Source organism: Meles meles, chromosome 2, assembly GCF_922984935.1.
Source record: "Meles meles chromosome 2, mMelMel3.1 paternal haplotype, whole genome shotgun sequence".
Classification (NCBI taxonomy): domain Eukaryota; kingdom Metazoa; phylum Chordata; class Mammalia; order Carnivora; family Mustelidae; genus Meles; species Meles meles.
In genome coordinates, this window is record NC_060067.1 from 109,873,046 (window position 1) to 109,999,697 (window position 126,652).

The following is a 126,652-nucleotide window of genomic DNA, read 5'->3' on the forward strand; positions in this document are numbered from 1 at the left end:
CCACTTGGTCCACTCAGTTGATACAGAAAAAGCATTTGACAAGATACAGCTCCGTGGGCTTAGCTACATCTCCATAGTAGGATTAATTTAAAAGACCATATAAAGTTTGCTTCCTTTAAAGGAGATTGGGCTGTGTTTCAGTTTCATGGTTAAGTGTGATTTTGGCTTTCCTTTCTCCATGGAAATTGACAAATGAAGGGAGAAGACCTAGTGTAGGATAGACCTACTGATGGTGACAAGTATCTGTTGTCTTGGTGCATCCACTGTTCTCCATTTTATTGGCCTTACACCCAGTGGGTTGAACTAAAGGACCTACATATTCATTCTTCCTGCAGATCTCTACTCATCCTCCAACAGGGAAATGACAAGCCCACTGCCTTTCCCCCTGAAGCCATCAAACACAAAAGGCTTGGCTGAATCTTTGTTTCTAAATGAATATCTTGTATTAAAGATGATCTCTGCTTGCCTTTTGTATATACCTTTGACATATCTTGGGCCAATAAGTTATGAAAACTTCACGAGATGGTTCCAAAAAGATCAAAACTCATTCCCAGGGTGCCTGGAGTCACGAGGCCACCCATGGAAGCAGCGCCAACAACAGCGGAGGCCTCCCTATATGCTGGACAACATTTTAAGCACTTCACATGTCTTATCTCCCTAACCCTCACCCTGACCCTATTAGCTATTATTACCACGGTTGGAGAGCTGCCGGGTGTCTCATTAAGAGTGCTCTACATTCTCTCCTCACCAGACGCAGGGGAGAACATTCTTACTCTCTCCATGGAGTCTTCAGTATCGTCCTCTTTGTGCGAGCAGCTGTCCGAGCTGAACTTTCAAAGTGCAGCTCTGCAAAGCAAGAACTGAGGAAGACACACCCATCCACAGCAAAAGGCTAACTGTGAGGTCTAGAAGTGCATTCTGAGAGGCAAAACACTTTGCTTAGAAATTGGGAACTCCAGGGGCTCCTGGGTGGCTCAGTGAGTTAAAGCCTCTGCCTTCGGCTCAGGTCATGATCCCGGAGTCCTGGGATCGAGCCCTGCATCAGGCTCTCTGCTCAGCAGGGAGCCTGCTTCCTCTCTCTCTGCCTGCCTCTCTGCCTACTTGTGATCTCTGTCTGTCAAATAAATAAAATAAAATAAATCTTAAAAAAAAAAAAGTTGGAAACTCCAGTCCTCCCCATGCCCACTCGCACTGCAGATATGAATACACACATGTGTGAAGGGTTCACTTCAGCCATTTCAAATGGTTTATTTGTACTGTGTGCCACGTACCAGAAATGCAACATATTTTAAATGTCGTGGCTTAAAACTCAAGTATTACTCCAAAAGTCAACCATGTAAATGAATCATTTCACAGAGGAAAGGCAACAAATAACAAACAGGAATTTGAAAAGAACAGGACTCTGTCTTGGAAAGAAAAACCTGCCAGTCTTTCTAGATAATCAGGTGGGTTTCGTGTGACCATTTGATGTATCCAGTTAAGGTTGTTGGTATTCATTAAGCTTTTTGCATGGAAACAGTATCTAAGGTCTACAACTGGTTCCAAGTGGGCTCATTTTGAGTCCAGAACGGGGAGCAAGCCTTCAGAATAGAACTCAGAGGCCAAAAGGTGTCTCTAATGTCTGAAATAGCATTCTTCAACCCAAGTGCACTTGATTTATGCAAATTCAACCACTCTGTGGGGGTGGGAGGCTGGGAAATAAAATGTTATCGAATGTTATTTTGTATTTATTATATATTGAATACACACACGCACTTTTCTATTACATATTTTATGTAATTGTGCAGATTCACATATTATATAAGTTGTATACTGAAAACCCTGAAATCAGACTTTACGAGCAACTTAAGGGATTTCCAAAGATAATTTTGACCTTACTTGCTGTCCACCTTGAGCACAGTCCTAGAATCCCAACCAGCCTGTGACTCCTCTGAATTAAATGGGCCTTCAGAAGGCAAGAAGCCCATGGAATGGATGTCTTTGGGACCCAAGAACTGATTAATCCAAATCTAATCATTACTAAGGCGGGGTCTCTATCTGTCAGACCCTGGAATTCACCAGGAACAGAGAAGGAAATGAGGTTCGAGCGATTCAGGACTATTTTTGATCAGTCTGTTAGGTTTAATCCAGATCATATCCCAAAGTCAGTAAGAGCATGTTTTGTGAGCTGTTATATTAAAAATATGTTGTGTTGAGTTGGAAATGGTTTTCTTGCCCATGAGTTGGCTTCTGTAGCCACTATAGGCATACAGAGAAGACAGTTCACCAGAGTTAGCAAAAAAAAAAAATAAATAAAAAATAAAAAAAAATACTCTGCACCTATTTCTATTCTTAGAGGCCGTGTGTGTGATAATTATACAGAAACCAACTCCAGTCTTATGGAAGGGGTATATGCTTACAGGGACTAAAATAGTAGCACATTAAAATCAGGCAGGTGTTTGACAGGGGAATGCAAAACCATCTTCTCAGAGAGGCTCTGGAAGTTTTTATTTAAATGTTTTCAGCAAAATAAACTGTTACTAGGAAAACATGTTGTTATAAATATAAGAAGGGTCCACAGGCTTGAAATGTATCTGGCTGATTTCTCCTTCCTTGTAATTCCACTGAGCCTACATGCTCAGCAGTGAAAGTCGGATCTCATCGCACTCTTGATCACCCTGTCTGCTGGCAGAAAATGGTCACTTTCTGATTACAGCAAACAGTCTTTCTTGATTGATGACCCCTCACCTTTTAAAGATTATGTATTCAGAGATCTCATTTGATCCAGGAATCTCTTGCATGATATAATGGGCCAGTCTCCAGACATCTTACATTCTCCATGGGAGAAAACACACACACACACACACACACACACACACACACACACACACGAAAGTGGGAGTAAACAGCAAAACAAGAAACAATGTATTTGTCCAGAGAGGAATTAGTGTGGGCACTGAAGTAAGAGTCACTTCATGATGGTGATGGTCGCCCAAACACCAGAGATGGGGGGCTGGACCGGGATTCAGGGGGATTGTGAAACCTCCAAAACAGGATGGTTTGTATATAAGTACATATTTATTTCTAGGATAATTGTCAGATTGAAGTTGTCAGATTCTCAACGGGCTTTGTGAATTAAAAAAGATTAGAAGCATGGCCATAGGAGACCAATTTAATCAGTCTTGAAAGATTCATGAAGTTAGGGAAGGTACAAAGGAGGAAGGCTGTTTCAGATAGTGGGGAGAATGCAAGACAAGCAAAGAAACCCTCTGAGAGAGAAAAGCACAAGGCATACTGGAAATGGTGTCAGACTTGTGTGGTAGGAACAGGGGATTAATATAGAACAGTGAAGAAACTGAACCTGGAGAATAGGTAGGAACTGAAATGAAACTGAAGAAGATTGGACTTTCTCCTACAGACTGCGGGGAATCACTAGGCCCAATTCAACTGAAAAAACGTTGAGCATCTGATACATACAAAGCAACGTGTGGTGTCCTGGTTTGAGGGTTGGGGATGGGAGAGACACGTGTGAGGGAGAAGGATAAAATTTCTCACAGCCTAACAATAGTTAGCAAACATTTAACACTTGTTCGCATTCTTACTATGGGCCAGTCCCTGTACTAAGTGCTCTAAATGGATTATCCCAATCAATTCTCACACCCATATTGAGGTGTACCCTACTGGCGTAAAAGGAAGTTACATTACTTGTCCTTAGTTATACTGTCAGGAAAGGTGGAGTCATTATTCAAACTCAGGCAGTGTGACTCCACTGCCCAAGCTCTGGAACATTCTGTTGACTGTCCTGGAATTTCCTGAGCTACTGCTGCATGCCAGAGACAGCCATGACCCAATGCCTGTCATTGATACCAGGGTATTGACACTTCTAGAGACTCCCAGAATTTGCTGAGTGCTAGGTAAAGTGGCAAAATGAATACTGCATGTTTCTATAAGTGGTCAACTTTATCTCAAGACTTGAAAAAATATATATGTCAGCAGATATGAGAATATAATGCATGTAAAAATCACATTAATTTTTAATGAACACTGCATAACATGCATACAGAAAAGCGAATGATCATAAGCATAACGCTTGCTATAGTTTTGCACAGGGGATGCGTCCAGGCAACCAGCAGCCAGATGAAGAAACGGAGGTCTTCCAGAGCCCCCGTCTGCCCCTTCTCTGACACTACCCCCAGCAGCAGCCTCACTCAACATGTTTCCCCTGCAACTGGCTTCTCATCCCAATGTCCCATTTGTGAGATGCGGCTATATTGTTGTACGTAGCAACAGCTAATATAAGTTAACATTAGTTTGTAGGATAAAACTTGATGCCAAGTTATTTGCTTGTTTAGGGAATATTCCCCCATTTTGGGGGGAATGAACTTGAGTCTCCCCTTCCATTTGAGCACTCTAATGACCGGTTTTGAGCAATACAGGAGAAAGCACTACATCTGGCATCAGGAGAAAGGATTCTAGCCTTCGTCCACTACACATAGCTGTGTGACCTTGGGCAAGTCACTAAAGTTCTCTGAACTGCTTTCCCTACATTAAAAAATTAAAGAAGAGGGGGGGAGGAGAGGGGCAATGTCTAGGAGACCACTGGGAGAGGAGAGAGGGAGGGCAGAAGGCAGTGACCATCTCTTGGTTTATCCCTGCAGGAGTTGTCTTTGTTTCAGTTCAAAGCTCAATGAGCTTCACTTAAGGAAAGCATATAAAGGAAATACATTTTTTCTAAAATAAAATTATTTTTTTCTATTACAAAAGGACATCATGTTTGTTGTCTTCGTCCAAACAACACCAAGCTGCGTAAGAAAATTTGATGATAATTGTTCAATCTTACCTTCCCAGGATACAGAAACAATTTTAGTTTTGTGTTTATGCATCTATATGTCTCCTGTTGCTACAACTCTATGTTCCCTTAATGAGTTTTCTTATTGTTGTCTTTGAAATGGAATCGTGCTAATACATTTTCATCTGTAATTTTCTTTTTGTGGAAATTCTTTCAAGACCAGAACATTGTGGGTCCTGTTCATTAAATGTCTGCAGAATTACTGTCTGCACAATGTACCACAGCAAGCATGCAATGTAATCAATCAACCATGCCTCTTCTGATGGATATTTACGTGATTTCCAATTTTTTGCTACCACAACATGTTGGAATAAACATCCCTGCACATATATTATTAAACCCTAATATTCCTATTCTGTGTGATAAATAGAAACCGTCAGAAGGTTTTTGAAAAAGTTGCTTAATTTGCATCTCGAGACTTGAGTTTGGAGCAGATTGGAATGTGAGATTTGAAGTGAGGAAAGAAATGAGATCTTAAACAATTGTCATAATATTCCAAGTAGTCATAGAAAACAGAAAGCTGAAAAATAAAATATTAAGTGTCTCTTTAAAAGCTCATGTTTGAAATCTCAGAAGTCTGAAATCAGAAATGTGGGAAGGGGAAATTGTTCCCAAAGGAAAACAAAACAGAAAGATGATTTTTGCCCCCAAAATGCCATATGAAGAATTAAAAGACAAAAAAATAAAATCCTGTCTAAAATCACAGAAATATCATTTGTGTCATTCTGTAGACAGGCAGCTGAGCTGATTGGTTATTTCAAGTCTGTTTCAACACTAACCTGGAAAAACTTCCAGCAGCTTTTAAAGCCTAATGATGCATCTTCCCTCACCTGCTGCTATTCTGGATCCTCAGCAGCTCCCTTCTCGGGGACACTGCCTCCCGCCTCCTAGCATAATCGAGAGCCAAGAGCTGAGTCTGGAGAGATGGACAGTGTTAGGCTATTCGAAATGGTCATATTACACAGAGAAAGATTTATTTGTCCCATCAGCGTTTCCCTTTGAGACAGGTCTGGAAAGGATAATTTTCCCTTACCCAGGAAGATCTGAAACACTAAAATCTGCACTACTCCCTCAAGACAGAACTAGATGGAAGCTTCTGTCAGGGGCCACGGGGAAATGGAGGTGGGAAAAGGAGGACAAAGCCTAGACCACTGAGAGAGGAGGTGGGGAGGGCGGGAGACCAGGGAGAAGCAAGTCCTTGACACCGGTCCGGACAGGAGGGGCAAAAGCAGGGAATCGCTTCGCACCACCTCTGCCCTCTGTGTGCAGACTTGAGCGTCAAAGTTTTATTTCTGGCGGTGAACCATTTCTTCCTGTCCTTCCAAGTTTTAAGGGCATAGCTAAGGGGTTGCCTCTACGATGTGCATGGCACACTCCTACCACAATGTGCTCTTCTTTGCACAAGTCTGCAGTGCTACTTATTCATTCTCAGGGCACATGCTGTTTTTTTATTCACAGGGATAGTTTTACACTAATCCTGCCACTCCATTTCCTTGGACTTCATGGTGACCAGCTGGTCCCCCGTGCAGGCAGCTGATCGAGGCTGTGGAACAGTGAATAAGGACAGCAATAAGCCTGTGACCTCCGCCTCACACACCGAGGGCTCAATCTCCGATGGAGCGTGGTGGGCTTGAGACCCTCAGAACCGGGTGGTCAGTGCACAGGCACGATGAGTCATGACAAGTCATGCCTTCCCGTTTATTCCATAAAATGGGAACAATCGTTGCTCTCTTGTAGTGTTTTTGAGAGGATTAAACAAGCCAAAGCACATATTGACCTCAGTAACGACAGAAATAAACTCTTTCCGGCACCCCCAAGAAAAATAAATAAATAAATACAAATAAAAATAAAAAATAACGTGATGCCTTTCCTTCCGATGTCATTCTTAGGCGCGCCCACCTGGGCCGGGAAGCGGAAACAGCTGGCCACACTCCGGTATTAAGCAGTGACCAACAGAGAAGCCTCCTTCCCATCAGGGTGTGTGACCAGGTGTGCAGGGGTTTATGGGAAGCCTTACACAGAATTTAAAGTAATCAGAAAATCTCTTGCAGTTTTTGCACCCCCCGAGAATCCTGAGAATGTCTGTGTTTGGTAAATCTTCTGTCTGACTTGTGTTTTGAGCCCACGTTGAAACTATCTCTAGTTCCCGTCTAGTAGTCTGTATCTGCTAAAGGGGTCTTCCTTTTGAATGATATATTTGTCTGTTATATTAGGTCACTGTCAAGGACCTGATAATATAACCATATCCTTTTTCCAGCTGGTGGATAGCCTGGTCTTCAGTCTCAATTTCTTTAATCATGTTAAAGTTTCTCATACTATGATACATTTCACAAGACTTTCAGGGAATGCTAAGAACTTTCTCTGCAGAGATAAAAATAATGACACTGACTCATTTCCTTTGTTGCTCTTTGAAATCCCATATAAAGTTATCTACCAAATATACCTTGCCTGGTCTAGCCAGAATGCTTGCTTAACATGGGTTAATGCTGGGGACATTAGTCACTGTTACTTGCTCAAGAGTTGAGATCAGGTAGGCAATCACTGAGTTCATCTGTAGAAAAAAAAAATGACTATAGTCACATTAAGGAATAAAAGGCTCGACGGCTACCAAATGAGTATTTCTTAGTAACATATACCAACAGAGAACTGAAAATGCAGGGGGCAGGCAGTTTGGAGTTCTTAATTTTGTTGACTTGACCTTAAAATGGGCTATAGTTTTCCATTTATGAGTTTCTTTTTCTTCTCCCTTTTCTCCCCATCTTTTAATAGAGTCTGTCTTATTCTGAATTCTCTGTCTGAATTTTAAATAGAATTCATGGTTTGAATGAAACCTTACTTTTTGGAAATTGACTTTATTTAAGAAAGATTTTCTTACAAGTTTTTCCTCCACTGGCATTCGTTTAATTAGAAAAGAGAAAAAGAGCTGCGCAGAGAATTTAGAGGTAAGTACCACTTTTAGGATAACCCTTTCTTTTCGTCTCTTGGGGAGCTTGGGCTAGGGTATACTCTCTGGAGGAAGCTAGACTCTGGAAGCAGGTTTTCGTAACTTCAGGCATCAGGCAATTATACTTTAACCTACACCCAGGGCATCTGACCTTCCAATTTGGTACTTTGCCAACTGCAAGGAGAAACTGCTGAGATACATTGAGTTATCATGACAGACAGGGCCATATGGAAAGTGCTGGAAAATTCCTCCTTAGACTATAATTGTCTTGATGGTCAGACATTCTGCCTTCTATCCTCTTTGGAGTGTATATGGCCCACAGCGCTTGAGGCAGTGTTCAGAATTAATTGTCCAAGACCCCCAAGTAAGATTAAAACAGGGCATTGAAATTACTCTGCTTGCTTGAAGCAACCGATTATATTTTATTTTGTTTTATGTGTAAGATCATGTTCCTTAAGCCTAGTATATAATGTATACACAGGTTGATAATATTTTTAAAAAAAGACAGAAACAATCATGCGGTTAGTTTGCAGTTACGTGGATGGAGTTGCCTAATGGACGCATTACTCCCCTCTAATTGTGCACTTGGTGCCATGGAGAGCATTTGGGCAGAGAAGCCAGCAAGTCTCTGCAGCATCATGGTTCAGGTTCAAGCTCAGGAGCCAGACTGCCTGGGTTTGAGTCCTGCTCCCCAATTTCTTAGCACCTCTGTGCCTCAGCTTTCTTATCTATAAAAATTATACCTCACTCCTCAGGTTGTTATGAGGATTAAATAAAATAATACATGCACATGTAAAATTGCTTTGCATTGTGCCTCACACACAAGAAGCGCTATATATCTCTTAGTTGTGATTATCTCTTTCAAATTTTTATTATCATTAAAAATTGAGGATTTTGTGCCATCATGTCTGGTTCCCCAAAATCAAAAAAGTTGTTTGCAAATTTAGCAAATTCTCTCTTTTCTTCTTGTTCTTTCATTCCCCTTTTCTCCCTCTGTTTCTTTCTGTTTCCTTTTCTCTTTTATTCTCCACCTCACGCTCTGGCTTATATCCACGCAACGATACTTGATATTTCCAGTCTTTCCTTATGCCATGTTTTTAATGGGGATGATGTGGGCAGGAACAAGTTGTCATGGGGAGAGTGGGGCTGTCGTGTCCATATCTCGAGTATGGGAAGGTAAATGCTTCAGTTGTTAGGGGCTCCCACTCCATACCTACCCCCACGCCTATCCCCAGGAAGGAACATTTTTCTGTGCGGGGGTGGCATTCATGTTGGAAGGGGATGGGTGATGATGTTATTTTTGTTCCCCACAAATGTGGATGTTTAAAATAGTGCTTTATTCAATCGGCGTAAGTGACACATACACTATGTGTAGTGGTGAAATTGGGCCTGGCAGGTGATGAGGGCCAGATCTCACCCAAACCAAGAGTCGTGGTTCTCCACCGATAGCACCCAACGATCTGTTCTGAGGGTGACCAGCACAGAACCCCCATCGTGGGGCGCCCGTAAATCCCCTTGCACAACTACTGAATTATCTGACGTGGATGAACCTCAGAGCCAGTGAACTAGGACTTTGGCTTCATGTCCATGCGGCATGCCAGCGGGTCACATTTCCTCTCCGAACCTCCCTCCAAGCCACACTGTACTCATGAAGGGTAAGTGTATTCCTTGTTCTTTTGTGCCTTTTGACTCCACGCCCTGCCGGTCTGGAATTCAGCCAGCCAAAACGAATCATGAGGCTGCAGCTCAGGCTATACTAAACTGAAAGTTTATTGTCTTGCCACCGTTTTAGAAGTTTAAGGAACTTTTTTCGAGATCGAAATGGATTTGCAGCAGTGTTCGTTTTGACCCCATGTTCTCCTTTTTAGCGACTATCCATAAAGGTGTATTTAAAGTGTTATGTCTTTGAAAATTGCCCTTTTATACTTCAGGTCAATGCAGTAAGGATTCTATAAGGGATTCTAGTTTCAAACAGATTTTGTTGTATGGAGTATAACTTTGGAGAAAAAGAGGGATGGAATATTTTATACCTCTGAAAGTTTTATTACCAGAACTGATCTGATTTGAGATGAAGGAAAAAGAAAATGCATAGATTTTTGAGGCAAGCAGAAAGCCTACCATATGTCTAGGACAGATTTTGAAATCTTTCTGGATCGTCCTGAATTCGTTTGAAATGCAATGCAAAATTTGGATTTTGTGTAAGAACAAGGGGACGAACCCATTTAATCACACTTGGGAGTGAAAGATAGCGGTGAGTAGAGAATCCCTTCACACCAGCTAGACGTCTCTACACCAGATTACACAGAGCATGTGGCTGTTGCCAGTGAGAACCCACATGCCTCCCTCCACCCTCAACCTTCCCTTGTCATCTCAGAGCCTCTTCTCTCTCCCCTCAAGCGTGGTTTCAGTATGACTAGGGAATAGACACTAAAAATATTTCTGGAATGACGTGACCCACTCTCTCCCCATCCAGGAAAGGGACAAGGCTTCACAAGAAACAGCACATGCTTTCCTTTCATTTCTGGAAGTCCCTGGGTCGATCTACAGATGCTGCTCCTTCCGTGGCCGATGGCATTCAGACTCCTCGCCGCCACCGACAGTGCCAGGCAAACAACTGGACAGAACAGCTCAGCCACGGGAAGCTGGCCACGGTCTCGGCCGGAGCAGCAGCCCCCGGGCCCCAGACCACCTCTGCCACCACTGCCGGGAGCCTTCCCCACCCCCTCAGGCTTGTCCCGGCCCCGCCAGAGGGGCTGAAGAACTGGGAGGTGGTGGCAGCAGCCGCAGTGGTGCCTGTAGCCTTGAGCCCGGCCCAGGCACGTGGGGCCCTGCTTCGGGCCACTCTGCAGCCCCTCCAGGGCCAGCGAGGGACCCGGGCCAGCCCCAGCGTCGCCGCTCACCACTGTCTCCTCCTGTCGCTGCAACTTGGGCGAGGGCTCGAGATGGAAGCCGCCACTCCTGAGCTGAGTCCACAGGCCAGACTGAGGGAGGTGGGCGACTGGGGGAGCAGAGCTCAGGATAGCCAGGAGCCGAAGCAGCAGCTGCCACTGCTGCCCAGGCCACCGGCCTCCTCCCAGCGAGAAGCGAAGTATGTGGAGATGTGTGCTTCTGCCGCAGCCTCAGGGGTAAGTCCCCGCACTGGGAGACTCGCTCTGGAGCACCACCCGGGCGAGCAGAGGACCCCTAGGAGTCCCAGGGAAGAAGCCCAAGAGGAACGGAGCAGTCAAGAGAGAAAGGCTCTGACCCCCCAGAGGAATCCTGCTGCCTTGGAACTCTCCGGATCCCAGCTCTCATGCACTGATGAGCACAGCAACCTCTCATCTTCCTCCTCCTCCTCCCCAGTGGACAAAGCAGAAGAAGGTGGCCTTTCCAAGATGGATGATACCATCACATCAGCAGGGGCTGTGGCCACCTCGTCTTCGTCTTTAGGCTTTGAGAGTGACAGTGGTGAGAGTGCCCTGAGCTGCCAGCCCAGGGGAGGAGGAGAAGGGGGAAGAGCAGCAGGAGGGGCAGAAAGAGGGGGAAGAGGGGGAGGGGGAGATGGAACAGAGTGCAGGGACATTATTGCCAAGTCTCAGGGCGGCAGGGACCCCCCCAAAAATGAGGAGGCTCACTACATCACCACCCACGAGATCCAGCTGAGCGAGGTGGAGCAGGACATGGATTTTGACGTGGGACTGGCCTCCCGCTGGGATTTCGAGGACAACAACGTGATCTACTCATTCGTGGACTATGCTTCCTTTGGTGGCAGCGACGAGACCCCAGGGGACATCACCACCCCGACCGAAGAGGACGACGACAACAGCTGCTACCTCAGCACCACTCCAAGCACCCATGCCACTCAGACTCCGAGCCCCACCAGCAGTGACCCGGCCCGTCTCAGCGCAGACAGCAGTGGTCGCCACACCAGCAGCACGGAAGTGGGCAGCAGCCCCTCTGACAGCGACCCCACTCTCCCACCCACTGGGCCTGGCACTGCCACCCTGAGTGAGCCCTTGCCCGAGCCCCCGGAGGCAGCTTCAGGGGCAGCAGCCGTGGCCGCCAGCAGCTGTGGGAGTGCAGCAAGCCAGATCCTCCTATCAATCAAACCGACTTCCCGGACTATAAATGAGCCTAGCAACGTGCGTGCAAAGCAAAACATTATTTATGCTGCCAAGCATGAAGGCGACATGAGCCTCCGCGTCTCTACAGCTGCTGAACACAATTCAAGTTCACTGAAGCAACACCCGGCTGCAGCCGTGGCTCAGGACCATGCAAAGAAATTCATCGCTGTCCCGGCTCGCCTGCAAACCCGGTGCGGGGCCATCCGGGCGAAGGAGCTGGTGGACTACTCCAGCGGGGCCTCCAGTGCCGTGAGTGAACTGGACGATGCGGACAAGGAGGTGCGCAATCTGACCTCCCGGGCCTTCCGGAGCCTTGCCTACCCCTACTTTGAGGCCCTGAACATCAGTTCCCGGGAGTCCTCCACACTCTCCGAGGTCGGCTTTGGGCGGTGGTCAACGTTCCTGGATTTAAAATGTGGGGGTGTCGGAGCCAGGGTGGAGCAGAGCCTTCTGAGGAGTAGTGCAGCCTCCGTGGCCGCGGGTCTGAGGAAGGGCAGTGGGGCCAAGACAACTGCAGACCAGCTCTACATCCAGTCCAGGAAGTCCCAGACCAAAGCCTTGGAGTTCGTGGTCAGCAAAGTCGAGGGGGAAATCAAACATGTGGAGACACCTCTGTGTTTCCAGAAGCAGGTCCAGACGGGTTCCCGCGTGGTCACCCTCCTCGAGCCCCTGAATTTCCGCAGCGAGAGCAAAGCCAGCTCAGCCACTGGGCCCTGCAGAACCGCCAAAGGCTCCAGCAAGGGCCCTGGGTCGGTGTACACAGACGATGGCTCAGAGGCCTCTGAGAGCAGCAAGCCCGCCTCCCGCGGCGAAGGCCCCCAGAAAAAGTCCAAGTTTGCTTCCAGTCTGCTCAAAAATGTCATCTCCAAGAAGATGCAGCGGGAACACGAGTTCAAAATGGAGAGGGGAGAAGTCACTGACACATCCCACCATAACCCCTCCAGCACCTCCAAGGAGACGGAGGGCCCAGCCTGTGGGGAGAAGCCGCGGGAGAGGGGCCTGAAGAGGCAGAGTTCTCGCCACTCAGAGGCCGGCTCTGAGTACACGGTGGTCAGCGTGTCTGACTTAGGTGCGGAGGGCTCGGTGGCCGAGTCTAAATCGCCAATTTTCAAAGCCAGTGCTCCTCGGGAGAGCAGTGCTGCCTCGGGTAGAAATTTCGCGGACGGACGTACTGAGGAAGTCTGTGAAATCAAAAAGAGTGCATCCGAGACCGTCAAAGGCATCTTCCTCCGCAGTCAGAACAGCGCATTCCGTTCCTGGAAGGAGAAGGAGGCCGAGAAGCGGGAAGAAAAGGTCCCCGTTGGGAAGCTGAAGCTTCCCAAAGGGGGCGACTGGAGGGCTGATCTTGGAGAGATTTCTGCCAGCAAGTCCACCATCATGTCGCGCCTCTTTGTCCCCAACATTCAGCAGACCCCCAAGGGCAAGCAGCCCGGGAAGCAGGCTACCAAGTACCCTGCAGCCCAAGCCACCTCCACAGCAGTGATTCGGCCCAAGGCTCCCGAAATCAAGATCCGGCTGGGGAGTGTGCAACAGCCAAGCTCGGACTTCAACATTGCCAAACTGCTCACGCCCAAATTGGCCAGTGGCAGCGCCTCTAACCTCTTCAAGACAGTTGAGGACAACAGCAGGGCGCAGCAGAAGCTCTTCCGGGGAGACAACCTGGAAAAAGTGCCCCAGTTCCAGGTGAGAGACGTCAGAGACAAGTCCAAGGCCCAAGGCCCCCTCCATCAGGTGAGAGATGTCAGGAAACTAATCAAAGGGTCCGGGGACAGCAGTGACAAGGGCAGTGTTACCCCAGAGCAGGGGCTGACCGGGCCCAAACCCAGGCAGCTGGCTGCAGCAGGGGGTGGATCCAGATCCCTTTCCCCCATAGTGATTACGTGCCAGGCGGTGGTTAACCCGAGGGAAGAGAGCATGGACCGAGAGCCGAGGGAGAACGTAGGCCCAGGTGGCAGCACCAGGTTCTTGAATTCGTCCTCACCGGAAGGGACGGTCTTGGTTCATAGGGCATCTGGCAGGCTGCCTGTGGCCACCATTGCCCCCAATAAGCCTGAGCAGGGCTCCTACCTGCCTGTGCTCAAGATCGTCTCTAAGGCTTCTGCTCAGAAGACCCCAGAGAAGGCTAAGGAGGAGGAGGGCAAGGAGGAAGGAAAAGCCCCAAAGACATCTCGGAATGCCCTGGAGAAGCTGACGGCTGCCGTGAGGTCCATGGAAGAGCTGTACAGCTTCAACAGGAACGAGTGGAAACGCAAAAGCGACCCCCTGCCCATAATGATGGACAGCCACGTCCTGTCGCTCATTGCCAGTGAGGAGAGGGAAGGGGCTGCAGGGGCGGAGGGGGACCCAGACAAGCTGGCCAAACGACTGGGTGAGCTGGAGGAGCGGGGCACCGGAAACAAGGGAGGCGTGGTGCTGCGGGGGGGCCCGCTGGAGCGTCTGCAGCGGAGGAACTCCAACCCGAGTGCTGAGAGCGTGTCTGCCCGGGCAGCCGCCTTTGAGAACATGGCCAGGGAAAGGCCGCGATCCCTCTATATCCCCCCGGTCCACAAGGATGTGGAGAGAACCCAGCCCCTGCAGCCCCTCCCACCACTCCCCAGCAACCGAAACGTGTTCACGGTGAGTACCAGCAGCACCCAGAGAACTGGGGGTGTCGCCGGCAAGTTTCCCCAAGGGCCTTCTCCGGAGAGTCCTTCAGCGGCAAAGGGCATCAAAACCCAGGGACTCCGGTCCCTCAAGATCTCTCCGGCCACTCGGGCACTTCCTGATGAGGCGACCACTAGGAAAAACAGCAGCAATTTGGAAAAGAACAATAGTGACTGTGAGAATTACCTGTCCATCCCCCTTAAAGGAAGCTCTTCAGCAGGAGAGCTTCCTGGCAGGCCAGGGGCTGGGAGGGAGGGACCCTCAGCTCCCTCAGCGGCCACTCTCTGCAGTTTGCCCCCTCTGAGCGCCCGCAGCCAGGTCCCCAGCAATCCCAAAGGCTCTCAGGTCAGTGGAACCAGCCGGCCAGCTTGGCGTACCAAACCCGACAACCCCAGGGAGACAGTAGCTGCCGTCACAGGGCCACAGAGCCCCGAGCATCTCCCCACTGCCATCTACCACCAGCAGCCGCTGCCTTTTGCCCTGCAGGGAGCCCAGCCCCAGGTCCTGTGCTTCTCCCCACCCAGCATGCCTGCCGCAGCACCTGCAGGCCCAGCTTCGGTCCCCACAGACCCCTTCCAGCAGCCACAGCCACAGCAGACCCAGCGCAAGATGCTCCTGGATGTGACGACCGGCCAGTACTATCTGGTGGACACACCAGTACAGCCCATGACCCGAAGACTCTTTGACCCTGAGACAGGACAGTATGTGGATGTACCCATGACTTCCCAGCAGCAGGCTGTGGCTCCCATGTCCCTCCCTGTGCCTCCCTTGGCCCTAAGCCCTGGGGCCTATGGACCCACCTACATGATCTACCCTGGGTTTCTCCCCACGGTGCTGCCCGCCAATGCCCTGCAGCCCACGCCGATTGCTCACACTCCAGGGGGAAGCGAGCTCTCCTCCATGGCAGCAGACCCCCCTGGCAAAGAGGCAACTGCGACATTCGCTGAGGCCCCATACTTCATGGCCTCTGGTCAGTCTCCTGCTTCCTCTTCCTCCTCGGCCCAGGCAGCCACATCCCAGCTTGTGGGGGCCAAAGGCTTCACCCAATTGCACGGCAAGCCCGTCATCAGCATCACTTCGCAACCCCTGGGGCCCAGGATCATTGCCCCCCCTTCCTTTGATGGCACCACCATGAGCTTTGTGGTAGAACACAGATGAGGCGCCATCACCAGAAAGCAGAACGGAGCAGCTGCTGGTGAGTGAATGTTACTTTGATAATCAGTTTTCAGGGATTAAGAGCAATCCTATTGCTTTGTGTTTGAAGTGGTGGGGGAGGTAGTATGTAGAAAGGGGCATCTTGGGAGAACAGAACTAAAACCCCATCCAGATGATTAAGGAGCTAATTTTCTTACCAACTTTCCTCTTCTTCCCACTCCTCAATCCCCGAAGCCAGCCTCTCCCCCACTGACCTTTTCAAACTGCCTGAGTGTTTTTCCCACCGGTGAGTAGGAGGGAGGTGAACCTCAGATCTGTCAGGTTAGCCTTTGGCGAAGGTTGGCAGGGGGAGGAAAGGAAAACCCGGTCTGGATTTTGTGGAGTGAGCTTCACTCTATTCCCCCCACAGCCCCAGTGACAGGAGGCAGGAACATCCAGAGAGATCCCTGGGAACACTGCGAATCTGGTTGCTCCTCACAAGGAGGGAGAATGACACTGACATTCTCTTGTTCGGAGGATTTCCAAAACCTGTAGAAAGGCTTCTCTACCCCCACCACATCTTCTTTCTCTTGACTTTTCTTGTTTGAAGGGACTGTATATTTTAAGCTTTTGTTTTTGTTTCCAGACAATTATTTTCTCCTGGGATGAGTTCAAGGTCTTTAATCTCTCTCTCTCTCTCTCTCTCTCTCTCTCTCACACACACACACACACTCACGACCTCCACGAAAAGCGGGGAGATCCTCCACCTGCAGTGGCTCCTTGGATGGGCTGCTGGGTTTGATCCAGTCTGATCAGACTGGATCCACCGCACTCAGCTGCTAATCCCTGTAAAAGGCTCCTTTTTTTTTTTTTTTTTTTTAGATTTTTATTATTTATTTGACAGAGAGAAATCACAAGAGAGGCAGGCAGAGAGAGAGGAAGGGAAGCAGGCTCTCCGCTGAGCAGAGAGCCCGATGCGGGACTCAATCCCAGGACCCTGAGATCATGACCTGAGCCGAAGGCAGCGGCTTAACCCACTGAGCCACCCAGGCGCCCCAAAAGGCTCCTTTTTATCTCTGCATTCTCTCCCTTCAGAAAATAGTCGACCTCCACTCGCCCCCCTCTAAAGAAATCAGATAAAGTAGATCCCTAACAACTGAATTAATCCACATTCACAGACCGGAATCCTTCCTGGAAATAAAACCAGGGAACTTGATAGGAGAAGTGAGCTTGGCTTGTCTGACCCAGGACACTTCAGGTCAAACACCTAAGACAGAAGCAGCCTTCACATAGGAGCCCAAGGTGTCTGCAGTGTGGGACAAATCTGCCCCCTCGTTTTCCTGTTCTTTTCAGATTAGGATGTGTTGGCTTCATATATCCTTCTAGGACTTCACTTTTCGATGAGATTGTACTGAACCAAGAAGGGAGATGGAGTTCTTTTCTGAACTGAAAGGAACAGAAGAACATTGCTTCTTTGTGCAATGAAAGAGCCTTAAATTAGGAAGTGGGATCACTGAATTAGAGACACAGCTTGGTCTTCTCACCGGTGGTGTGTTCTTGGGCACACACATTCTCTATCACTCATGACACTTGTGTTGATAGCATCTACTCAAAATTTATCTGAAAGTCAGATGACATCGGAATATATTTTAAAGTATAAAACCTTTTCCAAATTCAGGGAGTATACAGTGCATTATGTTTGTTAGACTTCTAGACATTAGGCCACTGTTCAAAAATCCCTGGGTCTTGCTCTAAAAGTTCAGGTGGGAGAACAAGCCTCATTTTCCTTGCACTCTAGAAACAGATAATTTGAAATCTTCTTCTCTAAGAGTTTGCAACCAAAATCACAAAGAGGGGGTGTGGGGATTAAAGGTATATAATGAATGTTTTATACAGTGTAAAAAAAAAAATTCACTATGCATTGAAAGACGCTCAGATTTAGACACTTAGACCTGTAGGAAGAAAAGAGTAGCCTCTCGACAAAAATATTGTAATCTTCTGGACAGGTGGTATGTTTACCTAAAGCTATTTTGGGGCAGCTAATCCTGTGAGGCCTTTGTGTGAGCCGTGGAGGTGCAGAAGCAAGGGGAAGAGAGGACAGGGCACAGAGGAGGGAGCAACCGGGCACACACTTGTATGCCGTCCCTCTAGCAGCTGCTTTTGGCTTTTCTCCTGTCTGCTGAGTCTGGAGAGATTAAGCATGGAGTTGTTGCCGTCAGACACAAATATAAATCTGAATTGTGAGTGTTCAAAATTTGAACAGGGAAAACTGGTCAGGAACTAACAATTAGCATTTTGTGTACAAGCAAAAATCTACCATCCAAACTCAGATAACTACTAAAATCCTTCAAAACTCACCTTCCTGAGAGTTTGATACTGCTTTCCAAAGAAAGTCAGATACGTTTTTTTAAAAAATGTGCAGTTCTTTCTCTTGTGTGCAAAATATTGGAAACATTGCTCGGATATATAAAAAACAATTACACTGTACACACTCATCGATCAACGATGCTCTCATATGGATGGTCAGGGTGAGAAGACTTGGGAGCTGGTTTTGGTTCACGATTTCCTTCGAAAACCAGACTGACTTCTTCAGAGATATTCCTTGAGGTAGGGTAGGAGTTTATGTGCCCCTTTCTACTAAGAAGTCACACCAGTGATTTGATCCAATTCCAACATTTCACAGAGAAAAAAACTAGGGCTTAGAATGGAATGGCTTTGTCACAATCCCCAGGGAATGAGATAAGCCAGGACCTGCAGAAGGGGCTCTTGGCTCCCAGGCCACACTGCGAGCTCCTTGATAGGAGGTCTGGAGCCAAGGAAGGATGGCAGAGAGCATAATGAGCTCTGCACAGTGACAGCCAGCACACCTGGGCTCCCCTCTGTGCCTCTCTGGACTTGTGTACAAAATGAATGTTCTAACGAAATGCACTCATTCCCTCACTCATCCAAAGAACATGAATTACATTTTTATACTCCACCAGTCACAGCGTACTCTGCGGCGAGGCTGTCAACCCACGTGTGACCTGGTGTCACACGCCAAGAGCCCACACGCCAGCAGGAGGCCACACAGACCCGTACTTACAGAACTGCGAGACCAGGATTCAAGTCCTGTCTTAACCTTTAAGATTCCTTCCAGCTCAAATAATAAGTATTTCATCGCCTATTTTTAGCTGCACGTTGTAACAGGGAGCTTTGCTTTCTCCCCCGTCTCCCGGAGCATAACCAGCTGCCGTGCTTGCTTGCGCATGGTTTGGTTATAAATTTCCCTGTGGTTTAGCTCTCACAGGTGGGTCTTGCTGCTTCTTGCCTTCCTGTGGTCCACTCCTCAAACTTGGCCAGATCACAGCCCAGCTAAGAGGATAATTAGCAATATTGCTTCCTTTATCCTTCCTTAGTAATGAAGTCGCACACTGTGGTCAATGGATGGGGCAGTTCACAGCCTGTGACCCAGCGGCAGGGAGTCACAGCGGGAGCCCGGGCATGACATGCCAATGTGCTGGGCACACTGGTTTGTCGTTCGTTGACTTTGGGTTGAAAGTCTCTTTTCCACAGGATCTTTGATGCTTTTTCTGATGAGATTGGTTTTGGTTGAGCTTTCTGTCATTCAATGCACATAGCTGTATTTTTCCTTCCCCAAAATATTCACATTCATGATTTTTCCTGCCCACCCACTTCTATACTGTATTTTTAAAAAAGATTTTATTTATTTATTTGACAGACAGAGATCACAAGTAGGCAGAGAGGCAGGCAGAGAGAGGACGAAGCAGGCTCCCTGCTGAGCAGAGAGCCCGATGTGGGGCTCAGTCCCAGGACCCGGGATCATGACTGTAAGGGCCTATTTAGCCAGAGCATCTCTGTCCAGTTAAACAGTGATTTTGTTGTTTATGCAGTAAAACTTAAACTGACCCTGCCCCCACCTTCCCAGGGGAACTTACTTAAAAGCAAATCTGGGAAACCAGTAGAATGTGGTCCACCAGTCCCTGATAACAAAGCCCAAATACAAGGGCGGGTCAGGTCAGGTGGAGACAGCAGAGCCCGAATGTGGGGATGAGTGGGCCAGGTGGAGACATCCAATCAGTGGGGCGCACATACTGTCTCCCTAGTGACCAAGGAGTGTGGGCCGCGCCTTTTAAGGTGCCAGTTCTGACCAAGGTGATAGGCTAATTCAAATAGCTACTATGGGGTGAATTGTAATTCAATTGGCCACCTGTGTGTGACCTAGCATGACTGCAGTTTTCTCTGCGTGTTGCAATCTCATTGGCCACCTGTGTGTGGCCAGGCTCAACCACATGGTCTTTGCTCTATAAAAGTTAGTCTGTGAGGCTGGGGGTGGTTGCCCTCTCTATAAGAGGTGGCCCCGAAGGGTCTGTTTGATTCTCGATGCTTGGCGTGAAATAAAGCTTTGCTTGACCTTCGCTTTGTATCAGTCTCGTTCCTTTGATTATGGACCCAACAATGACCCGAGCCGAAGGCAGAGGCTTTAACCGTTTTTTTGTTTTATAACGTTCATTGATATTTGATCACCAATGCCAATTGCAGGGCATAAAAATAAAATAAATACGTGATAATAACAAAAGGAAACTTTTTTTTTTTCGTTATTTGAGAGAGAGCATGCCCAAGTAGGGGGAGGGGGAAAAGGAGAAGCAGGCTCCCTTTTGAGCAGGGAGTCCGATGGAGGGGCTCGATCCCAGCACCCTGGGATTTTGATCTTAGTGGAAGTCAGCTGCCCAACGGACTGAACCACCCAGGTGCTCCAAAAGAAAACATAAATGGGTACCATGCCTGCACCACAGAGGGTCACGCAATTGTTTTGTTTCACTGAATGTCTGGTTTTTTCCCTGTAAGACTTGATCCATTTGTCTTTTCATTTCTGAGTGGGCTTTACATTGCTCCTACACATTGGTCTCTCTCTCCTCCTCACTCTCTCCGGGTTCTTTCTGCCCCTCAATGGAGCCCCACACAGCAGCAGCTGAAGTAGAAAGAGAGTGGGGTTGGGAGCAGGGGCAGCCCTCAAGGACTCCTGAGATCATCAAACCCTGTCCCTTGCATTCAGATTGCTGGAAGGGAGAAGGGTGAGGGGCTGGGGTAACGGGATGATGGACATAAGGAGGGCACGTGTTGTGATGAGCGCCGGGTGTTACGCACAACTGATGAATCATTCCCCTCCACATCAAAAACAAATGATGTGGGGCACCTGGGTGGCTCAGTGGGTTAAAGCCTCTGCCTTCAGCTCAGGTCATGATCCCAGGGTCCTGGAATCGAGGCCCACATGGGGCTCTCTGCTCCCCAGGGAGCCTGCTTCCTCCTCTCTCTCTGCCTGCCTCTCTGCCTAGTTGTGATTTCTCTCTGTCAAATAAATAAAATATTTAAAAAAAACAACAATGAATGATGTACTGTATATTGGCTAATTGAATTTAAATAAAATTAAATAAAAAAATAAAATAAAATTTCAGGAGGAAATTGGGGCTCAGAGAGGTTAAGTGACCGTTTTTACATCACAGTGTCCCTGAAGGCAGAGTTGGGACTCGAAACCCCAATTATCCTGTACCAGAATCTCTTCCCAGCTGGCTTCCTTCCTGCTCTCCATTTTTGCCTCCTCTTTTTCTCTCTAAGGCCACTCTTCTCTGGTGGCCGTCTCTCCTGGGGTCTGTCCCACCTGTTCACTCCCCATGCCTTTCTTCCCTGACAATTGGCTTAGAAATTTAATTTTTACTGCTTTTTTTCCCCCCTTCTTTGGTGATTTCAGTCCTTTTTAGGGTCTCCATTTTCTCATTCGCTTTTGCTGCTTTAGTGTGATGCTCCAGTTGCCTCTTCCCACGTTCACCTTTTCTTTTCCACGGTGGGTTTTCACCACCCACTGCACGGCCTGAAGGACAGGAGCTTGCAGTCCACTGTCCCACCTGCACGTTCTCCGCCCCGTGCCGGAGGCAGGGGTAGGGCTGCTGGCTGCACTGTGACTCTTCATTTGTAGTGCGTTTTATAATTACATTCCTGGATCACTTTGTTTGTTTCTGCTTTTCCCCTCACTTAGCTGTGGCTTCCTCTCTCACTGATTATCTGTGGCTGCTCTTTTATTATCTTCCTAGTGTCTTCTTTGCCTTTTCTCCCTTTTTCTTTTTGTGGATTGTAGCTTCCCTCCAGCTTATTCTTTTGGACCTTTCTCTGCCATTGGATCGCCTTTATATTTTCTTCTCTACCATCTATAAAATTAATAATAAATGAAAAGTAATAGCTACTGGGGATTAGTCATTTATTACATATCAAGCCTTAATATCACGCCATTTGATTCTTAAAATAAGATGGTACAGTTTCTAATTCCTGTTTGACCCATGAAAAAATCACCCCTCCCAGATGAGCAGATCAGCTGCAGTCCAAGCCCTTCCAGCTCTGTGGCCCACGCTCTTCCAGGTGACCCATCTGTGCCTGCTTTTTTTGCTCTCTGGCCTCCAGGCCTCAGTTTCTTGTGGCAAACTGTCCCCGTTCCCTTCCCTGGGAAAACAGGGAAGAGAATCTGGTAACAAATTGACCCTGAATCTGGCAAGATCTAGCAGATACTAAGTCTCCGTGTTCTCCATCCTTAGTTATTGGAACATCTTATGCCTCAAAGAGAATTCCAGGCGTGGCTGTGGGGGAAGGGAGGTAACTGTGGTATGTGGGGAAGGGGCGGTGTGGCATGTCCAGGTGAGTGGAATGGTTTCATGCATCGTAGTTGAAGGAGAGCTGTAGGGCTTTGACTAAAGGCCAAGTGTATGCACCTTGAGTCGGGCAGCTCTGGCTCAAATTCTAATGCTCGTAGTACTTTGGACAAGTGACTTTTCCTCTCTGGCCTTGGTCTCTTCAACTGTAAAATGGAAATACCTTGGAGGAGTGTTGTGAAGATTGAGTTCTAAAACCATTACAAAGGACGCAGCAACCAGCTGTGAACTTCCTAAATGCCTCAGAACCCCCTCATCCTTGAGGGGCCCTCACCAGAGCAGAAAATTGACCCTTATCTAGGCAGATTTCCAGGGTGCCATCAGGGGCCTGCGTCCAGGATTGCTTTATATTTGCCTCAACTGAAGGCAGTGCCCACAGCCCTGTGGTCCCCTTGGAGCTGGCTTGTCTTAAGGGGCAGGCCATTTGGCTATGGGTCAGGGTACTCTAGGACCAAGGCCTTCCAGAATGTTATACAACTCTGGATATCGTTTGCCAGCTGCATGTAGAGATTTTCCTCTGTGTCTGGGCACAGGTCTGTGTGGAGCAAGGGAAAATCTGACCCAGCATCCCTGCTGATCTCTGTCATGTTCTGGTCCTATAATAACGGGAAGTCATCGAGGCCCAGCTGCCTGGTGACACAGTGTCATCACCCCTCTCATCTTTACTGACTTCTTCATGATCCTCTGATAGGTTAAACTGGTGGGTCTTGTTATTTCATCCTTAATAGGAGTCGGAGCAACTTTATTATTTTCAAAATTTTGAGTAAAATTCCTTGGAAGTTAATGTAGGCAGAACCCGTGTCCTGTGAATGAAGGAAAAGGCAATATCTGGACTGTGATGCCCTAAAAATGATCCCAGTAGACTGTGTAAACATATTCCTCCTTCATTTCTGAGACTGTCCTCACCATCCCGTAGTTCACCTCCCACCCCACTCCACCACTGTCTGTAAACCCCTTCCCCTTCCCCGTCCCCACTACCCCGCTGTGTCCTTCTCACCCTGCTCAGGGAAGCTTCACAAAGTCTTGCCCCGTGAGGGACTCAGCCTGAGCTCTTGTCAGATCGTTGAGTCTTTGAATCTGAAATTATTCTTCTTAGTCTTCTATTTTCTTCTTCTCCCCTTATAATTATATTTTCCTTTCCTGTTGCTGCTTTATAGGTCCTAAGGTTCAAAAACTTAAATTTAGCAAATGAGACATCTCCAGAACTACCACAGCCCCTTTCGTCTTGAAGGTCATTCCTCAATACATAAAACGTAGAAGAATAAAATAAACAAACATGAGATATACACCCATGAAATCATAATTATTCTCTTTTTAAAGATTTTATTTATTTATTTGAGAGAGAGGGCACCTGTCTGAAAGACAGCATGGTGGGGAGGGGCAGAAGGAGAGGGAGAAGCAGGATCCCCACTGAACAAGGAGCCCCAATGGGGCTCAGGGCTCAATCCCACCACCCTGGGATCATGACCTGAGCTGAAGGCACACACGTAACTGACTGAGCCTCCCAGGTGTCCCAATAACCAAAATTATTCTTATAGACTTTTTTTTTCTTATATATTTAACACAGGTCAATTTTTTAGATGACAGGATTAAAATATCTCTTGCCAAGCTACTCTGACTGCATATGATTGATTAGATAGCTGTTATTTGATACTTCTCAGAAGTTATTTTTCACATGATATTTATTTGACAGGCAGAGATCACAAGTAGGTGGAGAGGCAGGCAGAGAGAGAGGGGGAAACAGGCTTCCCCCTGAGGAGAGAGCCCGACGCGGGGCTCGATCCCAGGACCCTGAGACCAGGACCTGAGCTGAAGGTAGAGGCTTTAACCCACTGAGCCACCCAGGTGCCCCTATTTTTCACATGATAGAGCCCTCTTAATCCCTAACAAATACTACCTGTAGGACAGTCTATTTCTGTCTTCATAATATTGTGTTCAAATATCAACTTTCAAATGTTAACATAATTTTTTTAGGAAAAGTGTTAGTAGATATACTATATACAGAGAGAGATCTACAGAAAGGGCTCATTTTCAGTAGGCTTTTGAACTTGTCAATGCTTGTATTAGAATGGATTTAACTAAGTTATAGGCTCTAATCAGTGTATCTCATTTTTTTAAAGATTTTATTTATTTATTTGACAGAGATCACAAGTAGGCAGAGGGGCAGGCAGAGAGAAAAGAGGAAGCAGGCTTCCTGCCAAACAGAGAGCCCAATGTGGGGCTCAATCCCAAGACCCTGGGATCATGACCTGAGCCAAAGGCAAAAGCTTTAACTCACTGAGCCACCTAGGCGCCCCAGTGAATCTCATTTTAATCAAAATCCTATACAATTTAAGTAGTGATCATTCACTTTTAAGAATTCCCAGTGTATAGGGGCACCTGGGTGGCTCAGTGGGTTAAGCCTCTACCTTTGGCTCAGGTCATGGTCTCAGGGTCCTGGGATAGAGCCCCACATCTGGCTCTCTGCTCAGCAGGGAATCTGCTTCCCCCTCTCTCTCTGCCTGCTGCTCTGCCTGCTTGTGATCTCTCTCTCTCCCTCTCTGTCAAATAAATAAATAAATAAAATAAAATCTTAAAAAAAAAAAAAAGAATTCCCAGCACAGAGTTTACTCCCTTAACTAGATTACTAACTCAGGGTAAATTTCAGATATTTCCCTTTAGCTTAAATATAATTTCTACATGCTTTAGGAACATATCTATTACACTGTTTTATCTCTGCTAGGGATGGTTTATGAAACTAAACATTTAACTCCACAATCATTTTTGAACATTGCTTGAATCTAATTCAAGTTCCAAAGAGAGGTTCCACTCTGAGTACTTTCCTAAAGTCAATATAATGTCTAAGTAAGTTCAGAAACACGTTTGCCAAACACACATGAAAATGTGAACATCATTAGTAATGTTGAGATTAGCCAAATAGTTAAATAAAATGTATCTTGACATTTTTCTTGCTTCTTGAAAAGTGCGATTTACTTTTAGAACTAATGATCTTTTCTTTGACTATGTTTGTCTACAGGAGCAAGACAGAAGATGGACTATTCTATAATCGGAAGGTTGCGTTGTAACAACACTAAGAATTCAGCTGAAAAACTTCCTCTACATTGTTATTCTTAGGTTTTGCTTCTTATAAACCAAGTGTGTAAGTTTCTATATTTTCCTGAACAACCCTGTTAAGACAGTTTGTGTTATTTTGGTGTTACTAAGCTGAGTGAATGGTTGCAGTTTTTCCCCTGTAAAAGGATTTCTTTTTATACTTTAATACAGAAGACAAACTTTCTCTTCCTCTTTCCCTCCTGTACTCATGACTAGGCAAACCATCCCTTCAGTGTTCTCATAGTTCAATCAAAACACACGACAGAATGAGATTGGTTCTGTTGTAAAGTGCGCCGGCAGATCAATAATTTGGATCATAGATCTTCTTAGAGCTTCTCAGAATATGTGAGGATTAGATGGCAGAGTTGGAACACATGTTCGATTTTAAATACAAGGGGTCTGCATTTTGAATCCTATACCAACCAAGCCTAGTCATTCCCTCGGTTACGTTCTACATGTTCTTTTATTGGGTTTAGCATGATTTCAAATGTGATTGTGAAAACTAGTGGTTTCAACACTCTCTGTTGCCTTCACACAGAATGGCTTGAAACACTGAAGAGCCAGTGACTGCGTTTAAAATTAAGTTCTTAGTCTCAGAAAGGTATGAAATACCTCTTTTCCTCTAGGAATCCAACATTTGTTATGAGTGGATAGCCTTTTTTGGTCTTCCCTCCCTCTATAGTTGCATGTTCCTCTCTCACTGATTGTTTGGAGCCCGAGGAGTGGCCTGTTTGGGGCGGGAGGCAGAGTGGAATGTACATTGATTCAGTGGTTCTGATTCTCTCCAGCCCCTGCCATACCGAGAGCAAGGACTAGGATTGTATCACTTGCTCTTTATGGGCATACGATGCATCGAGAATCCAAATCACAGAATCTTTCAGCGACTTTCAATACTGCCTCAGTTGTAACTCAGTTCTGAAGGTTGTTTTAGTGAGTGTTCACAGTGAGTCTTGAAGAGTTGATTGAACAGATAGATATTTAGATCGTCATCATTAATGAGTGTGTCAACATATATTCAACAAATGACACGTTAGAGTATTTCTTATTTTTAAAGAGAGAATAACTTGAAGGTTCTCCCAGACTTTCTTTAAGGAATCTCATCTTATCTATTTATTTATTCGAAGACAAGGCATCCTGATAAATTTCTTTTAGATCCTTATTTTGATTTTAATGATCATCAGTCTTTGGTTTCTGCTTAAAATTTAAAAAATTAAAAATTTTTTTTTCTTGAAACCACTGCATTTTATGCTACTCACAACTGAAGATGTGAGTAAAAACCCAAGACTGGTTTTTGTATGATTTATGTACTCTCATTATTTTGTAGTTAGGCTTCCCATATCAGACTCCTTTAGGAAAAATAATTCGATTTCACTTTTAGGGCCTTTCTTAAAGGGATCTTGCTCCAAAAAGAAATACCGTTGGGTAGAAGGAAAGGGTCGAGGCAGGCATAGTCAGCTCTGGTCACAATTCAATTAATGCCCTGAGAAGTGATGAAATGAAGTGCAAAATATAAAACAGCCTCTGTGCATAGACAAGACGCCCTTGTCCCATAAAGAGGAAAGCCTTAGTCCTTGGCCACAGAGGTCTTCTCCCCTAGGTACAGCAGCAGCTTCACCCCAGAACTGACTTCATTTTTCACCACCGGAGAGCTCTTATAGCATCAGCCGTTCCTCATTTCCTGTAGAGACTGGTTGGGTATAAGGTCCCTTAATATTAAATGAAGAAGGTACGATCAATTTCAAAGATCTCCAACGCATAATACTCAAAGCAGCACCATGAATTCTCAAGTATTTGAACATATCTGGCAAAACTGACTGAGGAATCGGGTGGAGACAGTACCAGAATTGACAGGACTGTTTTAAAACCATATGTGACTTTTAGGAAAAGGTTGATCATGCTCATATTGAGGGATCATCATCAGTGATCATACTGAGTAGGCAGCTGCTTGCCAGGTCTTCAAAAAGAGACATTTCTTTCCCCAGCCGATGTGGTAGAGTTCTTACCTACCAAGGGCCTGGGGATCCCAGAAGCTATTTATCCTTATTTATCACCAGCAGATCTGAGCCTTCAGTTCTCACATTGAGGTAAACTAGTACAGAAACTAGGAGAAACTAGTACAGAAAATACCAGAGAGGCCACATCCTCTAAGAAGCTGTCGAGGATGTAGGAAATATCCAAGGGGTTAAAACTCTAACTTTAAAAATAATATTCTAGGAATACCACATTGTTTATCGATAATTTTATGATTCTCTCTTTCATCAATCCAAAAAAAACCAAAAAACAAAAAACAAGTGCTGCTGGCCATTTACTACCTCAAGTGATGGGGAGGAACATGTTTAAAGACACAAGGTAAATCTAAATCCTTATTTTCAGTGTTTTATTATTTCCTGAGGTTGCCTTCATATGTGAATGAGGTGGTTGTACCCTTCCTATTTCAACAGAAGTTAACTGGAATAAAATAAGAGTCTATGAAGCCTTCTTATCCATCAAGCTATTACCCTGACACTGTCCCTTTAGGTGCTGAACTAGGCTTTTAAGTTTTGTATACACAAAACCACAGATAACACATGTAGCATTTCCTAAATAGTGCCTCAAACTGGAGTTGAAACAGAATTATAGAGTCTGGTTTTTGCCATTTCCTCTCAAGGTTATATGTCAAGGTTACATGTGCAACTCAGTTTCCCAGAGGAACCGTGGGGCATTGTCTGCAGAAACCTTGACCCACGGCCTCTTTCCCCCCCTGTTGGTTAAATGGTCAGGTTGAAATGGACTCCATTTGAGTTATTTCTGGAAAACTGAACACATTTGTAACCCGTATGAAAACTTTAATCCACTGGAATATCTTTTCTTAAGAGCACTCACTGAAATTGCACTCAGGAGTAAATGAAGCCCAAATATGCCGTTAGTGACTTTATAGTCTACCTGTATGTCTGTATACGTCTTTATATGTTGGCGAGTATGCAGCTCTCTACATACCACTGAGTAGAGAAGCTAAACCAAATTACACTTGGACAGCTTTATGACAAATCTCACATATTAGCGTACGTTTCAAATTCATTCTTATAACACTAAGAACTATCTAATGATATAAATTTCTTAATTTCAGATTTGACTTCATCATTCTTGCCTCTTAAAGAGATATCATGCATTTTAATGGTTTTCATACTTCATAGAAGTGGGAGTCTGTGTTTGCTACAAACTGAATGCTCATGCTACCTGACATTATACTTTGGACTGCAGGACAGTGTTAATTCTTAGGTAGATTGACTATAATCTCATGATAAGTATATATATATGTGCACAAGAAAACACATTCAGTAATAGTCTCTGTGTTTAAAAACTATCATGGTATACATTTTCCTACGTGGTGCTTGAGGAGTTTCATTCTACAGTTTACAAGGTGTAGGTTTGCACCCCAAATTCTCAGGGTATACTATTTTACCCAAATACTTGAAAGAAAAAGGTGCCCTGTATTTTACCAGTACTGTTGAGGGGGAAAATTATGTGTAGGCTTCTTTTAGAGAACTACGTATAAAAATCAAATTCATAAACTACGTTAGGCTTTTTCATAATTTCTGAGAGGATATACAGATAGCTATGACACATATTTTTTTCAAGAGACTGTTTCTATATTCTTACCTAACTTCTGGGTCCTAAGTAGACCTCACAGGTGCATAAAATCGTTAATAAAGCATGTAGCATTTGCTAAATTGTACCTATGAGTTTGAATCTAATCAGAATAGCATCCTCTGGTTCTTTGGAAGGAAAGCGCATCCAGCTGAGGCACTTGTGACTACAAGGCCCAGAGGAAGATTCCGCCAGTTGGACTCATTTGGATGCCCCATGTCTCAGAAGAGAACTGAGGGTTCCCAGCAGTGTTTGTAAGCTCTTAACATTCTTGTTTCGTGTTGCCACAAAAGCGTATTATTAGATTTATTCCTATTTACTTCAAAATGGTGCAGAACAACACACACACACACACACACACACACACACACACACACACAAACACCACATCTAATTTGATTTCTTTTTTTAAGTTTCACAATTGCTTTTTATAAGCTAGTGTTAATGGCAGAGTCCTTGCCGGGACCCCTGAAATTACTTATCCTACCCGGATCTCTGTTCTAGCAGGTGGTCCTTTCTTTTTCTCCCTCTTTGAGGATGTAGGTTTCTATATTTACATGTAAGTCATATTATTGTATAGTAAAAGGCTGTGGTGGTGGAAAAGAATGTGAAGACTGTGGAAGTTATGTCCCAAGCAGAGGAGAGGAAATCGTGTAGTAAATGATGAAAGACATTGGGTAATGCCGAATTGTACCTCTGCCTATGAAAAAAGCCAGAGGTAAATGGAAAGAATGTGAACATTAAAACTGCTCTCAAGACAGAAGTCTTGGTGGAAATGTTCCTACCTGAGGTCTGATTCAATTAGAAGATACAGTGAGCTTGGCCAATGGGACTGTGAAATCAGCCCAGGCTCTCTGAGAATTACATTCTCGGTGTATTGCAGATGGAGAAAACTACTTAGACAAGGACTCTGTGAGACTGGCCTACTTACCTTTAACTGCGGCATTCATAAGCGATTGTGCAATCTTGTGTAATGGTCTTTTATTTGACTCTTTGGGAAAAAAGTGTTTTGTTGTTGTTGTTTTTCCAGTAAAAGCAACTGCAAAGAAAACATGCACTGTTTGTCTCTATTTTGACTCAAAAAACCAAGCTGTGGACACTTTGACTTTCTTCTGTATTCTAATTTAAATCCTCCACTTAACTAAAATCCTCTCTCGTAATGGTTCACAGCCAGGTTGTATCAGTTTTCCATTGCTGACGTTAGCAGAAACTTCGTGGCTTCAGACAACACAAATTTGTTATCTTACGGTTGTGGGGCTCGGAAGTCCGACATGGGTCTTTCCCTGTACCAGAGTATTTCACCTGACCAACCAACTGAAGGACTCTAACTGCTTGCATCATCAAGCAGCATAGTGAGGAGCGCCTGCCAAGGGGTGTGATGTTCTGGTGACACCAGAGACCAACCTAGACAAGTGTCCCTGAAGGCCCACTCAGAGGCCCAAGAAAGTAATTGTGCTTATGCTCCTCAAAGCACAAATATTAGAGGCACACATTTCAGAGACCCAGAGCGTGGTGAGAATCAATGCTGTAATGTGTGTTCCATAAGTCAACCATTAGTCAACCGAAGTGATTATAAACATTAAGATCAAAGCCCCCCAAAGATTTGAGTCCACATTCCACAAAGAGAGACATCGTGGATCCCTCACATATGTCCAGGGGTTGGGGGCTATGGGGCAAGAAAGAGTGGAGGACAGTTACAAACCTTGTTTTCCTGAGTCACCTCCGGCTTCCGGCTCTTGTTTCCAGTTACTTCTCAAATTGCACTGGAGATTTTGCTTCAGGTGTTCACTGTGTTACTCGGCACAGCATCGCCCTGTAGACTTTAAGGCCATACACTCATTGAATCCTGAGTATTCCAGACTCGAAACTAGTTGTACAGCAGGAATGGGCAGAAGGTTTAGGGTGCATGGGATGGAGATTAGCAGGTGCTCCCTCTCATGGCAGCCAGCTGCCTTAGCAAACACCTTAAACCTGAAACACGGATATCCCTGATCATCTCTGGCGCCTCTGGCGCTAGATAAGTTCACAGGCTTTTGAGTTCATCTGTGCATCAGCCACTCTCCCTATTGCTACAGCCCTCTCATCCTCTGCCTCCTCTGTTCCTTAGCTTGCTGCCTTAGACCTGTCCAATAGCTTCTTATTTCTTACACAGAGCCATTTAGCTACCTACTGGAGCCCCGCTAATGAAAGCCCACTACAATATGTGCAGAAGACCTCACCCTCATAACTAAGTACATCCATCGTTCAAAAACCATCTCTTAAGCTCAGGAATCTGTTTTGGGTGGGGCTCAGCATGGAAGGTCTGGGTCTGCTTTACCCAGCAGCTCGACTAAGGACCAGAGAATCTACCTCCCAAATGGCTTACTCACATGACTGGAAAGCTGAGCTATTCAGCCTGCCCTCTCCAGGGGCTGCTTGGGCTTCCTCAAAACATGGTGGCTGAGTTCCAATAATGAGTATCTCAACAGACAGTAGCAGAAGTTGCCAGTTCTCAAGGCCTAAATTTACATAGTGACATGGCATCACTTTCTCCATATTCCATTCGACAGGCAAATACAGAACCCAGATTCAATGGGATAGAACACTGATCTCACCTTCCTCGACAGGAAAAGTGTCAAATAATTTGGGGACATGTTTTAAGACCAGCATCCTCATTAAGGTGTGTTTTTAAGCAGACACTTTCTTTTAAAGGAATTTTAAAGTTGGTTCTCAGGTTAGTATCGGCTCAGTCAAAGATTCTAGAAAAAATCTAGAGTAAGAGTAGCCTATACAAGGTTTAGTGAGCGTGATTTTTCTGTGTGTGCTCAGTATATGTCGGAGTCTCATATGGCAGAAATCACTGTTGCATTTCTAGTGTGGAGGGAATCAACATCCTTTAGGAATGAATGAATGCCTACTGAATGCCAGGTGTTATGATTCATGAAAAGGTTAGGATTTCAGGAAGCCTTTAAATATGGTGAGAATGCCTGATATGCTGATGAAACCATCTAGTCTAAGCCTTGTCAAAGGCATGGAGAATGAAAGAGGAAACTGACTAACAGCCACAAAGAAGAGATCCATGACAATGACCCAGCATGGGGCAAGCAGGGAGCAGAGGGCTAGGTTTGAAGAGAATCAGGAAAACCAGAGCAATAGCAGGAGACCAAAAGTGAAGGAATTGTGTAGTTGTCCAGGGGGAATGGAGCTACAAAAGAGATAGTATACCTACACTGAAGGGGATAGGGAGAGGCAGCCTGGACAAAGTCCTTTGATAGAAAGCTTATCCAATAGAAGTGGTGAGAAAAGGTAGGGGTACCTGGGTGGCTCAGTGGGTTAAAGCCTCTGCCTTCAGCTCAGGTCATGATCCCAGGGTCCTGGGATCGGGCCCCACATCGGGCTCTCTGCTCAGCAGGGAGCCTGCTTCCTCCTCCTCTCTCTCTCTCTGCCTGCCTCTCTGCCTACTTGTGATCTCTATCTATCAAATAAATAAATAAAATCTTTAAAAAAAAAGGTAGTCATCAAAAACATAGCCAAAACTAGTATTTCTCTCTGCCCCTTGAAGTTACAACCTTGATCAACAGATTGTCCCTTAAGTGTCATCTCCCCTGCATGGTTATGTATTTCAGTATAATCAGATACAGAACAAGAACAGGTTTTATTACATACATGTGTATATGCATGCACAAACACACACTAGAAATAGAGTGTTGCAGAATAAAATTATTGGATTACACATATTATTATAATGTGAGAATTATAAGGAGATACTATGTATTACCTCTAGCCTGAGGTAATAGAATTATTAACTGCTACAATATGCATCTCCACTGCAGTGTTTCCGCTTCTAAAAAATTCAAATTCACTGCTTTACAGGTTGCTCAAAAATACTCAAACCATTTATTGGAACACATTCTAGTTATAAAAATAAAGCATGTTCTTTGAAGGAAATTTAGAAAATGTTAGAATATTCTAGAAACTAGTTAGGAAAATTTGTAATCACCCAGATGTACCCACTACACAAATAGCGCCCTAGAAATAAATACTTGTAAGTATTTGTGATACTTTACATGCTATTTTATGGTCTACTTTTTTGCTTCATGGAATTATAAACTGACCTCCTTATCTTTCTATATTCTTAGATGACTAATTCTTAACAGCTGTATCTTACTTCCTCATATGGCTGTATCATGTCATGTTTAATCAATTTTATATTTTTAAGTACTTAGTTTTTAGTTTGGGGCTACAAAAATGATGCTTCAATGAACACCATTGAACACAAATTTTTCCAAGCATCTCTGACTATTTCCTTGAGATAAAGTCCAAGCCCTGTAAGTGGAATTACTAAATAAAAAGGCCATGAATATTGTTAAAACTTGCGACACATGGGATTTTGAGATGTTTTCCTACCTCTTATATTCCCCCCAAACATACACTCATGCTCTCTTGAAACTTCGTATTTAAGTATTTGTGTAAAATTATCCTAAATATGAGGGGTGAGAGGCTCCTAATGATTTGCTGAAATACATTTTCATTGTAGAAACGACAAACTCTCACACACACACAGTTTACAAACATTAGGAGAGATCAATGTTTTACTTGATGTTAAGTCTCTTCCTCTTTCTCTAGAGCAAGGATCTCAAAGAGTAGCCCCCATACTGACAGTATGGGCTTCAGACAGCAGACATCACCTGTTCTCAATGCAAATCCTCTGCCTACCTCGGCCAGGTGAACCTGAAATGGGCAGGGGCGGGCAGCATCCGTGTTTTAAGAAGCCCTCCAGGAGAATCTAATGCACGCCATTTTGAGAACCACTGCTCTGGACTCCAGTTCACCAACAACCACAGGCTGACACTGGAAGGAAGCAAGAAGGTTGATGCCGCTGAGAAGAGAGCTCTGCTTTTAGCATACCAGTTCCCAGTGAAATACTTCCTTCAAGAGCTTCATTTTCCTCAATGATTTTTTTTTTCTAGCAGAGCCAATGGACACATGCTTCAAGGCTTTTGTGAATATTTTAAGAAGATTGTGCTTCAGAAATATTGCTTTCCTTCTTTTTTGGCAAAGTTAATCTAGCCTTTATTTCTTTTTCCTTTGTTTTTTGTGTTGTTGCTGTTTTTGAGGAGAGTGTAAGAGCACTTGGCCATGATGAAAGGGGAGAAAATTGATCTGTTCCGGAGGATCTGACTGAAACAGATGTACGTTGAATAGCTCTTTGGCTATCCTGAAAGCAGTCTGAACATCCTGAAAGTTACAAATGCACTGACGTCCATAGGGAACACCTCAGTACTTACTGACCATCACACACTCTGTGGAGGATACTAAGGACTATCTACATAGTCCTGAGCTTGAGAAGCTCATACTGTATTTGGGAAAATAATATATTTACATAATGAAAGCAATTTTTTAGTAACATGAGACAGTGAAGAAGGGTAGTCACTCATGTCGGTATGGTTAATTCCCAAGTGGGTGGTGTATGTAATAAGCATACCTGGGAAGCAGGTGTCCCAGCAGCTGGCAGCCTCCATGCGCAGGAAACGTGGTAGGAGCTGGGCTTGCTAAGATCCCTTTGGGCAGAAGGCAGAGGGAAAAATGAGAGCAGAGGAACTGAAATAGTTGAATGCTGGTGTGTTCAGAGTGTGCACACTAAAGGAACAGGAGGCATATTGTTCATGATGAGTAGCACATATGAGGCCGCAATGAAATGTTGACCTGCGTGTGGAGGGGAGTGGATTTCCAGGTTTAGGGACTCAGACTGGACCCCAGGTAGTTAGCAGAGTACAGTAGATACACACTTGAACTCTAGAGGGAGACTCCTGACTTAAATCCTGGCTCTGCTCTTTACCAGCTGTGAGGTCTTAGACCTGTCACTGAGTCTTTCTGTGCTCTATGCCCCAAGGGTGGATGATAATAGTTCCTACTTTATATGGTTGTTATAAGAATGAAATGATCGGATACCTATGAAGTGCCTAGAACTATCTATGGCACCTAATAGGTGCACCTAACGTAAAACATTTGGTAAGTCATAAAGGGAGAGGGAGACTTTGGTTAGGCATAAACAATTTCAATTTTTAGAAAATTGTCTACTTATCCAATAAATTTTTCGTATTCATGTCCCCCTTGGTTTTCTTAAAGGGCTAATGTCTTCTGAGAAATATATTAGAATACCACTGCTAGGCATGTCTTCATATCTCAATAATCTGAAAGATCCATCTCACACATCTTATGCCATGACTGTGGTTACGTGGTTAATCTTCAGGCGAACTAAATGTGAGAAGCATAGAAAAAAAGTGGGGCTAGGTACCCCAAAGTAGAATGGTGACTCACTTCTACTAACAAAAGGAATTGGATAATTTATTCTTTTAAGTTTTCGTATAAATTCCAGTTAGTTAACATACAGTGTAGTATTAGTTTCAGGTGTACCATATAATAATTCAGCACTTCCATACATCACCCTGTGCTCATCAGAGCAAGTACCCTCCTTAATCCCCGTCACCTATTTCCCCCATCCCCAATTTACCTCCTTTCTAGTAAACATCAGTTTGTTCTCCACAGTTAAGAGTGTCTCTCAGTTCGGCTCTCACTGTTTTTCTTCCCCCTTTGCTTGTTTGTTTTGTTTCTTAAATTCCACATATGAACGAAATCATACAGTATATTTCTTTCTCTGACTGACTTATTTCGCTTAGCAGAATACTCTCTAGCTCATCCATGTCATTACAAATGGCACGATTTCATTCTTTTTTAAGGCTGAGTAATATTCCTGTGTGTGTGTGTGTGTGTCTGTCTGTGTACCACTTCTTTATCCATTCATCAATCAATGGACCCTTGGGCTATTTCCATAACTTGGTTATTGTAGATAATGTTGCTATAAATATCAGGGTGTGTGTATCTCTTTGAATTGGTATTTTTGTATCCTTTGGGTAAATACCTAGTAGTGTGATTGCTGGATGGTAGGAGAGTTCCATTTTTAACTTTTGAAGAAACTCCATACTGTTTTCCAGAGTGTCTTCACCAGTTTGCATTCCCACCAACAGTGCAAGAGAGTTCCCCTTCCTCCGCATCCTTGCCAACACCTGTTGTTTCTTGTGTTGTTGATTTTATCCATTTTGACAGGTGTAAGGTAGTATATCATGGTAGTTTTGATTTGCATTTCCCTGATGATAAATGATGTTGAGCATCTTTTCATGTGTCTGTTAGCCATCTGTATGTCTTCTTTGGAAAAATGTCTATACATGTCTTTTGCCCATTTTTAATTGTATTATTCATTTTGGGGGTGTTGGGCTATATTAATTTTGGGAGGGCTATTAATATTTATATATTTTGGACACTAACTCTGTATCAGGTATGTCATTTGCAAATATCTTCTTCTATTCCATAAGTTGCCTTTTTGTTTTGTTGATTGTTTCCTTCACTGTCCAGAAGCTTTTTATTTTGAGGTAGTCCTAATATTTATTTTTGCTTTTCTTTTTGTTTCCCTTGCTTCAAGAGACATATCTAGAAAAAGTTGCTTTGTTTGATATCACAGAAGTTATTGTCAGGAATCAGGTAGTTTAAACCTAGATAGAACCTATTCTGGAGAGAATACATCCAAACTTTTTTTAATTGAAGTATAGTTAACATACAGTGTCATATTAGTTTTAGGTGTACAATATAGTGATTCAACAATTCTATACATCACTCAGTGCTCATTACAACAGGTGAACTCTTAATCCCCTTCACCTAGTTCAGCCATCCCCTCACCCACCAACCCTCTGGTAATGACCAGTTTGTTCTCTTTATTTAAAATCTGTTTCTTTGCTTGTCTCTTTTTCCTTTGGTCATTTGTTTTGTTTCTTAAATTTCACATATGGGTGAAATCGCATGGTATTTGTCTTTCTCTGACTTATTTCACTTGATATTATACTCTCTTGATCCACCCATGTTGTTGCTAATGGCAAGATTCTTTTTTATGGCTAAGTAATATTCCTATATATACACATATATGACATATATGATTTATATATATATACACGTGTGTGTACACACACTCACACATATATATCTCACACCTCCTTTATCCATGGACACTTGGGTTGCTTCCCTACCTTGGCTATTGTAAACAATGCTACAGTAAAAAAAGAGGTGCATGAATCTTTTTAAATTAGTGTTTTCATTTTCTTCGGGTAGGTACCCAGTAGTATATGGCAATTCTATTTTTAATTTTTTGAGGAACCCCCACACTGTTTTCCACAGTGGCTGTGCCAATTTGCATTCCCACCAACAGGGCAGGAGGGTTCCTTTTTCTCCACATCCTCACCAGCACTTCTTATTTCTTTTTTATTCAAACCATTCTATTTTTTTTAAAGATTTATTTATTTATTTGACAGACAGAGATCACAAGCAGGCAGAGAGGCAGGCAGAGAGAGAGGGGGAAGCAGGCCTCCTGCTGAGCAGAGAGCCTGACCTGGGGCTCCATCCCAGGAGCCGAAGGCAGAGGCTTTAACCCACTGAGCCACCCAGGCGCCCCAAACCATTCTGACAGGGGTAAAGTGGTATCTCATTGTGGTTTTGATTTGCATTTCTCTGATGATTAGTGATGATAAGCATCTTTTCATTTGCATGGTAAAGGAAACCATAAACAAAATGACAAGGCAACCTACTGAATGGGAGCAGGTATTTGCAAATGACATATCCAATAAGGGGTTAGTATCCAAAATATATAAAGAATTTATACAACTCAACACCAAAAAGCCCCAAATAATCCAATTTAAAAATGGGCAGAAGACCTGAATGACATCTTTCCAAAGAAGACAAGCACATGACCAAGAGAGAACAAACTTTTACATGTAATCCTAGAAGATTATGGCAGGAATCTTTCTAGTTAAAATAGAAGGATGAAAATAGCTTACAGGTTTTATGTGATGTTCCAAGTCAACTGTGAATAAATTAAACTTTTATTAATAGGCGGGTAGCAAATGATTACAAATTCATTGTAGATTAGCTGTAATCCCATGATGGAAGGTAAATGATGAACTAATGTACCACCAATGATGGACTCGTTATTGATCTAAATTTTTATATTCCTTTATAATCTCGTCAATTAGAATATGGAGTTACACAGTAGGTTCTCTGAGAGCGAGAATTGTTTACACTCTCTGCACACTCAAACTGAAGGTACATAGAACACGCTTCACTTTGGGGTTTCAGATATCGTGGATAGTAAAGGAATCTGATACACAGCCAAAGGAAGAGGCCAATTCTGATTGACTAGTGGCTGGGATAGAAGTAAAGATATCATGTAGCTCAGCTCAAATTTAACCTCCTTGGTCTTTCTTCACCTCATCTTTCTTTCCTTTAAGCTCTCTTATGATATTGAACACATTTCTTTCACAGCATTTATACTACTGTGCTAAAACTATTTTGAGCCATATTAATTCCTCACCTCACTGATTTTCTTGAGGTAAGGCAACATATTTTACTTTTTTTTTCTAACCTAGTACATTTCTTGATCCAAATAGACCCACCATGTTGTATAAGATGATGGATTAAATCAATGAATAAATTATATAGAAGGAATTATCATATAAACTTGGGCTGGAATTTTTCCCATTCTTCCTTCCAAACCCCTCTCTATGCCTTACACCATTATAGATTGTGTGGACCAATAGGCACTCTTGCCTATGGGTGGTTTCAGCCAGTGGGTACCACCGACAGGAGATCAGAGGGAGAAAAGAAAGTGAGGTCACAGTGTTTGCTCCCCTGGTTCCTTCTGGGGGAATGTGGTGAGGGCTGCTTGTGCTCCTTAATTTGAAACCATAGCTCCATATAGTTAATGTTCTCTGGGCTCCAGTGATTACTCTCTCCCTTGACCTTTCAGGCTCCCTATTGTTATGAGCCTCAGGGTGCTACACCATCCATTGTGGCTTCCCTTCATCCTGCTCCGATCTTTGTAACATTTATTGAACTCGTCTCAGATTTACCCACTTTGGATGTGCCATCCCTCTCACACAGCGACTCTGTGCCTGCATGGTCCCTAACAAAGAAAGAGAACCTGATAGTGGGGGGTGGGGTGAGTAAGAATAGACAGAAGCTTAGACACAGTACATTCTGTTCAAGTTCCTGAAGAAGGATGAGGACTGAGCTGAGATGCAGTCTTCTTCCCAGTGTTTTCTTCCCTCTCAAAATGCTATCCATCTCATTTATGATGTGGAGTCCTCTTACTGTTTTCCCCAAGAACTCTACTGGAACTTGTTTATTTTATGGCTGAATTTTAGATCCATTCTATGTTTTCTCAAGAAATACTTACTCTTTCTTCTTGGTAATGATCAGTCACACAGAACAAAAGCAAAGCAATTTGGTAAAGAAAGAATCAGTGAAATCTGAAGTCAGCTTGGGCATGTAGAGAAATGGGTAAAAGTCACGTTGTCATAAAATATGAAAATGATTTTTGTAATGTGAAACTAGTGATTTCATGATAAGCAAATAAGCAAACCTGGTAATCTTCCTGATCATCCATGATGCTCATGGGTGAAAATACAGAAAATAGATTCACTCTATGGAGTCAGAATATAAAATGTTGCTTTATTCAGGAGTTCTATAGGACCACATATTAAAAGTTAATATTAGGGAATACTTACTAAGTGCTTGCTACATGCCAGGCACTAGCCCATTACCTTAACTTCATCCTTCCAACAGCCTATGAGTGGCTGCTCATTTTACAGATGCAGAAGCTGAGAGGCTGGGAGGTTTGTAGAGCAGGAGCACGTGGAAAAGGTGAGACTGCAGGTGTGCAGGAGTATCTTACTCCAAATTGCCCTCACTGCTGTACTGCCCTACTTCCTGCCTTTCTGCATGCTCCATACAAGAGGTTTAGATATCCAAACCGTACTGCTCTAAACCCCGAGATTTAGAGGACCACTGTGCTCCCCAACTAGTTGCAAGCTAAAGGCAAAATAAAGTACCAACGAACCTCGTTGCTAACAAATAGGATCAAAGCTGATTGTTAAGTGAGAACATTGCTCACCACCTCTCTAATATTAAAAACAACATTAATGAGAGTAGAAAACATTTATCAAATGCTACTATATGCTGGGCACATTCATTATCTCAGCTTAAAATAACCCAGTGAAACAGAGATTATCATACCCACGTTAGAGATGACGATCGAGTCACATGCCCAGGATCATTCAAACAGCAGGCGGTGGAACTAGACTTCCAAACCGGGCCTCCTGTCTCACTCCGTGCCATCCCCACGGATCTTTAGTTAACAACTAAACTGATGAAGAGTAGTGAAGCTTCTTCAGCTGATCTGAATCTGGAAGATTCTTGATGCCAGGATAGATGTTTCCTCCTCCCCATATTTAGGGAGGGCATATAGACTATTTAAATCCTTTAAGCTTTCAAATAAGATTTTATGAATTTTCAAATATGTTACTTAGTGAAAACAGAATCAGAGCCGTTCCCAGATGATGCGAGCCTGCCTTTTATGTTCTGTGATCATGACTGTTTGCCTGACATTACTCCTCATCACGGTCTTTACCGGCACTGTCCTCTTGACTATGACTATTCTCACCACCCTTATTCAGTGGTGTCCTAGAGATTCTAGCCAATCTAGCTGTAAGATTAGATTAAAGAAATTCAGATTGGAAAGGCAGAACTAGAATGATCTCTGTCTCCAGACGGCATGATCTTTTACATAGAAAGTCCTAAGTACCTATCAAAATTAGTAAGTTCAGTAGGGTTGCAGGACTCATGATCAACATATAAAAACACTTGCAACAAACAATTTAGACTTGAAAGTAAATTTGAAATTTGAAAATAATTTCATTTATAATAGCATCAAAAGGAATAAACATGTGGGATAATTTTAACAAAAGAAGTGTAAAACTTAGACCCTGAAAGCCATAAAACACTGTTGAAAGAAATTAAAGAACATTTAAGTAAGTAGAAAGATGCTCCGTGTTCATGCATTTAAATTTAAAGTGGCAATATTCCTAAAACTGATACAAGTTCAACACAAGCCCTATCAGATTCCTAGCTAGCTTCCTAGCTAGCTTTGTAGAAGTTGACTGGCTGATCCTAAAATCCATATGGAAACTCAAGGGACTCACAACAGCCAAAACAATCTTGAAAAAGAACAAAGGAGGTAAACTCACAATTCCCAATTTCAAAACTTACCACAAAGCAACAGTAATGAAGAGAGTGTGGTATTGGCATAAAGATAGACATACAGATTAATGGAATAAAACTGACATCCAAAAGTGATTATTTATAGTCAATCGATTTTAAGAAGGGAACTAAAAACAATTTAATGGGAAAGAATTAGCTTCCAACCAGTGCTGCTGGGACAACTGGATAGCCATATACAAAGGAATAAATTTGGACCTGCTACTATACACAATGTATACAAATTAACTCAAAATGGAACAAATACCTAAATTTAAAGCTAAAACTGTAATACTCTTCATGGAGGAAAGGTTGGTTGGCAAAGAAATTAGAGGTCTCTAAGTATACAAGGACTCCTGGTACTGTCAGAGACAGAGACACAAGACCCACAGAGAAAGGGCACTGGCTCTAGAATTTTGTAATACAGCTTAAAGCCTTATAGTTGCTGTCCCACATTGGCCATTTTCATAACTACTGTCTGGCTTCTTCTAGCAGCAAATTTTTAAAAACCAAAATGATCTGGAAAATATAGTATAAATATAGGATTCACAAAGTCAGAGAGCAGGTTTTGGAAAAGACCACTTATATTTGAATCCCGGTTTTACCATTATTTAGCTGAGAAAATGTCTTCTGTGGGGTGAATTGTCTAAATGTCTTCTATGCCCTAGTTTCTCCATTAAATTGTAGTGGCCAGTTCAGTAACCACTAGCCCCATAGAGCTAACAAACACTTGAAATGGGGCTAATCCAAATTGAGATATGCTACAGTGTATGCAAATTATACAGCACGACTCAAAGATCTATTCCTCCCCCCAAAATATCCCATTAATACTTTTTATATTTATTACATGTTGATATAACATTTAACATATATTGGATTAAAACTTATTATTAAAATTCATTCCACTGGTTTCTGCTTATTTTTTTAAAGTCACTGCTTGAAAGTTAAAAGTGCTTCTGTGGCTCGCCTAATAGTTCTATTGGACAGCAATGATCTATAACATGGAAATAATAATGCTACCTACTCAATATAGTTATGGTGAGAATTAAATAATTTAATATATATACGATGTTTAAAATACCTGCCACATAACAAGCACTAAATAAGTGTTAGCTTTAAAGATATTTCTGAAGGCGCCCAGGTTCAGAGAAGCAGGGAACAACTTGTTGTGCACAGAGATCTAATGAGATACAGGGATGACAGTGGGCCCTCCACAGGAGAAATGCAGCCAGACTAAATCCTTCAGGTTTGCAGGAAGAAGCTGACAGGGCAGAGGACTCATGTCCAAGGGTTGTGCGTTTGCCCAGTAGACACCTTTGCTGAGGACAAAGCTGTCTGGACACTGATGTTTGAAACAGTGAATTGGTGAGAATTAGAGACAGCAAGCGAGGCTTATAGTGGTATTTCTGGCCACAGTACGTCATTTCAAAATATGGATTATCACTCTAGTCCTCTTAGACTTCTACCTTGTTCATCCAGAAAGGAGTCAGCGTTTGTCCTATGCTTCAGGTTTCTTTTCTCTCTGGAGCAAGTTAGAGTTGGTCAGTGCTCTCCATTCTCCAAAAGGGCGACCGTGTTTGATGGAGCCAGGCAGATACTGATGTCCAGGACACCACACACATCACTCTTGAGTCAATTACTATTTTGCATTTTACAGAAGCAGTTGTGGTGTGTTAAGCATCACCTGACTGAGGCTCCTTGGCCCATGACGTCTTTGGCTTAGTGCCCAAGGTCAACTTGCTTTTGCTGTATGTACCATGAATGTCTTTACAGAAGGCTTCTCCCAAGACCAATGCCACCACCCATGACACATGGCCCCTTCCAGTTTTTGATTCCTGTCTTTCTTCTCATAACACCACAATGAAGGTGCCAGTCCAGAGCCTTATGGAAACTGGAATTAGAGCTCGTTTTCAAGTTTGCAAGTACTGACAAGGTTCTGACTGTTGGTAATCTGTGGCTCATATCCACAGGGCTCTGACTTCCTATTAGAGAATCAGTCCTGTCCTATAGAGTGTCAGAGGCTTACTGTGTATGTGTCTGAGCTCAGAAAGTGGAAGAAAGAGATAAATATGGTGTTCAAAGTAATGGAAGACAAAGACAACTCAATAGGATGTCCATGTATTTATTTCATCACACATCATTTAAAATTTACAACCAGTGGTGGACTAGCTAAACTTCCATTGCATGTGTGTATGTGTGTGTGTTTAATGGACAAATGAGCACCTGTTACCTGTTTTGAGTTTATCACTAGCAACACATACATCTTGTTTATTAATAGGTATTTGAAAACGTTTAACATGGCTCTTTTAACTTGTACAAATAAAGACAACCTTTTCTTGAGTTCATATTTTAGAAGTCCGAATCCATCAGGTTCTTAAAGCAGTAGTAAATTCTCTTGGCCATTCTGGGTTTTGTACAGACTGTAGTCAAACAGACTAGAACTTCCACCACAAAACACTTGAATGAAAGAAAAACTAATGAACGTAAGAAAATGTCCCTTATAAAGGACAGTGTCCCACATTGCAGTCTTAAAGAGACACAGCACAAATAAAATCAAATGGAGTTTTTGAAGTTCGTATTTCTAACTCGTACTGCTAAGTCCAATATCCTTGCAGGGCAGAAAGCAGAGGGCAAAATGGCATTCTTCTAGCAATGTGACCATGTGGTCAGTGGAAAGATGATGCTGTGTTTGAATTCTGTGTGCCTTCTACCTCAGTGCTTAGTAAAACTAATGACAAAGAGATAAATATCCACCCTTGAAGCTGTGACAAAAGTCTTTATAAAGTCTTATCGCCTCCCCCAACTTCCCCTCAAAAAAAAAGGTCGGTTTTGTTTGTTTGTTTGGTTTGGGTTTTTTCCCCTGATTAGGCAAGATATTTGGTAGAAATAAGCATGTGTAAGGTCCTATAGAGGACTTCATAAACATTGACTGAAAATCGTTGAAACAAAGTTGGGTTCTCCTGAGGGTATGTGTGTTTTGTTTGGTGTTTTACAGACAATTGTTTCTCCTCGGAATAACACTCTGACCACTGTACCAAATGGGATGGACAGAGGTGCCAGAACACTAGGAATGTAGCTGGAAGTGTCACATACGTTGGCTCAAAATGACACTATCAGTACTACATGGAATTGGGCCCATATTTAATCATTTGAGGTTTTTCAGAGCTTTTTACAAAAATCTTAAATACAGGTAAATATGTAAACACTGTGCTCTCAGAGAGCAAGTATATAGGCATGTCACATCATATCCCTTCTCAGAAGACAGATCCAAGTGAAACCTTACCAATCAGTCTCAAAACCAACCACCAGAACTACTCTCAGGCTCAGGGGCAAACACCACCTTGCACATGTCAGAGTTCTCTTGGTGGAGCGGGAATTCAGATCCCGCTATGAGGCTTTCTTTTCTTCTTCGAGAGACGTAACCTCTGCCTGTGGACAGCCTTTCATACTTGGTCTCAAATTGCCTGCATAACGACAGCAACAATAATAGAATTACACACATATTAAAGGGACCCCACACCCCTCTGAGCCAAGCTACAGAGCGTGTGCACTTGAAGCTTATATTTCAAAGCAATTTGAGAAAGGATGGGAGTGCCAAAGACTACCAGCTTCCATTCCCATGAATGGGGTGATTGTTTTCTTCCCATTTCTTTCTACACCGACAGATATACTTTGAATGCCTGGAATATGGGAGTCCTGCCATATATTTTTCTAGAATGAAGGACCAAATTCCTCTCAGCTTTTTGGAGATGCTGTTAAGCTTTGCAGGCCTTGCTATGTCTCCCACCCCTCATTCCAGGAGCCCCACCTTGGGAGCACTCCCCTTTTGAGTAAGTAGCAAGTCCAACTGGATGTAGGCTGAGAATGCGGACAGGCAAACATTTCTAGAGCTCTGGGCCAAGTGGAATGTGGAATGAAACCAGTTAGTCGTGAGCCTGGCTTGGTGGTCACTGTATTTCGATCACTGGAAGGTTGTTTTTTTTTTTTTTCTAATTCATTAATGGTGATTTATTCTAAATATAAACTAATATAAGGCAACAGCTTTTATTCTGTAAAAATATAACCTATTCATATTTGTACTGATATCATTTATACATTCCTCATATGAGTCATGTAATATCAGCACTATAAAGAAGGTGCTCAACTCTGGTCTACTTACTGAAGGAGATGATGTAAGATATGCTTGCTATTTTAAATATCCAGTTGCCTTCATGGTTAATAATGTGTGTCGGGAAGACCTCTAGAACTACAGAAGAGTTGATGCTAACCAAAGCTTCTATTTCCATGTGATAGTATTGTTATAAACAACCGTTATAAGATTCAAAGGACACAGTGTAAATGAGAAGCTGTAGGGTAAAAGAGGTGATAGGAAGCTTCATGAACAATCAGGCGTTTGGTATTTGAGACTCTAAGAATTCTACTGAAAGCATTTTTTTTTTCAATTCCAGGTCCCAAACTCTCAAGCTTAACCCCAAACTTAAACAAGACCAAGTTCCTGTTGTATGATTACCTAAGAATTATGAATTAATTTGAACTCTTTAACCAGAGTAAATGATTGCCAAGTATTTTGTTTTGAATTTTTGGTCTAGGAGACAGCTGTGAAGTTAGCTGTGTGTGTTAGTTAGTGTGTGTTATTTGTGAAGATAGGAAGTACACGTCCACTATTTTTGCTGAAACTACGTGGCAACTCTTAGGGTAATTCAAATCCCTTTGTTACCTTGAAAAAATAATTTTTGGACCAGAATACAATATTATCCCCAGAATCAAATTAATTAGTCCTCATATTTTCTTGGTATCCTAGAAACTGATTTTTAAACCTTATTAATTATTCTTTTATTTATTTAAAGGAAATTTATGTTTCACTGTATTTTTACCATTTTCTTTCAATTTCTGAAACTAAATGTTCAAAATTGGGTGTGTGTTCCTGGAGAACTGGAGACTGCCCAGGAACATTCCACGAGCACTGCCTCTTACCTGAATGGAGCTCCATCCTTGTCCATCTGCATGCAAACCAAGAATGGGTACTGAGAAAACTGCACCGTGGAGATAAACTCGAGGCCTGCTTCTGTTTCTGCACTGATTTCCAGGCCAGCTTTCACAAAAGAGGAGTCAACGGTGATGCTGCCAACTATTGCCAGAGCCACCCTAAAGATTTAGGCCAAAAAAACCCTGTTACTATCACATTTAACTGATCTGCAATCTGGACCAATAGCTCTAATTTCACAGGGTCTGAACTCGCAACTGGATGGAAACATATAAAGGACTACTGTAAGACCTAAGTGCACTCAGAGTTCTGGTAGGAATCAGGGCCTGGTTAGTCCTCTGGATGAGGTAGTGAAGGTCTGCCCTTCCCCTGCACTCGCCCATGGCCTTCAATTCCAAATGTCAGAATGAAGGGTCGAGCAGGCACTACTGTGTGACACCAAGGGCCAAAGGGAAAACGTGCCTGGAACCTGATCCTTTCAAGTCAGAAATAACTGAGCTAGCTTGAAAAAAAGTCTAAACTCACAAAGACAGCTGACATTCACAATTTTCTTGGTAACTATCTCTCTGTGGGCTTCTATGGAGCTATTTTGGTTCCATTTCATTACTTTCTCTAAAGGGTCTTCAGAGACATAAGTCTATGGTTGTCAAGATATTTGAAAAAAATGTTGTGTCACCAAAAACTATTCCTACAGTGGGGCATGTACAATGAATTGCTCTAGGAAGGACAAATATGGTGGGTTCCCCAGTAGTCGCCTAGAGAACTAGATAGGCAGATTGGGTTGACAAGGGAACGTGGCTTGGATGACAATGAAGGAATAAACAATCCCAGTAGAAGGTTTACCTCTAGGATCACTCTAATTTAATTGTAGACTTTAAATGAAATTGTGGGAAATTACTCTGCCAGTTAAATCAGAGCTCTGTGCACAGGCTTTTCTGATAGAAGGATACTATCAAAGTTGGCTGTGAAAATTAAAGTCCCTGTTGCTGTTGTTGGTGTAAAAGTAGGTCAGAGGTGGTTTCATGTAAGTCCCTGAATCCCTTACCATATCTTCTAATATCTTACACTCAACAAAGGCTTAAGAGATATTTTTTAAATGAACAAATGAAAAATTAAAGATAGTTTGGCTACAGCATTGATACTGGTAACCTCTTAGGGATACTGTGTCCTTTTTAAAAATCCAGATAATTTTGGGTGTGGATCTTGTTGATTTCTTTCAGCAAAAATTCAACTCCATTTAATTTGGGGGAACTTCTATCTAGAAAATAACTCAAAAAAGGAGAAAGAAGATGGATTCTCTGGGAAGCCCTAAATTAAACTGCTTATCCCTCGATGGCCTGTTTCATTTCTCTTCTTTGGTTCCTTTTAGTAACACTGTGGGTCACTTTTCACATTAAAATGTGCTGTCTTTTGATTTCTCAATTCCTTAAGTACAGTTTCATAGAAATCAAAACTTTAATTTTACCACTCCTATCTCACTTCTGCCCCACCATATTTTTAAATATCCAAAAAGGCAAAAATCAATTGCACTTCCATTTTCTTTTCTTCAATTCCACAACAAACAGAAGAATAATTCTCCTGATTATCACACTGGTTCAGAAACATTGTCGTATTCTCAAAATAAAACACGTCCATTTGACTCAACATGTACATTAGAAAAACTAAAGGAGTTGAGGATATTTTATTTTAAAAAAGAATACTAATGAAAAAACTTAAGGACTTAATATTTAAGACTTCGATTCTGCAACATCTTTTTATTTTTCTCCACTGAAGATAGCAAAGGAGTAAAGATTTAAAATCCCAACAAGATGGACACCTGGGTGGCTCAGTCGGGTAAGTGGCTGCCTTTGGCTCAGGTCATGACCCCCAGTTCCTGGGATTGAGTTCCACATTGGCCTCCTTTCTCAGCAGAGAGCCTGCTTCGCCCTCTGCCTGCAGCTCCTCCTGCTTCTGCTCTCTCTATCTCTCTCTGACACATAAATAAAATCTTTTTTTAAAAACTCCCAACAAGAGGGATAAACTAAAAAGTTTGCTTTGACGTCACATTTCCTGACAACATTGTCAGTTACCAAAGAGGAATAACCAAGAGCAGCTGAACTTCTCATTTGTGAAGCAAGCTGGCTGTAGATGTCTTTAAAAGCATGATGATTCTTGGCTGAGTCGATCAGATAACCGGCCTGCTCATGAGAAGCTATGGAAAGAATGACTTCCCATGGTTTCTTCCCACTCCATGATTTAATAATTACAAATAGAAAACATAGGTTTTGAAAAGTCAGAGAGCTAAACAGTTCCAGAAGCATATCTCTGCAGTTCATTGAATAGAATATTATACATATGCTTACCGATTTTTCACCCGGGTTTTAGACTCCCGATACCACAGGCTAAACTCCATTGCACCTGAAATGTCAATAGCCAGACCACCCTGGACATCCATATTGGCCTTTAGTCCAGATTGCAACTGAAGCTCCTAGAAGCAAAAATATTTAATAATAGTAATTATAACAATACACAAATTTAGTCAACCCCTTCCCAAAGGCATGTTCAATCTCCTGCTATAGATAATAACATTTGAGTTGTGCCAAGGCTGGAGTCCTTCTTTAGGCTTGGAAACACATTATCCTAATCTTGATCACTAGAAACAGACTGTGGATTCATTAAAGTATTTAGTCAATGTGTTCGTCAGTATTTAGCTTTTAAGTCCTGCATTTTCTGAGGACATTAGCTGGGGTGATGTTGGCTGAAAATTTCTTCAGCTGGATTGCCATCACATTGCCTGCGGACAGTGTTGGAAAAGATAATGGCTATGGAGAAAAAAAGGCTCAGTATCTTTAATTTTGATATACCTCCACAGGTCTTAGGTTCATGGTAGCTGGCAATACGACTAACTTCCTTATGTAACTGCCCTACTCAGACCAAACAAGACATGATTTCCCTAACTATAAATGCCACAATTTTGCTTTCTAGAAAGGATCATATTGATCTTTCTGAATTCTCTCCACTTTCCGAAAAAAAGTGGCAAGAAATCTCAATCAAAGGCATTGGTTTACAACCAGGTATGCCAAAAAGTCTTCTTGTGGCAGGAAGCTGCTTTCAATCTAAAAGACACTTGGATGAAAGTGTGAGGTTCTTAATATAGAACTCAGGACACATTAGGAGAGAATCTTAAGAATACTTACAGCTACATTTAGTCTAGAACTAAATATGGTTGTAGTGGGATGCCAGGTTGTCTCATGCATCATAACTAATATTGAAGGAACACAAATTATCCTGAGAAAGCTAGAATAATTATGCCCAAATTTTAACCAATGCCTATGAACTACAGAACCAAGATTTCAGAGTTCTGCATTTGAACTATAACCATGATTGTTCCCAAATGAACCCTACTGTGTGCCCTGTCTTAGAAATATTTCTTTCTGGGGTGCCTAAGTAGCTCAGTCAATTAAGTGTCCAACTCTTCTTTTTTTTTAAATATTTTTTAAAAATTTATTTATTTGACACAGAGAGAGAGACAGAGTATAAGCAGGGGAGTGGCAGGTAGAACAAGAGGGAGAAGCAGACTCCCCACCAAGCGGGAACCCTATGTGGGGCTCAATCCCAGAACCTTGGGACCATGACCTGAGCTGAAGGCAGATGCCCAACTGATGGAGACACTCAGGCACCCCTAAGCCTCCGACTCTTGATTTCAGCTCAGATCATGATCTCAGGATCATGAGATTGAGCTCCATGGTCAGCATATAGCCTGCTTAAGATTCCCTCTCTCCCTCTCCCTCTATCCCTCTACTCTCACCTGTGCTCACTCATGCATGCACACACACTCTCTCTTTCTCTTTATCTTCCTCTCTAAAAAGGATAAAAGAAGAAGTATTTCTTTCTTTGGATCTTCTCCTTTCTTCACAGTTTGAAAACTATCATCATGTTAGTCCATTCAATTAAAAAAAGGTCTTTGATGTGGACTTTGGCTTTCCCACTGGCCATATATTAGGTAGATGTCAAAACACACCAAATACCATGGAAAAGACTATTTCACAGCTTTGAGACAATGTGCCTTTTGTGAAAAGAGAGCATTTCCACTGCAATCTGGGTTTTAAGGAGTGCCTTGACTTTCTGGGAAAATTCCATTTCTCTCATGCAAAGGGATCACGACAGAACTCTTAGATGTAGTCACAGAGGAATTTTTCCGAGCTCCCATTGAAGGTCTAAACACTGATCCCTGTAGAGGAACACACCACTCTTTCTTTGTGAAAGGGTCTTAATCACATAGTGCAGTGGTTCTCATTTTTAAGGGTACAAAGTAAGTAGAACTAACAGTTTTGAGTACCTACTGTGTCCTCAAAGCTCTACATTTGGTATGTCATTTAATTCCCATATTAATCTTCCATGGTCTACATTATATCTGAAGACTGAAAAGGAAATCAGGCCTGGTAGCCACACATGGAGACAGAATGAATACCCAGACTGTCTCTAGGGAGAATACTTTTCTATTACCACACATGGCTATCACACAATCATAACTCTCTTGTCTCCTGGTGTGCAAGAAATCATATTCTGAGAAATATTGTAATAAAGATCATAGGCTTATGTCCTCATTTGACCCAGAATGCATATTTATTGAAATTATTGCCTATGAGCTACAAGAACAAGATACATTACATTTGTAGCTAGTATGACCCCTTGATCTTGGACCTCTGGTCTCAGAGGAGTCTCTTAGAGTTCAAACACTGATATTTTGAAAACTTATCCCATTGCTTCCATTCAGGAAAATATGTTCTTTGCTGGCTAAAGAGGATCTCCCTATTAAGCTGACTTTATCAGACATCCTTCTCCGAAGAGTAATCCAATTAGCCGAAAAGAGAGAGTGAGAGTAAGCACAGAGTAATTCCATCTGCCCTGGAGGCTTTGACAGGCTATCCACTGCCAAAATTTCCTTCAATGTCAGCACTTGACCTAGAGTGGTATGTGCCTCTGAAGCTGGGATGGCATTACTGGATTGCTCTGCAGAACCTGGGAGCCTCAAACAGCTTATTTGTATAGTAACCCCTGATCTGCCAAGTACTCCAACAGGAAATACACAGACATTGGGTTATGTTTTAATAGCCACGGGATGATCTTTGGCTTAGAATGCACCTTAGGTGCCCTCTCTTAATGAACAGAAGAACTTTACAAGATCATCTAGATCAGGAGTTGGCAAACTATGGCCTGAAGGCTAATCTGGCCCACTTGCTGTTTTTGTAAATACAATATTGTTGGAGCACTGCCACACTCGTTTGTTAATATATTGCTGAGGGCTGATTTTACTCTTGGGTGGCAGAGCTGAGTAACTGCAATAAAGACCATATGGCCCACAAAGTCTAAAATATTTGCTTTCTGTCCTTTACATAAGAAGTCTGCTGAGTCTGACTTCTAGATTATTGTGTTTTCTTCAAGTTTTACAGTCCAATTCTGACCACCAGAGATTGTTGATGGGTAGCTGGGCACACACAGATGGGGCTGAACTGTCATGATTCCTGTGTCTTAAAATGTAGATCACTTCCTCAGCACTCTTATGCCTTCTTCAGAGATTTTTTTCATTAAGAATCCATCTCCCGGGGCGCCTGGGTGGCTCAGTGGATTAAGCCGCTGCCTTCGGCTCGGGTCATGATCTCAGGGTCCTGGGATCAAGCCCCGCATCGGGCTCTCTGCTCCGCGGGGAGCCTGCTTCCTCCTCTCTCTGCCTGCCTCTCTGCCTACTTGTGATCTCTCTCTCTGTCAAATGAATAAATAAAATCTTAAAAAAAAAAAAAAAAAAAGAATCCATCTCCCTTTCAGAGTGCCTGGGTGGCTCTGTCAGTTAAGCACCCAACTCTTGATTTCAGCTCAGGTCATGACCTCAGGGTTGTGAGATCAAGCCCCACATTGGGCTCCATGCTGTGCGTGGAGCCTGCTTAGGATTCCTTCCCTCTCCCTGTGGCCCACCCCCATGCCACATGTACACACATGCTCTCTCTCTCTCTCAAAAAAAATTCATCTCCTCAGAGTTAATACTGCAATAGATACATGCAGTGCAAAATTCTGATGTAATCTGAGAACTGTTTCTTTATATGTGACCTTGAGGATTAAGGAATATGACAGGTACTGCTGGTTGTCCTTCTCTTTATTCATATTTACTATAACACAGACTAGCTCAGAGTGACAATGTACCCTTTGCAAAACTACACATACCAGTTTTCCTTGCAGCTAGGGATATCCATAAGACACAGTTTTGACCAACAACAAAGGGGCTTAGGTTATTTTCTCCATAATTTCTTGTTTCTGTTAGCATCAGTATTTTCTTTTTTTTCTTCTAGTCTTATTGAATTATATATGACATTACTGTACTCATGTTATATTATTTTCTCTTTTGCCCTGAGAGTGAGGAGGTGTCTTCATCAACTAACAAAGATGAAAGAAAACCCTGCTTCCCTATAACAAAGGGTTGAAAAGGAGGAAGGGCAGCCATACCAATAGGGTGAGTGCTTAGAACGTGAACTCCTAGACAAGCTGAACCTTGGCCTGTATCCTCTGAGCACGGCGCACATTTCAAATGTGCCCAGAAAAGGTTAGGGATTCAATAAATACTTGCAGAATGAACAGATTACCTGGGAATGATCTATCAGCAGAATGAGTCCCTTCACCACACTGACAGGGTCACCAGATGCTGACAGCATTTTGGACATCAAATCACTGTATCCATTGAAGAAAGTGACAGGTCTGAGCTGAACATCAAAGAGGATGGCTGACATGCCAGCATAGGAGTCAAGGTTCTCCTCCCCTTCATCGGGAGTAGCTGCAATCAAGGCCTCCAGCCCTTGGGCTTCAATGACCACCTGGGGAAAAAGGGAGAGAACAGTTCTGACATCAGCTCCTTGTCTGTCCCGTAAGTGATGGTAAGGCTTCTGAGCTGTGGCTAGAACTTTCCTAAGTCAGAAATTCAGACATCTTGCAGCGGCTAGGCACACAACAACAACAACAACAATAACAACAACAAAACTCCATGCCGGAACACAAGGTGAAATCGTTTTCTTCATTTAATGCTTACAACCTTTATCCCATTTGCAGATGTCAAAAAACAAAAAAGTCAAATGGCAGAGGTAGAACTCAAGCCCCTTCTGTCTGACTATAGAGGCCATGAGCTTTCCATTTTATGATATTATCCTTGAGACTCCTAGTCCCTCGCCCTCCAGGACTGTCATACATAATGGGTCAGCTGTCTTGCAGAGCTCCTAAAAGGAGATGGAGAAATGTTGGGACAGTAGCTATAAGGCTGCTGCTATGAGAGGGTGTAGAGCACTCTAAGCCATGACTCACACCCTTCCTGTCCAACTTCTCTCTTAAGCTGAAAGAAAAGATAATGGAGGCTCGCATCAAGATCTCTCCCATACATAGGAATCATATATATTCTCTGTCCCCCGTACCCACTGGGTGTTTGGCGTTTCCGAGTGCATATCCACAAACAGATGGTGATTCCTCAGGACAGAAGGACATAGTATTCTGCCAGATATGGACCCTCAACTCTATGGTGAAATAATCTTCGACAAAACAGGAAAAAATATTCAATGGAAAAAAGACAGTCTCTTCAATAAATGGTGCTGGGAAAACTGGACAACGATATGTAGAAGAATGAAACTCGACCATTCTCTTACACCATACACAAAGATAAACTCGAAATGGATAAAAGACCTCAACGTGAGACAGGAATCTATCAGAATCCTAGAGGAGAACATAGGCAGTAACCTCTTCGATATCAGCCACAGCAACTTCTTTCAAGATATGTCTCCAAAGGCCAAGGAAACAAAAGCGAAAATGAACTTTTGGGACTTCATCAAGATCAAAAGCTTCTGCACAGCAAAAGAAACAGTCAACAAAACAAAAAGGCAACCCACGGAATGGGAGAAGATATTTGCAAATGACAGTACAGACAAAAGGTTGATATCCAGGATCTATAAAGAACTTCTCAAACTCAACACACACAAAACAGATAATCATATCAAAAAATGGGCAGAAGAAAAAAAAAATGGGCAGAAGATATGAACAGACACTTCTCCAACGAAGACATACAAATGGCTATCAGACACATGAAAAAATGTTCATCATCACTAGCCATCAGGGAGATTCAAATTAAAACCGCATTGAGATACCACCTGACACCAGTTAGAATGGCCAAAATTAGCAAGACAGGAAACAACGTGTGTTGGAGAGGATGTGGAGAAAGGGGAACCCTCTTACACTGTTGGTGGGAATGCAAGTTAGTGCAGCCACTTTGGAGAACAGTGTGGAGATTCCTGAAGAAATTAAGAATAGAGCTTCCCTATGGCCCTGCAATTGCATTGCTGGGTATCTACCCCAAAGATACAGATGTAGTGAAAAGATGTAGTGAAAAGAATGTTTATTGCAGCAATGGCTATGGTTGCCAAACTGTGGAAAGAACCAAGATGCCCTTCAACGGATGAATGGATAAGGAAGATGTGGTCCATATACACAATGGAGTATTATGCCCCCATCAGAAAGGATGAATACCCAACTTTTGTAGCAACATGGACGGGACTGGAAGAAATTATGCTGAGCGAAATAAGTCAAGCAGAGAGAGTCAAGTATCATATGGTCTCACTTATTTGTGGAGCATAACAAATAACATGGAGGACATGGGGAGATGGAGAGGAGAGGGAGTTGAGGGAAACTGGAAGGGGAGATGAACCATGAGAGACTATGGACTCTGAAAAACAACCAGAGGGTTTTGAAGGGGCGGGGGGGGGGGTGGGGAGGTTGAGGAACCAGGTGGTGGGTAATAGGGAGGGCACGTACTGCATGGAGCACTGGGTGTGATGCCAAAACAATGAACACTGTTATGCTGTAAATAAACAAATAAACAAATAAAAAAAAAAGAAAAAAAAAAGAAGGACATAGTATTCTGACTAGAGTCTCATCAAAGGCTATAGTAATATAATATGGATGAAAACTCAAGTCTGTGCAGCACTGGATCATTTTCAATGCTTAAATGAGCTTATTGAGAAGCTTGTAATTTGATAAGCATAAAAACTAAAGTCTATTTTATGATTAGAAAGACTTTATAGATTGTAACCAAATTTTGGATAAAACTAAAGAGATGGAATTCAACCAGTTGTCAAATGCCTACACTTTATTCTTTTTTTCTCCTGGTAGTACTGAAAAATATCATGGACTCTTTAGAGAGTCAAAATTTTTACTATAGGGAATTAACTTCTTCATAGAAACACCCAGAGAAGGAAAATATATTCCAGAGTTAGATACGCAGAACTTTAAGGACTATATCTATGAATAAAGATACAATATTTTTTTAAAACCATAAGTGAAAAATACTAGCACAATTTCAATGTTGTGAATAGGTTTGCTTTGAAATGACAAACGGATGTTTGGCAAGTCCAGTAAATCAAATTACTTAGGTTTCAAGTTCATACTTGGAATTATAAACCATACAGCCTCCTGCAGATGATGGAATCATGAGCAACTTAAAGCAGAAGCCACCATTAACTTACGCAGTCTATGGTGTTATCATTGGTATATATATTATTTTACTTTGGACTAAGTTTTTACATACAAAACTAATGGAAAATGAGTTACCTGGCTACTGTGAAGATTAGCTTTCCCAATATACTGAAAGATGTTGAGGTTACTTCTCCTTAGGATGCCAGAACCAGAATAAAGAATGTCCAGGCTGTAAGTAGACGCCGAGTGGGGAGCACCTAATCACAACAACAAAAAACAAACAAACAACAAAAACCCAAACCCCTGTAATTTAGCAACAGTTCCAGCAATATCAACTTGGGGGAGGGAAGGGAGGGAGAATGGCTTTTTGGGTGACATACGTTCTATGTAGCCAGTGTAGGCAGAAGAGGACCCACTCTTGGAGAAACGGTCATAATTATGAGCAACCATTTCCTTCAGAACTCGACGGACCATTTTGCTGCAACACAGAAAAGGAAAAAGCTGCACATTCCTTATAATGGCTGCTTCCCAAGTCAGATTTGGAAAAAAAAAAAACAAAACAACAAATCCTCAGTGGAAAGAAGATGGGGCCCAATTTTCCTCACGCTGCTCCAAGACTGGGGAGGTGCCCACTGGAGTGCCAGCATTAGGATTAGGGCTTTCCCCTTCATTCCTCAGATATGTGAAATTTGGGTTGGTATCAAAATGACAGCAAGGCGAGGACGCCCAGCTATGAATGGCTTCAGCCAACTGGTGGACACACCTCAGGAGTGGAAAACACATGTTGTATGAATCATCATGGTTCTATTGTTAATACTATATACTTGCAAGGAAAGCTGTACCAAACTGGGGGTGGGGTGGGGGACGGTGTGCCCAATATTTCTTTAAACATTTTCCTATGTTATCTCACGTTATCAGTGGCTGATGACATGCCACAGTTCATTTCCAGGAATTTTTTCTACTTACAGAGTTTTCAGTTAAAGAGACATCTCCAGTAAAACCCATAAATGAATGATTATCTCCTCTAAAGTAAGTCTAAAATCTTACCCCTATCCCTCTATCTTGTCTGCTTCTAAGGAGTATTGAGATCTTCCAATCCTGACTACTTAACACTAATCATATCAGTAATAATAAAATTATGGTAATAATACAAAAAATATCAAAAGAATCAGCTAAAGAAATCTGGATCTAAATCTGAGGTAGAAAATTATTGAGGGGAGGGAATGGTAACCCCATAGGTTCCCCCTTCCACTATCACTAGGTTATAAGATATTATTAGCCTGGACAAGAAGGAATGAGGAGGTCATGATGGCTGTCTTCAAATATTCAAAGGGCCTACACGTGGATGAATGATTTGACCTGCTCTTCTCTGCTCTGCTCCAGGGATTGGGGCAAATAGGGCCAACAGGAAGTTTTCAGTTACCCAAGGAAGTACTGGTGATAGTCTCTGAATAATGACACAAGTTCCCTCAGAGGAGGTGGGCCCCCTGCCACTGGACTGGTGCAAGCCAAGACTGGACACCACCTGCCAGGAGACTAGATCCCACACTAGAGAGAGATACCAACTAAAGTGGCCCGATAATGTTCTTTCCAACTCTAACCATTCTAGTCCTGAGAATCTGCCCTGCAGTGTTGCGACAGCTTCCTCACCTTTCCCTGGCTGCTATTTACCCCAGTGTCTCCTCTTTTACTGTCCCCTGCATCATTAGGTTCACAAGACAAGGGCAGAAAACCCACCCAGGATCTCCTCACAGAGTCTCATAAAAGCAAACAAAGAAACAGAAGTCAAATCATTCCACCTGGAATACCTGGCTACAGACAGGCTTTGCTTCTTCCTCCCTTGCTCACCTGCCCCTTCTTCCTTATCTGTCCTGCTCTTTCCTCCCTTCTACCCGCTCCTCCTGTACCCTTTTCTTTCACTGCCTTTAATTTTTTTCCTTTGTCTTTATCTATTTTCCAAACTCCCCCATAATCTGTTTTCCTTTTCAACTGAAAATGCTCAAGTTTTATCTTTCCTGGGGATCCTGCTGTGCAAGTAACTCAGGGAAAATGGAAATTTCTTTTCCAGCGCTCTCATTTCAGTGAGGAATTGCAGAGAGCTCTGGGCAAGCCCCACTTTGAAGGGAGACATCAGTGAATTCAGAAGAAGAGACCTGAGAATTAGAAGGAAGATGAATCCAGTAAAAGTGATGAAGTCTGCTGATTCTCCTCTCCATACCTAGCATAGTCCCAAAACATGAGCCATGCCTGAGGCTTTTAACTTAAGTAGTAGATTCATTTGATCTGTGATGGATGAGGCTTCAATGTTAGATCACCAATATTTGGAAAGTTAACATGAGAAACCACTTGGTGAGAACATATATCATTTTGTTGCTCTATTGATAAAAATAGTCCTATCAAAAATGTAGTTGGGTCTTAAAACATTACAAATGTTTGGCAATATATATTTACCAGACTGAACAGGAGACCTAAGTAAAATCATAGAGGTTTCAAATCATAGTGCCAAAGTAAAGTTGTTTTATCTGGCCAGCTAAATAGTTCTCGGAGGAAATTTGGCAAATTCTGGTTTTATATAACATAACCTAGCATAATGACCACACCATTATTATTAGCCACATGTGTACTACACCAGTGTACAAATAAGCTTGAATGAATAAAATAAGTTGGCTTAAATAAACAGGGAGACAGATGCACTCCATCATACCTTGCAGGCATTTCAAAACGTAGGATGTCTTGAACAACAGCGAGCATGTATTTATTCATTTCTTTGGGAAGCTCCCCAATAGAGAGCAGAATGTTTTTTACTTCCATGTAGGATGGATTGTTGTTTAAAATGATAGTGGCTGCAGTAGTGCGTACAGTCTTTTCATGAACTTTACGATTCTGGTGGTATATCCTGTTCAAAGTCTTCTTCACCTGTTCAAAGATGTTCAAAGTTACTGTATATCTAGATTTTTGAAGTTGATATTGTATAGGAAGAGTTAGTGCTCTTAAAAATAGTCATCTGCTCTTATATTTCCCAGGGTTCTTTGCAATTAGCCTGGGACCATAGTTCTAGTCAATGGACCATGAACAGAATTGCTGTGGGTGACTTCTGGACTGAGACAGTTAAGAGCTTGTGTGCGTTCTCTCTCTCCTTTTACTACTATTGTAGTAAACTCAGGGCCACATTTTCCCTTACCTTCGTTAGGCATGGCATGAATGAGAACCTTTTTGTAAGCTGAGATTTTTGAATCCCATTTGTTATTGCAGCATATCATGGCATTACCTAACTAATATCGATTTTTAAAGATGGTAACTGGGGAGCGATGACTCTAGTAACTGATATTTCCTTCCAATGAAGTCCCTCAGGATCTTTCCTTATCCTTTTTTACAAAATTAATAAACTTCATTTTTTAGGGCACGTTTAGGTTCACAACAAAACCAAGCTGGAAGTACAGAAAGTTCCTCTACACCCCTTGCTTCTTGTCTCCCCCTACCCAGTACACAATCAACCTCCCCTTCCATTAGCATCCTGCTCCACAGTCGTACATTTGTTATAGTTCACAGACTTATACTGACACATCATTGTCACCCAAAGTCCACAAGTTACATTAAGGAACCCTTTTCTTAAGAAAACATTAACACCAAAAAAAAAAAAAAAAAAAATCTGCCAAAATGATGGCATTCTGTGGCAATAAATAATGGCAACAAATGATTTTGTTCATTATCAGCATTGCCTAACAATATGTGATATGACCAGGGGAGGTTTTATACTAGGCATTTATAAATAGTTCTCTCAATTCCACCTCTCCCTGCTCTTTTTCAATCTCCCTGAAATATTGGCCTTATTCTCAAGCATAGAGGAGTTAAACAACTCACCTGAGCACAAACAACTGGGAAAAAATAGCCAGAATGTATAGGTCTGTCTGTCTCAAAAGCCCATGATGCTAGCTGTCATGCTTTGCAGCCTACCAACTTTGACACAAAAGTGGTAGGAAGGTGCTCAGCAGCAAACTGGAAATATCATTCTCAGCAGGCAGCCCATCTTGAGGTTTAAAAACTTTTCTGTTCTAACCCAAGTTTAATTTAGACAGCTTCCTGAAAATGCAGCTATAGGAACCAACACAGGAATTCTTAAGCCAGGATATTTCAGTGTTGAAACATTTAACAGCATCTTAAAACTTATGGAAGTAAAGGTATTTCTGGAAAGAATTTGTTTCTTAAAATAAGAGGATGTGCTTCAATATTTATGCTTTAGGATACAGGACATTATCTGTTCAAAATGTAAGGCTGCTTCAGAATAGCCTTAAATTCAATTTAAGAGTTATTTTTAAACAGGAAAGAGAGATCGTTAGTTTGGGGGGGAAAGAGACTGACTTCAGAGAACTTTGTATTTGACTCAAGTTTAGACAGCCATCTTTTCCTTCTATAAATGTTGCAAATACTCTTGGAGAATTTACCTCATCAGTTATGAAACGGACATCGTATCTCTGGAGCGTAGTGGTGGCAAGGTGGCTGATGGGCCCTTCCCCTGCCTCTGCATACTTCAGAAGGAGTGGGATGCCTTCTGGGAGCAGCGCATTCTTCAGAGACAGGAGGTACATCCTGATGTCCTCTTTTTTCTCTGCTCTTTCAAGTCCTCCCAGGATTAACTTCTTGGCTTCTACCACTGCCTAAAAAAATCACATACCACCTCAGACATATGTATAATCATATATTAAATAAGGCTTGGACAAGACTGGCTTCACTCTTGGGTCCAAGAAAACAACCCAAAGTGTTAGAAAGTTTTGCACTAGTTGGCTGACCAAGACACACAATGAAAATGGACAAGTATACTTGACGAAGGTGTTGTGTGTTTTTTTTTTAAATGCACATGCTAACATATTCTTAAGAAGGAATTAGTACAATAATTGATATATCTACTTTTGAACACATTCTGAATGTATAAAGTGATTTTTAAGAGTCCTTTGTGATTGGTTAGTCATAAAATTGCCTGTTCATTGAACTTCTAAAGCAGCAATTAGATGGCATGTAAGTGATTCCACATACATTTTCTTAAGTAACAATTTGGTGAAGGTACTAGAACTTGACCATAAGATCTCATTCTAAATGTTTAAAAAATGATTGTTTCCACCTGAATCCAAATTTGATTAATGCTACCATACAGTTCAAAAAATATTTCTCGAATATCTTCTATGTGGCAAACACTTTTTTGGAAAAGCTAGGTACTTTTCTGGCCTAGGGGGGGAAAAGAATTGAGTATAAGTTAATAATTTAATGGAAAAGCAAATTACAAAGAGAGACACCTAGATCCCGGTCTTTGCCATTACATATGTTTTAAGGGATTCAGTTTCATCTTTAAAGATTCTTAGGGTCTAATCCATCCATAGGGTTTGCAAATTTTGAAATTAGGCAGCAGGTACACAGACACACACACATACAATAAAGGAGAGAGAGAGAGAGTGGGAGATAGAGGTGAGGAAAGATATAAAAGGTCCCCAAATAGAAGGAAAGGTACTAAATTTCATGTATAATCAGAGAAATGTTACTTCTCAACTATCAGATTGATTAAAAATTCAAAGGTTTGATAACATACTTTCCTATTGAAGCTATGGGGAAATAGGCATTCTCTTGCATTATTGGTAAAAGCATAAAATGGTACAATTCCTAAGGAAGATAATTGGCAAAAGCTAACATATCCACATCTTGTTCCAGCAACCCTAGCCAACAATAAGAAAAAATCTCCAACAATAAGAAAAAATGCCTACATGCATTTTCATGCAAGACCATTCATCTCAGCATGATTTTTAATCACAAAGTAGTAGAAACCATCTCATGACCATATGCAGGAGATTCTGAATACACCGGTCCATAGACATAGTGGAATACTAGGCAGTTATGAAAAAGAATGAGAAGGATCTCTGAGGATCGGTATGCGGTAATTTCCAGGATATACCGTTAAGTGGAAAGAATAAGCTACAAAAGTGTATATATAGAATGCTGTATTTTGTGAAAGAAAAAAAAAAAGGAAAACATGTGTACCTCTGCTTACTGTTGCAAAAAGAACCACAAGAAGGAGAAACCAAAAACTAATGACAACAGGTACATGGAGGAAGCAGGCGAGAAAGGGTGGAAGGGCTAGGAAAGGGAACGGGACCCCTTTGAGAGAACGTAGTTTTGACTTCTAACCATGTTAATATTTCCCATATACAAGAAATAAAATTAAGTCAACAGGGATGGAAGATTGCCAAAATTGAATTCAAACAGAAACAAACAAACATAAGTATATATCAAATATAATTAATTAATTAAACATAATTAAACAGAAGAGAATAACAAAGACTTGATGCAAGAAACTTAGAATAGAGAACTCTGACGGTACACATTTAGTGGGCTACATCCTAAAAACAAAAGAGCTGTGATGAAGTCTTAAACTTTATTTAGTTTGACTTTAGTAGCAATACTGGTGTAGCAATTCCAAAACTATTTTGTGTGTGTTTTAGGTTTGAGCAAATGAATTTTAATATATTGTTCTTGAACACCAAAGTTCTCTCTGTAGGAGAAGGAAGATAAACGTATGGAATGGAAGGAGAAAAAGAAGCTTGTTGCATTGGACTGGAATTAAAGATAGCAGTATGAACTCACCATCTAATAAGTATATATATATGTACTTTGTCCATCGTAAGGGCCTACATGCAACAGTATTCACGTAGTAAGAACTAAAAGCATTTAGGGGTAAAATGCCAGATGTCTGCAACTCACTCTCACATAGTTGAATCAAAATAGAAATAAATTGAGATAAAACAATGAGATAATGGAAATATGCAAGATGTTAAAAACTGGCAAATCCAGGTGAAGGAAACACAGATGTTCATGGAATTATGCTATTCTTCTTACTCTATCCTTTTCTGTAGGTTTGAATCTTTTCAAATACACATTTAAGGAAAAATGAAATTACGATGCAAGCAGGTCAACACATAACAAAAAACTAATAAAAAAGAAATAGGGGACTTTGCACTCAGTGAGTAAACTTGTCTAGCTGTCACTCTGACTGCCATGGGGTAGGCAAGAAATTTCATGCTAGTAAATGCTCAAAAACTTTAGCATTCGATAGTATGGCAGGTACCTTTTGGGCAGTCAGAGCATTGTATGCCCAGTAAATACCCTAAATTTTTCCTGAGAATACATCATTTTCTTTCTATTCATATGTCTTCAAACTGAGCTATAGGTAGATGAATATTCCACAGCAGAACGTTGAAACACAAACGTGAACATTTACAACAATCCATCTGATGGTTAATTATCTTCAAAGATGCATTTTTTAAAAAGTTGTCCCAAGATATTAACAAAATTGATTGACAGTGAAAGGGGATAGTCTTAAGCTCCCTACAAGATAACTTTAAAGATGTGATGAGAACTTGGCTATCCTGTTTTCAGCAAAACTTTACATTTAATCCTTTGTTCAGTTTCCTTCTTATTCTACATTCTTCTCTCTCCCAAGGTTGCAGCCACTCTGTTCCTGGCCCTAACTCCTCTTCTGGGCTACAGGTGGCTACGGCCATCTGTCTTTTGGACAATTCAACTTGGTGACCCAGAAGATTTCAAAATTAACATGGAGAAAACAAATTCATAGCTCTACCCACCTCCCAATCCCAAACTAGGTTCTATAACCCGTGGTAGTACCACACCTAGTACCCTACCCTGGAACCTTACTCGTCATCCAGCTTCTTACCTCTCTCACACTCCCCACATCCAATCAGTCACTGAGTACTATTAAATCTACCTCCTAACTGACTCTTGAATCTGTCTCCTTCTCTCATCTTACTGCCACTGTGTGAACTTTACTAATTCTTGTCTTGTTGTTGCAAATATTTCCAATCAGATCTTGCTGGCTCTAATCCAATCAACAGCTGGTCCCTGCACTCTGATTCTTTCTAAATAAGAAAAAAAAAATCCGAGCATCTCATTCACCTGTAAAAATACACCATTCTCCCCTCTCTCTGCGGAGTGATGGCCGGACTCATTAGCTTCTCATTAATAAAGATCCTACTTATTTTCTCTCTTCCCTTCTTTCCTGTAGCTCTACTCTCACCTATCTGCTCCACTAATATGAATACTTTGTGCTCCAGCTCCACAGAATTTCTCACTGTTCTCAGGCATACCCGACTCATTCTGACTTTGGGCCTTTTCATGCATTGTTGTGTTTCTCCTAGAATGTCCTTCATTCCATACTATCGTGTCTTTACCTAAAAAGCTCTTCTAGACAAAGCTCAAATACTACTATTTTGGTGAAATTTTCCCCAGCACCCCCAAAAAGAAGAGTTTGCTATATATTCTCTATTCTCAGAGCACTTTGTTTATATTTCAATGTTATTTTTTTGTTTCTATTTGATAAAAGGACTGGGAGTTCTCTGAAGATGGTAGAATATCTATGTATCTTTATATTAAGTGACTAATAATAATAAGCACAGAGTAGATGCTTATTAAATTCTGCTGAATGGATGTTTCATATATGAATTCTGTCTTTAGTCAAGATATTTGATATGCGATTACCGAAGTAAATCAGCTATTCAAATAATTATAGAAATTGAAAAAATATCTAAGCGGTCATAGTTCTTTGATGTCATAGAAGTAATACAAATTTGATCTCTGCCAGAACTCAAAAGGCTGAGGTTCAAACATTTTCAATGCCATTTCTTTTTTTTAGTAATCTTTCTCGTACTTAATTTATATTCTAGTTTAGGTTGCCTCTTTGGGCACTATTTCAAGAATGTTCTCCCTATTATTTTGAAGAGCAAGCACTCAGCAAGGAAAATAATATAGTGGTGTCTTTTTTGAGAGAGAAGAAAAATGCTGACTAGAAGCTGACTGTATAATAAATGTGGACCAAAAAAAGATTTTTTTATATATTCAGCATCTTTAATCTATTTGCATTATAGAAAGATAGGCTGCTTTGGATATTAATCCATTTGGATTTTCTATATCTAGTTATGCTTACAAAGTAAGGTTTTGGTTTCCTATGAGAAAGATGTTAAAATTAGTAGTCCACTCAGACAAATGGAGAAGCTTTGAGCAAATGAAATTAAAAACAAAATGTAAAATTCTGGATAATTAGAAGTAACTAAATTCCCTCCGTCAAAACTCAAAACTGCACACCACACTTATTATAAAGCTCTCCTCAGGGCACCGCTGTCAGTCAGTTAAGGATCTGACTCTTTGTTTCTGCTCAGGTCATGATCTCAGGATTGTGAGATCGAGCCCCGCATAGGCCTCCATGCTCAGTGTGGGGTCTGCTTGGGATTCTCTCCCCTCTCCCTTTGCCATTTCTGCTCATACTCTCCTTCCCTGTCTAAAATAAATAAATAAACCTTTAAAAAGAAAAGTTCTCCTCAGGGGCCTGGGTGTCTCAGGGTTAAGCCTCTGCCTTTGGCTCAGGTCATGATTTCAGGGTCCTGGAATCGAGCCCTGCATCAGGCTCTCTACTCGGCAGGGAGCCTGCTCCCCCGCCCCCACTTGCCTCTTTGCTTACTTGTGATCTCTCTCTCTCTCTCTTTCTCTCTGTCAAATAAATAAATAAAATCTTTTAAAAAAATAAAAGAAAAGAAAACTTCTCCTCTAGGAGATAGCCCTAGAGTCTAACATTTTTCTGAGGAAAAGGACTATACCATACAAGCCACTGAAAGCCACATATGTAGTGGGCACTCAATAAACATATATTGGTAAGGGAGTAATAGACTATTCACTCTTTAGGAAGTATTTGTTGAACATTATTATGCATCAGTTATTATTTTAAGCAATTGGTATTAATAAGACAAAGATACATTTCTGTATGGAGATTACATTTCAGTGAGAGACAGAAATAAGCAATAAATGTCACGAATAAATGAACTGTAAAGTATGCTAGATGACAATAACTGCTATGAAATAGAGAAAGTGGAGTAGGGTAAGGGAGATTAGGAGTGCCAGTGATAGGCAGCCCAGTGAGTATGACATAGAAAGATATGGAACTGCACAACACATGAGACTGGATTTGCACTTACTTTGAGTTTGCAGCCTTCATTCTGACACAGCTTCCTGACGAGGGCCCCAGCGATGATCATAACAGTTTCTCTGATGTCATCGCTCCCAAAGGAACCTTTGAACTTACTCTATTAGCCAGAGTAATTGGTAAACAGAGGTAAAATAGGTTATCAAAACATTTAAGCATTTCCATGGGACAATTTTAGAAACATTTTTTTCAAGAAGCAAAGTAACCAATATCTAAGGAAAATGTTTTATGTTCCTTAATAGCAAATTCAAAATTTTGATTTGGCAACACATACAAATTCACTTTCTAACCTTGAATTGAAGACTTAATAGAATCTCTTCTCTCCACATCTTCTTAACATGAGTCTATGAGCTCCTGAGGGGTTTATGGACTGTGTTCACTGTGTCAGTGAACCAAAAACATTTAAAATTTTGCATATGAGTGAAGAGGAGCTTCATGGTTTTATCAGGTCCTCAAATGGTCCCATTTTCCAAAAAGATATGAATTATTCCACTAGATTGTAAGTGGATAAGAGCGCATTTTGTTTTTAAATCTTGGACCCAAGAGAAGTCTATCTTTTGTTTCCAATACAAATTTTTTTGTATTGGAAGAATTGTATCTCTTCAACGTATTGTGTATTAAATGCCAAGAAGAATTTTGAGGTCAAAACAAATCTTTTAAAATCAATTTCTGAAGCATAACCAAGAGTCATCTCCTCTCAAATTTTGTTCTATGTCATATTATATGATAAGTGAATATAATCTTTAAATTTCCTTATAATACAGTTTATGTTATTTTAAAGGAATTGCAAAGAAGACACTATGCGAAACAGTTCACTAGTTAATGGATTAATGGATAGAAAATAATCCAATCATTGCCTAAATTCTTAATGAACTTTTTAGTAGTGAGAGCCTTTATTTTCCCAGTGTTCACTTGACTTACAATGAGGGCTCTCAGGAGTTCTTCATCGGGATGGGAGGCAAATCCACAGGCATAGAGAAACCTCTCCTGGAGTATAACACTACTGTCACTTTTGAAATCCAAAAAGTCCAAAATAGCATCTAATGAGTCTGAAGTCTGAGCAGAGGTGACAGCGTCCACCAGTTGAGGCCTACAAAAAAGGAGAGTCATGGATATCAATATTCAGTGTGCTTAAGGCATTATTTAAATCTCTACCAGTCACAGACTCTCCATTAATTTAATTCCTAAAGAAGTGAAATTTTTTAATATAAACAAAAAATGATGGGGGTCTGTGGGTGGCTCAGTGGGTTAAGCCTTTGCCTTTAGCTCAAGTCGTGATCCCAGGGTCCTGGGATTGAGCCCCCAACAGGCTCTCTGCTCAGCGGAGAGCCTGCTTCCCCCTCTCTTTCTGCCTGCTATTCTGCCGACTTGTGACCTCTCTCTCTGTGTCAAATAAATAAATAAAATCTTTTTAAAAATAAACAAAAAATGAATAACTTCCTCAAAAATACCCCCCATTTTATTTTAAACCTTTCCTTTAATGACTCTCTAATTCAATGTATACTCAGAATATAGAAACTAATTTTAGTGTAATAGCCTAAACCAAACATAATTTGGAAATTTATATGTCAAAATTATACATGCAAAATTATAAATTAGGTTCAAATCCTTTTCTCTATAAGTAAGACATCAGAGTTATTGATCTCAAATATTGATTCTCTTTTGTCTAATTAGCTTTGCAAATGTACACATTTCTCAAATGCCTAGTTTAACTCAGGCAGTATTATTTAAAGAAAAGATGGGAAATCCTTTTAATTTTAATTTTTATCTGAGGGAGAAGATGTTGTTCTTTTTTTCTAAAAATAAAAAATATCATGGTATAGTTACCATGTTCATGTTCAATGTTCAGCCATAATGGTTATGTGTGGACAGAGTAGAACTCCTATAGGCAAGTTCTAATTACATACACCGGTTGTCAGGAATCTGGTTGAGTCTGGGATGCTAAAATTTCTGAAACTATTTGTCATACTGATGAATATATTATGAATGTAAGTTTGTTCCACATCGTATAAACACACCATACATGTGTTTAGTGCTTTATACTTAAAAAAAAAAAAGAAAGAAACACTTGCACTCTATCATTTTGTTCCTATCAATCAAAAACCTAGTAGTGAATGAAGGAGAGACTGAGAGAGAATACTTATTAGGTGCCTATTACACAAGTACTGCACCAGAAATTTTAGGTATGCAACTTCTCTTTTGCTTTCATTTCTTTGTCTGTAAGGCAGGGCTAAAAATAGTGGTTACCTTAGAATTGTTGGGAGGATTAGATTACATAATCTATGCAGAGTGCTTAGAACACTTGATAAATATATGCTGTTAATAATACAAATATTTCATTTAACCCATGAGACATCTCTGTCAATATTCCCCCTTACATATGAGGAAACAGACTCAGAGATGTTAACGGCCCCTAGCTGTGAAGCGTATAGCTGAGGTTGACACTCAGGTTTTTCTGACTCTGTAATCCATCGTCTGTTAAATACATTAGTGTTTCCCAAAGTGTTGTTTTTTTTTTTTTTTTCCATGTGATTCTATTCCTATGAAATGCTGTAAGGAAAGGGATCTTCAAGATTATTTAAGTTTAGAAAATGTTTAAGTAAACTTATATGTAATAATTTACAATTGGAGATGTTGAAAATTTCTGCAGCCAAGAGAATTATTTAATTTGGTTTCACCCAGCATTTTTCCAACTCAGCTGCTCACAGAATTATTTCCTTTTGGCATACTTGGTAATATTTTGCAAATTACAAGGTACACACAACGGACACTTTGAGAAATGTTTTATTCCACCACCCTGTCTTTCACTATGCTATAATAAATAGAAGGAATCATTCTCCGTATTATACAGACATTAGAAGTGAGGATTGGAGAGGCTAAAAGTAAACAATTTGCTCAAAGATTGTACGCTGTTGGAGGTCAAAATTAAAAACCAGGTCTCCCAAAATTAAAAACTTGCCTGGGTGGCTCAGTCAGTTAGGTGTTGACTCTTGACTTCTGCTCAGGTCATGATCTCAGGGTCCTGGGAATGCATCCCCTGTGGGGCTCCCTGCCCAGTGCGGAGTCTACTTGAGACTCTCTCCCTCTGCTCCTCCCCCTGCTCACTCTCACTCTCTCTCTCTCAAATAAATAAACATTAAAAAAAAAAAAACGAAACTAAACTAGGTCTTCTGATTTTAGTTCATCCTAGTATCCTTTCTATTACACTATATTACCTGTGGATTCATATTATATAGTACAATATTACATAAATACGAGTATTCCCTGTTTTTCCAAAGTTTGTGTTAGGCTACTTTGCTTTTACAAAAGACCTACATTAGTACCTGTTTTTGGTAACCAGAAGAAATCTGAAGAGGATTTTTGATTTTACAAAAAAAAAAAAGTTAAAAACAAAATAGCCTTCAACATGTTTTGTAGCAAGCCCATTATAAAGGCAGTGTGCCCCCTGAACAGCATATGGTCACACAAATCCCCTTCCCTGGGACCTACACTCAGCATCTCAGCATCAGGCCACCATAGCTTAGAACTGTGTCTATGAGCATCTGGGCTATATCTCCATTTATTTTGTGTATCCATTTGCAAGATGTGTTCTAAGGTATCAGAAAAACCTAAGAGATATCTTTTTTTTTTTTTGGTCTGAAAATGCTCAAAAATTTTCCATGTAAATTAATGGTAATTCTTTGCTTAACACCATTTTGGGTTACAAAAGGTTTCATAGGAAGGCTTCACTTTTGGGTAGCGGAAGAAACCTGTAATCTGATTTAGAAACTACATCATGAAATTATCCAAATAATTGTTATCTTAAGGTTTTTAGGATACAAATAAGGTTAAAGTTTAAGTCAATCTCCATTCTAAACTAATATCAATTTCTTTAACTTTTCTTGTCAGTATCTTTTATCTTTGCCTTTCCTATAAAGATAAATCACCCTACAAATATACTTTAAAGTTCTATGATTAAAACAGGAGTCTGAGAATCTCTGATTTTGTGTATTTTTCAACTTCTGGTTTAAATATTTATTTTTTGAAGACAGCAACCAACTTTGGTTAGTCATATGGAATTCCTATCAATTTTAAAAATGTCCTCGAGGCAAGTAAATAACAAATAGAATCAAGAATGAACAACTTCTTGGGGCACCTGGGTGGCTCAGAGGGTTAAAGCCTCTGCCTTCGGTTCAGGTCGTGATCCCAGGGTCCTGGGATCGAGCCCCGCATCAGGCTCTCTCCTTGGTGGGGAGCCTGCTTCCTCCTCTCTCTCTCTGCCTGCCTCTCTGCCTACTTGTGATCTCTCTCTGTCGAATAAATAGATAAAATCTTTAAAAAAAAAAAAAAAAAGAATGAACAACTTCTTGAAAAAAATCTCAATTCTCTTCTTGGAGAACTGAGTTCTTTGAACTCAGTGACAACAGCTACTGGTACTGTGTGTATGTTTGTGTGTGTGTGTGTGTGTGTGTGTGTGTGTGTGTGTGTGTGTGTGTATAAGTTGGCCAATTTCCATTTTTTATTATGTTAATGGCTATTTTTGACTGTCAAATTAATTGAGCCACTTTCTTTATCATTAGGGTAATTAGTACCATACAGCTGAATTTGTATGTACAAATTCTATGTTACAGACAAAAACCACTTGCATTTACAAAGTAAATCTGAGAATTAAGTCAACTCTCTTTATTATGCATGTCAATGAATCACACTTGCAGCAAACATTCAAATAATGCACAGATTTCTTTTTTCTAGATCCTTTTGACTATTTCCCTAGTTCTCAATTTTTCTTTTTTTTTCTTTTTTAAAGATTTTATTTATTTATTTGACAGAGAGAGAGAGAGAGAGAGAAAGGCGACAAGTAGGCAGAAAGGCAGGCAAAGAGAGAGAGGAGGAAGCAGGCTCCCTGCCGAAGAGAGAGCCTGATGTGGGGCTTGATCCCAGGACCCTAAGATCATGACCTGAGCTGAAGGCAGAGGCTTAACCCACTGAGCCACCCAAGGCACCCAATTGACCCCTCAATTTTTCTATATAAAAAATGGTTTTGATGCATATGATCTTTAATAAAATCACATTTTTCAATTGAAAAGTCATACTCTTTTTCTGTTTTTATAATCAACTCCAGAATCTTTTCGAATGTAAATTAATAGGTCCACACACAGGGAGGCAGCACATGCATCCTGGGGTCAAGATGAAGCCCTGTCCTCCCTTATCTATGTACCAATTTAGACCCGATTTAAACTCATAAACACTCAAAAAATGTTCATTCTGACTCACTGCCAAAACTTTGTTCTCACATATTTCTGGCCAAGTGATTGTTAAATTACTGTATCGTGGCATAATAACTCTTTGATGAAAATGCAAAAACAACACAGTAATTGATTTGGAAGTTGGGCGGTTGGTTAAAAGGGGTCTTTCTTGCTTAAGAAGAATGCAATAACCCAGAAATGCTTTTCTACAGACAACCCGCACCAGATTCAGGAACTTACAACACTTCCTTGCTTTCAGCCTTGAGGATCTGGAGGATCTCTTCTCTTCTTGCCGTCCGGAGATGCTGAATAAAGGCCAGGAAGCTTCTGACAGCCTCAGCCTTGGAGAGGTTGTCAGGCTGCAGGTGTTTTCTGGTCGACTGCCAGTGCTCCGCCAGCTGAAAGAAACCAGGCTGCAGGCTCATACCACTTTCGGGATTCTGAACATCCACATTGTCAAGGGATGCTCTCCCCAGAAAGAAAGCTTGCCTTGTAACTGACAAGCAAAAGAAGGTTTTTGTGTCTTACCTCCATATCCCTGATTGCCACCTGCCCCCTCACATTCCTGTGACTCTCAGAGACAAATCTAGAGGCCTCCTGAACCCCTGTACTATTCTTCTGCAAGAGGACCATTTTTGACTGTTAGTACTTAGCTCCAAAGAACCAAGGCTTCCGGGCCTATAAGGTCATTCGTTACACCAAGGGAATTAGACCCAAGGCCAGGCTCTGACGACCATCCTTCAATTGCGCAGAATTTTCTTTAAGGGCAGGAGATGTTGGAAGGGGGGAAAACATAAAATTGCTGAATAACTGTGTCAGGTTTTTTATGTACTGCGACCTCACTGAAAATTAGTCTTCGTAATAACTTGAGCTCCCTATTCTATCTCTTCATTTTATTGTTTTTATGAAATGCAATGTTTAACTATGCTAAGGTCTGAACGGTTCATTACTTGCATGTTAAGCAGAGTAGTATTTAGATGAAAGTATTCTCATACTATTGTTATTCTATCATGATTTTAACAATAGTAAATAATTCTAATTAGTGATATTCTGGCTTTGAAATGATTGATTTTCAAATCAATTGATTTTTCATAGTTTACCACTTTTCCCCTCATTGTAAAAAATGAGTTTAATCCTGTTAGTGACCTCCAGCTCTCTAATTCTGGGGTAATCAGCATTCTACTAATATTTAAATTATTCACTCCTAACAAGCAATAGACACATATTTTCTCCTTTTTAAATCCTTTTTGATTATCTAATCTTAAGAGGGTATTCTAAAGCAAAATTCCAACTATTCTTAGCTAAAGACCTACTGGGTCATTTCTGAGGGCAGAGAGCATACTAGTGTGAATTCAGATTTTTTTTCTTAAAAGGTTTGCAATGGTGACAATGTACTGAAATTGCGAAAGCAATTCCTCAAAGACAAAAACCCTTCCTGCAATAATGAAGAAGTAATTATCAAATCTAAAAATGGCTTATAATTTTTAATACATGGGGAGAGAAATTAATAGTTCACAGCATTAAAAAAGATGATTGGTTTAATCAGTCACTTTCCTAAATAATTTCCACCTTCATATGACACATTATAAAATTTACTCTGGAACATTAACTTATATATGGAAGAAAAACAAACAAAAAATGAGATTTAAGAATGATGATTCTTACTTCTTGTTTTTTCCTTAGCTCAATTTTGATAAATTTGAGAAATTAGCAATGACTTAGTGTCTTATACTTTAAGCAAATTATGACATTAGTTCTTGATAATTCTACTTCTCTGAATGCCAATAATATCCAAGGAAATGGCATTTTCTGGTAGCTACCAACAGAGCATGAAGCCAAGGGTTTGTTCTCCCGACAAGAGGCTAAGTATTAGGAAATGCTGGACCCCAACATCCTATCATCACACTGACTCATCATCACATCTGACACAGGTCATCATCACAACTGACTCATGCAATAAATGAAATTTCTCTTTGTTGGACTTAAAATGTTATGATGACCTATGCTTTTCCTTGGAGATGGGTTATCTCATTTCTGTCTGTAATGGTAAGGGAGTGGGGGTGTGGTAAAGAAAATTTTCCTAATTTAGCAGAGAGCTCAGTATCCTCTTTTAGTCCTCACATCAATACTCAGAACACTGAGCTCAGTAAAATATTTCACCTGAGGACTTACTGTTATTCAGTGGTAGAACTTTCAGGATTCAGATTCCTGTCCATGCTCTTCACACAACATGCTTTCCCCGAATTTCATTAAGCCCTTTACCCCCCACTGCATTCTAGGTATTATTATTCAGAAGCTGCCCTTAAGTCATAACATTTTTAATTTGAAATGAGTGGACGATAATTATTAGTTAATTACTGTTGGATTACACATCATCTCGGGTGCATACGGTTATGTGCTAGTGCCATTAGAATTCAGTGGTGGCTGGTAGCTCTTCATAAGCTTTCTTCAAAGAATTAACTGAAGCTTCCACTGGAAACAAAAGGAAAGTTGAATTTTAAGCCATGATTATTCCCCTGTCTGACCACCCCACGCAGTTGTTCACACTTACAGAAGGGCATCCTTTACACTCGCTCTGGAAGTTCTGTCCCACGATGGGAAGAGCCCTGTACTCTGAATCAACGGCTTTAATTATGGCTGCAACCTGCTTTCCGGGTATCAGTCTTGGGCCTGCTTCAGTGGTCTTCAGCTCTAATTTCTGCCTGCACAATCAAGGAAGAGAAATTATCACATTAGCAGCTTTCTTTTGAGTGAACAAGCTACTGATTGCCATTCTTTTGGCAAACCAGATACAAATTTCTTCACACTATGTGAGTCCGTGTCTTTCAAACTGCAGAAACCTCAAGATAATTATGAAATCTTCTTGGAACAACAATTTTACTCAAGGGCTTCAAAATCTGGGTCTGGACTTAAGAGAATACAGGGAAGAAAACTTGCTCAGATGCTAAAGAAGATACGTGTTGTCACTTCTTTTAAATTTAGCCCTGCTTTCTGAAAATATCATCCGTACAACCATTTGTTAACTAAGATAATTAGGAAATCGTATTTACTGAAAATTACTTCCACGATGTTTTTTGCCTGAAATGCTTTCTCCCACCAAGATGTAGACTGCATGCCTATCCTTGATCCTGGGCAGGACTCTGTGATTTCCCCCAACTAAGAGAGGGACAGTGGAAGAAAACTATGTGACTTCTAAGGCTAAATCTTAAAAAGGAAATTCAGCCTTCATCTGGAATGCCAGCAGCACATGTCCCTCTGGAGACTTGAGTTGCCATGTACAAAGTATGACTCCCTGAAGCTGCCATTTTGAGAGGCCACATGTTGATAAAGAGAAATGCTTGGGGAAACCATAGACGTTTCAGTCTTCCCAGTCCAGATAGCAAATAGGGGAGGGAGCAAACTTTGAACCAGCTCTGGTCAGTGACTGCCACTGCAGAATAGAGGCCAAACAAGGCATGCCTCGCTGAGCCAAGGCGAGACCCAGAATTCCGAGAAAGAATAATAAAATGACGGTTGCTTTTTGCACCACTAAATTGGTAGTGGTTTGTTGTAGGGCAGTGGAAACCTGATAGACCTGATAAGTAATTTAAAATATTTATTTTATACAAAAATACATGAAAAGAATATGGTGCAAAGCAAAATGCAAAATTCTATCCAGATGAGACTTCAAAAGAATTTTCAAGCCTTTATGGTGTGAAGCACTTCTCCCAAGACTTTGCATCCACTGCACTCTGATATTAGAGCTACTTGAGAGAAAGCGTTTGACAAGTGATGGCATAAGATAGAATATATTTAATGTTAGGAAATCTTCTAAATTAAAATCTGAAAATAACTATTCTCTTAGATTTGAAAATTCTTGTCCTTAAGCCCCTGAGAACTTCCGACCAGAGAAATTTTCTCACACTGAAATAATGGGCTTGAATACAGTATTATAAATCAAAAATACAAAAATCCTGTCATATCACTTTATGATGGAATTTTTATGTGCTTCTTAACAATAACAACAAAAATCTCAAAGAGAGAACATGCAAATGCCACCACTTTTTAACCTTACCATTGGAAAGATCGACAGAGAAATTAGAATATAAACTAGAGCAAATCAAGTAGTTTGCCTTTTTAAAATGTATATCGATTCAATAAATGATTGATACAATTTTAAATGAAATTCTATTAAAAACAGATGCCATAATTATTGTAGATGACATAAAAACTAATGGTGAATAAGATATAATCACAGTTCTCAAGAAGCTAACAGTCAAAATGAGAAAACTCTCTCTATATAACAAATACATACATAAACTATACATACATTTAGCATTTCTAACATGTATATTTAAAAGCCAAATATAATAATATATCAAAGAATAAAAAAGAGAATTTAAATATCCTCATTATCTTACTTTGATACTATATTGCCTGCAATGGTCTGTAGAAAATTCATCCGAAAAGCATGTATCTCTTCTGCGAACACAGCTATAACAAAGCTGTCTTCTATCTTATAGGTAGTAACAGATGTGGCTTTTGAAGTGACACCCAAGACCTAAATAAATAAATATGTAAGTAAATAAATATTTATAGTTGCAACAATCAGCTTTTTATCTCTGAATCAAGTCAAATAGCAAACTCTCTTCTAATTTTCAAAAGAGCTTCCTCTTAATACCTTTCCTTCACCACCCAAACTTGTAACATATGAAAATAAACCTTTTCATTTGGTATGTGTGAAACAATACCCTAAACTAAATATTATAAATGTTCCCCAATTATTTGTTACCTTATACTTCTATTATTTTTTTTTAAGATTTTATTTATTTATTTGACAGATAGAGATCACAAGTAGGCAGAGAGGCAGGCAGAGAGAGAGAGAGGGGGAAGGAGGCTCCCTGCTGAGCAGAGAGCCCAATGCAGGGCTCGATCCCAGGACCCTAGGATCATGACCTGAGCCGAAGGCAGAGAGGCTTTAACCCACTGAGTCACCCAGGCGCCCCTTCTGTTATTTTAAATTAATATCTATAAAATGTAATTATTTGGATGCCTTAAAAAGCGTGATATCGATCATACCTGATTTGAGGTTGTAAATCCAGATCTCTCTATTTTGCATGAATCCAAGGCCTTAATTTTGGTCACTTTGTCCTGATGAGCCTGGTATGTCACCTTACAATCCCCAGAGATATCTACCTAAAAAGAAAAGTAAAAATACATCTTTAAGGATTTTCACATGGACCACTTAAATTCTAGAGGGAAGCGGCCTGAAAACTGGGGTTCCTGATATTGTGATAGGGGGCTGCTTTTTTGTCCAGGCTGACAAGACCAAAGGACAGGAAGAATTCAGTGTTCCTGAAACGTGTGGATTCTTTTTCATCCTCTTTTGTTGGGTCTTACGAGCACCTTCTGTTGCCCCAGTAATAATAAAGGATTTCCTACCTCTCTTTAACATCTAGGAAGAATTGGACAAATGACCTGATCATAATCAAAACCTCTTGTAAGTGGATAATTACGTGGGAAAGGGATCTGACTTTTAATGCTGTATCTAGATGTGAGTATGGGCATGTACTCCCTCATTGACTAGCTGAATATAATTAGAAATCCTTAAAAACTTGTGGGATTAATTCAACTCATTGTAAGTCACATTAACAATTTGAGTGTGGGCAAATTCTTGCCTTCACAGACTGTTTAGCTTCTCTGTCCCTTCCCTTGGGTCTCAACTGGCACCACACGTGGCTTTTATTCTAGTAAACTACCCAATATTCCCTTGGCCCAGCCCTGTCAATTAGATTTTTTTCACCCATTCCTGGGTTGGCTGAATTCAGAACAGGTAACTCAGACTCAGCCCTGCCTTTGACCCAAAGTGTGATACTGGGAGAGAAACTTAACTTCTCTAGTTTAACCCCAGTTTCTTCATCCGTAAAATGAAGGGGGTTGGTATAGACCTCTGGTTCCCCAAACTGACAAGGCATCCAAACTCTCTGAGAAAACTGTTGTAATACAGATGCTCAGGTCCTCCCTAATCTATTGAATCAGAATCTCTGCAGGGAATCCATATCTTAAATAAGGTCCCCATGGGATAGTGATGTACAGTGATGCCACTGAAATGCTCCCCAATGTTTTCTGCACCTCTGCCATTTAGTCATTCTGAAGTCTCCTTAGTATAATAGATTCAAATTTCCTTCACCCTGTATTTGGGTACAAATTGGGATAAATGGCAATCTGTTTCACATGTAAATGAGACTTAACCACCCTAGTCACCCTTTCTGAGCATTACCATAGTAGTAAATTTTTACTGAATTTCTTAAAATAGAAATCCATATAAGCAACCTCTGTAACTATCGACAAATAATATACTGGATCCTTAATATTAGTAAGTACCTCGTTGGTGGTTCCAGAGCTTAACTGCATCTGAAATAGGCTAGCCAATCCTCTCTTGAGATTCTCTATAGCCACCGGTTCATTTGGATATGAGTAGAAATCTTTGACCTGGGGTGGGGGAGAGACAAACATATATGAAGTAAAAATGCATCATTTTTCAATTTTGTTAAATAATTAGTGGGAAAGATCAGATTTTCACCCTTATCAATCTGGAAGACAGAGATCTGTTACTCCAAAGCTGGGGATTTCTTTTTTTGTAAAAAGATATTATTTAAGTTTCTACAAAGCTAGACCATGAAAATATAAAACTTTGGGAGACAGATAATTAAGGCTCTGAACATGATGGGCATAGCCTAGGGAAGGAAAGAGTGAGCTGATTTAGACTGAGATTTCTGTGAAAGCAAGAAGGATTGCCCAAGGAAGAGAAATCAGGAATATTTTCTTTGAACATATCAATATGTTCCCTACCTGCAACACTGCTTGAAACAAAAATGAACCAATGTTTAAAACAAAGAAATCAGTTCTGGGAAGATAATATCAATTAACATACTTGATACTCATAAGCTAGCACAACCTCTAAGGGCTATGACAAGGGCCTACACACGGCCATAAGGTCCATGGACAAAATTCCACAGGGGTGATTTTCTCTGGCCCTCCAGAGCACTCATGTAGACCCTGGATATAAGGAGATAGAGATGGCTGGAGGATTTGAGGTTGAGAATGTTACCATTGCATGCCCTGACACAGGCACTGCCTTGAGTCCCTTCGGAAGGCAAGAGATGAGGTTGAAATGAGGAGGATGACTGTGATTTGTCTGTAATGGTCAGTGGCTTAGCTTTGTTTTATCCTTGACATTTATAGGCCTGGGGTGATAACAATGTCTCATACCATTTTGGTAATTTAGGTCATGTTTAAGAAACAAGAATAAAAATACAGAGAATTTTCTGGAAGTTCTGTCACTTTTCACCCTGTATTAACTCCAAACACCTCACACAATTTAGAAGTAGAGCATGGATATGGCTTCCTTGTAAAAATCCTCAAGGTCTATGGTAATTATAGCTGAGCATTCCTACTGGAAATATCCTGAATGCCTTCCTATTCTCTTTAAAACCAACCATGATTTCTCAAGTAAAACAGAAAGCTCAGTAATTACATAATGAATTCAATTAATACCAATAGAACAATTCAACCGATATGAAAACTCTCACACCTTAGAAGAGAATATTCGGCCTGACTTAGCCAAACAAGTGCCTCAAATCTCTATTTTTATTTTCTACATATACTCTGCCTAGCGAAAAACTTACTAGGTACTTTTTCCAGCATTTAATTTTAGTCATTATACTGAACAAACCTATAAATGTTGGAATTGTGTTTGTCCAGGTTAAAAAGGAACTGGAATGGTGACCTCAGCGTCTGAAAATCCATGGTATCATATTCTCAAACAAATCACTGGCAATTTCTCAGATCCAAGGCTGAGTTTCTGACGTTCTATTTTGTAAACTGGGTCTTCCTTCCTTTTCAGAATTACAGTGTAACTTCCTTTTCAAATTTCTGGAAGTATATCTCCAGATATCATGATTATTAAAGGTTCATAAGTGGATCGCTTAAACCCAGACATAGCCAGAAGGACTCACATAGTGGCAATACACATAGCCTACGACCTGTGATTTTTGTGGCTTGAGTCTTAAGTACTTCAGAAAGAAAAGAGGAGCCATTAAATGGTGAAAACACTTGTATGGTCATCAGTATCCTCACTTTCCTTCCAGGCTATAAAATGTGCCTGAAGTATTTATATAAAGTTTTCCTTAAAATTTCAGGCAACGTAGTTCTCTGATTTAATCTTTGGACTACAGAAAAGATTAAATGCTCTTTTATCAATGGCTCATGCCTACAGATCAAGCTTTGATCTTGACTGCTAGATCTCTAAAAAAATGGTATTAACAACTTTTTTTTCCCTAACAGATTGAACAAGATAAACTGGAAGACAAAAAGGGTTTTTTTTCATTACTCTATTAATATTTATTGTTTCCCTAAAACTAGAAAAGTGGACAAATCTGGTTTTCCTCACTTGTATGGCTGTTATCTTTAGGGCTTAAATACTTAAAAACGCTAAAGTGTTAGAATTGAGTAGGCTCTCAAAAATTAAAAATATAGTAAGTCAGAACTTTGCAGTTCAATCCATTTGGCTGTCACAGCAATAATCTTAAATTCATTATTTTGCAACAAGAACCAAGTAAGCTTTATTACATTCAGCCCATAAAGCTGATTTTCTTCATTCAGTTTTGAAATGAGCTCTGAACATCTGAGAGCACAGGACTCTTATCTAAATTCACAGAACCCACAGCTTCCGGAAAGCAACAGTGATACCAGCTAGTTACAAATTAAGTCTTAAACCCAAGGAAACCAAACATAGAGGAAAATGAGTGAGTTGGGGAAAAGGAGATGCAGTGCCTCTTTTTGTCAAATTTTGAGGGCCAATTTTGCCTTGGAATTCGTAGGGATTCATCATACTATTTTTCTTGGGGGAAAAAATGTTTCCATACATCCCCTTAATTTTTACATTCTTTAAGAATAAGAGAAAGCAAAATTCCATTAACTGGCCCAAATACCAAAAATAAACAAAAAGAATCCCAGCAAACAAACTAATCATTTTATTTAATCTACTTAGCTGGAGCAATGTCTCTACATACATCTTTGTTATACATATCTAACAGAGTATAGCTAGGCCATGACACGCTGGAACACAGACGAGTGAAGATATAGATGAAGAATTGAAGGTTTTGAAGGTGTCCTATTTCTTATGTGTGTGTGAAGGACCCAAACTGCCAGATTCAGGGAACAAATCAATGCCCAGAAACAACACACAAAATAAAGGGCCATCTCAGCAGCTATGAGGTTAATTTAATCAACAGTGACAGTGAAAACCAGAAATGGAAATCTGGTAATTATCCAGTTAATTGGATTAGCATTTCAGGCCCAAAAAAGAACCCATGCATCTTTTGCTTGTCAGTGTTAATCAACTTAACCAGGAAACTGTCATGTTTCCAACTTCACTTATATGATTTGTAGACAAAACTAGAGCCATGCCCAAACACCTATATAGGGAAGATGAGTGGGCATGGAAAAAAGATTATGTGCAATAAATATGCATTTGAGTGTTTTAATGGGCTCTCGTTTATAATGCAAATGTAGGAGCTTAAAACAGGGGCTCCAGAAAGACAAAAAAATACATGCTGCTCAGCATCCTTGAAATCACAGAAATTTCAAGGGGGTAAAACTTAATTCGAACCTGGGGTAGAACATATTTTTTAATAACACTGCCAATCAGTAGTTCAGATTTTCCTTTCATAATTCCTCTCATAGTAAATTGAAGTGATCATTTAAATAATGATCTTTCTGACAGTGATGTGGCTGAAAATTCCACATGGCTTCTTAGTCTCCAGGGCCATATTTTTTTTTTTCCAACAAGTACTTTAATCATATCATTGATAGAGAGCACAGTGCACTTTAACCGGAGGCTATCGTAAATCATTACAATCACAGCTCGTGTAGAATTGGCATGTTGGAGTCACCGATATAATGATGTGGCAGCTCCAGCCCAGCCTTTGAACAGTGAGGGCACCAAGTCCTTTTGTGTGTGTAACAAGACTTTGTACTCCACTGCTACCCAAGGGGCTATAAAATGGAGGCTGTCATTAAGATTATAAATGCAACTAATATTTTACAGGCTCAAGTGTCTTTACACATTGGAAGGCCAGAGAGGAAAAAAAATAGTATTTTAAGTTGTTGTGCCATATGAACATCAAGTGAGTTACTAGATACATTGAAGGATAAAATAGGAATATTACAAGTCCCCCAAAGAGGTGGTACTTCCCCAAAGCCTTACTGCTAGAAGACAGTATAATGTAGAGGTTTCCAACCTAGCCTCTGAAATTAGACCTTCTATTTTAATACCACCTCCACTGCTTGCCAGTTGTAGGAGCCTAGGCAAGTTTCTTTACTGCTCTTAAATTTGGTTTCCTAATCTATTACAAGATGCTTCCCAGAGCTGTCATGAGGATAGAAGAGAGAATTCATGAAATGCCTTCGGCCTCTGGTGCACAATAAGTGCTCAGTCTGATTTAGCTATTATTAAGCAAACAATAACCAAAGCCCAAACTCTCAAAGTTCAACTCATTTTAACCCCAGGTATCCTTATACACTCATTCCTTTAGTTTACAAACATTCATTGAGTGGCCACTATGAGCAAAGACACTGAATATACAGAGTTAAAGACACAATTGCGCCCATGAGCTTACTCTGAATACTGAATGCAGACAGATACAGAGAGAATCTCAACATACAGTGATAAACACCAAATATAAATGAGCCTAGAAGAATACGGGGTTTGGGAGAATGCTAGGAAATACTCCTGGAATACCAAGTCAGTCGGTACAAGGCATGGTTCTGGGTACGCTGGGGAGGAAGGGAGTGGAAGTGCACGAAGGAGAGAGGGAGGGCCTGGAACATAAAGAGCAATGGGAATTTTCTCTACTGAAACCCATAATCTAATAATGAACACAAATGACCAAAGGACAGTGATAAGGGCTATGAGTAAGCTACAAGGTGCTAAGCAGGTTTTAAAGAGGGGTGGTGATTTCCAACTGGTTGGAAGGATATAAACTTTATAAAAGAAAGGGGCTGTGAGCAAAGCCTGAGGCATGATAAATATTTTGACAAGGAGAAGAAAAGCATTCTTAAGATGGGGATTCATATTTGGTTGTAGAAATAACAACACAAGAGTCCTTTTTTAGTACTTCCTATAAAAATGCACATCATTATTAGAAATATATTACATGTCTGAAATTTATAAAGTATTTTTTTACCTTTATTTTGAATCTAGAAAATTTTAATCTAGAGACATTTTGGAGACACATGGCACTTAAACTCTAATGATCTCTTACTATTTTTCTACTTTGGTACCTAAAATTGATCATCTTTACAGATATGTTTTTAGGTCTGTCAATATAATATCTATGCTTTTCATAAGTCTACATATGTAATGTCTAGTAATTCACTGATCACAATTGTATCTTAATTCCAAACATATTTAGGCCATTTTTAATAGACTACAATCAAATCATAAGTAATGTACACTTACAGAATTCTCTGAGCAAACTTCCAAATGGATATTATAGTGTTCATACATTAATAAATAAAATGCTTTTCAAAATCATAGTTTTTAAATAAGCTCTAAGTACTTTTTTAAAAAATCAACTCAACCTTGGGAATGCCATGCCCTTTCAAAAGCTTCAGTTTTGTACATTAGCCAGATACTGATATTCTTATGAGTTAATATCATTAATCTAAATTAGTTCATTTTAATCTCATAATTTGTCTACTTTCCCAAATGATATAATCACTTGTGATGACCTAGTGAGTTACAGTATTTTTCTAATCCTTCTTAATTTAATAAGGAATATACCTTTTAAGAATGCCTCTCAAAAAATACTTGATTCTACTATAAAGATTTTCATAAAAATGGGAAACAAATGGCTAAAAAATATAAGTGAATTCAATGCCTTGATTTACTTCTGAAGTATTTAATTTGCAATCTCTACTTATTCTTGAAAAAGTTCCATTTACTATGAAAGTGATGATATCATGATTACTTCAAAATAATAACTACTGACGGGAAGAAAAATTTGAAGTAGGAAAGATGTGGGATCCCCAAAATCACTTTTACCTTTCCATGGACTAGATGAAGGAGCACAGGTCTTTGTAAAGCTTCTAGGTTTTCTTTTCTTATAATTTTGGGTGGGTTTTTTCCTTTGAAAATGCTCTTCTCTCCTCTCTGCTCGTTCACATTTTCAACATTTACATCTTTCATCTGGAATCATGGAAAGAAACCTGTTAGAAAAACTTGCTATGTCTATTTCCATTACAGTCTCTTAGAAAATAAAGTGATAAAGCAATAAACAGTGTTGTCCATAATGTATTCTGTTGGTTTTCAATTCATGATTCATAGGACTTAGCCATTAACTTTAAAAGAATGGAGAAGGTATCTAAAAATTGGGTTTTTGAATTAGGTAAAAATACTGATTCTTAAAGAAATCTGTGAATTCAGGTTTACAATAATTATGAATGGAAGGTGGTTCTTTTTTGTCAGTTACTCTCCTTATTCATGTTGACTGTTGCTGTCCGCCTGGTCTCTTTACTTTACCATTTTTTGAACGTAATGTTAATCCATTGTACTTCACTTACATATGCAAAATTAAAGATGAACAGTCTGGTTACTGAACAAGGAAGTACATTTACTTCACAGTACTTTACTGTCCTATTGAGAAATGGCTCAGAGAGATGGATGATGAAGTTTTGATCCAACTTGGAAGATACAACAACTATGAGAGACATCCAAAGAGGCAAAGATCACTTGGTACACGTATTACACTGATACCTCATTATAAAGTTTATCAACAACTACTTATCAGTTACAAGGGAACAGATCTTGGTCCTGTGTACCTGTTTCACACTAACGTGGAGAAGAATAACTGACTTTACTAGAGAAATCTATTGCCTTTAGGCTCTTAAAAGCAAATATGGAATCACTATATATTAAAACTGAAAGTTCAAGGCCCCAGAAGCCATCTAATTTGACTTCCTTTCTCAACACATAAATCTAATTATCATAACTGACCAAACACTGTGATGCAGGCCAGTGCATGGTTCTTACCTCAGGAAGAAGACAGAATTGGTTCACTTCCTCATTGGTCATTCTGTTACATGAAAGAACTCAGAAAAATTGAGACCTCCCTATTTATCTCTTCTTTATGCTAGAATGGTCTTGTTTTTCACATGACTATGGATTCCAGACTTCTCATTCCTAAAACATCTCAAGTGAATTTTAGTTTAAGTGTGCCTATTAATGCAAAATGTAGAATTGAACATCATGCTATAGTTACTTACCAGCATATATCTTCTTTTGCTTGATTCAACAACTTGGAAAGACCACACCACTTTTGATTAGCAAAAATTTCAAAACTGTAGATCTACTTATTTTAGTTATAGATAACAAACTAAATGGATATATAACAAAGAGCACAAAAGCGTTGAATGATGCACTTCACAAAGACTTTGCTGACCTCTAATCTTCACATCTCTGGTAGAGGATACCTACTGTGATTTGGATAAGTTGGTCATCATCGCCATCAGGATTCCTCCAGAGTAAGATGACATCCACATTAGATGAAATTTGGTAGCCTACACTGTCTTCTTGTTTTCCTTTGCCCCGATCAAGAAAAACTTCGGTGGAATATGTGAGTTTGTAGAGCCGGTCATTATTTAACGACAGACCAGTTGTGTGACCTGCATAAAGATTGCGACACGTCAAGTTTCAGTTGTAAGGGAACTGTCAGGCCATGAACTGTGCTTTCTTGCTATAAAACATTGTTCATCTGGCACAGTGGTGCCTGGTGGGAGCTTAGTAATATTACTAATAGTAATATTAGTAATAATAAAAATGAAAGATAGTTCTATTCTCCATCTGCTGAAATTATAGACTTGAACAACAGCAAGAACAACTAATAAACAAATAAGCTTCCATTTCAGAAAACTTTTGTTTGTGTCCCTAATCAACAATCAGATTATCTAATTTTGCCCTGGTTGAACCATAGAACATTTTTTAAAGAAATGTCATCATATTGCTTTCAATTGCTTTTAAATTATATGATTTCTCTTCTTCCCCCAGCTTTATTGAGGTATGATGAATATGATTTAAAGTAAAGGGTTAGCCAGGAATTGCTTTACAAAATTAATAAAAACCATTTGTAATTAAGATATCATTTCAGTTCAACAGATCAATGCCAAGGTAATTTTAAGGACTAGAAGGCAATTCCTTGAATTGGATATTTAAAGACTATCCCCTGCAATGTAATTTACTCTATTAATTATAGTAAATATATTACAGTTTATTTAGCTATAATAAAACTTAGCACAGGGACGCCTGGGTGGCTCAGTGGGTTAAAGCCTCTGTCTTTGGCTCAGGTCATGATCCCAGGGTCCTGGGATCGAGCCCCACATTGGGCTCTCTGCTTGGCGGGGAGTCTGCTTCCCCCTCTCTCTCTGTCTGCCTCTCTGCCTGCTTGTGATCTCTGTCTGTCAAATAAATAAATAAAAATCTTGAAGGAAAAAAAGGAAAAAAATTTAGACAAAGGTACATTTCAAAGCTACACATATGCAAATTTAAATTAGCTGAATAAAATAATGTTTTACTACATAAAATCTTAGTACAGGCTTTAATATGGCAGGGGCAGTTTAATGTCAAATAGTATAGTGAGCCAAAATAATTGATATATGGAGCAATTCACCTACTCTCTAATCCAGGTTAACTTAATCCAAAGAAATGTGAAGGAGTAGGATCAGCTCTGTCAAACCTAATGGGGTAGGTACCATTATTAGTTTCCTTTTACAGATAAGGAAAGGGAAGGGCATAGAGATTATACATTTTATCCGAGGTTACCCAGACAGTTAGTGACAGAGACAGGACTTGAACCCAGCCTGTCTGGCTCTAGAAACCATGCTCTTCCTTTATTACGCACATCTAAACCTTTGGGTTGAACTCTTTTCCATTCCTAGAGAGTAAGCTAGGGATTCACTCATACATTCAACAATGATATACTGAGAACCTACTGGGTGTTAGGCACTTTTCTAGGCTCTGGGATTATACCTGTTATAAGCAGACAGAATATCTGTCTTTGTGGAGTTTACACTTGAATGAGGAGGAGATGGGCAATAAAAAAGTATATAAGCAAATTATAAGGTGTTAGAAATGCTAATTTAAAAAAAATGAAATAAGAAAGGGAATGGGAATACTGAGGGAAAGACCTTTCTGAGAAGGTGATATTCTGGGCAAAGGCTACTTAGGCTAGCCACATGGATATCCGTGGGAGGAGCATTTCCCTCTCAGCTATCCCCACACTTTTACCTTGCCCTCCAACACCCTCTCCCCCCCCACACACACATAAAAGTAATAGCAAGTTTAAAGGTCCTGGGGAGAGCTCAGTGTATGTGTAATGAAGATCAGGAAGGCCACAGAGGCAGCAGTTAAGTGAAAGACACTACAAAAGATGAGGTCAAATAGTTACCTATGGGTGACCAGGAGATTTGCAGGGACATGACAGAATTTGAGTGAGATGGGAAGCCCCTGGAAAGTTTTGGGTGGTGAAGTTACACGTTCTGACAAACCTTCAAAGAAAGGAGATAAGGAGACAAGAAATAGGAATCTAGAAAAGCCATGAAAAGGAAAGGTGGGAGGTGGGTATCTAAGAGTATACATATAAAAACAAACTGTGTCTAAGCACCAATCAAGCAGAACCTCAGGTATAAAATATAGAAGATAGAAAAAGTCAAGAAAAACCTTGAAGGAGATAAAGTCTGTGACTATCTCTTGCCTCCCTTACCTCCACCTCTTTTAACTGGGGACACGCTACAAGTTCAAACATTGGCTTTCTGGCCAGGAAAGGTATTTTGGTCAGAGAGGCCTACTTTTTATGATGCGTATCGAATTCCACCGAGGGCATAAAGGAAATACATATCTTATCTAATCCTCACAGCAATTCTGAAAGGTAAGCATTATATGACAAGCTGAGAAAAGCTGACTCTGCTTTCAGTCTAACATAGCAGATAGAAGGCAGAATTTGATGTCTAAGTTAATGAGATGTACTATACAAAGAAGTCTTCTGGTTAAAATAACTATGAAACTTTTGTAGGGAGGTAGCTTCTCTTAAATTCCAGAGATCTCCAAAGTATCATGCTGATCATTTTTTCCTTACTTTTACTTTACCAATCAAAAGAATGTGAAAACAGACAATATATTATAGATCAGTTCTTGACTATGATTTGGAAGTGATAAAGCATTGGAAAAAGTAGGTCTCATTCCATATCTTTTTCCCACCTTTTTTTTTTTCTTAGAGAAAGAGAAAGGGATTGAGGAAAGGCAGAGGGAGAGGGAGAAAGAGAATCTTAAGGAGGCTCCACACCCAGAGCAGAGCCCAACATGGAGATAGATCTCACCACCCTGAGATCATGACCTAAGCCAAAACCAAGACCCAGATGCTTAACCAACTGAGCCACCCACGTGTCCCTTTCTTACCTCTAACGGGAGATAAAACGTAAAAGGATTCAAATAAGTGGACTGCTGTAATATTGTCCCTGTTATCCTTTCCTCTTTGAAAAGTATTCCTCTGTTTATGTTATTCAGAGATCTGGCAACAATGGGCAATGGGAGCATATTCTATTCATACTATTGACTTATTTCTTTCTTAGGCTATCGCTCTATAAAATACGCAAAATGGCACTTTTTGGAAACTGAGTTTAGAAAAAACCTCTTCAATATGTTCCTTCAAATGCATTTAAAAATTTTAAGTGACTTAAAAGCAACAAAACTCTCAGTTTTGAACCCATTAAGAAATATCTTAAAATATGCATTTATCAAAATTAGGTAAATTCAAGGTGAGATTTAAAGACAAATGCAGTATTGATAAGGATAGGTCATGGAATTTAGGATTCCAACAGAAAACTACAAGGCAAAAAGTAAAAGACTAGAATGAAGGATAAGGGAAAAAGACTGGAAGATGATTAATGTGAATGGACTGAAAAGTGCAGGTCCGGCTGAGGACTGAGAGAAAAACTGGAAGTGAAGGGACAGTTCATGTTTCAAGGTAAGAAGATTAAATAGAAAACTTATGCTTGGGTTAGCAAAAGGAAAAGTACTATAAAAAAAGTCCTGAGGAAAGCACTGAGAATAGATCCCGCCATGACAAAATACAATTGAAAAAAAGTAGGGAAAATTTGAGTCTTTAGGACATTCACACTCAGCCTATCCCTTCTAAGTAGACCCTAGTCCATACTAGTTCTATCCTCACTTCTCTTCAGTCCCACCTGCACTCAGAACCCCCCCCCCCAGATCTGGGGATTTGCTAAACAGCTGCATTTATAATTAGGTTTGAGATGGGTTTTCAGGTGATACACGAGATCCCAAAATTTATAATGGCCTGATTTTAAAATAGACTTTTACAAGTAGTTTGTTTCTTAAATGTCAATTATTACAGAGGCATCTCTGTAATCATGGTACCCTAAGACAAAAAGTTATCACATCCAGGTAGAGAGAGCTGTCAAGTCCTCTACTTTTTATTTATGATATTTGACATAAGCAGCTTGTAGCCTGAAGCTAATGATGCTTAAGCTTTGGGGCTCTCACACTCCCAAGCTCGTTCCAAGGTCTTGGAAGGGGACCCTAGCAATGTGTATACATGCCATACCTTTTTTTATAGTAACATTTGCAAAAGTAAGATGTTTTTGCAATCTTTTCTCAAAGATGTCTCCTAAATTGCATAAGCTTCAGGTTATAAAACTCTGGAGTTGTCACTGAGCTTGTATACAACAAACTGTAGCTATCTGTCATGTTCTAAACTGTATTTCTGTATGTCCTTGTAGTGTGTGTGTGTGTGTGTGTGTGTGTGTGTGTGTGTGTGTGTTTTAGAGTCTTCAGAAGTGCATGTTTTGGAAAACATCAGGTAATCCAATTTTCTCCTTTATAAAGTGGGAAAAAATAGAAGTGTACAATAACTACTATAGTTCAATAATTTTTCTCAAAATAATAAGGGTATTAGATTTGATACTACGATATATAAATCCCTCATATTTTAAACACTATAAACAATTTATTTGGCAGATATATCACATAAGGACTGTTTTTTTAAATAATGAACACTTTAGAAACTGGTGAAAAATACCATCTTTAGTTCAAGAACCTAAAGTATGATTTGCTTAGGTGAAATAATTTAAATTTAGCCTTGCATTTATTGCTTCTAATAACAAAGATTGTCTCTCAAGAGAAATCTTAAGACTAATTTTATCTTAACATCAAAAGCTTATCTCAAAAGTGATTTAGAACTTTACAAGTGAATTGTTTTATATCACTTAGAGTACATAGTTGTTAAAACTGGACCCTATCATGCTAAGTTACGTGTTAGATCAATTGTTTTTTTACAGTGTGTCCTCTTAAGAGACTCTAAAAGTGATTATTTTACATCAGGTACAACATTTAGAAATCCAAGGAGTTTGTTTATATTCTAGGTGATTTAAACAAGATTCCATGTTAATACATTTCATTCAGCTTTTAGAAACCATCCCTTTCAAAATGTTTGTTCTGAAAGGTATCAATTCATGTGTTTTTTAAAATCAACTTTTCAAGTAGAAACTATAACTCGTAACACTATTAATCCAAACATAATAAGTCTTATTTCTTAAATCTATACCATGTAGTTTTATTTTCTTTAATTCACCAATTATGATAATTCTCACTTTTGAATGGTAATGCAATTAAATGCATGCTTTGCCATTTCATTCATAATTCTTTGGGAAATCAAATGCCTTTTTCATTGGGTCTGATTCTTCTTGATGTCACATTGCTAAGCAACTAGAAGGAAATTTAAAGACTGTTTTTTTTTTAAATCCTCTTTTACAATTCAAATGAAGGAGCTGCATTCAGTGAGTGACCAACAGCAACAGGTAACAATAGCTGGCATTTCTTTTCTCTCTTTTAAAAATAGATCATGAATGAGAAATCGAAGCAAGGAGCACATTAGTCTAAGGGGCTGAAACTAAAAGGAACCTCTGTTTTCTTAATGTATGTAGGAATTTGAATTTGGTTTTCATTCCAACCCAGGCATGCCTTCACGAATATTCCAAAGTTATGTAGTTTTGAAGATGGTTTAGTTAGGAACTCTTTCACTAGTCACACACACACACTTTTTCCCTCAATGATTAAAACTAAGGTTTAGCAAAAATACAAACTTACCTTTAACAGAAGCTGAATATGAGGAAATGAAGCAGAGAAAAAGCACAGCGAGGAGAATCATAATGACTAGCTACCCTCTAATGCATCCAGTTCCCAGCCAGGAGTCACTGAGAAGTGGACTCTTCTGATGGCAGTGAGGGAGTGACCCTCCTCAGAACCTGCAACAAGCATGTTTATCTTTGGGGAAAGGTCAGATTCCAAACTCCAAAATGAGGACCTAAGTTCACCAAAGAGCTCACTATTAATGATTAAACTTAGGTGGGCTGCAGTTTTCAGTCTCTCACTCTACTTATTTTTTTTACTTAAGAAGGAAAATCAAGAAAATTTTCACTTTTGAGAGCTAAACCAGTCTGCCTTTCTATAAATTCAGAAGTATGGAAGGACACTTGAGAAAAACTGGTAGTGATACTTCTCTGCTCAGTACACAGTCATCATCATCCTATGTTAAGTGCTTTTCTGTACATTTTGCCACTTTATGTGCGAAGGTGGTGAGGATTCTCAAACTAAGCTAAACTTAATTGAATTTTATTACATCCTTGGAATTTTTTAATACTATGTGTATGCTATTATCTAAAAATCACTCTGAATTTTAAGATTTATTTTTAAATTTTTAAGTCGTACCACCACCAACCACTTCAAAATAATGTGATAGCAGCTAGAGCTTTCCATTTTGAAAACGAGGTTGTTCTCTTTATGTGTGAAATTAATGGGGTTGTAGTAAATCAGCACTATCACTAACGTGCTAGCAGGTCAAGTGAGGCTATTATAGCAGATCTCTAGCTATTTCCATGACAGGAAACACTTGTCTGAGTCCTCAGATTGGCTCGGTGTCCCCTGTGCTTTCTGGATCCCATTTCTAGGAAGAGATTCAGAGAGGAAATTCTAGCCCTTAGCATTTTTGCTACAGAAAATTAATTAGGAAATTTCTCTAGAATTAAAGTGAATATTCTAGTTTGGTTAAGTGAACCAACTCTTGTCCTTGAAAACTCCTGCAAGAGAAACCTGCTATGAAGAAAACCTACTAAAATGAGATGGTTGGTGAGGAAAGGGGGTGTCTGTAGAGATGTTTTGGCAGGGAGTAAAGCACTGGTGAAGGGTTTTATTTGAATGAACTTCAAAATACTTATAGCTATCTTTAAGTATAAAACGGGTTCTTAAATCTTCCCTCCTCTTTCTCAAAGCCCTTTTCTAAAATCCTAACCTTAAACTTATATCTTTTAGACAACCCAAATAAAAAGCAGCTAACTTAATAGGGTCACAAAATGAAATATAAAATTTTTAAACTTCCAAAGTTAAGCATTTTACCTCTTGAAATATATTTTGTATAAAGAATTGAAGGATGAAAATTGCCTTTATCACCTATTGATATTAAAACTTAATTTGCTATCCTAAGTTTCATATACAAATCATGTATGTTTAAAGTACTTATACAAAAATAAAATGTTCAGCTGTGACTACCACCTCAAAAGTATAAATAATAAGTTTTCCTGGGGTAAACAGGAAAGTCCATTCTTAGAAAAATGTTTGTTGAAGAAATATAGGTTTTTATGAATAGCAGGAATTATAAGTACAAGGTAATGTGAAAGTGCTTTGCTGCTTTACATTTGAATGGATTTCTATGTCTCCTACAATATCTGCATTACATACATAGTGATATGAAGCCATTATAGACACATAAACTTTACATTCTTATTTGTTTAAATTAAAGATTGGTTTGATTCATGTGATTCTATGAAAACTATCTTTTGTATTTCCATTTGAGCTCACAGGTACATAGAACTTTAATGTTTGTGGTTAGACTATGCTATGCATGCATGATACGTGTCTCTTTGGGTAAAGTACCATTTGTTGTCAAGTGTTTGCCAGAGTCCAACCAATAAAAGATGTATCAGTATTGCTTAATAAAATAAATGCAGTTTCACTTGAGCATTTGCTTCGGACTAGAAAGAAAGCTTCTATGAATCATAGTATTAAACAAACATTTCAGCATAGGATGTTCAAAGGAGCCTGTTTCTGTTAGTAATAAATAACATCATCCTTAAATAACATCATCCTTTTATATTTTGCTTATAACTTTTACTTTGTATAAAGACATTTGAAAGACTTAAGACTGTTTTACCAGAAATAAAATAAGAACATCAAACTCTCCCATATTCAGTGAATTCTGGGTACCTAAGAAGAAGCATTCTTCTCTGTTGCGCGGTTGATCAAGTAGAGCAAACATGGCATAATATATGTGGAAGATACCTCCCCAAACTCGTCACCTATTTTACATGGCATATGAAGCAGGACAGAAGCACAGCACAGTATAAAAATAGCAGAAGCTGCCATCTATGAAACAACTACTATGTATAATACCCTATGCTGAGCACTTCAGATTTTTTCCACTATAGCCTAACAATCAACTAACATATTAGAAAAATGAGGCTTGGATGGATTTAGTAAAAATAACTTAAGAAATATAGAAAAATAAACCTGAAAACCTAATCACTACTCTATTCAAAAAATATTAGAGATAGGAAGTGGAAAAATTGATTTCTTAATGATGACAGAGAAATATTAATTGGGACTGTCACTAACCTTAGCAAATCCATCACAATTTTGTACAGTGGCTAACAGAGCGCTTGACTGTTGTGTTTAGATGTTTCAGCCAGAACATACAGGGGAAAAAATTGATTTGTGTTAAGCCTGTCAAAATCAAATAATAGATTTTAAAACAATTCTCTTGCAGAGAAATTCTATTAATAGTACATAATACTGTGGAATATCTGCTATACAACTCTTTTGCAGTGAAAAATAAGAGACTAATACATAAAGATGGATGACTAATTCCAAAGTACAGTTGTGTTTCTGTTGAGTATCAGAGGTTATTAGGAGTTAACTCATTTTTGTAGATTGGAAGATAAATGAACTTCACCCACTAGAGGTTGGAAGGAAATGTATTACCCTACCAGATATAGATATAGTAAGTCAGGCTATAAGATAGCTATAGAGGAAAAGAAAAAAGTCTTTTAAACATTAGAACATTAGAACACCTTACTCTTTTCTTAGGGGGAAAAAAAAAAAAACAAAATGAAACATGACATTAATAGGAAAAAAAAATTTAGGGCATTTCAAATTACCCCTAAGTGGTCATAATAAAGTCTAAAAGCATTTTCAGTTCAGTGAGGGAGTTAGAATTTTCAAGAGGTCTTACAAAAAATAATTCTGTTAGGTTGAGAATATTCTTATGATGTGATGATCTCTTTTATGCCAAGGCAAAAGTATAGGAGAACACACGAACTATTTTAAAAGGTATATCTTAAGAATTCTCTTGGGAAAAATAAGAACCTAGTTGCCTAACACTAAATGTCTTTCCTTAACGAGAATAAACTTGAGACTTAGGGAGACTTAGGTTTCAAACATTTGAAATCTAAGGCTCTCTGAAAAGGATAGTAATTTTTCCAAAATGAAGTTATTAAACTTTACCCTTATCCCACCTATACACACACATATATTTAACAACAACAACAACAAAAAATCCTTATGGTTCAGTAGTAACCCAACAGCTCCCTAAGAGCAGTCTAACTACATTATCTTTGGCCACAAAAAACCCTGAATTTCTAACATTTAAAGGAGAGATATGATGACTCTCTTTCAGTAGACTCTTGTAAATAAAACAAAATTTAAATTTGGATCAGATTGATTTTAATTACTAAGGCAGTCCAGAAATTTCCCATATAGCCTACACCTAGTTATTCCCATTATCTTACATTATTTGTAAGATTTGTTTTGTGTTTTTAAAATTAACAAACCAACACTGATACATTATTATTAACTAAGATACATGCATATCTCATTTCATTGCACTTCACTTTATTGTGCTTTGTAGATCCAATTGGTGCCATTTTTCCAATAGCATTTGCACACTCTATGCCTCTGTGTCACATTTTGGTAATTCTTGCCATATTTCAAACTTTTTCCTTATTAATATATTTATTATAGTGATCCATGATTAGTGATCTTTGGTGTTACTATTGTAATTGTTTTAGGGCACCACAAACCACGTCTATATAAAATGGAGAATTTAATAAATAAACATGTGTGCTCTGAGTGCTTCACTGACCAAGCTCTTCCCCCATCTCTTTCCATCTCCTTGGTTATCCTTATTCCCTAAGATACAATATTGAACTTGGGTCAGTTGATAACCCTACAATGTCCTCTAAGTGTTCAAGTGAAAGGAAGAATCACTTGTCTCTCATTTTAAATAAAAAGCTAGCAATTATTTAGTGAGGGAGGCATGTCAAAAGCCCAGCTAGGCCAAAAGCTAGGCCTCTGGTGCCAAACAATTAGCCAACTTTTGAATGCAAAATTCTTGAAGGAAATTAAAAGGGCTGGTCCACTGAACACAAAAGTGGTAATGAAGGTGAAACAAACTTCTTGCAGATATGAAGAAAGGTGGAGAGGTCTGAATTGAAGATCAAACCAGCCACAATATTCCCTCAAGCTAAAGCTTAATCCAGGGAAACTTTCTAACATTCCTCAGTTCCCTGAAGGGTGAGAGAGGTGAGGAAGCTGTAATGTTTGAAGCTAACAGAAAAGTTCGAAGCTAGTAGAGGTTAATTTATGAAGTTTAAAGAAAAGAGTCATCTCCATAACAAAAATGTGTAAAGTGAAGCAGCAAGTGCTGATGTAGAAGCTGCAGCAAGTTATCCAGAAGACCTAGCTAAGTAATTCATGAAGGTGGCTACACTAAATATAGATTTTTGGTGTGGAAGAAACAGAAGAGGATGCCATCTAGGAATTTTATAGCTAAAAAGAAGTCGGTGCCTGGCTTCAAATCTTCAAAGGACAGGCTGTCTTGTTAGGTGCAATGCAGCTTGTGACTTTAGGTTGAAGCCAATGCTCAACTGCCTTTCAGAAAATCCTAGGGCTCCTAATAATCATGCTAAATCTACTCTGCCTGTGCTCTATCAGTGAAACAACAAAGCCTGGACGACAGCATATCTGTTTATCTAACATGGGCTACTAAGTATTTTAAGCCCACTATTGAGACTTACTACTCAGAAGCCTTCCTTTCAAAATATTATTGCTCATTGACAATGCACCCGGTCACCCAAGAGCTCTAATGGGGATGTGGAATAAGATTCAAGTTGTTTTCATGTCCATTAACACAATATTCATTCTGCACCCTCTGGATCAAGGACTAATTTCAACTTCCAAATCTTATTAATTAAGAAATACATTTCATAAGGCTATAGCTGCCATAGATAAACGATTCCTCAGATAGATCAGACCAAAGTAAATTAAAAACCTTCTGGAAAGGATTCCCTGATCCAGAGGCCAGTAAGGACATTTGTGATCCATGGGAAGAGATCAAAATATCAACACCAACAGGAGTTTGGAAGAAGTCAATCTCAACCCTCAGGGAGTATTCTGAAGGACATAAGACTTCAGTAAAGGGATTAACTATAGATATGGTGGAAATAGCAAGAGAACTAGAATTAGCAGCAGACCCTGAAGATGTGACAGGATTGCTGCAATCTCATGAAAAAAAAATTAACAGGTAAAAATTTGCATCTTGTGAATGAGCAAAGAAAGTGGTTTCTTGAAATGGAATTTACTCCTGGTGAAGATGCTGTGACATTCACTGAAATGACAACTAAAGTTTTACATAAAATTAATTGATGAAGCAGAAGCAGCAGGGTTTGAGAGGATTGACTACAATTTTGAAAGAAGTGTGCTACTGTGGGTAAAATACTATCAAACAGCATTGCTGTGTGTGAGCTGTGAAGTAATAACTCACTGCAGTTTAGATTTGCCTTTCCCTGATGATTAATATTGTTGAGCATCTTCTCATGTGACTATTGTCCATCTTAATGTTTTCTTGGTATAAAATGTCTACCCAGGTCCTCTGCTGATTTTTTAATCTGGTTGTTTGGGTGTTTGATATTAATTTGAGTATGTTCTTTTATATTTTGGATATTTACTCCTTATTGGATATGTAATTTGCAAGTATCTTCCATTCAGTAGGTTGCCTTTTTATTTTTTTGACGGTTTCCTTCACTGTGCAAAAGATTTTTAGTTCAATATAATCCCTTTGGTTTGTTTGTTTTGTGTTTTTAGCTTCCATTGCCCTTGGACCAGGAGACTGGTCCCAAGAAAGTATTGTTAAGACTGATGTCTGAAACCTTATTGCCTATGATTTCTTTTAGGAGTTTTAAGGTTTCAGGACTTATATTCAAATCTTTAGCCTATTTTGAATTTATGTTGTATATATATATAGTGTAAGATAGTGGTCCAGTTTTCCCAACACCATTTCTGGAGAAGACTCTCTTTTCATCATCAAATATTTTTGCCTCCTTTGTTATAAATTAATTGACTATAAATGCATGTTTTTTTCCTCTGGGCTATATATTCAGTTTCATTCATCTATATGTCTATTTTCATGCCAGTACCATATTGTTTTGAATACTGTAGGTTTGTAGTATAGCATCAGCTAGTGTGATACCTCTGGCTTTGTTCTCCTTCTCAAGATTACTTTGGCTATTCAGGATCTTCTGTGGTTCCATACAAATATAAGGTTTATTTGTTCTAGTTCTATAAAAAAATGCCCTTGGTATTTCAGTGGGGATTGCAATGAATCTGTAAATTGCTTTGGTATTTTAACAATATTAATTCTTCCAATCATGAGCATGGTATACATATTTATCTGTGTCAATTTCTTTCATTAATGTTTTACAATGTCTAGAATACAGGTCTTTCACCACAGTTAAATATTCCTAAGATATCTTATTTTTGATACAATAATAAATGGGATTGTCTTAATTTCTTAGATAGGTATTAGTGTACAAAATGCAATAAGTTTCTGTATATTATCCTGCAAATTTACTGAAGTCATTTAATAGTTGTAATAGTTCTTTTTAGTAAATAAAGCTTTTAGGGTTTTCTATACACCGTATCATGACATCTGCAGCTTGTGACAGTTTTCATCTTCCTTATAAGTCTGGATGCCTTTTATTTATTTTTCTTATCTGATTATTGTGGCGAGGACTCCCAGTACTATGTTGAATAAAAGTGGTGAGAGTAGCCATCCTTCTCTTGTTCCTGATCTTAAAAGTTCTCAGTTTTTCACATTAAGTATGATGTTAGCTGTGAGTTTGTCATATGTGGCCCTTTTTATATGGAGACATTTCCTTCTATGCTCACTTTGTTAAGAGTTTTTATTTGTTAAATATTTATTTATTTATTTATTTAAGATTTTTATTTATTTATTTGACAGACAGAGATCACAAGCAGGCAGAGAGGCAGGCAGAGAGACAGGGTGGGGAAGCAGGCTCCCTGCTGAGCAAAGAGCCAGATGCGGGGCTCAATCCTAGGACCCTGAGATCATGACCTGAGCCTAAGGCAGAGGCTTTAACCCACTGAGCCACCCAGGTACCCCGAGGTTTTTTTTTTTTTTTTTAAATCATAAATTGATGTTGAATTTTGTCAATCTCTGCATCTCTTGAAATGATCATTTTACCTTTTGTCAATGTGGTATATCATACTCATTTATTTGTAGATGTTGAATTATCCTTGCATCCCTAGAATAAATCCCATTTGATCATGACTTATGATTCTTTTAACCTATTGTTGAATTCAGTTTTCTAATAATTTGTTGAGAATTTTTGCATCTGTGTTCATCCAGAATATTGATGCTGTCTTTGGTTTTGATATCAAGATAATGCTGGCCTCGTAAAATGAGTTTGGAAGTGTCCCCCCCCTCTTCAATTTTTTATGGAATAAGTTGAGAAGGATAGGTACTAACTCTTCTTTCAATGCTTGGTGGAATTAACCTGTGAAATTGTCTGGTCCCGGACTTTTACTTTTTTGGAGACTTTTAAAATTACTGTTTCAACTTCATTACTTGTAATTGGTCTATTTAGATTTTCTATTTCTTCATGATTCAGTCTTATGAGGTTATGCATTTCTATGAATTTATCAATTTCTTCTAGGTTTTCCAATTTGTTGGTATATATTGTTCTAGTAATCTCTAAGAAAACGATTTCCTTTTCTTATCTTACTGCATTAAGACTCCCAGTAAGATGGTCAAATACATATATGTGTACTTTTTGTATTTTTGTATTCTTCTCTGAGTTCTGTCACTCCTCTTCAAATCTTCTTTCCTCCAGTCACTTTATTTCTGAGGTTTTTGTTTGTTTGTTTTATGTTGTTCTATCTTCTATCATTTAAAAAAAATCTTTTGGTTTGAAATATTGGGTTATAGTTTTCATATGCTTTTTTCTCTATTTCATATTTTATTATAACAACTTGAAAAGAAATTAACTGTAATCCTTTTTGTGGTATATTTTTAAGCTAAATAAGTTATCCTTTACCTTTAAGAGGAAGGGATGGGTATAATAGATTTCTAGCCTCATGATTCCAAAGCTTCCTTTTCTCATGTTTTCATACAATGACACCTACGTATCCTTGTCATTTCTGAGCTCTGTCTCTTCTCTCCCACTTTGATTTGGACCTGAATTTTTCTTTGCCTCTATTGTCCCATTCCTGTTCAATTTGGATTCTATTCCCAGAAGTTTCTACGCAGTGTTGGGCTTTGCCCAACAAGGGAGCTCAGGTTTATTAAGTTTTATGAGTTCATAAACTCCATATCTCTCCAGCACTTTCAGACCTTCCTGCTCCTCCCTTTCTACTCACCCTGACATTACAGACAGCCAGTTTTGCTCTTGATCTCATATTGGTCTCCCTTGCTTTTCAGTAAATACCTGTGGGCAGTTTGGGGGGCCTCCCATTCTCATGGCTTTCAGATGCTCTGTTGTCATCCTGCTGTTTCTTCCTACCCAGAAACTGATACTAAGTTGACAGTTTGTTCCCACTTGCTTATATTATGAGCTTTATGAGGCTTCTTTTTCACTTAATTATGTTATAGTCATGGTCTATATTTGTTATTGTTATTGTTTTGCTATCCAAGATGTTCTACCTGTTTTTAAAAAGAGATTCAGACTACAATGCCTCCATAGTTATCTTCACAGAGCTTCAATATTCATGTATTAATTGGAGAGGGAGTATGTTATATCTTTTCAAGTTTTAAACTTTTAAACTTTTCCTATATTTTTGAAATCAATCAAAATACAAGTTGAAATGATTATATTATTCTGCCTTTTAGATAGCTCCAACTAATTTAAAAATTAATTTGTTTTCTTAGCCTGAAATTAATGTACTCACAAGGATTAGTCTATTCCCATACCTCCCCACTCCCAACTTGCTGAAGAATACTCTTAGACTTAACAAAATAACAGAACTAGGCTTAAAATAATGCAATTTGTGATGACTGCCCAATGTTTTCAGGCCAAACATTTGGAGGAGCTCATAATTGTCTTTATTACCATTTTGTTGTTGTTGTTGTTACAAATTTCTAGTTCTATCTGAGCCCCTTTCGCACCCTACAAACCACAGTCCAACTTAACTGACTGCTAATTATTTGACTGTGGTCCACATGTTTTGTTTAGCCTGCTCACTATTTTAAAAAAGAACAAAATAGTTGCCAACACTTAAAAACCCGATTTCACATAAAAATCCAGTTTCCTGGCTTCTCTTTAAAAATCGAGATCTGATGTAATGAAGCCCATATTCCTACTTGGAACCTGTGCCCTGACTATACAGAGAATGGTCTCTCAGGATTGTACTTTTCTCCCAGATAGTTTCTTTCATTGTTATCTTCTAGTCCTCATAGACATTATAGGTTTGCAACCATGAACTTGAATCTCTTTTATTTCAAACTCTTATTTTGGCTTAAACCACTAAATATTTGCTAATGATTTCTAAATCTGTTTCTACTTAGAAATCCCGCATACTCCCCAGAACCCACATATTCAATATCAAACTATTTTTTTCAAAACCTAATTTTCTCCCACTATTCCCTAAATGACCCAGTTAACATAATTGCATTCCTATAGTTGTCCAAATTAAAAAACCCTTAGGGTTATTCTTTCCTCCTTTTTCTTCATCCTATCCACAGCTTTTCAATCATATGCCAAATTTTGACATGTCTTTGCTTTTTAGCTCCCAATATTTGAATACCTTTTTCTTCTTTATACCTGGAAAACCACTTATTTTCCAACATGGAGCAAAATTATTCAATTTCTAAAACTATATTTCCTGTCTCCAAGAGCATTTAGTTGCTCCTTTTCATGTATAGGTATCTCAAGCACATTGTATGTTGTATGGGTATTTATTTACTGCTGGCTTGCCCACTAGTCTATGGATTCCTTAAAAGGACACAGATTATGATCTAGTTATCTTTGTATGAACAGTACTAAGACCAAAACATGAACTCAATAAATGCATCACATAATGAAACACATGAATTTTACAAATCAATGACAATTATTTCATATCATGAATTTACTTTCCTATACTTTCTATATTATGCTTCAATTTCTGATTAAACCCCCCCCCCCTTTTTTTGCTGGCACTTTTTTGGTGCTTGATAGTAGAATCATTGATAGTAGAATCACTTAAATATTTGCACCACATGACTATAAAGTTAAAATGGCTATATCAAAAGAAAACTTATTGACTCTACCATGACAATATGAAGGTTTTTAAGGTAACTTAAAAAACTCCTGCTTTAAATACATAAGGATGCCAAACAGTAACACTGAAAAAATATATTATTACTCATAAACAGAATCCTGAGAGGCACTGAACAGCTGTTGAAAAACTTGGCACGTCATTATGCCAGCCTGAGTTTAATGACCTACATGTGAAGGGCTACATATCCAATTACTAATCCTTACTTAGCTACTCTTTGCCCTGATATAGAGGCAGCTGGAAAAGAGATGCCCTACTAACATCAGAAATGGATCCAGAATTTGTTGTCAATGTTCAGTTAAGAGATCTTTTAGATTTAAGATGAGGAAGAAACAGGAAGTAACCCACAACAGTCTTATAGCTGACCTAGTTTTTCAAGTAAAATTTGAGGGTTTAAAGCAAGAATCATTTCAGTTTTGTGATTAGAGAACTAAATTTTGAACTTAATTTTCTATTCATTAAAGCCTTTAAACATGTTTAATTATGTTTTCAAGTATCAAGAATAATTTACTTCACAATTCTTCACATACCAATATGGCAGTCTTCTATTCATCCATTCAAATCTCATTCTTATCTTCAAATTCTGCAGTAATCACCTATTAGAAGAAGGCTAAAAGAAAAGCTAAAAACGACAGTCTACTAGATTATGCTTCAGTTCTCCCTCAAGTTGACTTGGTCTATATATAGCAAAAAGATCATATAAGGTCGTGTATTATAAACAATGAAACGTCACATGATGTTTTGCAAAACTGTAAGAAAAATAGTTCAAGGAATGAATGGAGGTCAAGACTTAGGGTATAATGAAGACAAAAATTTAAACATCCTGGATTTAACTGCACCTTACTGGGAATTTGATTCACTCTTCCAATTTGATTTTCCATTTGAGTAGTGTGAAATCATGTGATACTAACAACCTTCTTCCGTATACATCATAGTTTAGGCGTAGCTATGCTTTCCTTCCATCTCCAGTAGAGAATTAAAGAGCTCTCCATCACTGTTTCGCATTTAAAATTTATAAAAGTAGTTATGCCTTACACCCCTCCTCTATCCCCATAGGAATATATAAATGAATACATGCCTGCAAGCATACACTTGCTTTGAGGTTCAAAATCAGACAGTGTAACTTCCTCCCCTCCAAAAACCCTCACTCCAGGACCCGCCCAACATGAACTCCCTCCCCTTTCTTTCGCTGCAGGTCCAAATGTGGCGCAGTTTGATGACGTAAAGGCGTACGCGCCGTGGCCCCCTACGCATAGCAGCCGTCCCTGCCTCTGGGAGTTGAAGTTTCGGAAGGAAGATTCGTGAGCTGTATCAAGACCATTACGAGAAGGCTCTGTGTTGGTGCTCTCAGTTCCCTGACAACTCCTCGGCTCCGTAAGTCTCTTGGCACTGCCGCTGGCGCCTGCCTACTCTCTGGTCTTCTTTGGGCGCAAAAGGGGCTCTTGGCGAGTGCCATTCTCGACCAGCAACACGGCTTCCGGGGGAGAGGGGAGTGGGGCTGTAGAAATGGAGCCGCGACCCCGTTCCGGAAGGAAGTGATGTCAGATAGAGCGCGTCCCCAGTGCCACGCAGCTCCCTGATTCGCTGGCTGTAGTTTAATCCCTGCTCGCGTGCTTCCGCTGACGGGTTCCCTGGAGGGGAGTGTTGGGCGAGGCTCTGCCCACCCGCTGTGGGAGTGCTTACGGTCGGCGTTTGTGTGGGGGGATCCGGGATCCGGTCCCTAGTGTATGAAGAGAGTGAGTTTCCAAATAATGAAGGGAGAGGGAGATCTGGACCCCGAAAGGCTGGAAAACGAGTGTGGTTCTGCCACTTGGTGACTAGAGACCGCGAGCTGTCGCTTTACCTCTTTAAATCCGCCTTACCTCGTTTCTCCCAGCGAGGGGCTGAAGTGATGAGAGCTCAAGGGAAAGTTGCTGCAGGTGCTTTTAGTCCCATAGTGGTGAGCCGAGGATGGTTTTTTAAGAAGACAGGCGTTACTTGATTTCAGTGAACTGTTTTAAGTGTTGAAATTCGGGATTTTTTTTTCTAGAGATATAAAGAGGATAGCAGCAGATGACTCTCTCCCTTTTTGTTTTGGTGGTTCTAATTCCTTCCCCTCTCCGTATACCAGCCTAGCTAAATCATGCGCTTTCGATATGCAGATCTGGCCGGCGCCTTTTAAGAAAGGTTTTCTTTCCCTCTCACTTTTTTAAAATGACCTGTCACTGTCAGGTCATTCAATTTCATTTTGCAGTTATTCCAACATTCGTTTGGGTCTTTCAGGAGGGGAGGTTGTAATAAGTTATGAAGACTGTTTATTTAGCCCAATCAAAGTCCATTATTTATTTATTTATTTATTTATTTATTTTTTACTTTTGTCTGATGTATGTCTGTTCCCTGCTGGAAGCTGTGCTGAGAACTGGAAATACAAAGAAGATTGAGATGACTTTTATTTATTTATTTATTTATTTATTTTATTTTATTTATTTGTCTCACTCCAAATGACCTTAGTCACCTTTATCCAGTTCTTGGTGTTATCAGACCGTCTGATAACCCAATTCTGTAACTAACTGTTACAAAATGAACCAAGTTTGTAAAAATTCTATATTAAACTAAATTTCACACAAATATTTCTATAGTTGCTACAAAATAGTCTTAAATATTTGTTGAACGTGGTTGAATAAATGAAAATACACTGTGTCACAGCATGGGAGGGAGGAACACAAAACTGCTATGGAACTTATAAACTGTGGCACAAACTTTAAAAAGCAAGTATACCTAGTAAAAAATGCCACATTTTGCTTCAGGTCATCTGAACGAGCTATACATGGTGAATTGCTTATTGTATGGTATCGGAAGTGAGAGTTGATACTTATCTTTGAAGAGTGTGATGTAAGCAGCAATATATTGGGTCTCAAGCTAGCATCATTTTTATTTTGTGCCTCAATGTATCTAGCTTATCAAAGCTTAAAAAAATTCACTCGTTGCAATGTATTTTCTTAATTCAGAATAGCTTTAAAAATAATGGAAAATGTCAACTGGCTCCTGACCTTTACGCCAAGTTAAATTTATTTTAGACTTCTCAGGTAGGAAAGACAAAAGCTCCCCCTGGTGTACATGAGCTATAAAACATAGCTGTATATTGCCTTTTTTTTTTTTTTTTTTTTAATTTTCACATTATAGAGCCAATCAACACTTGAAGTTTTTTAACAGAATAAAGAACCAGCAAAACACGATGCCACTGATGAACAGAAATGTTCCTTTTTGGAATATGAGTCATTGTTTTATGAAGGAAGCAATTTGTTTCCTGTAAATTTTAAGTTTGCGTATTTAGCTTAGTGGAACAGGTTTAGCTTGTTTTCTCTACCTTGTACGGTTTTGCATACATGCATTGCTTTTATTTAATGGACTATGTATATAAAGGAAGTAAAAGTGATTCTGGGGATCACAATATATATTTTAAAATTTTCTTTCTTCTAATTTTTTCAGGCTTGCTGATTTTCCCCATCTCCTGTTTCTTAAGTGAATGCTTATTTATTTTCCAGCTTTTTAAAAACACTCTTTAATGAATGAACTCAAGGTTGTACATTGATCTCCAGTTTATCTTTTTGCTTGTATCTCTCTCAGCCTATTAAGTCTTTCATGTCATTTTGTTTCTCTGAATTCTGAGATTGTCAGGATGTCTTCTAATTCATCCATTACCTCTTGGGCTCCAGGTAATCTGGAGTTTGTCTTATATCTTGAAATTTTTATGTCTTTATTTATTGGTTTCCAATAGGCTCTTTTTCATAGATTCTTCTTTTGCTTATTTTGTGCCTGCTTCTGTGTCCCAATTTCCGGTTTTGTTTTTATTGTTCTATTGTTATGATCTCTGAAAGATTCCAACCAAATTTATTTTAAAGTCTTTCACATTGTGCTATTATTTTCAATTTGTGAAGAGTGGATTTATCTCCTGATCATTGATTTTTCTGGGGTTTTCCCATCATTTCTGTCTTTGTGTAATTTTGCTTTGCATAGTCCTCTTATAGAATTGTCATTACCCACCCCTCAAAACCATCTTTCTATCTGCTGCTGAATTTGTGGTTGCTCCTATCCTGGCCCTGTTAAATGCTTCCTTCCACGCACAGCTTGCAAAGGTGATTCAGATTTCTAATTCTATAGTGTTCTGAGTTCATATGTCATCTCATCGTTTGGCTCCGGTTATAGCTGAGACCTAGACACGGCTTCCTTCAGGTTTCCCACGTAACCAGTGAGGTATAAGCCTTTAGTCTAAATTTCATCTGTTTTCAGGCTTTTTTTCATGGAAAAAGGAGCCCCACCCCAACACTAGTTTAAGGTTCATCTTAAACTCTGTGCTAGGGGTGCCTGGGGCTCAGTTGATTAGACTCTTGATTTTGGCTCCTGTTGTGATCTCAGGGTTGTGAGATTAAGCCCTTGCTCAGTAGGGAGCCTGCTTCTCTCTTTTTCCCTGACCCTCTCCCTGCCCGGCACCCACCAGTGCATGTGTTCTCTCTCTCTCTCTAAAATAAGTAAATAAATCTTTTAATAATAATTTTAAAAAGTGCTGTTCTCTCTCCCATCCTCTTTAAAGCTAGGAGAACTCCCAGTTGCCTTTACATTGCAGACCCAGCAGGAACAACATCTATTTTAGTTCTTGGTTTTGAGAGAAGCTATACTTTTTTTATTTCCCTTTGGATTTTATCTACTGTTGTCATCTATTTCAAGATTGAGAGATAGGATGCCTCAAAACATGAACTTTTGGCAACTATCTCTAGGAATAGTCTGTCCCATTTTTGTATTCAGTTGCATAGGAATTTAACTGGAGCTATTTTTTCTCCTCTTTCAGTGACACAGTGTTCTCAGAGCCCTCCAGCAGTAGGGGTGAAGCTGCACAGCTCTTTTACAATCATTGGAAATCCTCATTTTTTAAATAAGATTTTGGATTTCTGGGAGAGAGTAGAGTTGGATCTGGGTTTGGATCTTAGCTCCATCACTTCATTTGTCTATTCATTCAGCAAGTATTTAGAGGACTTTGTCCTAGATTTGTTCTAGATGCCTTGTTTCTTAGGAATTAATTAGTATTTTTGTAATTTGAGGCAAGTTATTTTATCTCACGGTGCCTTCTTTGTAAAGTCGGCATGATGCTCTCTACCTCATAGGGTTGTTTTAAGGATTAATTTAGATAATATTATTTAGCACAGTAAGAATTAACAAGTGTTCATTTTAACCATTTTCATTACTTTTTAAAACTTTTGTAATATATTCACTCATTTGTTTATTCTGCAAATATATAATAAGCATCTACTAACTGCCAGGCACTCTGTTAGTAATGTAATGTGGCAATAATTGTTAGGCAAAAGCAGACCTCATGCATGCCCACAGGCAGTTTCCAGTATAAAATCAAATTTGGGTTGTCATTTCTAAGAGATATTTACTCCCAGACTAAGAGTACTGTTTAGTTAGTGGCATAAGGAAAACTTGCGAACTCTTACTTGGATTATCAGATGGTTCTTTCCCCTTCAGTAATTTGTGACTTAGCAAAACACCAGGGTTTTTGCTGTAGCCCCTAATACACACATCTTAAAATTCATCTTTCAGTCAAAGTCTGGTAAACTTTGTGTTTTCTTAGTTATCCCCACGTGTCCTGTTATAACATTACACTTTTAAAGAAAGCGACCCTAATAAAACTGCTTAAATTATCTCCTGCAAGTTTTTGTCCTTTCCATTATCTGAATTGTTGGGATTTTTCTCTTAGATTCTAGCTTTCTGCACAGACTTGTTAGCCATCTCTTTAAGAAGGAAGAATCATAGAGTTTTCTTTAATGCCAATAGAACATTTGCAAATCATGCTTAGTCTTTGCTAGGGATAAATAAATTTTTAAGTTGTAGTGCTAGTAATCTATTAAAGAGAAAAGACATCTTAGTATTTTTAGCTCTTTCCTTATCTGAAGGTAAATTCACTTCTGGACAATAGATATGAAGATGTGGGTGGTTAGTCCAATTAAATATGTTTGAGATGGTCCTGCACCTCCCATGACTGATTATAAGATCAGCTTACATATTTTGTTTTATAACTGTGACTAAGGTGGATATTTATAATTACGTATTTACAATGAAATATACTGAGAGGCAACCAAATTTGTTTTCTTTACTGTCCAAAATATATAAATCTATAGCATATCTTTTGTCAAAAATCATTTCTGAGTATACACCCAGATAATGAAAATAACCTTTCCCTTGTACTGTAGCATTAATAACAACTAAAAAAAGGTTCTTCCCATCACTTTTTTAAAAGTATTTTTTCTTTCATAAAGCAATATACTTTCATTATATAAAATACAGAAAATGCAAAAAAAGTGGGTAAAAATTAAACATGATTATGTGTACATATTCTTTTTGAAACAAAGTTGGACATAATGTTTATATTGTTTTTGGTTTTTATTTTTTTCTACTTAGCATAACCATTTCCTTTTTTCACTGAATAACTTTGGGAAACGGGATTTTTACTGGATGCTTAGTATTCCCAGCCCATGTTATAGATGAAGTGTAATTTATTTACAGACCCCTCTTGCTGACATTCAAGTAATTTCTAATTTTTCATTGTTAAAAATTATACTCTGGTACATATACTCTTTTGCATTAATTTTGTGTATATTTCTAATCCATTTACAGGATTTTATTCTAAGGAAATAAGTTACTGGGTCAAAGGGTATCATGATATTTTAAAACTCTTGATACACAGATCTGCATAACTTTCTGGAAAAATTGCCATGACTGCTAATAGTATATGCAAACACCCATTTCATCAAATGGTCTTTGCCAGTAAATGACATTTAATTGTCTAAATTTATATATTTTTTTCATTATTGATAGGATTTAATTTTAATTACATCTTTTGGTCTTTTTTTTTTTTTAAACTCTCCGTGTGTGTGTGTGTGTGTGTGTGTGTGTGTGTGAGAGAGAGAGAGAGAGAGAGAGAGAGAGACTTACCTGTTCACATCAAAAGTTGCTTTTCAGTTTTTTTCAGAGGCATCAAATAATGTCTTCTGAAATGTTGCCAGCATTTACTGAGTCTTCTAATGTTGAAAGAAAGCAAAGCTTAAGTGAAGATCAAGAGAAGAGCCAGAAGCCAAGATTAGGTGAAGAGTTTGAACCAATATCTAAAAGACAAATGAAGAAGCTAATTAAACAGAAACAATGGGAAGAACAAAGAGAACTCCGCAAGTATGTTTCAAAATGTATATATATGCTGTACCATTCAGGAGTGCTGAACTTTGCATAGCCCTTTGACACATCAAAAGTAACTGTGATAATTAAAATTGGGGCTATGTATGTTGTTAGCACTGTCAATTGGCTGTTAAAACTGTATTTGTTTCCATCTTGGTAGATTTACACTACACTTTTTGTCACACAGAGCCTATTGTGAGTAGCAGCACAGTTTTTGAAATAACTGACTTAGATAAGGGATATAGTTAGCATCCGTGTCCTAGATATAGAACAAAAATAACCTCCTCAGTAAGATCAAATTTGGGCCCAACATTGATTTTGCTAGAAAAATCATTGTAGGTTTTGGTGAGAGCAGTTAAGCTGAAGCTATTATTATATAATGCCAACATTTATTGAGGGAAAATAAACTATAGTTAGTGTAGATTATAGGAAAAGTATGAAGTGTTTTTAAAAAAACACTCTGACTTTGCTTTATTCTATATTAATGTTGTTTGAAAATCATGTAGGAGAAGAATTATAAAAATAAAAATTCATCCTTAAGTCCAAAATTCAGTATTTGTTAAAAAGTCTTAGTATAGTGTATTACCAATGATAAATGAAATTAGGAGTAGTGAGGGCCTGTGTAGAAAGTATTTTATTGCTTTTGCAAAATAATGTTCTTTCTATCTAAAGCTCTTTGGTGGACGATATAAAATTGCTGATATTTGATCCACAGAAGTAGCAGTTTTATATGGTTCAGCCTGCTAATTTTAAAAAATTATTGGCTTTTTTGGTCTATTTAGAAGAGTCTTGTAAATATCTGAATGTGTAAATAACAACAGAAAGTTTCAATTCCTAATTTTAGACAAAAGCGGAAGGAAAAACGCAAGAGAAAACAATTAGAGCGACAATGTCAACTGGAATCAAATGTAGATGGAAATGACAGAAAACGTATTCGAAGAGATGTTGTCCACAGTACACTCCGCCTTATCATTGACTGCAGTTTTGACAGCTTGATGGTATTAAAGGTATCATGAATCATTGTCAGAAAAATCCTGTAGGTAAAGTAGGTTGAGGGGCGCTTGGGTGGCTCAGTTGGTTAAGTGTCTGCCATTGGCCCAGGTCATGATCCCAGGATCCTGGGGGGAGCCCAGAGCCTACTTCTTCCTCTCCCTCTGCCACTCCCCCTGCTTGTGCTCTCTCACTCTCTCTCTCAAATAAATAAATAAAGTCTTAAAAAAAAAAAAGTTGAATAATTCTTGCTTTAATAGGTAATATCACTTTAATATAAACTTATGTACTAAAATGTATCTTAAAGTTTTTCAAGTTAAACTAGCTAATAAATTGCTCTTATATGCATAGAAGAGAGAGACAGACACTGTAATTAGGTTATAAGACTCAGTAACTGTATATTAATCATAAAGATCCAGGAGTGTTTTTGTTATTTGTCCTAATCAGAAGAAGAAAGTAAGAAATGTGCTTGGTTTAATAGAATTATTTCTTATTTAGTAATTTGAGAAAACTGGCTATCTGAACAATGTTAGCAAAGAAAACATGCTTTACTTACTTTCCAAACCGTTAAAAGTTATGAAAATAGCAGTAGTGTGACTCTACAAGAGTTTTTCTTCTTTTGTTTTTTATTTTTATTTTTTAAATTTATTTATTTGACAGAGAGAAAGCACAAGAAGGCAGAGAGGCAGGCAGAGGGAGAGGGAGAAGCAGGCTTCTGGCTGAGCAGGGAGCCCGATGTGGGGCTCGATCCCAGGACCCTGGGATCGTGACTTGAGCCAAAGGCAGACACATAACGACTGAGCCACCCAGGTGCTCCCTTTTGTTGTCTTTTAAGAAGAGTAAATACTTTCATGAATTAGCATTTTAAGTGGATACAAAATTGAGTTATTGATCAGGGTATTGACTTGACTTATAGTAATTATTATGTCAGTATGTACAGAAGTTGAATGGAAAATGTCACAAAGGATCTGTATTTCCAGAGGAAAAAATGTACCTGTCTAGTCCCTCTCTTTTGCTTATTTTATTCTACTAAGATTATGGAATGGCCATAGGTGATTTTCAAAGTGCTGCTTTAAAAATCGCACTCTTTTATAGGACATTAAGAAACTTCATAAGCAGATTCAGCGATGTTATGCCGAAAATCGGCGAGCACTGCATCCTGTGCAGGTATGTTTGGGGAATTTAAAACAGATTCCAGGTTCCTTTTATAACTTCCTCTGGAAAAGGCGTAGATAATCCCAGTTGCCTATACGAGAATCTTGCAGATGCTTTTCCTTAAAGAACAAAATGCCTATTTGAAAAATGTCCTAATTTGATACAAAAATAAAGTATTTTCAACATTTTTTCCCATGTCAGTCTTAGTCACACGCTGCACAGTCATTGTGTTTTGTACCCACTGACCTCATTCCTGTGTAGTTGAACATCTTTGCTAAAGGATATATATGTATTTTCATACCAGTTTCTCAGCTCTCAACTCCTTTCCTCACCGAAAGTGAGGGAACTTCTCCCAGCTTGATGTGTGCCATCGTACCTGTTGGTTAGGTTTCTTCTACCTAAAGGATTTTGAATCTGTGGCCATTTGGAAAGGTACTCCCGCTGTTAAGAGTAGCTAGGGTCTTTTTTCTATTTGTTTGAATTCTAGGTGACCTAAAAATGAACACTGGCTCACTGATGTTAAGAACTAGAAATTCTTAATATATTTCTGGTTAGATATTTATTTTCTTTTTATCAAGTAATAGTATTTTTATATTTTTACATTTTATATTCTTCTCACCCTTGATTAGACTTGGAATAGGTGTCAGGGTTTAGAATCAAAGGAAAATTGTGAAGACTTTGGACTGGTAAAAAACAGTGGTGGCAAAAGAAATTGAATGAAAACTTGACATAAATATAGGGAGTTTGTAGAGAAGCGATTATTAAGGGAGAGTCAGATTGTAGCTGCTTGTAAAATGGAAGAAAAATGTGGATAGAATACTCAAGGTAGTGGGTTATGAGTCAGACCAAACATGTCACTTTTTTTTTTTTTTTTCCATGCATCCAAAATATATTTTATTGAGACTGGAGCATTTACAGTAAAGTACGCATTATGACACATCAGAAAGACACAAGTTTAACAACTTTCACATTCACAAATACAAACTGCTTTTGGCTCTGAGGCACACAGAGAACAAGGGGAATGGGGAAGACAAGGTACCATCCTGGAGGCCCAGACCTACTGGTCCATGTGCGGGTCTTCCCCCACAGAGAAGGGCCTCCTTTGACTTGGCAGTATTTCTAGATGCCCTCACCAGGAGGAAAAGTAAAGCTTTCCCCATGATTCCAGAGCAGGACAAACTATGTGTAATTCTGCTGCCTGTTTTCTTTCTGGGCAAACATGTCACTTTTATCACACATTTATTCTTGTATGTTTTAAAGCATGTCACAAATTTATTTTTTTTCTAAAATGACTGTATTTTATGGTTCATTGATGATCAGATGATTTTAGAAGAAAAATAAAATACTGGACTCTGATAGTTATTTGCTCTTTCTTTCTGTGTCCACCAATCTCTTTTATCAGTTTTACTTGACAAGCCATGGAGGCCAATTGAAAAAGAACATGGATGAAAATGACAAAGGATGGGTCAACTGGAAGGTAATTAAAATAGATGAACTCTCACGTAATTCCAAGTATTTTTATGCTTAAATTTTTTACTTAAATTCTACATAATGCCAATAAATACAGTTGATACAGAGAGTTGACAGTCTCTAAACCCTGTATATCACTATACCTAAGTCTAATATGGTAGAAGCTAAAGAAACTGAAATGCCTATTTACATGTTCTCATTAAGTCTTACTTATTTTGCCACCAACTTTATCTTTTTATTTTTGTATTTCTTTTTTAATTTAAATTCTAGTTAGGTAACATATATGGTAAAATTGGTTTCAGGTGTAGAATTTAGTGATTCATCACTTATATATAACACCCAGTGCTCCTCACAACAAGTGTAGTCCTTAATTCCCATCACCCATCTGGCCCATTCCCTGCCCACCCCCACCCCGCAGCAACCCTCAATTTGTTCTTTACTGCCAACTTTAAAACAATTTTTTTAAAACAGGAAAAATTTTAAAGTCTGTGTGTATAATCTCTACCTAGCAAACTGATAATACATCACCAGAGTGAAATCTCTTCGAAACTTGGAAATGTACTTATATTCTGTTTCTGCTAAATCTGTGCCATCCCATATGGTGACCACTATCCACCTGTGGATGCTGAACTCTTGAAATGGGACTGGTCTGAATGGAGATGTGCTATAAATGTGAAATATACATTGGATTTGAAAGACAGTACAGAAAAAAAAAGAGAATGTGAAATACCTGCTTGAAATTTTTAAAAAAAAATTATTATATGTTGAAATGATAACATACTGGGTATAATGTGTTGGGTACAATGTATTAAAATTAATTTCACCAATTTTTGCTTTTTTAATGTGTCTACTGAAAGATTTAAAATTACATATGTGGCTCACATTTTTTCTTTCTATTGGACTAAACTGATCTCATTTGCAAAGATGACGAATAGATTGGCTTTAGTACTAATCCCTGAGGAACCTTACCCTATTCAGAGAAGTACTGGGTTAGTCCTATTTTTTTTTTTTTTTTATATCTCAGAGCCAGTTTTTAACGTGATAAACTTTCCCTCTCACACTCACTAATCCCATAATACTGCCTTTTTTTTTTCTTTTCTTTTCTTTTTTTTCTGGAGAGGTGGGTGGGGAAAGAAGAGAGAGGATCCTAAACAGAGACATGGGGCTTGATCTCATTACTTTGAGATCATGACCTGAGGTGAAATCAAGAGACACCTAAACGACTGAGCCACCCAGGCACCCCTGCATTTATTTTAATAATAGCCTATGGTGTGGAACATTTTCTTCAAAAGCTTTCCTAAGTTTTAAAGTACAACATATTTACCAAGTTTTATACCCATGCCTATTTTCCTAAGAAATAATGTAATTAGTATAGGCATACTTTCAGTTATTTTCTGGCTTGTTGAATTTATTATTTATACCACCAGTTTTCCAGAGACTCACAAGTTAATTGGTCTTTACTCAGGGCCCTCTAGGGCCCCCTATTAAGCATGGCCATCGAATTAATAATACCATTTTCCAGAAAAGCGGCTATTTATTACTTAGTAGGTTATACATTTAAGGTGAAAAATCTCCTTCATTTTTTATTTCTTTAAAAATTACTAAGTAAATGCCATCTGAGTTTGATGATGCATCGTCTCTTATTTTATCAATGTAGTTTGCAAAATTTTGACTGCTAACTGTTGTTCAGTCTTGTACCTCTGACCTGGTAATTTTGGTGAAGATTTCAAATGTGATCTTTGTAAAACAGATGCGTAGAATTTATTAAATCTATAATCCTTTTGTGATGATACATGCAGGTGGATAGGAAGGATTGGAAGAGGCATTCTTTGGTTAGAGAAAAGTTTGAGCAGATTGTGGCCCAAAAAAATGCACTTGTTTTGCTGGAACAGAGCCAAAGTTAGAAAGCTACTTTCGTGCCATATTCAAGAAAGAGTTACTAAGTAAAGGGGTTTAAGTTTCATCCTACAGGTAAAAATAAAGCATTGAAAGTAGAGTTTTTAGAAAGTGAGTCTGCCATTGGTATATAGAAGTAAACTGGAGGGATCTGGGCCTAGAGACAGGGAAATAGCAATAGGAGGCTACTTAAATAATTGGGGTGTGAAGCGAAGAGGAATTGAAGTAGTAGGTTCTCAATAATTATAAAATGTTGTTTCGTACTTCCTTTCATATGCTGTTGGGTGGCTTTGTTGAAGGAAAAGAAAATAATCCTTTTTAGCCAATTTTTACAAAATCTTATTAATTAATAACATCTTTCTACTTATGTCTTAAAGGATATCCACATCAAAGCAGAGCATTATAGTGAATTCATAAAGAAAGAAGACCTAATTTATCTAACATCAGACTCACCTAATGTACTGAGGGAATTAGATGAATCAAAGGCTTATGTGATTGGAGGGTTAGTAGATCACAACCATCACAAGGTACTATTAAGTTTTTATTTTTACTTTTGCTCATACTTTAAAATGGATATACCAATTTTCTTGATAGTATCAATAATACTGATAGCTGATCATTATTGAATGCCTACTATATATAATCCAGTCACCTTTCTAGCTAAGAAAGCGTTTCACATATATTACTAGTTTGCTTAATCCTACCTACAACACAGTGAGGTTAGTGTTGTTATTATCTATATTTTACAGATGAGGAACTGGAGGTACAGAGAAACTAAGTCTAAACTCAATAGTAGTAGGTGATAAAGCAGATATTTGACACCAGCAGATTGTTCCAGAGTCCACATGCTTAAATGATATGCTGTATTGATAGTAGATGCTGCTGATGGTAAAATTTATACCAATTTATACAAAAATTAATGCCAAATCGTAAATTTATATGAGTTTTTAAATATGTAATTTTCATGGGGTATGTTTTCTTTTCTCTTGTATTTTGTACTTTTGTCTCTTCCCACCACCACCTTACCCTCACTTGAATGAAAAATTACAGAAATTTACTTTCTAAAAGAAAACATTATTTTGTACTTGGCCAGCTACTTTGCAGTATGCTAAATTCAACCCAACTCAAGAAAAACATGTTTACCAATTGTCTAAGGAAATGCTATCAGAATAATATGAAATAATTCATTATTCTTGTATAACATCACTCTGAGGTAGAACTGTGTGTAACGTTGGGATAGTTTATATCATCTTGTCCATTATGATAGCCATGTGCTGTTGAGCACGTGTAATTTACATAGTTTGATTGAGAAATTAATCAATTTAAACTTAAGCAGTCACAATTGTGGCTGTAACTGGGGAGTGCAGCTCTGTAGCATCACAGGAAATTTTTATCAGAATGATCTTTAGCTTCTTAAAATTTTTTTCTTAGTGGAAAAATTCCATTTTGTTGATTGTGTAGAATCAAATTTTTTTCTTCTAATATTGTATGTTTTTCTGAACTACATTGTTTGTTTTCAAAAGCACCTGTCTCAGTCTATTATTTGTCCCTAAAATTTGCAAACTATTTAACCACTGGTTAAGAAATTTAGCTGTTCTTTCTCCTGTACTTTGACTTTTGGCTACTTCAGTTCTGTTTAGAACAGGCTTTAAGAATTTTAATTTTGAGGAGAAAATTTATATTTAACAGTCTTTTAATTGATAGGGAAAATAAAATTTATAGGCAATTTAAAATTTTTTTCAAATCAGGTTTTCATTTACTTTGTCTTTGCCATTTGTGCTTCTTACTGTTATGTAATTGAAACATAGTTTTATCTTTATATGTTTTTACATTCACGGGAAGAGTGATGATGCTTCTCTAGGAATTCAGTTTGAGTATTTTAAACTGAGAGAAAGGCAGTGTGGAATGGTGAAGAGCTATCTGAGTCAAAAGGCATGAGCCAGATTTTTCTTGTGGTTCTTCCACTGAGGAGCTTTGTGTTGGGGTAGGAAACACTAAATTAGTCTTTGGTTTCCTCATTTGTAAAGCTATTAAAGCAAATGCCCTAAACATTCTGACGATATTTAATGTCGAAAGAACGCTTCCAGATTAGCAATTACACAAACACACACACTTCGTCAGATAATGTTCTCTGAATTAAAGTTGTTTCTTATTCTGTTGTGACTTTAAATTAAAATAATCTAATGTTCTAGTCCAAGTTATAGTATCTTTGTTTTAGGGACTCACATATAAACAAGCATCAGATCATGGAATTGATCATGCACAGCTCCCCCTTGGAAATTTTGTGAAGATGAATAGTAGGAAGGTTTTGGCAATTAATCATGGTAAGCTATAAGCGGATTATGAAAATATGCTTGAGTGAACAGTGTGAAGAATAACATTACCTTTGGACAAGTAGAAAACACAAATCTTGCTGGAGACAAAATTATAAAATTAATCATTTATACTTTGAATATAGAAATAATACTTGCATATTTTAGAAAAAATTAGAAATGTAGAAAAGTAAGCTATAATTCCACTACCCGGAGTTACTTGGTATTAATTTCTTGGGTGTGTCCTTCCTGTTCTTTTCCTATGCATATATAATATTATTACATAATTGGATTTTTACTCTGTTGCATAAAATATTATAAATTTGGATGTTTTCTCCCATTTATAATTTTATTTTCTGTCATTGAATCATTATTAATGGCTACATAATATTCCATCATCTGAATATACAGTAATGTAACTGTTGATTTTTTTTTCTTTTTTACTTTTGTAAATAACATTGTAGTAGATACTTTTAGACCTGAGTTTTGCCTGGAGTTTTGCTAAGATTTTTCTTTTTTTTAGTAGAGATTTTTGTTAGTATACAACTATTTATTGGGCTTTTTTTATGTGCTAAATTAAACACTTTCTCTACAGCACACTCTAGGGAATTACAGAAATGAATTTATTGATTCAAGGAATGAACTTCTTCTAAGACCTTTGATAGATAGTGGAAATTATTTTTCCATAAAGAAATTCAAATTAAGCCCTTTAGCAATACATTAAAGTGAGAGTACCTTGCAGACAGTATTTATATTCTTTATCTCTAATGTTAAAAAAAGGAAGGGGGGGCAAGATACTCCCCAGAGTGAGTGACTCTCTATAGGAAAGACAAGAAATTTAGATTAATGCTAACCGGGTTTTTTTTGTTTGTTTCTAGTTTGTTAGCATATAAAGGATATAGAAGTGAAAGGGATAAGGAGAATAAGAAGGAAATGAAAATGGTTCCCTTCCTAATGATTATAATTGACAAAAGATAATGGTAGTTCTTTGAGTGCTCAAGAACTGAATTGAGGAAAAACTAGAGATGAGGTAACAGGCCTAGTGGGCCTTGGGGCAGATTGGCTCTTACAATGCATAGGAGAAGGAAGTGATACAAACAGTGTCGTTACTAGGACATCTTAGCACTCTTAATACAAAGGCAGTGTATTTTAAAATACAGAATGCAGCATTGTGATGAACGTGGCTAAGAAATGTATGGATTTTGTCTTTGTTGCAGTGTTTGAGATTATTCTGGAATATCTGGAAACCAAAGACTGGCAAGAAGCATTTTTTACTATCTTACCCCAACGGAAAGGAGCTGTTCCCACAGACAAAACCTGTGAAAGTTCTTCGCATGATAAGACATCTGTCAGGGTTGAAGATGGATTGGACAGTGATTCTAGTGAGGAAGAAAATAGCAGAAATGAGCTAGAATCACCACATGAAGAAGAAAAGCAAGATAAAGAAAATAGTAATGAATCTACAGTGAACTCTATGCCACACTAATGTCATCTGTTGTTTTTTGTTTTGTTTTTTTGGTTGTTGCTTTTTTTTTTAGTTTAAGGAAAGCCAGAGAAAATGAGGTCCTTCATAGAATATTCTAATTGGGAGAAAATTTTATTTCCTCTTATTTCTGTTGTCAATTTTTAAAACTCTTTTTAGAGCTAATTGATAAAAAGCCCTTATAAGAAAGTTTTTTTTGTTTTTACATAAAATTTAAATGTGTAATTTTTAAAATAGTTTTCTAAGTCTCAAGTTTCTCGAGAATTTTACTTTATTGGTAAACCTTCATTCTCTCTTATTTACTGGATTATATTTTTTAGAATGTGCCTTCTGACCTTTCAGTTTTTATTTTTTTATGTTTATATCAGGTGTCTTTCTGATTTTTGCCTACTTAGTTGTGGAGGTAGATATTCATCAATTTCCTGTAAGTCTACTGAAATGTTCTGTCTGGGAGGTTACCTCCTATTTGCAGCTTTTTTATTCAACTTAATTACTTCAAAAGAATGCAGTTATCTTAGGAAGAAGTATTAGATTGATAAAGTCAACAATTTATTTCTTTTGGACTATGGAGCCCATCTCTGTTCCTCCTCTGTGATGCCTTTTTGTGGCTCTAAAGCAATCACCGAAGAGTAAAGAATCTCTTTAATGTACTTTCCTAAGTTCAGTAATGGTGGTAACTTATTTCAATTACCAAATGTAATTCTTCAGACTAGATTATTTTAAAAGGCCATCGAGTATCAATTTTGTCTTAAATTTAAAAGGAAATAGCCCTTAGCTGTCCTTTCCTTCTGTATGTACTTCTATTAAATAATATATTTCTTGGTTCTTAAAGTGAACAAAGTTAACTTTATATGTGCATCTGTCTAATAGCATATAATATGCAAGCTAATGTAACTGTATGTTCCTATAAATAAGCATGTATGAAAAATATATAATTGTATATATATCCACAATCATGTATGATTCTCAGTTAATGATAACAGAACTGGGTTGCCATATATCTGTATAATTGCCTCAATGACTGTGTTGAACAACAACACTAAGAACTTGAATTTCAGAAAGTGCAAAAATCCAAGCTAAACATTTGTATGAGGACATTGGCAAGGTGGGGCTGAAAGGAAATGTTTTTATTTTCTCCTGGTAAATGTGGAGCAGTTATGTTTAAAATAGTGATTATTCTTTGTCATAGCTAAAGCAAGATTTCAGAAGCCTTCACTGAGTTTGGATAAATTTTCTGTTCTTTTTACTCATTGGCATCTCAAATTATGTACACATTTGGTAGAAAGTTCATTAGATTTAGTATTGATATTCACGGTCTCTTAATTTTTGTTGCTTTATTCCCAGTAATATAGTTATCCATTTAAAATTAGGTCTGTGAGCAAGGTATGTAAATAAAAGCCCCTACCATTCTAGAAGAGCAAAGCATATGTCTTAAGTTGTATTTCTCAAAGGTTCAGGTTTTCCTAAGTATGGTTTAGTAGCATGAAATCCAGTTGATCCTTGAAAAATGTGGGGATGAGGGTCAGCAACCCCCTCACACAGTTGAAAATCCATGTATAACTTTGTCTCAAAACTTAATAGCCTACCATGGACCCAAGATCTTACTGATAACACAGTAAGTGTATTACCACTTTTTTAATGTTATATGTATTATATACTGTATTCTGAATATAAACTAGAGAAAATGTTAAAATCATAAGAGAAAATACATTTACAATACTGTACTGTATAGAAAAAAATTCACATATAAGTGGACCCATGCATTTCAAACCTGTGTTGTTCAGGGGTCAACTGTATTATGCCTTTTACTTAAATTATTTGATATGGAATGAGGCACAAGTTAATTTTGAAAGGAGGAGAAAAATCGTTACAGGCACTGTGCAGATTGTCACTAATTATGAAAGCCCTGTATTATTTCCTAGCGCTGCCATAACAAATTACCACCGGGTGGCTTAAAACAACAGAAATTTTTTTCCCTACAGTTCTGGAGGCTAAAACTCAGAATCAAGATGGATCATGTACCCTCTGAAGGCTAAAGGGAAAAAAGTCCTTCCTAGCCTCTTCTTGGTTTTTGGTGGTCCCAGCAATCCTTGTTGTTCCTTGGCTTACAGCTGCATCACTCCAGTATCTGCTTTGTCATCAACTGGCTTCTGCCCCCAGTCTTCCTTGCCTGTGTCTGTGTCCCTCTTATAAGCATAGCAGTCATTGGATCAGTGTCCAGCATAATCCAGTATGACCTCATCTTAACCTGATTACATTCGCGAAGATTCTATTTTCAAATGAGGTCACGTTTAAAAGGTACAAGATACTAGGACTTGAACATAATTTGAGTAGGCACAATTCTATCCGTACAAGTTTGTATCTTAGGCTGTTGATGACAAGGAGACACAACCTTCGCCTCAGGGTAAGATTATAATTAGAAATAAGTAATTGCTGAGGTATTTAAAAATCTTTTTAAAATAATGGTAATTTCTTATTTAAATGTATTACTTTTAACATTGTTTTGGTTTATTGAGTGCCTTATTTAAGACTTCATTCACAGTGAAGTCTCCTGTATTGGAACATAATAAAGGTAAGGAATTCAGTTAGTATTTAAATAAATGCATCCAAAGGAAATATGTCTCCTGAAATTATAAAATTTTCTCTCACTTCATTTCTTCAAAAACTTGCAGTGTTAATAAATGAAGCTCGTTCATAAAGGAAAGAGCGTTCTTCGGATTGATTCCCCAGAAATCACTGTGTTGCAATCTGGGAACATTTGAAAATACTTGAGATTGGAAAAGAAAAGAAAACAAAACAAAAAGGCAAGCAATTCTGAAAGAATGTTAAGGTGAATGAACAATTACAAAACCTGTCAATTATTGCCAATTAAAAAGTAAAGTATAGACCATTTTATAGATGGAGAGAGTCAGAGATGATATAGGTAAAAGACAAGAATTGTCCATAGAGTACTGAGAACACATACAGACAACAGTTGTAAGAAGAAAATTTTAAAAAGGAGAAAAATGGCAGAGATTAGAATTAGACAGCAGTGGCGTATGGTGTTCATTAAACTTTGACCTCAATTGGCAGGAGATGCTTGTGTGTGTTTCTAGTTCCTACTCAGGCACATAGAGTAGGCGCTTCATAAATGTGGAGGAGAGAAGCAGGGCCACAATGAAGAGACAACAGAGTTAGTGGGAAGAATAGGCTTAAATTTTGGCACAGTCGCATTTTGATTATTACTCTGGGGAACTTAACGAACTTCTGTCAGTCTTTGTGTCCTCACTTGTGAAATAGGAATGTTACCCATTTATCCTTTCTTTTAGGGTTGAGCAATCAATTGATTTGATACTGAGCAGCAGCTAACTTCACAATACTTTCTCATTAACATTTCTTCATATCTTGCCTTGTTTCCCTTGTTTCACATTGTTTGACATTATATGCCCCCCAAAATGAATAAGCCATATATAAGCCTTTGTTTCAGACTTAGCTCTCTGAGGAACCTAGGCGTAGAGAAGATTTTAAAATGTGAACTTTCTAAATTACCAGAATGAGCACTCATGAAATATGGATATCATGGATCATTTAGGTAAAGATCAACACATTATAATTTAAAAAGGAACAGAAGGGCAGGTTGTAATGTTCAAGAATGCAATCCTTATGGGCGCCTGGATGGCTCAGTTGGTTAAGTGTCTGCCTTTGGCTCAGGTCACGATCTCAGGGTCCTGCTCAGTGGAGAGCCTACTTCTCCCTCTCCCTCTTCTATCCACCACCCCCCACCCTTTCACTGTGCATGCACAGGTGAATGCTCTCAAATAAATAAAATCTTTAAAATCTTTTAAAAAAATAAAAAGAATGAAATCCTTAGTTAAGATTTGACAGTTGTGAATATCTATGCACAAAGCTTAGTATTCAAATTCACTGAGGAAAAAACTTGGGGATTACATGAAATACTAAGAAATTCATTAGTATAAGGAGATTTTAATGCATATTTCACAACCTATGATAGCTGAAATGGACAAAAGATAAATATATGGGAGATGTAAATGCTATAATTAATAATTGATATATATCAAGTTCTCTAAGCTGAAAGTAGTTTCCAGCACCCATGTAATGTTCATTAAAGTATCAATATATTAGGCCACAAAAGAAAATAAGTTCCAAACATAAGAAATAGGCAGCCTATCTGATAATATATTAAAGTAGGAAATAAACTTGTGAATGGGAGGAATGCCTTACTACCTAGAAATTTTTTCAGTAAAAAATTTTGTAAAAATTAGTGTTAGAGATAAAGTTGGTCATGACTTCATTATAAAATTCTAGACCGTGGGGCTCCTGGGTGGCTCAGTGGGTTAAGCTGCTGCCTTCGGCTCAGGTCTTGATCTCGGGGTCCTGGGATCGAGTCCTACATTGGGCTTTCTGCTTCCCTCTCTCTCTCTCTGCATGCCTCTCTGTCTACTTGTGATCTCTCTGTCAAATAAATAAATAAAATCTTAAAATTCTAGACCATGTTTGCACATCATGTCAAAATGTATGAATCAAAATGGACAAAATTATAAAGACCACAGAAATACAAAATATACCCTAATGGTTGGAAATTTTTATTACACATCTTCCTAATTAATAAACACAAAGAAAAGTTAGTATATATAAAATTTGAACAGTACAAATAACACATTTGTTCTAATGGATAGATCTGCAACTTTGCATCCAAAAATTTTTAATTTCTCATTCAAGTCATATGAGGCGTTTATAAAATTGACCATATGCTAAACCTCAAAACTACCCTCAAGGAAATAAAAGGATTGGTCATTTTTACAGATCACATTATCTGACCACAATGCAATTAAATCATTTAAAAATATAACAAGATTGAAAAATAGTCTATGTTTGGGAATTTAAAAAAAAAACTCTTCTAAACAACTTGGTCCCAGAAAAAAGTAAAAATTAGAATATATTTAAAAGTAAATTTAATGAAACCATGAATTAAAACTTGCGGAATGTAGCTAAAGCAACATTTAAAGGAAAATCTATAGCCTAAATTGCTTAAGTTAGAGAAAGACTATCTTTATTGAGCTACGCATTTAACAAATAAAAAGGACTGCAGAATAAATTCACAGTAGAAAAAGGGAAATAATAAAGATAGCAATAATAATTAAACAACATAAAGAGGCTCAAGGAAAAAATTGACTCTTTGAAAAGACTAATAGACTAACATCTGGCAAATTTTTTAAAAAATTTTAAGCGGGACAGAGAGAGAAGACACAAATATGGAAATTAATAATGGAGATATTAGAAACAAATATAAAATACTTCATGTCAATACATTTGAATGTTTATATGAAATAACTAAGTTATAAATTAAAATTATCAAAATAACCTTAAAAAATTAAAACTCCCAAGAATTTTTTAACTCAAAAGTAAATTGGTGTAGTGTTTTAAAATCTAGGACCATATGTTTTATGGGCATATCTGTGAGACATACCAAATGTAAGTCAGCTTACACAGACTCTGTAGATAATTAAAAATGAGGGTATACTCATTTTATGACACTTATTAACTGTGCTGTTGAAGTCTTATATATTTTCCCACATATATATAATTTTAATTATGATAAAACACAATATTAAATTTACCATCAACCATTTTTAAGTACGGTTTAGTAGTGTTAAGTATATTCACATTGTTGTGCAACAGATCTATAGAACTTACTCATCATGAAGCACTGAATTCTATGTCCACTAAACACCCAATTCCACCTCCCATATCCCACCTGCCCTTGGTAACCGCTTTTCTATTTTGCTTGAAATTTTGACTACTTCAGATACTTCAAATGGTGGAATCATACAATATTTTGTCCTTTTGTGACTAAAGTCCTTTTGCTTAGCCTAATGTCCTCAAGGTTCATCTATGTTGTAGCATGTGACAGGATCTCCTTTATCTCTGCATAATATTCCACTGTATGTATGTACCATATTTTCTTTATCCATTCATCTGCTTCCTCCTCTTGGCTATTCTAAATAATGCTATGAATGTGGTATGAAAATATCTCTTTAAGATCCTGCTTTCAATTTCTTCCCATATGTAGATGAAGTGGGAATGCTGGATCATATGGTAATTCTATTTAGTTTTTTGAGTAGTCTCTAGTGTTTTCCATAATGGCTGTACTATTTTACATTCCTACCAACAATGCATAAGCGTCCAACTTATCCATGTCCTTCCCATATTTATTTTCTGTTCTCTTGATAGTTGTTCTGATGACTGTGAGGCCATATCTCATTACAGATTTGATTACATTTCCCTAATGATTAATGATGTTGAGCATCTTTTCATGTGCTTCATGGCAACTGGCATATCTTCTTTAGAGAAATGTTTATTCAAGTCCCTTGCCCATTTCAAATTGCAATGTCTTCTGTTATTGAGTTTTAGAAGTTCCTTATATATTCTAGGTATTAACCCCTTACCAAACATATGATTTGCAAATATTTTTCCCCATTGCATAGGTTGTCTTTTCATTATATTGTTTCTTTTGACAAAAAGTTTTAGTTTAATGGAGTCACATTTGTCTGTTTTTTATTTTGTTGCTTGTGTTTTTGGTGTTATATCCAAGAAATCATTGCCCAATCCAATGTTCTTAAGGTTTTTTTGCTCTATTTTCTTCTAAGAGTTTAAGTTTCAGGACTTGCATTTATGTCTTTAATCAAATTTGTGTTAATTATGTATATAGCATATGGTAACTTCATTATTTTGCATGTGGAATCCTGTTTTCCTAACACTATTTGTTGAAGACAGTCCTTTCCCCATTGTGTAGTCTTAACACCTGTGTTGGGAATCATTTGGCCATAAATGCAAGGGTTTATTTCTGAGCTCTCTATTCTGTTCCTTTGGCCTACATTTCTGTCTTTATGCCAATACCACAATATCTTAATTACTGTTGCTTTATAGTATGTTTTGAAATCAGTGAGTGTGAGGCTTACAACTTTGTTCTTTTTTAAGATGTTTTTGGTTATTTGGGGTCCCTTGAGATTTCATATGACTTTTAGGATTTATTTTTCTATTTCTGCAAGAATTGTCATTGAGATTTTGATAGGGATTGCACTGAATCTATAGATCTTTTTGGCTAGTGTTGACATTTTAGCAATATTTTTTTCAATCCGTAAGTTTAGGATGTCTTTCCATTTATTTGTTTCTTTGATTTCTGTTAGCAGTGTTTTGTGATTTTTAGAGTAAAAGTCTTTTACCTCCTCGGTTAAGTGTATCCCTAAGTATTTTATCCTTTATGATCCTATAGTAAATGGGATTTTTTCTTAATTTCCTTTTAAACCAATCATTTTTATTGTTTAGGAATGCAACTGATTTTTATATAATCAATTTCGCTAAATTTGTTTATTAATTCTAACAGGCCTGTGTGTGGTGTGTGTGTGTGCATATAATCTTCAGAGTTTTCTTCAAATAATAGCATGTCATATGCAAACAGATCATTTTAGTTTGCTTTTTTCCCAATTTTTTTGCCTTTCATTTCATGTTCTTGTCTGATCACTCTGCCTGGAATTCTGTTCTGGTACAATATTGACTAGAGTATAGTGAGAGTGGGCATCCTTGCCTTGTTCCTAAACATAGAGCAAAATCTTTCAGTGGTCCCCCCTATCAAATATGGGGTTAGCTGTGAGATTTTAATATATGGCTTCTATTATGTTGAAGTGGTTTCTTTCTATTCCTCGTTTGTTGAGTATTTTAGTTATGAAGGGCATTGCGTTTTGTCATCTTAAAAACTTATGCAAATACATGAGAATGAATGAATATAACTGTAGTAATCCAACTCAAGACATTGGAATACTAATGAATCTAAAGAAACTAAAATAAATAATGAAAGGAGATATTAATGAAATAAAGTATAGGAACATTGTGGAAAATAGCACTAAATCCATCTGATTTTTTTTGAAAGTAATAATAAAATATAAAAGCCATTAGCTATCTGAATCAAAAAAATTAAAATACATAAAAATGAGATCACAGAGTAAATATGGCAAGGAATTTAGAATTGTAGTAAATCTGTCTTAACTCTAGAAAGATAAGTTTGGAAACATGGATGAAAGGCTTAATTTTTTCAGAAAATCAAATCAAAATTTCCTAAATCAGTCCTCCAAAAATACAGAAAATATAAACAGGGCAGTTACAATTGGAGGAATAAAATTTTCAAAGGGCTAAACACCAAAACTACCTGGTCTGAATAGGTGAATTTTACTAAGTTTTCAAGGAAAAGGAATGTGCAATACCACTGTAAACTCTCTAACAGAAAAAAGAGAGAGAGAGAGAGAAAAGCTCTGACATTAATTTTATGAAATGAGCCTGGTTTTGATACACATCAGCAGTGCCTAGCAGTTAAGCAGATAGGTTCCAGCCACACTTTGAGTCAGCCACTAAACCTTTGTGTCAGAGAGAGTTAACTATCCACCAGAATTCAATTTTCCTCTCCATAGAATATAGTTGTAACTGGAATATGATTCCCACTTAAGAATTTTATCAACCCCCTTTCATGGAATGTGACTAGAAGTGATGTTTGCCATTTCAAAGCCAAGATTTTAAGTAGATGTACCCTCCTCGTGGAAGGCAGAATAATGTCCTGTCAAGATCCTAATGCCTGGAGCCTGTGAGGTTACACAGTGAGGGGAAGTCAAATTGCTAATCATTTGCCCTTAAGATGATCTTTTTTTTTTTTTTTAATTTTATTTATTTGACAGAGAGAGATCACAAGTAGATAGAGAGGCAGGCAGAGAGAGAGAGGGAAGCAGGCTCCCTGCTGAGCAGAGAGCCCGATGCTGGACTCGATCCCAGGATCCTGAGATCATGACCTGAGCCAAAGGCAGCGGCTTAACCCACTGAGCCACCCAGGTGCCCCTGCCCTTAAGATGATCTTGATTAAGCTGGATACCAGGCAAGCCCAGTGCAATCATAGGGTCCATAACAGTGGAAGAAGGGGGCAGAAGAGTCAGTGTCGGAGGGAAAATTGTGGAAAGGCTCCACTGGCCATTGTTCGCTCTAAAGATAGAAGGGAGCCATGAGTCAAGGAGTGTGGGTAACTTCTAGAAGTTGCAACAAGCAAAGAAACAGATTCTCAAAGCCTCCGAAAGTAATAGATCCCTGCCAACACCTTGATTTTAGCCCAATGAGACCCATTTCAGGCCCCTGCCCCAGATATGCAAAGGATTAAATTTGTGTTGATTTAAGCCACTAAGTGTGCGGTAATTTATTACAGCAGCCAGAGGAGGTCAAGACTTTCCGGGGCGCCTGGGTGGTTCAGTGGGTTAAAGCCTCTGCCTTCGGCTCGGGTCATGATCCCAGAGTCCTGGGATCGAGCCCCGCATCGGGCTCTCTGCTTGGCAGGGAGCCTGCTTCTTCCTCTCTCTCTCTCTCTCTGCCTGCCTCTCTCCCTACTTGTGATCTCTGTCAAATAAATAAATAAAATAAAATAAAATAAAAGA

General features: G+C 38.9%; 3 protein-coding genes across 5 annotated transcripts; 2 read left to right on the forward strand and 1 right to left on the reverse strand.

Annotated features, from left to right (window-relative positions):
- The first annotated feature begins 10,276 nt into the window (after positions 1-10,276).
- On the forward strand, positions 10,277-15,795 carry C2H4orf54 (chromosome 2 C4orf54 homolog). The gene has a single exon (XM_045998037.1). It carries the CDS (start codon positions 10,277-10,279, stop codon positions 15,674-15,676), a length of 5,400 nt encoding a protein of 1,799 aa, XP_045853993.1. The 3' UTR covers positions 15,677-15,795.
- Positions 15,796-43,290: 27,495 nt separating this feature from the next.
- On the reverse strand, positions 43,291-90,256 carry LOC123931091 (microsomal triglyceride transfer protein). The gene is made up of 18 exons (XM_045987845.1): positions 90,102-90,256; positions 84,420-84,607; positions 82,989-83,132; positions 77,264-77,371; positions 75,959-76,075; positions 75,301-75,440; positions 73,452-73,602; positions 71,141-71,298; positions 66,597-66,765; positions 65,668-65,775; positions 60,088-60,300; positions 58,350-58,561; positions 56,026-56,123; positions 55,781-55,902; positions 52,783-53,010; positions 48,511-48,635; positions 46,159-46,329; positions 43,291-44,648 (listed from the first exon to the last, which is right to left on the reverse strand). Exons 1-18 carry the CDS (start codon positions 90,160-90,162, stop codon positions 44,477-44,479), a joined length of 2,685 nt encoding a protein of 894 aa, XP_045843801.1. The 5' UTR covers positions 90,163-90,256; the 3' UTR covers positions 43,291-44,476.
- An 11,681-nt stretch (positions 90,257-101,937) lies between these two features.
- On the forward strand, positions 101,938-117,355 carry TRMT10A (tRNA methyltransferase 10A). 3 transcript variants are annotated; one of them, XM_045987858.1, is made up of 8 exons: positions 101,938-102,050; positions 107,673-107,879; positions 108,727-108,889; positions 109,968-110,039; positions 111,430-111,504; positions 113,771-113,920; positions 115,612-115,717; positions 116,923-117,355. In XM_045987858.1, the coding sequence occupies exons 2-8, from the start codon at positions 107,695-107,697 to the stop codon at positions 117,189-117,191; spliced, it is 1,020 nt and encodes a 339-aa protein (XP_045843814.1). In that variant the 5' UTR covers positions 101,938-102,050; positions 107,673-107,694; the 3' UTR covers positions 117,192-117,355. The 3 variants fall into 3 exon arrangements, with proteins under 3 accessions (XP_045843814.1, XP_045843833.1, XP_045843824.1); XM_045987868.1 differs by lacking the exon at positions 101,938-102,050 and adding an exon at positions 102,294-102,412; XM_045987877.1 differs by lacking the exon at positions 115,612-115,717.
- The last annotated feature ends 9,297 nt before the right edge of the window (positions 117,356-126,652 follow it).

Coding starts and splice junctions, on each gene's coding strand:
- C2H4orf54 (XM_045998037.1), top strand. CDS start 10,277: ATGCTTTCCTTTCATTTCTGGAAGTCCCTGGGTCGATCTACAGATGCT.
- LOC123931091 (XM_045987845.1), bottom strand. CDS start 90,162: ATGATTCTCCTCGCTGTGCTTTTTCTCTGCTTCATTTCCTCATATTCA. Junction 84,608..90,101: donor ATATTCAGCTTCTGTTAAAG/GTAAGTTTGTAT, acceptor ATCTTTATGCAG/GTCACACAACTGGTCTGTCG. Junction 66,766..71,140: donor GCTGAAAGCAAGGAAGTGTT/GTAAGTTCCTGA, acceptor CCTTTTTTGTAG/GCCTCAACTGGTGGACGCTG.
- TRMT10A (XM_045987858.1), top strand. CDS start 107,695: ATGTCTTCTGAAATGTTGCCAGCATTTACTGAGTCTTCTAATGTTGAA. Junction 107,880..108,726: donor GAACAAAGAGAACTCCGCAA/GTATGTTTCAAA, acceptor TCCTAATTTTAG/ACAAAAGCGGAAGGAAAAAC. Junction 110,040..111,429: donor GAGCACTGCATCCTGTGCAG/GTATGTTTGGGG, acceptor CTCTTTTATCAG/TTTTACTTGACAAGCCATGG.